Source organism: Muscardinus avellanarius (assembly GCF_963383645.1).
Source record: "Muscardinus avellanarius genome assembly, chromosome: 1".
NCBI lineage: Eukaryota > Metazoa > Chordata > Mammalia > Rodentia > Gliridae > Muscardinus > Muscardinus avellanarius.
Window position 1 is genome coordinate 227435750 of NC_137786.1, and position 141931 is coordinate 227577680.

At 50.7% G+C, this 141931-nt stretch overlaps 5 protein-coding genes across 6 annotated transcripts; 2 read left to right on the plus strand and 3 right to left on the minus strand.

Annotated features, from left to right (window-relative positions):
• Positions 1–6376: 6376 nt before the first annotated feature.
• VWCE (von Willebrand factor C and EGF domains) lies at positions 6377–40519 on the minus strand (the record flags this gene model as incomplete). Its single annotated transcript, XM_080695417.1, has 20 exons — positions 6377–6975; positions 14453–14543; positions 14818–14900; positions 14992–15082; positions 17513–17595; positions 18903–18999; positions 21711–21796; positions 22722–22839; positions 23872–23957; positions 27717–27804; positions 29734–29816; positions 31543–31636; positions 31718–32148; positions 33805–33933; positions 34700–34816; positions 35482–35598; positions 38093–38221; positions 39139–39228; positions 39359–39453; positions 40407–40519. The coding sequence occupies 20 exons, from the start codon at positions 40517–40519 to the stop codon at positions 6377–6379; spliced, it is 2820 nt and encodes a 939-aa protein (XP_080551543.1).
• Positions 40520–45342: 4823 nt separating this feature from the next.
• DDB1 (damage specific DNA binding protein 1) lies at positions 45343–81131 on the minus strand (the record flags this gene model as incomplete). Of its 2 annotated transcripts, XM_080697669.1 has the most annotated exons (28): positions 45343–45426; positions 45899–46049; positions 47086–47188; positions 47363–47532; positions 47767–47876; positions 48466–48636; positions 53441–53535; positions 54174–54338; positions 54598–54721; positions 57981–58092; positions 58183–58278; positions 60302–60509; positions 60654–60761; positions 60839–61002; positions 61095–61273; positions 63957–64065; positions 64163–64238; positions 69964–70066; positions 70763–70879; positions 71944–72027; positions 72622–72780; positions 74214–74311; positions 75541–75655; positions 76183–76218; positions 77518–77739; positions 78072–78188; positions 79757–79905; positions 81071–81131. In XM_080697669.1, the coding sequence occupies 28 exons, from the start codon at positions 81129–81131 to the stop codon at positions 45343–45345; spliced, it is 3486 nt and encodes a 1161-aa protein (XP_080553795.1). The 2 variants fall into 2 exon arrangements, with proteins under 2 accessions (XP_080553795.1, XP_080553796.1); XM_080697670.1 differs by lacking the exon at positions 76183–76218.
• A 6596-nt stretch (positions 81132–87727) lies between these two features.
• Positions 87728–96365, plus strand: TKFC (triokinase and FMN cyclase; the record flags this gene model as incomplete). The annotated part of the gene is made up of 16 exons (XM_080709757.1): positions 87728–87908; positions 88761–88871; positions 88966–89147; positions 90723–90801; positions 91077–91166; positions 92499–92533; positions 92611–92695; positions 92785–92874; positions 93325–93441; positions 93776–93895; positions 94055–94192; positions 94785–94891; positions 94992–95095; positions 95217–95250; positions 95360–95449; positions 96204–96365. Exons 2-16 carry the CDS (start codon positions 88778–88780, stop codon positions 96363–96365), a joined length of 1527 nt encoding a protein of 508 aa, XP_080565883.1. The 5' UTR covers positions 87728–87908; positions 88761–88777.
• A 3143-nt stretch (positions 96366–99508) lies between these two features.
• Positions 99509–105147, minus strand: CYB561A3 (cytochrome b561 family member A3; the record flags this gene model as incomplete). The annotated part of the gene is made up of 5 exons (XM_080709405.1): positions 99509–99586; positions 100686–100842; positions 101714–101868; positions 102480–102688; positions 104964–105147. The coding sequence occupies 5 exons, from the start codon at positions 105145–105147 to the stop codon at positions 99509–99511; spliced, it is 783 nt and encodes a 260-aa protein (XP_080565531.1).
• Positions 105148–114750: 9603 nt separating this feature from the next.
• On the plus strand, positions 114751–120671 carry TMEM138 (transmembrane protein 138; the record flags this gene model as incomplete). The annotated part of the gene is made up of 4 exons (XM_080708159.1): positions 114751–114878; positions 117446–117617; positions 120240–120315; positions 120559–120671. 4 exons carry the CDS (start codon positions 114751–114753, stop codon positions 120669–120671), a joined length of 489 nt encoding a protein of 162 aa, XP_080564285.1.
• Between the last annotated feature and the right edge of the window lie 21260 nt (positions 120672–141931).

A 141931-nucleotide genomic window follows, 5' to 3' on the forward strand; every position in this document is an offset into this window, starting at 1 on the left:
TGCTCAATAGTAAGGAAAAAACTGGCCAGAACTCAGATGCTGTGATAAGCATTCCAGCTGCAGCAATCACAAAGGGTCTCCGACCCTCACTCCTATCACTAGGTTAAGCTAACCGATAGCTCAGTTTAAGGAAACTTTGTTTACCCTTGAGATCCTGCCTAGAGACAGAGAAGATAAAATTTTGTGTGTGACTTCGAAGCAATTTAGTTGATGAACAACTTAGTTGCCAAAATACAATAGAGCCAAGGAGAAAGATTGTTGACCTTTACGCCCAGTGTGAGCGTTCCGAGACAGGGAGAATGCCGCACGGCTAGAAATGAAAATGACAAAATAAAGGACAGATATTCTAAATATATATGTATGAAGGAAAGGAAATACCGTAAGAGTAAGAAAGCACTTTTTCATGAAGAAGAGCTTATCATAAGAATGTCCCGACTGGGAAAGAAAGGAATTAGAAAGTTAGAAGCAGGTTGCAGAGGGTTTGTGATAAGGAAATGGATTATTAGAGACCAATAGGCCTTTAATAGGCTTTTTGTCTAAAAAAGAGTGTTCAGCAGTTAAGGAAATACATCTGACAACTAAATCCAAGAACTTCACGGTGTTATTTGTGGAGTCTTATTTGCCAAGCTGTGTTGTGAGTTTTTGTAAGCTTTCAGACTTCAGAAGGCAAAGCGGATGAGATCTGAGAGACTCCCATCGCATCTCCCTGGACCGCCACAGCTCCCCATGCTTGTCATATGGATATAGATGGAAACTTCAAAAAAGAAAGCAAAAGAAGATTCCATGAGAAGGCGTATTCTCCAAGCCCTGGGCCTTGGGCGTGCCTGTATTGCCTTTGGAATTTACCTTTGGACCTGCCCTGCTGCGATATCGGAGGAGTTAATCTCCTAAATGCTGGACTAGTCATTTACTTTGTTTATATGTAATTCACTATTGTTTTGCTGTGATTGCCCCCCTTCCCTTTCTTTTTTCTCCTATTATTAATCTCACTGGTGAAGGGTATAAATTTTTCGGGGTTTTTGTAATAAAGTGTCATTGGCTCAAGAAGCCTTTGTCCACCTCAGATTCTTTCCAAAGCGCCGTACCTAAAAACTTAAGGAATTCATAGAGGGGAAAGAATCGCTGCAGATAAGTTTCTGCAGAACTCCACCTGCCTTTTGCCCCATCTTTCTGAGGATTTGACCGGGAGCTGACAATAACGACCCAACTGAGATTAGTCGGCAACACCCCTGGGTTCAAGCCCTAGTACTTAAAAAAAAAAGAAAAAGAAAAGAAAAGAAGAGAAAAGAAAAGAAAAGAAAAGAAAAAGAAAAAAAAAAGAAAATAGGGCTTGGGCTGTAGCTCAGAGGTAGAATGCCCCTGGACTATCACCAGAACTATAAAGAATGGAGGGAGGGCCAGGCGTGGTGGCGCACACTTGTAATCCCAGCATTCGGGAGGCTGAGACAGGAAGATTGAGGTTTGCAGACAGACTCAGCTACTTAGTGAGGCCCTCTGCAACTCAGCGAGACTCTGTTTCAAAATAAAGAATAAAAAATGGGGCAGGGGTGTAGCTTGGAGGTCGAATGCCCCTGGGTTCCATCCCCAGGCCCACAAAAAAAAAAAAAAAGCAAAACTTTTAACCACCCAAAAGTTCATCCACAGGGGACGGGTAATGGCTCCATGCAACCAGCCCCTCACAGTTGTGGGGAGAAAAACCATGAGATGCTGCTCCGCGCTGAGACAGAATGATCTTAAAGAGATGGAGTATAAGAAACAAGCTTGTGCACTTTTGCGCTGGACTACGATGAGATTCGCTTGCATGTGCATAGAGGAGCTCAGGAGGTTCCCACGACCCAGAAACCAAGGAGAATAGGAAGGGAACCCAAAGCCCGGCGTGGTGGCGCACGCTCGTAATCCCCGCCCCTGGGAGGCTGAGACAGGAGGATCGCGCAGGTTCGAAGCCAGCCACGCGCGCTGGCTTAGGAGACCCTGCTTCCAAATAAAAATGTAAAAATAGGTCTGGGAGTGTAGCCCGGAGGTAGAAGGGCTTCCAGGAACCCCAGTACCACCAAAAAGAAAAAGAAAAAAGAATTGCTCACAGACAAGGGTATCGGTAGTTTACTCCTTCTTACAGCTGAGCAATATTCCCCTGTATGGATATACCACAGCTTGGCTAGCCATTTACCAGCTGCAGGACTTGTTCTACTTGGAGCCATTATAAATAAAATCACCATAAACATTTATGCACAGGTTTGTGTGTGAACACAGTTTTTATTTCTCTTGGGTGAATACTTAGGAGTGTGATTGCTGAGTCATACGGCAAGTGTGTATTTAACATTATTAGAAACCGTCAAGCCGGGCGTGGTGGCGCACACTTGTAATCCCAGCATTCCAGAGGCTGAGACCTGAGGATCGCGGTTCGCGGGCAGCCTCAGCTACTTAGTGAGGCCCTCTGCAACTCAGTGAGACCCGGTTTCAAAATAAAGAATAAAGCCGGGCGTGGTGGCGCACGCTTGTAATTCCCGCGCTTGGGAGGCAGAGACAGGAGGATCGCGCAGGTTCGAAGCCAGCCGCGCGCGCTGGCTTAGGAGACCCTGTTTCCAAATAAAAATGTAAAAATAGGTCTGGGAGTGGAGCCCGGAGGTAGAAGGGCTTCCAGGAACCCCAGTACCACCAAAAAAAAAAAAAAAAAAAGAAATCAGCTCCGTCTTTAGCCGCGATCAGTTTGACAGCTGGGCGTGTGTGAGAAGTCGTGACATGGAGGTTGCCAGTGTTGTCTGTTTCACCCCGCAGGGAGCTCGGGGGCCACAGGGCCACAAGCACAAGCCACTGAGGCGATCGGAGCCATTGCTGCACGTCACTGCCACAACTCTGCGTGGGGGGCTCTTACTATCCCTACTGGACTAGACGGAGGCCTGCGAGCCCTCGGCCGGCCGGGAGCTGAGCAGGCCGCAGAGGGATCAGGGACCAGACCTCGCTCTTAGCCGCCACCCCGTGTATCTTCCTGGACCAAACTGCCGTCACATCCTTCGCATCTCTAAGCTGTCTGGCTCCCACGCTCCTAACTCCCAGTCCATACTTCTTTTCTTCCTTTTTCCTTTCTTCCTTTTTTTTTTTTTTTTTTTGTACTAGGGATGGAACCCAGGACCCAGGGGCATTCTACCTCCAAGCTTCACCCCCAGCCTTCTTTTTAATTCTTTTTTTTTTTTTGGTGGTACTGGGGTTCCTGGAAGCCCTTCTACCTCTGGGCTACACTCCCAGACCTATTTTATATTTTTATTTGGAAACAGGGTCTCCTAAGCCAGCACGGCTGGCTTCGAACCTGCGCAATCCTCCTGTCTCCGCCTCCCAAGCACAGGGATTACAAGCATGTACCACCATGCCCGGCAATTCTTTATTTTATTTTTTTGGTGGTACTGGGAGTGGAAACCAAAGGCTTTCTACTTCCAGGCTATACTCCCAGACCCATTTTTATATTTTATTTGGAAACAGGGTCTCACTAAGTTGCTGAGAGCCTCACTAAGTAGCTGAGGCTGGCTTCGAACCTGCACGATCCTCCTGTCTCACCCTCCCAAGCGCGGGGATTACAAGCGTGCGCCACCACGCCCAGTCAATTCTTTATTTTTTTTATTTTTTTATTTTTTTATTTTTTTGGTGGTACTGGGGTTCCTGGAAGCCCTTCTACCTCCGGGCTACACTCCCAGACCTATTTTAACATTTTTATTTGGAAGCAGGGTCTCCTAAGCCAGCGCGCGTGGCTGGCTTCGAACCTGCGCGATCCTCCTGTCTCAGCCTCCCAGGGGCGGGGATTACGAGCGTGCGCCACCACACCCAGTCAATTCTTTATTTTAAAACAGGGCCTTATTGAGTTTCAGAGGGCCTCACTAAGTTGCTGAGGCTGGCCTCGAACCTGTGATCCTCCTGTCTCAGCCTCCCAAGCACTGAGATTACAAGCGTGCGCCACCACGCCCAGCTCCAGTCATATTTCTGCCATTGTACAGCCAGCCCTCGGGTTCCACATCCACAGATTCAAGCAACCACAGATCAAAAACACTCCCTCCTCAAAAAAAATTGTGTCTGTACTGAACTTTCCTTATTACTCCCTAAACAATCTAGTGTAACAGGTAACTACTTATATAGCATTTACATGCATTAGGTATTATACATCATCAAGAGATGCCAGGCACAGTGGCGCACGCTTGTCATCCCAGCATTCGGGAGGCGGAGACCGGAGGATCGCGGTTCGAGGACAGCCTCGGCTACTTAGTGAGGCCCTCCGCAACTCAGTGAGACTGTTTCAAAATAAAGAATAAAATAATGGAGCAGGGTGTGTAGCTCAGAGGTAGAATGCCCCTGGGTTCCATCCCCAGTACCGCAAAAAAGTACTAATTTTCTAATATAAAAGATTTAGAAAACAAAATGAAGAAATGCTGTCTCTTCATTAGCAGGAGGAAAGTTTATTAAACAGTGAAATCACTGAGATATTGCTACACAAAGTAACTATTCAATCCTTTGTCCATCAAAATATATAAATGTTAAAACATAATCAAGAGATGATTTAAAGTATATAAGCGAGCCGGGCGTGGTGCCACACGCTTGGAATCTCAGTACTTGGGAGGCTGAGGCAGGAGGATTTCAGGTTTGTGGTCAGCCTCGGCTACTTAGTGAGGCCCTCAGCAACTTAGTGAGACCCTGTTTCAAAATAAAGTATAAAATGGGTCTGGGAGTCTAGCCCGGAGGAAGAAAAGCTCCCGGGTTCCGCCCCCAGTACCACAAAAGAAAAAAGAAAAAAAAAAAGGGAAAGAAAGAAAAAAAATAGGACTGGGGATATATCTTGGAGGTAGAATGTCCCTGGGTTCAATTCCCAATACCACAAATAAATAATAATAATAATAATAATAATAATAATAATAATAATAATAATGTATACAAGAGGCCAATCCCAGTACACAGGAAGCTGATCCAGGAGGATCGCAGATTCTAGGCCAGCCTCAGCAACTTAGAGAGCTTCTCAACAACCTAGTGAGACCATTTCAAAATAAAACCTAAAAAGGGCTGGGGTGTAGCTCAGAGGTAAAATACCCCTGGGTTCCATCCCAAGTACCAAATAAATAAACAAAATTTTAAAAAAAAGGTCTGGAGGTATAACTCGGAGGTATAATGCTGCCGGATGTAATTCCTAACACCAAAATCAACAATAACAATAATAACACATTTTAAAAATAAAGTAGAGCAGGTATGCATAGGTTATATGCAAGGCTACGCAATTTTACGTAAGGGATTTGAGCGCCCCAGGAGTTCGGTGTCTGTGGGAGTCCTGGAACCAACCCCCGTGGAAGCTACGTGCTCACATTAGGAGCCAGCACTCCCCAGGTCCTGCGGGGACACCCCGGTGGCCTGTGCGGCAGGTGACTCCGCAGCCCCCGTGGTGACCCGGTGACCGCAGAGCTCTGCCGTCGCTCCCACCTTACTGTCCTAGTGAGAGTCCTCTTCCCTGTTCACGATGGCAGCGTCTTTCCCCTTCTGCCATGGACACAGTGCGGCACCGCCAGACCCCCTTCAGGGCTGAATGATCTGTGCCCCAGCTGCCGAGGGGCCCTTGCTTGGCACCTGGCAGCCATGGAGCCCCAGAGGGCATGGCCTCAGCTCACGCCCTTCCCTGGGCAGCCGAGAGCCACTGGCCCACATGGGGACACAGCCCTGTCCCCTCATCCCAGCCAGGACACCCCCGCAGGGCCACCTAGCCTCAGAGTTCCCACGGGGGCCGGCTGATGCTGCAGGGCCATCCCTGTGTCCCTCGCGCCTGCCCAGTTGGCAGTACTGGAGACAGGGCACGCCCTCAGAACGGGTCACCGCCCCTCTCAGAGGGCCTTCCGGCCGGCCTGCAAAACCCTCTCCATCTCTTCTTCTGGAGGAGTCTCCCAGCACCAGAGGCCCCAGTATGGTGCTGGCTTCTCTCCCCGGCAAGGGCTGGCTCCTTTGCCACCTATAGATTTGGGCAATGCTTCTTCCCACTTCCCCCTGGGGAGGGGGTAACACAAATGAGCAGGGCAGCCTGGGGGAACCGAGACAACCTTTAATCAGGAAACCTCAGGTAAGGGCACTGGAGGCCCGGGGCACAATCCCAGGGAATGCCAGGGCCCGTGTGACCCTCCTCCGTCCCGAAGCGCTAGGCGGCCCCACCTTTCCCAAATGACAAGCCAGCTGTGTGGTAAAGGAAGGATCCCGGCATGGAGAACACCTCTCCGTAGTCCTTCTGGCACATCCTGAAGGCTTCTTCCTTAGGGGAGCGAACCCTGGCACCTTCTGCCGGGTGTGTCCCCCGGCTTCCCGCACGCCGCCTGGGCCACCGGCAGAGTACTCTCCGTTTGCAATCTCCCAGGCACGGTGACGCTTACACGGTGGCCTCGTCCTCCCTGGAGGTCCCTGTTGTGGGTGGCCGGGGGCCAGGGTAGGTGGTGGCTGCGAGGGCTGCAGAGAGTCTCTGAGGCCTAAGAGGGGTGGTGGGGGTCCCTGGGGGACTGGGGGCCATCGTGGAAGGTGCTGGAGCTTCGGCCAGGAGGGCAGCAGGCAGCGGCCACCTGGACACTGTCTGGACCTCAGCGGCTGAGAAGGAGCCCTCTGGCGTAGCAGGAGGGGGCAGGAGAGTCCCTGGAGGGGCTGGAGGTAGAGTGGAGGGTCCCAGCGGGACGGAGAGCCCTAGGGAGAGCCGAGGGGGCTGTGGGGCCCCGGGGTCCCCCGGCCCCAACGAGGGTGAGGGCGAGGCCTGTGCTTCGGAGGGGCCTGTGGGTAAAGTCTGCGTGTTAGAGGAGTTTGTCCTGAGGAGGAGCTGCAGGAGCCCTGGCCTTGGGCGTGACGCTGGCGGGGGCCCTGGGCAGGAGCTGCAGTTGACAGGGGTCTGGCCATCTCCACCGGAGCTCCGAGCAGCTTTGCCGAACGCCGCATCTCTCTGAGGTGAGAGTCCCTGCCCTTCTCCCAGAGGAGACAGAGAATCTAGAGAGAAGTGGGGAAGCTGAGGCGCAGGGGTCCTCCCCAGTGGCTGAGGTGGTTCAGGGACCAGCCGCACTAGGGACAGACACCCACGCTGTCAGCCGGGGGACTCCTGGTGAGGACCGGCCAGCTCCTGGGAGGGGGCAGTTCACCAAAGGGGCTGTGCTGAGGATTTGTGACGTGACCCGACCCGTATGCACAGAACTCCCTTGGGCCTCCCTCTTCTCAAATGCAAAACAGGAAGAGAAGTAATGGCTTCCAAATGGAATGAATGAGAGGGCGCTGGGAGTCTCAGCCTCAACCCTAACGCCAGCTGAGGACCTGGGTGTGGATGGCATGTCTGTGTGGGGGGAGCGGGGAGCACTGTGGATGGAACCCAGGGGCATTCTACCTCCAAGCTACACCCACATCCCTTTTTTTTTTTTTTAAGTGGGCCTCACTAAGTTGCTGAGACACTCTCTCAGTTATTGAAGCTGTCCTCAAACCTGCATTCCTCCTGACCCTCCTGTACTGGGATTCTAGACATGTGCCACCATGCCCAACAAACTTAAAAATATTCTAAAACTTAAATCCATTTTTTAAAATTTTCTTTCTTTTTTTTTTTTTTTGGTATTGAGGATTGAGCCCAGGGGCATTCTACCTTTGAGCTACACCCCCAGCCCTGTTTTATCTTTTACTTTGAAACAGGATCTTGCTAAATTGCTGAAGATGTCACCAAGTTGCTGAGGCTGGCTCAAACCTCTCAGCCTCCTAAGTACTGGGATTACAGGCATGTACCACCATGCCCGGCTTGTACATCGCCTCTTTGAGCCTCGGTTTCCCCACAGGGAGGCAAGAGAGCAGAGTGCAGAGAGCACAGGGTAAGTAAGGAAAGACGGGGGTGGGGGGGGGAGGAGGGAGGGAGGAGGGAGGGAGGAGAGAAGGCTGGGCATGAGTCCAACACCACTGACTAGAAACTTGATTTCTCTGAGGTTCTATTTTCTTGTCTACAAAGTGGAGATGGTAACACTAGCTGAGCCTGAACGTTTGAGGACTTTGGTGAGGAAGACACACAAAAGGCTCAGTACCCTGCCTGGCACATTCCCTACAGGGACTCTCTGGAAAGCCCAGGGAACGATATCTGTCAGCTTGCAGAGGAAAGCACAGTGCGTAAAAGATAAGCAAGACCAAACCGGGCGTGGGGGCGCACACTCAGAGGCCCAGTACTTAGAAGGCTGAGACAGGAGGATCACAGGTTGGCGGCCAGCCTCAGGCACTTAGTGAGACCTTGTTTCAAAATAAAAAAATAAACAGGGAAGCCGGGTATGGTGGCGCGCGCTTGTAATCCCAGCATTCGGGAGGCTGAGACAGGAGGATCGTGGTTCATGGACAGCCTCAACTACTTAGTGAGGCTCTCCGCAACTCAATGAGACCCTGTTTCAAAATTAAAAGAATAAAAAATAGGGCCGGGGCTGGGCGTGGTGGCACATGTTTGTAATCCCCGCGCTTGGGAGGCAGAGACAGGAGGATCGCGCAGGTTCGAAACCAGCCGTGCTGGCTTAAGAGACCCTGTTTCCAAATAAAAAAAATATAAAATGGGTCTGGGAGTGTAGCCCGGAGGTAGAAGGGTCCCATCTCCAGTACCACACACACACACACACACACACACACACACACACAAAAGTAGGGCTGGGGGTGCGGCTTGGAGTAAAATGGCTCTAGGCTCCATCCCCAGTACTGAAATTTTTTTGGAGGGGTGGTACTGGAGGTGGAACCCTGGGGCTTTCTACCTCTAGGCTACACTCCCAGACCTATTTTTTATATTTTATTTGGAAACAGGGTCTCACTAAGATGCCAAGAGCCTCACTAAGTAGCTGAGGCTGGCTTCAAACCTGTGCGATCCTCCTGTCCAGCAGTACTGAAAATTTTTAAAAAATAAAACAGGGATAGGGTCATAGCTGAGAAGTAGAATCAATGAGCTGGACATACTGGGGCATACCTGTAACCCAGTATTTGGGAAAATTAGAAAGGTATTTGGGAAAATTCGTGGCCAACCTCAGCTACATAGGCTCTCCACAACTTAGTGAGATCCTGTATCAAAATAAAGAATTAAAGAATAGGGCCAGGGGTGTAGCTCAGAGGTAGAATGCCCCTGGGTTCAATCCCTAGTATCACAAAAGAAGAGGAGGAAGAGGAGAAGGAGGAGGAGGAGGAAGAGGAGGAGGATAGTAGTAGTAGAAGTAGTAGTAGTAGTAGTAGTAGTAGTAGTAGTAGTAGTAGAGTCCCAGGGTTCAATTCCCAGTAACACACACACACACACACACACACACACACACACACACACACTAAAAAAAAAAAAAAGGCTGGGTGTGATGGCGCACACTTGTAACCCCAGCATTCGGGAGGCAGCTCAGCTACTTAGTGAGGCCGTTTGCAACTCAGTGAGATACTGTTTCAAAAAATAAAGATTAAAGCCGGGCATGGAGGTGCATGCTTATAATCCCCGTGCTTGGGAGGCGGTGAAGCCAGCCGCAAGCGCTGGCTTAAGAGACCCTGTTTCCAAATAGAGTATAAAAAATAGAGTGTAGCCCAATGGTAGAAGGGTTTCCAGAAACCCCAGTACCACCAAAAAATAAAAAAATAAAGACTAAGAAATAGGGCTGGGGGCATAGCTCAGAGGTAGGATGCCCCTGGGGTCTATGCCCAGTATTGCAAATAGATAAATAAATAAATAAACAGGAAGCATGATCTATAAAGTACCAACAGTTCCCAATATCATGAGTCCACGGACCTGAGGAGCTACCTGAATACTGGAGCACCCTTCAGAGGGCCACAGGACTTCCACAGACACTCTGCACAAGAAGAAATGCAGGCTGCAAGTTGATGAAAACTTCACTGTTTTGAAAAAAGCGCACAGCAGCCACGTTTAAGGTACTTCATGTGGACACAGTAAGTTGGAAAAGTTAAAACTGTAAACAGGGCGACGGGTGTAGGTCAGTGGTGAAGTGCTCGCCTGGCACGCACAAGACCCTGGGCTCTATCCCCGGCACTGCCTCAACCTCCCCCAAAAAGAGTCTAAACAGTTTGGGGGAATTTGGAGATTCATTTAATCATTGTATTGCCTCCTTCTTTGGGACTCCCATCTGGTAATGAGTCGTAGGAAACAGGCATCTGCTCCCAACGTCCTATGACCCAGTTATTCAGCTCATGAGATTTGAAAAAATGTTTCCCAACCAAAGATTTTTCACAGTAGGTCGGTCCATTATGGATAGAAAAAAGGAAGAAGTCACCTAAATGTGACGTGAAAAAGCAGAGGGTAGGCGACATAGCTCCGGAGAATACGGTAACCGCCCCCTTCTCCCCAGCCAATGTTGTTTTCTGCAGTTTCAGTTACCCATGGGCAACCACTGCCCAAAAACATTAAATGGGGAATTCCAGAAAGATAGTCATACATTTCAAATTACATGCCATTCTGAATGGCACGGTGAAATCTCCCACCAACCCATGATATCCCATCTGAGATGCGAATCATCCCTTTGTCCAGTGTGTCCATGCAGTATATGCTACCAGCCTGTTAGTCACTTAGTAACCTCAGTTATTAGGTGTATTGTTGTGGTATTATAGTACTTGTATATAGGGTTCAGTACTATCCACATTTCCAGGTACCCACTGGGGGGTTTAGAAAGTATCGCCTATGCCGGGCGTGGTGGCGCACGCTTGTAATCCCCGCGCTTGGGAGGCTGAGACAGGAGGATCGCACAGGTTCGAAGCCAGCCTCAGCTACTTAGTGAGGCTCTCAGCAACTTAGTGAGACCCTGTCTCCAAATAAAAAATATAAAATAGGTCTGAGAGCAGGGCGTGGTGGCGCATGCTTGTAATCCCCGCGCTTGGGAGGCTGAGACAGGAGGATCACGCGGGTTCGAAGCCAGCCTCAGCTACTTAGTGAGGCTCTCAGCAACTTAGTGAGACCCTGTTTCCAAATAAAATATTATTAAAAAAGGTCTGGGAGTATAGCCCGGAGGTAGAAAGCCTCTGGGTTCCACCCCCAGTACCACCAAAAAAAAAAAAAAATAGGTCTGAGAGTATAGCCCAGAGGTAGAAGGCCTCTGGGTTCTACCCCTAGTACCACCAAAAAAAAAAAAAAAAAGAAAAAAAAGAAAGAAAAGAAAGTATCGCCTACAAATAAAGAGGGACTGTTATAATTAGGAGATTTTTAAATATGGTCAGCTGTGGATCACATCAATACTTTTTGTGTGTGTGTGGTACGGTGCGGTGCTGGGGATTGAACCCAGGGACATTCTACCTCTGAGCTACACCCATACTCCTATTTTTTATTCTTTATTTTGAAACAGGGTCTCACTAAGTTGCGGAGGGCCATACTAAGTAGCTGAGGCTGGCCGTGAACCGCGGTCCTCCTGTCTCAGCCTCCCGAGTGCTGGGATTACAAACACGCGCCACCACTTCTGCCTCAAATCATACTTTAAAACTGCACGTAGCTCGGCATGGTGGTGCACACTTGTAATCTGTGTACTTGGGAGACTGAGACAGGAAGATCACGGATTTGTAACCAGCCTCAGCAACCTCCTGAGGTCTTCTACAATTCAGAGACCCTGTTTCAAAAAAAAAATAAGAATAAAAATTAAGACTGGGGGTATAGTTCAGGGAAGAATGTCCCTGGGTTCAATCCCCAGTATCACACACACACACACACACACACACACACACACACACACACACACACACACTATATGTAAGCTGGGCATAGTGGCATGCACCTGTAATCTGTGTACTTGGGAGGCTGAGACAGGAGGATCACAGGTTCGTGACTAGCCTTAGCAACCTCGTGAGGCCCTCTGCAACTTAGACCCTGTTTCAAAATAAAGAATAAAAATAGGGCTGGGGATGTAGCTCAAAGGTAGAATGCCCTCGAATTCAATCCTCAGTACCACACACACAAAAATAAGTAAATAAAACAAAACAAAAAAACACCTGTTTGTATAGCAGGTAACTCATTATTGGTTTTTTGTGGGGTTTTTGTTGTTGTTGTTGTTGTTTTTGTGGGTCTGGGGATGGAACCCAGGGGCATTTGACCTCTGAGCCAAACCCCCTGCCCTATTTTTATTCTTTATCTTAAAACAGGGTCTCACTAAGTTGCGGAGGGCCTCACTAAGTAGCTGAGGCTGTCCGCGAACCACGATCCTCCTGTCTCAGCCTCCCGAGTGCTGGGATTACAAGCGCGTGCCACCATGCCCGGCTGGTAACTCATTATTCTTTTTTTGTTTGTTTGTTTTGTATTTTTTTGTTTTTGGTGGTACTGGGGTTCCTGGAAGCCCTTCTTCTTTCGGGCTACACTCCCAGACCTATTTTATATTTTTTTATTTGGAAACAGGGTCTCCTAAGCCAGCGTGCGCGGCTGGCTTCGAACCTGCGCGATCCTCCCGAGTGCTGGGATTACAAGCGTGCGCCACCATGCCCGGCTGGTAACTCATTATTCTAACTGTGTAAAAGATGCACCTGGACAAGCCAGGTGTAATGCACACCTGCAGGCCCAGAACTTGAGACGGAAGGATGGCCTGAGACCAGAAGTTTCAGACCGGCCTGGGAAACAGTGAGAGTCTATTTCAAAAATAAAGCATCCACATGGACACACGTGCACTAGCAGGGGACGATGAATACACGAGGCACTCCTTGGCAGGAATCAGCGCAGGGCAGCAATAGAAGCATCGACTCTAGGCTCAAATCCTGGCTCTACCATCAATGGTGACCTCATCAAATCATGGAATTTGCGGGGCGTGGTGGCGCACGCTTGTAATCTGTGTACTTGGGAGACTGAGACAGGAAGATCACAGATTTGTAACCAGCCTCGGGAGGCTGAGACCAGAGGATCATGGTTCACGGACAGCCTCAGCTACTTAGTGAGGCCCTCTGCAACTCAGTGAGACCCTGTTTCCATTTGGAAAGAATAAAAAATAGGGCAGGGGGTGTAGCTCAGAGGGAGAATGCCCCTGGGTTCTATACCCAGATGAGAAAGAGAAAGAGAAAGGAAAGAAAGAAAGAAAGAGAAAGAAAGAGAGAAAATAAAGAAGCCGGATGTGGTGGCACACGCCTGTAATCCCAGTACTTGGGAGGCTGAGACAGGAGGATCGTAGATTCGAGGACAGCTTCAGCAAGTAGTGAGACTCTTATCAATCTAGCAAGACCCTATTTCAAAATAAAAATAAAATAGGGCTGGGGGTGTGGCTCAGAGGTAGAATGCCCATGGGTTCAATCCCTAGTGCCACAAAAAGAAAAAGAAAAAGAAAAAGAAGAAGAAAAAGAAAAAGAAAGGAGGGAAGAAGAAAGGGAGAAAGGGAGAGAAGGATAGAAGAAAGAAGAAAAATCCCAGCTATTCCTGAGGCTAAGGCAAGAGAACTGTGATTCCAAGGACATCTTGGGCAGCTTAGCAAGACCCTGTCTCAAAATAAAAAAATAAAAAGGGCTGAGGGTTTAGTTCTGTAGTAGAGCAGCTCAGGGTCCAGTCTTGAGTACCTCATTAAAAGAAAATAAAAGAGCTAAGCATGGTGGCTCATGCCTGTACTCCCAGTATTCAGGAGGCTGAGTCAGGAGGATCACATGTTTGAGGTCAGCCTTTTTCAAAATAAAATAGAGCTGGGGATATAGCTTAGCTGTAGAATGTCCCTGGATTCAATCCTCAATACCACACACACAAAAAAAATTCTTTTTAATTTTACTTATTTATTTATTAGTGAGGATTGAACCCAGGGGCATTCTACCTCTGGGCTACATCCCCAGCCTGATTGTTTATTCTTTATTTGGATGCAGAGTCTCACTGAGTTGCAGAGGGCCTCATTAAGTAGCTGAGGCTGGCCGTGAGCTCATGATCCTCCTGTCTCAGCCTCCCAAGTACTGGGATTACAAGTGTGCGCCATCACACCTGGCTAAAATATTTTTAAAAATTAAATAACTGGGCGTGGTGGCGCATACTTGTAATCCCAGCATTTGGGAGGCTGAGCCAGGAGGATCCGGGTTCACAGCCAGCCTCAGCTACTTAGTGAGGCCCTTTGCAACTCAGTGAGACCCTGTTTCAAAATAAAGAATAAAAAATAGGGCAGGGGTGTAGCTCGGAGATCGAATGCCCCTGGGTTCCATCCCCAGACCTGCAAAACAAAAATTAAATAAAAAAATGAGAGAGGACTGGGGGTGTAGCTCAGAAGTAGAATGTTCTAATCTCTAGTAAGAGGAAGGAAGGAAGGAAGGAAGGAAGGAAGGAAGGAAGGAAGGAAGGAAGGAAGGAGCAAATGAGCAAACACGTCAGACAATGCGTCTTGGTGAGGCACAGGGACACTGGAAAAGGTTTGGTAAGCCACACCCCAGCGTGTGACCCTGACCCTCTCTGAAACCAGGTTTCTCACCTAACAGCCCTGTCCAAGCCCCATGCTTTGGGGAAGAAGGAAGTAGAAGAGGGTAGAGAGAGCCCCGGACCCAGGCAGGGCCGGCTTACCTGGGCAGGAGGAGCAGCAGTCCCCAGGGGGCAGGGCGGGGTCAGCGCAGGCCTGCTGGCAGGGCACCTTCTCACAGCTCACCTCTCCCAGCTGGGGAAGAAGGACTCATATGAAGAGGCCGAGCATCCTGCTGGCTCAGTGCAGCGCCCTGGAGAGCCTCCCGCACCGGCAGCAGCAGCCACAGCGAGGCCCCAGGGACAGGCCCTGGGCTCTGGCCGGGACAGTGGGTTTGGGGCCACCCTAGAAACTTCCGCAAAGGGAGAGGAGATGGTCCGAGACAAAGGCGTTCTGGTGGTTAACCAAGGACCAAGAGGCTAGCGGTTCCCGGGCTCAGGGCTCCAGATGCAGCCCAGGCCTGGCTCACCTGGCACGCACACCGGGTGCAGGGCTGGTCGTCCAAGGTGAACACCTGGCCGTTCGCCACCTTCCTTCCCTCGTAGTTGCAGTCTGCAGAGGCACAGGCCTGTCAGCGCCGAGGCCCGGCCGGGAGCCTCCGCACGGGCAGGCGGGCGGGCGAGCGGGCGGGCGGCCCACTCACCAAGGCACACCGGGCAGCACTCGCCGTCGGGATGGAAAGGGTAGGTGCAGGCGATGGGGCAGTCCACGGGCGAGCAGGCCACCGAGCCCAGCTGCGGACACAGAAAAGGCACCAGGCTCTTCACCAGGGCCGCTCAGGAAGGTGGGGCTCAGTAGCCCCGAGCGCCCGTGGAGGGTCAGCGAGCATCGCGGGAGACGTCCATAGCCGGTGTGGCTGGGGCCTTGACTTGGTCAGGGTCTGTCCTTCTGCCATGACACACACCACATGAGAGCAAAGGCCTGGCCTTGCTCCAAGTTCATCTGTCAACACATGTCTACCGAACAAAGGCACCGGCTGCCCAGGAAAAGGCACCGGGAACCAAGACGGGGCTGGGGTACACGCACGGCCCAGGGTTCCATCCCCAGTACTGTAAAAGGAGGGGTGGGTGGGGAGAAGGAAGCAAAGCAAAGCTCCCCAAAGCATGTGGCTGTGAACAAACAGTGGCAGGTCACTCGGAGGCCACGGGATGTTTACCCTGAGTTTCTCAATCTTTCTGTGGACCTTGTCCCTGTCAAACACAGGCACACCCGGGGCTCAGGGATCTACTGAAGCCTCGCTGCCCGCCACCAGCAGGGGTGCTCCCTCCCTCCAGGACAGTTTCAGCAAGACAGGCAATGCAGGCTTTCCTTCTGCGTTTTCCAAATACTAAATTATACAATGTGCCAGGTATGGTGGTGCAAGCCTGTAATCCCAGTACTTGGGAGAATGAAACAGAAGGATTGTAGGTTCGAGGTCAGCCTCGTTAATTTACCAAGACCCTGAGCAAATTATTGAGACTCTTTCAAAATAAAAAATAAGCCAGGCATGGTGGCAAATGCTTGTAATCCCAGTATTTGGGAGGCTGAGACAAGAGGATCAAAGGTTTGAAGCCAGCCTCAGCAACTTAGCGAAGCTATCAGCAACTTAGTGAAACCTGTTTCCAAATACGAAATAACAGGCCTGAGGGTGTTGCCCACAGGTAGAATGCCCCTGGGATCCATCCCCAGTACTACTAAAAAAATAAGCCGGGCGTGGTGGTGCACGCTTGTAATCCCCACGCTTGGGAGGCTGAGACAGGAGGATCGCACGGGTTCGAAGCCAGCCTCAGCTACTTAGTGAGGCTCTCAGCAACTTAGTGAGACCCTGTTTCCAAATAAAATATAATAAAAAAAAGGTCTGGGAGTATAGCCCAGAGGTAGAAAGCCTCTGGGTTCTACCCCCAGTACCACCAAAAAATAAATAAATAAATAAATAAATAAATAAATAAATAAATAAAAAAAATAGGACTGAGGATGTGGTACAGTAGTAGAATGTCCTTGGGCTCCATCCCTAGTATCAAAAGTATATATATTTTTAAACACATATTTTATTATATGTATACAATATAAGATGCATATAATATAATAATTGTAAAATTATATGTATATAATATGTATTTTAACACATATTTTAAAACGTATACACATATTTACATATATATTATCTAGCAAGCCTTTTCAGGCTGAGGCAGGAAGCTCGGGTGTAATAAATGCAGCCTCCAGAGTGAGAGCATTACCGTTCGACCCAGCACAGTGCAGACCAGGCACGGAAGCACAGCACATGACTGGCTTTGCACCGCGGGCGTCCCGTGCAGAGACCGAGGCGCTGGTCCTATAGAATCCTCCAGTGTGTTCCCTGCGCGCCTGTGTCTCGAGGACTTACGACACCTACCGCAAGGCCTCAAATGTGACTATGTTAAGATGGCCCCGCAGAGCCCCGGCTTTGTGCTCCTGACCGCCACCCTCAGCAAGAACCCCTGGGCCACATGTGCACATGCGTGTGTGTGCATGCGTGTGTGTGTGTGTGTGTGTGTGTGTGTGTGTGTGAGTGTGGAACTGAGGACTGAACTCAGGGGCAGTCTACCTCTGTGCCATACCCCCAGCTCTTTTGATTTTTTTTTTTTTTTTACTTTTTTTTTTTTTGGTGGTACTGGGGGTGGAACCCAGGGGCTTTTCTACCTCCAGGCTCTACTCCCAGACCTATTTAATACTTTATTTGGAAACAGGGTCTCACTAAGTTGCTGAGAGCCTCACTAAGTAGCTGAGGCTGGCTTCGAACCTGTGCGATCCTCCTGTCTCAACCTCCCAGGCGCTGGGATTACAAGTGTGCGCCATCACGCTCGGCATCTTTTGATTTTTTATTTTTGAAATAGGGTCTCACTAGGTTCCTGAAGCTATCCTCAACAGCGATCCTCCTGTCTCAGCCTCCCCTGGAATGTGCTCCTGGGCCACATTTTGTACTGACGGAGCCAGGCCCCCAGTTGTCACAGAGCAGAAGACACTGACCAGCCAGGGTTTAACACAGTTCCCTGGCCCTGGCTAACAATTTCCCCTGGGCAGGCTGCCTTTCACCAGGACCCAGCAATGAGCCTTCTCTGGGAGAGCTCGGAATTCTGTCGCTGGGATGCAGGAGCTGATGGCTGGGGCACTTCCAGAATCAGGGGTCAGGGGAGGGTGGTTCGTACCAGACAGATACAGCTCAGACATGGGTCCAGCTCCGACGGGAAGGTCTCATTGTTGTAGAAGATTCTGCCCATGTAGGTACAGCCTGACAGAAAGAGCACATGGTGAGCAGCAGCCAGGGGCGTGGATGGTGACCAGGCTCCACCAGGGCAGAGGTCAGAGCTTATCTGGATAGCATTGATTAGGCCATCACCCTCCCCTGGCAGTCAGTCTCCTGGGGGTTAGGCAAGTAACAACCCCCTCACCACCACCACCACCACCCCCCGCCGGAATTAGGGGTTGACTTTTTCCTGCACTGCGTTCTGCAAGGGGATACCAACGACTGGCCTTCAGTGCCTTCACCCCAGACCCAGGAGATGCCAGGCAGGATCAGGCAGGGGGATAGGGAGGCAGGCACAGGTAGGTCTGGAGGCACCCGAGGTCTCAGGTCCTCCCCTCTCAGCCAAACCTCCAGCCCACCTGTCCAGAACATTTTCTACACCGGCCCCCTCGGGTTCCTGATACCCCAAGGCTCAAACTACTAGTATGTGATAAAAGTTATTACATAATTGGTAAGCATAAAAGTGGGGGAGGAGCCAGGTGTGGTGGCGCACGCTGGTAATCTCAGCATTTGGGAGGCTGAGACAGGAGGATTATGGTTTGCAGACAGCCTCAGCTACTTAATGAGGCCCTTTGCAACTCAGTGAGACCCTGTTGCAAAATAAAGAATAAAAAATAGGGCTGGGGATGTAGCTCAGAGGAGGAATGCCCCTGGGTTCCATCCCCAGTACTGCAAATAAATAAATAAATAAATAAATAGAATAAAAAATAGGACTGGGGTTGTAGCGTGGATGTAGAATGCCCCTGGGTTCCATCCCCAGTACTACAAAAAAAAAAAAAAAAAAAAAAGTGGGGGAGGAACAGCAAGGAAAGACTTTGTAAGCACATCTATCAAGGTAATAGAACTTAAAATATATATATTTTTTGCTTTCTTTTTTTTCTCAATTTTCTACAACAAACTATTAATTAAAAAATAGTAGAAAAGTTAAAATTTACTGTTAAAAGCCTCAAGCCGGGCGGGGTGGCACATGCCTGTAATCCCAGTACTTGGGAGGCTGAGACAGGAGATTCAGCAACTTAGGCCCTCAGCAACCTATGACACAGCCCGAGACTGTAACCTGTGTGTCCTTCCATGTCTGCATCCAGCACCCAGACAGGCCCCGCTTTGGGCAAGCCGCCTCACTTCTCTGGGCCTCACTTTCCTCATCTGTCAAATGGGGCGGCCCCACGGGGCTGCTGAGAGATGGCAAGAGAGGAGGCTCGCCGGGTGCTTGGTGCAGAGGGGCCGAGCCCGGATGCTGGGGCCCCTGAGAAGCTGAGAAGCCCCAGACGGGAGGGCCGGGCTGGAATTACCTGCCGAACAGTCTGGACAGCACTGTCCGGGGATCCGGATGGGGTGAGGACAGGAGTCCACGCAGTCTGTTCTCTTGCAGCTCACCGAACCATCTGCCTGAAGGAAGGAGGAACTTCACCAGGACCTCACAGGGGTGTCCGTCCTTGCCTCCCGCCCGAAAGAAAGGGCAGCCCTGCACACTGGCCGCAGAGGGCCGTCCGGGCTGAGAGGACGGCTGCTGGGAAAGGGCTTTGCATGACTCAGGGGAGGGAGGGTCCGGCTGGGATTTTTGGTATCCTCGGCTTCCTGTCCCTCTGCAGCAGCAGCCAAAGGCCCCACTGTCGCCCCCCCCCATCCAAATTCTTCCTCCCGTGTTTCCCTGGAACCCTGGCTCACCCCAAACCTATGGAGTACAATAAAATCCTATTTTTATAGGAAACTATTCTGCCGGAAATGTCTATTTCATAAGACCAAAATGCCATAAGAGGCTTCCTTCTTCCCTTCCTTCCTTCTAGAATGTGAATGTGTGTGAAATTTTGCTCTCTTAAAAAAAATGAGTGCCTGAAGCCGGGCGTGGTGGCGCACGCTTGTAATCCCAGCATTCAGGAGGCTGAGACTGGAGGATCACGGTTCGCGGACAGCCTCAGCTACTTAGGCCCTCTGCAAATCAGTGAGACCCGGTTTCAAAATAAAGAATAAAAAATAGGGCAGGGGGTGTAGCTCGGAGTTTGAATGCCCTTGGGTTCCACCCCCAGGCCCACAAAAAAAAAAAAAAAAAAAAAAGAGTGCCTTAGCCAGGCGTGGTGACACATTCAGCCTCCAGTACTTGGGAGGCTGAGACAGGAAGATCACAAGTTCGAGGCCAGCCTCAGCTACTCAGTGAGGCCCTTTGCAACTTAGTGAGAACCTGTTTCAAAATAAAGAATAAGGCCGGGCGTGGCGGCGCACGCTTGTAATCCCCACGCTTGGGAGGCGGAGACAGGAGGACCGCGCAGGTTCGAAGCCAGCCGCGCTGGCTTAAAGAGACCCTGTTTCCAAATTTAAAAAGTATAAAAATAGGTCTGGGAGCATAGCCCGGTGGTAGAAGGGCTTCCAGGAACCCCAGTACCATAAAAAGAAAAGAAAAGAAAAGAAAAGAAAAGAAAAGAAAAGAAAGAAAGAATAAAAAAAAAAGCTGGATGTAGCTCAGAGGTAAAAGCCCCTGGGTTTCATCCCTAGTACTTAAAAAAAAAAGAGTGCCAAAATCAGTCATAAAAAAAGAGCTACAACTGGGCGTGGTGGCACACACCTGTAATCCCAGCACCAGGGAGGCTGAGACGGGGGATTACAGGTTTGAACCCAGCTTTAGCCACTTAGCAAGATCTCAGCAACTTAATGAGACTGTTTCAAAATAAAAAATAATTTTAAAAGGGCTGGGGGGTGTAGCTCAGAGGTAGAATACTTCTGGGTTTAATCCCCAATACCTCCAAAAATAAGAGAGATACTCCATGGAATGGCCTTCCCTCCCACTCTAATTCTAACGAAATGTGCTCTAGCTTTCTAGAGCCTAAGGTACATCGGAGGTGTCCCAATAAAATGCAGGTACTTTTTTTGTGTATGTGTGGCACTAGGGATTGAACCCAGGGGCATTCTACCTCCAAACCACACCTCCAGCCCCATTTTTATATTTTTATTTTGAAGCAGGATCTCACTCAGTTGATGAGAGCCTCACTACTTACTGAGACTGTCCTTGAACCTGGATCCTCCTGTCTCAGCCTCCCAAGTACTGGGATTATAGGCGCACGCTGCCACGCCCAGCTTAAAATGTAGCTCAGTGGTAGAATGCTTGCCTAGGAGGCAGATTCTGAGTCCAGATGTGGGCAAGGCCTAGAGATTCTGCACCTGTAACAGGGACTCCCAGGTAACGCCCACCCTGAAGTGGTGCAAAGGACCTCATTTTGAGAACTAACGCTCTCAGGGATATACAGTTATTTAAAGTAGAAAGGCATCCCACTAATCCCAGCATTTGGGAGGCTGAGACCGGAGGAGAATCACGGTTGGCAGACAGCCTCAGCTACTTAGTGAGGCCCCCTGCAACTCAGTGAGACCCTGTTTCAAAATAAATAAAAGCCAGGCTTGGCGGCGCACGCTTGTAATCTCAGCGTTGGGAGGCTGAGACAGGAGGATCATACAGGTTCCAAGCCAGCCTCGGCTACTTAGTGAGGCTCTCAGCAACTTAGTGAGATCCTGTTTCCAAATAAAATATTAAATAAATCTGAGAGTATAGCCCAGAGGTAGAAAAGCCCCTGGGTTCCACCCCAGTACCACCAAATAAATAAATAAATAATAAAAACTAGGGCTGGGGGTGTAGCTCAGAGGCAGAATGCCCTTGGATTCAACCCCCAGTATCACAAAAAGAAAAGAAAAGAAAGAAAAGCATCTGGCATGCCCCATTGTTGATGAGTAACTTTGTTTGCGTTTCTCTCAATCTGATTCCCAAACGCACCCACCTTCCTTCTCGAACCTCAAACACTCCTGATAAGGGGAGGCCACAGGTCCCCAGTGAGGAGGGAGACACTGCAATTTCATAGCAGCAGCCTGGGCTGCCCAGCCCCCAGCTAGCCCCGCCACGTGACTCTCTAAGAGGCCTCCTAGGTCAGACACGAGGGCAGCAGCCGCGAGAAGCGCCACACACCGCTCTGACGGCGGGCCACCAGCAACGCGGTCCTGAACCCAGGACCAGACACACGGGGCCCCAGCCGGAGGCCAGGCGGGAGGTGGCTCAGCCTTTCGAGGGACAGGCGGGACAGCCGGGTAAAGCAGCTGAAGGCGAGCAGGTTGTCATTCACCTGGCAAATGCATAACTCACAGGGATCACCAGGCGACCAGATCTGTCCAACCGGAAACTCAACCCCGTTGTCGTCGAGAGAGCAGCCTGGCCGGGGACAGTGAGGGAGAAAAGACAGTGGGTGTGGGAGGCGCCCACTGGTCCTACGCATCACGCTCCGGGGACAAGCCTCATGCCTACACACACACACACACACACACACACACACACACACACACACAGAAACCCCGTGACATGCACACACACACACACACACACACACACACACAGAAACCCCGTGACACGCACACACTCGTACGAACGAGCGCTTTCACACACACAAACATAGACACACAGACACACGCACACACTCCCCCAAAACAGGACATACACACTCACAGACGCATACTTACGCACCGCTCACAAGACACAACTCACACTCACGCACCTTTATGTACACACAAATGTATACACTGCATCACACTCCTAATAACACAGGCATATACTTAGACACAGGCACACATGGATGCCACTCACACCAAAACACACATAGGCAAAATAAAACACTCACAGTCAACTCAAAGCCATGCACACGCACTATACAGAGACACATCCATAAACACAGATACACACCAACACTCACACATACAGCCTGCACAGACACACTCAAACCAATATAGACTTTCTTTTCTGGTAGGAATTGAACTCAGATGCATTCTACCTTCAAGCTGCACCCTCAGCCTAATTTTGTTTATTATTTGGAAACAGTCTCACTAGGTTGCAGAGGGCCTCACTGCTTCTCTTTGAACCTGTGATCCTCCTGTCTCAGCCTCCCAAGTACTGGGATTACAAGTGTGAGCCACCACACCTGGCTGCCCCCCCACACACACATACTCACATGGAGACACCACACACACACACACACACACACACACACACACACACACACACACAGTCTCCATGGTCTGGTCGAAGCCCAGCCTCCCCGGGGGAGGCAGCCTAGCCCCGCACAGGGTGCAGGCTCCGGACTCACCTGTGGCGGGCGGGGGCTCCCTGCAGGTGAAGCAGCATTGTCCCGGGCCCAGCCACCACTCCTCTCGGGGGCAGTCCAGCTCTGGGCACGGTGTGAAGGAGCATTCCACCTCCCCATTCTGGAAGAGAACCAGGGGCGTGGGGCAGTGAAGGCTGCCAGCCCCCTCCAGCCCCACTCAAGTCCCGATAAAGGAATCTCCAAGCTCCAAGGGCAGGAACCGGGGGAGGAGCGCGAGTGAGTCCTTCCCTGGGGGCCGGGATGTTCCAGGCTGGGCCTGCACCACCTCTCATCCTCCCCCCTGGAGCCCTTTCATCAGGCTCCCCACCAGGCCTCTCCCCTCCCCTCCCACCAGGGAGCGCCCCAGGCGACATCCCATCATGCCACTCCACCCCAAAACCTTCCTGAACTTCAGAGACCACAATCCTCTGCCCACCAGGGAGCCCTTTCCAGGCCAGAGACAGGATGCTGGCGACCCAAGGCCCCTCCTCTAAGGACCACCCTGGGCCCAGGGCAGCCATGCTCCAGCCATCATCCCTGGCATATCTAGAAATAGCCAAAGCGCGGTGTGAGGTCCCTGCTTCTAGACCAGCCGAGGTCCAGCATCATTCACTCTGAAGAGGCACCCAGGGGATGAGCCCAAGGCCACGCCCCCTCTCTTCCACCCTGCCCTGTCCAGTTTCCCTGGCCTGCTTCTCCTGAGGGCACTGATTGATGGTCCATCGATTGCACAGGATCCAGCGTGCGTCCTGCTCCCAGGGAAGCCACCCCAGGGAGGTCCCCGGCCGAGGCTCCTCCTGCATGACTCCCCCTGCCACCCTGTGCCCTTCCGTCCTCCTGCCCTCTGCCATCCAGGGCCCTCAGCACCTCCCATTTATCCCAGTCACCCTTCACATCCACACTTAAGGTTCCAGGAGCTGCGGACCTGGCCGCACACACCCAGGCTATGGGCTTCCAGACACAGGAGCTGAACTGCGTGTCCGGCTGGTGCTGAAACCTAAACTTCCAGGAGCTGGGCAGCCTTGGGAAGCCCCCCGTCGTGGCTCTGCGGCCTCAGCCTCCCTTCGGCTGAGTGGCAGCTCGTCATCTCTGGTCCCGGCATCCTGGCTGAGCTGTGCTGCCCCACGCCCTCCCCGTCACCTCAGTCCCCTACCTGGCAGACACAGGTGGTACAGTCATCGGTGCCCCCACTGAACACGGCCCCGTCTGTGTACCACCGGCCACGGAAATAGCACCGCACTGCAGGGGAGAGAGGAGAAGGGCTCAAGGCCTTAGGCTGGGGCAGCTGTGGGAAATGGGGACACGTGGCCAGGGGCCCAGGCACCCCACACACACCCACAGCGCTCCCCATCAGCTCCAAACCCAGACACAAAAGAAATCACCACTTAAAAACAAATAAGACAATGAATTACGTAAAATGAGGTCCTCAGCCCAAAAAGCAGAGGAAGCCCAAAGAGCTAAAGAGGAAGAGAAAAAAGAAATCAAAAGGATCTGCCCCACCATTTGCGAGGCTGAGACCTGAGGATCCCGGTTCGCGGACAGCCTCAGCTACTTAGTGAGGCCCTCTGCAACTCAGTGAGACCCTGTTTCAAAATAAAGAATAAAAAATAGGGCTGGGGGTGTAGCTCAGAGGTAGAATGCCCCTGGGTTCCAACCCCAGTACCATCAAAAAAAAAAAAAAAAAGCAACTGCCTCAGCTGGGTGTGGTGGCAGATGCTTTTAATCCTAGTACCTAAGAGGCTGAGACCAAAGGATTATAGGTTCGAGGACAGCCTCAGCAATATAGTGAGACTCTCATCAACCTAGTGAGATTCTGTTTTAAAACAAAATATAGCTGGGCGTGGTGGCGCACACTTGTAATCCCCACGCTTGGGAGGCAGAGACAAGAGGATCGCGCAGGTTCGAAGCCAGCCGCGTGCGCTGGCTTAGGAGACCCTGTTTCCAAATACAAATGTAAAAATAGGTCTGGGAGTGGAGCCCGGAGGTAGAAGGGCTCCCAAGAACCCCAGTACCACCAAAATAAATAAATAAATAAATAAACAAACAAACAAACAAACAAATAAAACAAAATATAAAAAGGGCTAGAGGTGTAGCTCAGGGGTAGAATACCTCTGGGTTCAATCTCCAGTACCACAAAAAGAGGGGGTGCTGCTCCAGGTGTCTAAGACAAGCCTGGTAAGGAGTTAGTGACTTGGACCTCAAGATCCCCTCCAGGGTAAACACAGCCTAAAAAACACCCATAATCCCAGCTACTCAAGAGGCTGAGGCGGGAGGATTGCAAGGTTTTTTGTTTGTTTGTTTTTTGTTTTTGTGGTAGTAGGGATGAAACCCAGGGGCATTCTACTGCTGAGCTACGACCCCAGCCCTATTTTTTTATTCTTTATTTTTGAAACAGGGTCTCACTTAATTAAAAAAGGCCTCACTAAGTAGCTGAGGCTGTCTGCTAACCAACAGTCCTCCTGTCTCAGCTTCCCAAATACTGGGATTACAAGCGTGTGCCACTGTATCCAGCAGGATTGCAAGTTTGAGGCTAGCCTGGACGACTTGTCAAGATCCTGTCTCAAAATGAAACAAGCAGGTATGATGGTACACACCTGCACTTCTAAGACTTGAGAAGCTGAGACGGGAGGGTCTCAGGCACGAGGCAGCCTCGGTGACTGAGCGAGACCCTCTTTCAAAATACAAAATGAGGCTGTGGGGATAGCTCAGAGGTAGAATACCTCCGGGTTGAAACTCCAGTTCCACAAAAAATAAATAAAACAAAATAAAAGGACTGGGTGTGTAGGTCAGTGGTAGAGTATTTGCCTGGTATATGTGAGGCCCTGGATTCAATACCCAGGCCCACAAAGAAGAAGAAGAAGAAGAAGAAGAAGAAGAAGAAGAAGAAGAAGGAGGAGGAGGAGGAGGAGGAGGAGGAGGAGGAGGAGGAGGAGGAGGAGGAGGAGGAAGGAGGGAGGAGAAGAAAGCCCAGGTCTATTACCTATAGCCTGCAGTCAGATGCCCTGGGTTCAAGTCCCAGCTACACAACTCACAAGGGTGTCATGCTGGGCAAGATACTTCAAGCCCTCTAAGCCTCAATCTTCTCATTAGTACTGGAGTTGATAGCAGTTTCTACCTCACAAGGACTTACTTACTATTTAAAAAAAAAAACTTCAGCCAGGCATGGTGGCATACTCTTGTAATCCCAGTACTTGGGAGGCTGAGAAAGGAGGATCACAGGTTTGTGGACAGCCTCAGCTACTTAGTGAAGCCCTCCACAACTTAGTGAGACCCTGTTTCAAAATAAAAAATAAAATGGGGCTGGGAGTATAGCTTGGAAGTAGAATGCCCCTGGGTTCAATACCCAGCACTGTAAAAAATAGTAAATAAATATTTTTTTAAAAAAAACTTCATTAAAATAATACATTTTGCTGGGTGTGGTGGTGTACACCTGTAATCCCAGTACTTGGGAGGATGAGACAGGAAGTTCGCAGGTTCAAGGACAACCTCAGCAAGTAGTGAGACTCTCATCAACCTAGTGAGACCCTGTTTCCAAATAAGAAAAATTGGGCTTGGGGTGTAGCTCAAAAGTAGAATGCCTCTGAGTTCAATCCCCAGGACCACACACAAAGAAAAGAATAATAATACATCATTTAAAAGTTAATAAAAAGCCGGGCGTGGTGGCGCACGCTTGTAACCCCAGCATTCGGGAGGCTGAGACTGGAGGATCGCGGTTCGCGGACAGCCTCAGCTACTTAGTGAGGCCCTCTGCAACTCAGTGAGACCCGGTTTCAAAATAAGGATAAAAAATAGGGCAGGGGGTGTAGCTCAGAGGTCAAATGCCCCTGGGTTCCATCCCCAGACCCGCAAAAAAAAAAAAAAGTTAATAAAAAGCTGGGCATGGTGGAACACGCTTGTAATCCCAGCATTTAGGAGGCTGAGACAGGAGGATTTTGGTTCATGGCCAGCCTCAGCTACTTGGTGAGGCCTTTTGCAGTTCAGTAAGACTTTATTTCAAAATTTATTTCAAAATAAAGAATAAAAGCCGGGCATGGTGGCACATACTTGTAATCCAGTGCTTGGGAGGCTGAGACAGGATCGCACGGGTTCGAAGCCAGCCTCAGCTACTTAGTGAGACTCTCAACAACTTAGTGAAACCCTGTTTCCAAATAAAATATAAAATAGGTCTGGGAGTATAGCCTGGAGGTAGAAAAGCCCCTGGCTTCCACCCCAGTACCACCAAAAAATAAAGAAAGAAAGAATAAAAATAGGGTTTGGGGTATAGCTCAGAAGTAGAATGTCCCTGTGTTCAATTCTCCACACCACAAAAAAATATAAAAGATAAAAATATTTTTAAAAAATACTAACTCTGAAATCAGGTAAACCTGAGTTCAAGTTCTTCTCCATTACTAGCGGGCTGTCTTTGAGCAGTGAACTCTCTGAGTCTCAGTTTCTCATCTATAAAATGGAGCGGTGGATCTGGGCGCGGTGGCGCACGCTTGTAATCCCAGTACTCGGGAGGCTGAGACAGGAGGACCGCAGGTTCACAGCCAGCCTCAGCTACTTAGTGAGGTCCTTTGCAACTCAGTGAGACCCTGTTTCCAAATAAAGAATAAAAAATAGGGCTGGGGGGGGGGTAGCTCAGAGGTAGGATGCCCCTGGGTTCAAACCCCAGTACTGCAAAAAAAGTAATTAAAAAAATGGAGCAGTGACGAGTGCTCCCTGAGGGTGCTCACATAAGGATTCCGTGAGATCCAGAGCTGGCAGGTGCCTCACACAGCCAGGGGCACAGGGCTGGCAGGGAATATTCTAGACAGTGATGGGGTCGTCTCAGGAAAGAGAACTGTGTTTTTAACAAAGGACAAACACGTTAGTGAGCAAAAAAAGATCCCTCCCCATCTAGCAACCCAGCGATGCCAAGGGTACATTCAAGCCCCTGCCTGCCTGTGCCGAAGGGGCCTCTGTGGGCAGGGTCACGGCCTCACATTCATACCACCTGATGCTCAAAGGGTTACTGACCTGGGACACAAGTACAGCAATCCGACTGCGGGAGGGTTTCACAGGGGCCATGAGGGCACTCAGGGGACAGGCAGGACACGTTTCCAGCCTGAGGAAGGAGACGGATGGTGAGGATGGAGATGGAATGGAGATGGGAGGGTTCTGCCGCCCTTGGGGTCATCACAACCAGCTCATTCCCTGCTTGACGCCATGCCCTTCCAACACCAAGGCCACAGAAAGGCATCCAAGAACTTAAAATGTCACTGCGGCCACAGGGACCACATCCCTGGTGTTTATGACGGTGAAGTTTAAAAGGCCCCCTTTCCAAAAGCCATGGTTTCATGGGACAGGCCAGGGAAGACCACCTCATGTACGCCTGAATGCAGGCCCTCATTGGCTATTCAAGGAATTCAATTTAAAAATAGCTTTAAAATTTTTGAAGTTCAGGTAAAAAAGCCAGGCAGTCATGGTGGTGCATGCCTGTAATCCCAGTACATGAGATGCTGAGACAGGAGGATCACAAGATCCAAGCTAGCCTGGGTAATTTAGCAAGACTCCCAACAACTTAATGAGGTACTGTTTACAAATACAATGTAAAATCATGCTGAGAAGCCGGGCATGGTGGCACACGCTTGTAATCCCAGGATTCGGAAGGCTGACACAGGAGGATTGTGGATCCCAACCAGCCTCAGTTACTACTTACTGAGGCCCTTGCAACTCAGTGAGACCCTGCTTCAAAATAAAGAATAGCCGGGCGTGGTGGCGCAGGCCTATAATCCCAGCGCTTGGGAGGTAGAGACAGGAGGTTTGCGCAGGTTCAAAGCCAGCTGCACTGGCTTAAGAGACCCTGTTTCCAAACAAAAATATAAAAATAGGTCTGGGAGTATAGCGCGGAGGTAGAAGGGCTTCCAGGAACCCCAGTACCACCAAAAAAAAAAAAGTATAAATAAAATAGGTCTGGGAGTGTAGCCCGGAGGTAGAAGGGCTTCCAGGAACCCCAGTATCACCAAAAATAAAAAAATAGAAAAATAGGGGAGGGGGGTTTAGCTCAGAGGTAGAATGCACCTGGGTTCCATTCCCATTACCTCAAATAATAATAATAATTATTATTTTTTAAATCAGGCTGAGGGTATAGCTCAGAGGTACAATGCCCCTAGATTCAATCCCTACCACAAAAAAAAAAAAAAAAAAGGCTTAGACCTGATTCCATGTCTGTTCCTCTGCTAATGAGACTCTGGACAAAGTTCACCCTATCTCTGAGCCCCAGTCTCCCTCTGTGTGAGGTGGGCAGACACGGCCATAGCCACGGGGGCTTCATGAAGGGTGCTGGCAGCTGAATTCATGCCCCTCATCTTATGCCCCACTTCCACCATCCATGCCAGACCCAGAGCCAGGGGGTGGTGGGGAGGGTTGATAAACAGTTTGGCTCAGGATTCAGACAGATCTTGGCTCTGCCCTCTCCCAGAATCAGTCTTTGCATCTGTGGAATGACCCTTAAGAGTTGCTGGGAGCCTCAGGTGAGGAGACAGACAAAAGACATCAACCTTGGGCCCCGCACACGGTGGCTGCACACAATTAAATACACACGACAGGACCTGGCCCTGTCTGGCACACAGTAGGAGCTCAATAAGTTATCCTCAGAGGAGCGAATTTGCCTAAGGCAAAATACTATCAGCAAGCCAAGCCTTCTCCCTCCCAAATGTGGGTCCTTTTTGGTGCCAGCAAATATTTTGCCTGGAGAGGACAGAATCCCTGGGGAAAAGCTTCCGAGGGAGCTGCGTCCCTTCCCTCCCCAAACAGATGGACCCTGTTTGCCTGGTGGCTCTGAGCAGCCTAGCAGAAGCCTCTCTGAGCCTGCCAGCCTATGGGTTTCACACCACCCTTTCAAGTTCTACGGGTTCCAACCAAAATCCACAACCTGAGAACGGCCCCCCACCCACCCAGTGGACCAGCTCACCTTTAACGTCCGGTCTCTTCCCCTTCCTCCAAAACCCCCAAAGGTTAAGAAAACACCCAGGAGGTTCTGGGTGCCGCCTACCAGGCAGACACAGACGGTGCAGTTCTCACTGGGAGGTGAGAACACTTCTCCTTCCGCTCGGATGGCGCCACTGTGGAAACAGCCTTTGAGAGACAGACAGAGGGGAGCCGTCAGACCTCTTCAAAGAAGAGAGAACTTGAGGTCTGTCGGCATCCCCTGGCGTAATGCACCTGGAAACTCGGCTCGCTCCCCTGGATGCCCCAATAGTGACAGAGGGAGGGCCCCTGAACAGTGTGGCCCAGGGCCCCTGGGGGACAACGCAGGAGACATCCTCCCTGCTCATCCCAGGAGGGTCCGTTCGTGTTTGGTAAAGCCACAGCTGTCTCTAGGGTGCAGGGAAGGCGGCTGGACAGCCCTGTGTTCAGACCTAGCCTGCCAGCTCACTTTACCTGAGTGCCCAGGACAGGACCCTTCGCCTGAGAAGACAGGCACTTCCTGTGGGGGAAGCCATGCCAACCCCACCCCACCCCGAGTTAGCAGTTTTCACCATAAAATGGAAATTCCACCACACACCCAGGGGAAGGCTGGGGAAGATCCACACCCCTCATACAAGGTGCCCCCGGGGACTTTACGTCCAGGGCTCGGTACACAGGAGGAACATAGTAGAAGATGACACTTGTTATAAAGGAAATCAGTAAGCACTGTAGGTGGTGGTATACGCCTGTAATCCCAGCACTGAGGAGGCTGAAACAGGAGGATCACGGGTTCGAGGCCAGCCCTTAGCAACTTAGTGAGACCTTGTCCTAAGATAAAACAGGGCTAGAGGTGTAACTGAGAAGTAGAATGCCCTATGTTCAATAACCAGTACATACAAGTAAATAAAGAAATGGAAATCAGTTAAGTATATTTTCATGTTGAATCTTGGGAGGACTTTTTCTTTTTCTTTTTGTTACTGCTAGGGATTGAACCCAGGGGTTTCCTGCACACTCAGCAAGGGCTTTATCCAGTACTGGGGATAGAACCCAGGGGCGTTCTACCTCCGAGATATACCTCCAGCCCTATTTTTTATTCTTTATTTTGAAACAGCGTCTCACTGAGTTGCGAAGGACCTCACTGAATAGCTGAGGCTGTCCGCGAACTGCGATCCTCCCGTCTCAGCCTCCGGAATGCTGGGATTACAAGCGTGCGCCTCCACGCCCGGCTTGGGGACACTTTTTAACTACTGCTCAAAGTCCAGCAACCTCAGCATCATAAGACCAGGAGCTTCAGAGACAGACTCCCGAGCCCGTCCCAGAGCTACTAAATGGGTGCCCACTTCTTAACCAGAGTGCCAGCCATTCGTGTGCCATGTTAAGTTTTGAGAAGCTCAGCGCCAAGACCCGTGAAAGCTTGGGCCTCTAGCCAACAACGGGAAGCAGATAAGACGTGGTAGACAGATGGTAGGAGGGAGTCTGCGGTACTGGGGATGGAACCCAGGGCCTCGTACACACTAGCAAGGCGTCCACCGCTGAGCCACGCCCCAGCCTGCAGGAAGAACTTGAAATGTCTCCTCCAGCCGCGGGAGTGGGGCTGGGGCAGAAGGGACAGCAGAGCGCGTGCGGGAACTCATCGAATGAAGGAATGAAACTCAAGAAGGCTGCCTAGAAGGTGAACGCGGGTACCGCAGCGTAGACAAGCAGTGCTCAGAGCGCGGTGGCCAGCGGCATGGGGGAGCCTGTTAGACACACACATTCTCAGCCCCCAGGCAGGCTGAATCAGGATGAGGGAGGCAGGGCACAGGGCTCTGCAGTTGATTCAGGCCTCCCACTGCAGAGGGGCCCGGGGGAGGGAAGAGGCGCCGCCGTGTCCCTCACAGAACCCCGCTCTTACCTGTGCAGAAGGGGCAGCACCCTCCATCTCGGGGGGGAACTGGGTGGGAACAAGCAGTTTCACACCTCACCTTTCCACAGGTCACCTCCCCATCCTAGAAGGACAAGCGGGAGCTGCAGACACCGCCGGACCCCAGAGGCGACACCAGGGCAGCCCGGGGACCCCGCCTACCCACCTCGCACCGGCACTGCAAACACCCGGGCTCTGTCCAGCGGCTCCCCGACGCATACCTGGCTCCCAGGTGCCAGCAGGGCGAGGGCCTCATTGCCAGCCTCGGGCCCTCGGGGCCCCTGGGTGAGGAGGGGGTCCCCACTGCCTCCCCCTGGAGGAGCGAGGGAGGTCTGAGGGTCCCTAGCAGAGAGGCGCTGGCTGCTGAAGTGGCTGTTGGGGTGGAGAGCAGCCACGTAGAGGCAGAAGGGAAGAAAGTGGGCGGTGCTGGAGTGGGAGATGGCAGGTGGGTCGTCCTGACTCTGGCAAGGGCTCCGGGGGCCCCGGGAGGAGGGCTGTGTCCCGGGGACAGGGCAAACCGGCCAGCCTCCGGCAGCAGCAGAGGCATCTTGGGGGGCTGCAGGATGGCAGACGGGGCCAGCACGGCTTTCGGGAAAGCTGAAATGGGAGCACAGGGGTCTCCTGAGGGAGGCAGCAGGCGGGGCTCAGGGGTCAGGCCTCAGCTCCACGGGTCACTGACAGTCTCTGGACCATTTCTTCATCACATGTAGATCCAGCCGTGAGCCGTCCCAGAGGGGGGACGGTGGCAACCGTGCGGGAGGACCAACAGAAGTACCAAGGAGCAGACAGGAGTTGGTGATGTGCAGGTCTGGCCTGAGCAAATCTACCCGCCTTCCTGTCCTCGCAGGCCAGAGGGACACGAGCTTCCCTGAGCCCAGCTCGGCCTGAACCCCTCAGGGATCTGTCTTGGAACAACTATACCCGACTCTAGGTCCTCATGGTCAGAGTGTGTCTGCCACTTTCCCACCCAGCTGTGGCCGCGCTGGAGGGGAGGCTGGGGCTGGGATGAAGGGTCTGCCGGAGTCCTCTCCAGCCCCCGAAGAGGAGAACCATCACCCCAACACCATTTAGAGGTAAAGAGAAAGGCTGAGGAAACAGAAAAGAGAAAAAGAACAGATAAAGATGTGGAAGGAGTGGACACCCGTGGCCTCCGCCTGTAATACTGGTTCTTGGGAGGCTAAGACAAGAGGATCACAAGTTTGAGGTCAGCCTCAGCAACTTTGTGAGACCCTGTTTCAAAATAAAAAAAAAGGCTGAGCCAGGCGTGGTGGTGCACACTTGTAATTCCAATACTTGGGAGGCTGAGACAGGAGGATCCCAGGTTCGCGGCCAGCCTCGGGCCCTCGGGGCCCCTGGGTGAGGAGTGGGTCCCCACTGCCTCCCCCTGGAGGAGCGAGGGAGGTCTGAGGGTCCCTTAGCAGAGAGGCGCTTGGCGCGAAAGTGGTCTCTGCTACTTAGTCTCAACTACTTAGTGAGACCCTGTTTCAAAATTAAGAATTAAAAGAAGCCAGGCATGGCGGCACACATTTGTAATCCCAGCATTTGGGAGGCTGAGGCAGGAGGATCGTAGTTTACGGACAGCCTCAGCTACTTAGTGAGGCCCTTTGGAACTCAGTGAGACCCCGTTTCAAAAAATAAAGAATAAAAAATAGGGCTGGGGTGTAGCTTGGAGGTAGAATACCTCTAGGTTCCATCCCCAGTATCACAAAATAAAATAAAATAAAATAAAGAATAAAAAAATAGGGCTGGGAGTGTTGCTCAGAGGTAGAGTGCCCCTGAGTTCCATCCCCAATACCACCAAAAAAAAAAAAAAAAAAAAAAAAAAAGAACTAGGCTGGGAATGGTGGCGCACGCTTGTAATCCCAGTACTTGGGAGGCTGAGACAGGATCGCTGGTTGGAAGCCAGCCTCCACAGCTTAGCGAGGCTCTCAGCAACTTAGACCCTGTTTCCAAATAAAATATAATATAGGACCGGAGGTATAGCATGGAGGTAGAAAGCCCCTGGGTTCCATCCCCAGTACCACACACACAAAAAAAGAATTAAAAACAAAAGGATTGGGGTGTAGCTTGGAGGTAGAATGTCCCCGGGTCCAACCCCAAGTTTCACACACACACACACACACACACACACACAAAATGGTATGTTGGAAATAAACAAGGTGAAGTGAACAAGAGCAGGAAGGAAGGAAGGAGAGGGCCCAGTGAGCCGCCAGCAGGGCCTGGCCCGGGGCAGCGAGGCCTGGCAGCACTCACCTTCACAGGAGACGCGGTCGGCGCGAAGCCGGAAGCCTGGCCGGCAGGTGCACAGGAAGCTGCCCACGGTGTTGTGGCAGGAGTGGTGGCAGGCTCGCCTCTCCTGGGGCCTCCGGCACTCGTTCACATCTGTGGAAGAGCCTGGCTGCCTTGTCCTGGCCACGGGGCCCTTCTTCCTCCCATCCCGCCAAGTCCTTAAAGGGTCCATCCCCGCACCGCAGCGCGGGATGAGACGTGACTCAGGGATGGGGAAAAAGGCCGAAGTCAGTGACTGTCGCCTTGGCGGGTCACCTAATGGGTGTGTTCACTCCTGCACTGAACAGCAACCAGGGAAGAGTCCTGCGGGGACCCTCAGCTCCGCACCTACTGTCTGCTTTTCCTCACTGACAAAGAGTCTCAAACGTCACCACGCTGCCCACCTCGGGCTGCGGAGGAATACCGAACTACACCGGAAAAGGGATATTTTTGCAGCCCAAGGGACCCCCACCTTCAACCCACGGGGCCAAGCTCAAGCCAAGCATGCCAATCCCTTTCTGAAAATGTCTGAATGGGCTGAAAAACACAGGGGTCTCCTTCTAAAGCAGGGGAACCAAGATATAACATGCTTTATTTACCCAGGGGAGCAAAGGCAGCCAAGAAAGAGGGCGAGCAGAGAGGAATCCTTAGGAAGTATCCAAGACAGAAGCGGAAGAGAAAGGTGACGAGACCAAAGTGGCCCGAGGCCAGGGAAAGCCCAGCCCGGGGTCTCCCTGGCAGAGCCACACCAACCCCCAAAGCCTCAGCCCCTCCAGCTGCCAGGAGACCAGGCGCTCCGGCTGTGAGCCCTCCCCGGTCCCGGCGCCCCCTTCTTCCTGCTGGCCGGCCCAGGCGTGTAGAGCACGGTCCCCGGCCTTACCTACACAGGAGTGCCGGTTGCCGTGGAGGAGGAAGCCAGTGCGGCAGGAACACCTGTAGCTGCCGATGCTGTTTCTACACCTCTGCTGACAGGGGGTCCCCAGGCATTCGTCAGTGTCTGTCAGGGGGGAGGACAGGACTGGAGATCTGTGGTCCCCATCGTCCGGGCTCCGCATCCCACTCAGGGCCGCAGGGGACCATCTTCACCCCCTCATCTGATCGGTCCACCCCCAGGTCCCTGGCCAGTTGTTACTCCCCAGCCTCACTGCCCTCGCCCCAGCCCGGGCCACCTGCACCTCAGCGTGGCCAGATACAGGCGTTCTCTGTCTGCCACCACTGCCTGGGCTCCTCCATGGCTCCTAGGATGTTCTCAACCAAGAGCACCTCTGATTGGACCACTCGGGCTCAACATCCCTCCGCGGCGGCTCCCACCCACAATGCAGTCTCGCTCACGAGGGCTGCAAACACAGCCGGGCTGGGCTGCCTCCCCACCTCCTTCCCAGGCCCTGGCCTTCACTCTGGCTTCACTAAGTTCTTGCCATCATCCACACAACCCCACTCCTTAGGGCTCCCCCGCTGGCCCATGCTCTCCTGTATGTCCCGAATCATTTTTCCTCTGGTCTGGCCGAAAACAACTACACCTGTTTCAAAAGTCAACTGCTATAGCAGCCCGATATGCTGGGATTCAGAGACCCCACCTTTAACTAAAGCAGTGATCTCAGGCAAGCCTCAGTTTCCCCGTCTGTAAAATGGAGAAGATAGAGTCTCTCCCCTGGCCCTCACCTTGGCAGCTGTGGCGGTCGGCAGCCAGCTGCATGCCCGGCCCGCACTCACACACGAATCCGCCTTCCGTGTTCACGCAGTGGCCCTCGCAGGAGGAGCTCAGACATTCATCGATATCTGCAGGAAGAAAAATCCCTGCACAGCCGGCTCTGCGCATGGCCAGGCCCCCGAGGAAAACTCAGCCCCATATGGAGCCTGTGCCCACACCAGGCTTGCCCTTGGCAGTGTGGGACCCCACCTGCACCCCAGAAACAAACAGCAGGCACCAGCAAAGCCATTCAGCTCCAGAAAAAAGAGCGAGGAAGGGCTGGGCCCACCACCAGCCCAGCGGTAGAGGGTAAAACTCCCCAATCCTGCCACATGGCTCCCCTTCCTAGCACTGGGGATCCCCAGGAGCTGGGGATCAGCCGAGCCCACCTTAGGCTGCATGCGAGCCTCCCCACCTGACTCTCATGCCCAGCAGACACCTCCCCTCTCCTGACCCCCATCAGCCTGCCCTCAGGCCTCTGCTTGCTGTTCCTGGGACGAGCCCTTCAAGATCACGCCCACTGCCTCTCAGAAGCCCACCCTGGCTAATCTCACCCAAGGGGACCCCACTAGCCCCGGCCAGCAGCATGCCACACCGCCGTCCTGACCTCGCTGTGACACGGTTCTCTGGTTCTTCACTGGCCCAGTTCGCCTCGGTAGTGAGGGGCGTGCTTGCCCTCTCGGAAGGACGTGGCGTGACCAGTGATGAGCTCCAAGCACCCCCCTTCTTATGGTACTGGGGATTGACCCCAGGGGTGCTCTACCCCTGAGCTATACCCCAGACCTTTGTGTGTGGGGGGGTACTGGGCATTGCACCCAGGGGCCTTCTACCTCTGAGCCATATTCCCAGCCCTATTTTGAAATAGGGTCACACTAAGTTGCTGAGAGACCTCCCTAAATTGCTGAAGCTAGCCACAAACCTGCAATTCTCCTGCCTTGGCCTCCCATGTACTGGGATTATAGGAACTTACCCATACATACACACAGCCAGTTCCTTTTAATTTTTATTTGTTGTTATCTTTATCTTTTTTATTTAAAACCAGAGACTCCGTGGAGACGCACACTTGTAATCCCCGCGCTTGGGAGGCTGAGACAGGAGGATCGCACAGGTTTGAAGCCAGCTACTTAGTGAGACCCTGTTTCCAAATAAAATATAAAAATAGGTCTGGGCTGGGTGTGGTGGCACATACTTGTAATCCCCGTGCTTGGGAGGCGGAGACAGGAGGATCACACAGGTTCGAAGCCAGCCTCGCTAGGCTTAAGAGACCCTGTTTCCAAAAAAAAAGAGAGACAAAAACATAAAAACATAAAAATAGGTCTGGGAGTGTAGCCCGGAGGTAGAAGGGTTTCCAGGAACCCCAGTACCCCCCCCCACACACACACACACAAACGTCTGGGAGTATAGCTTAGAGGTATAATAATAGCTTAGAGAAATAATAATAATAAAAATAAATAAAAGCAGGGACTCACTGAGACGCTGAGGCTGGCCTTGAGCCTACAATCTTCCTGTCTCAGCATCCCATGTACTGGGATTACAGGCTCAGCTCAAGATCACTTTAATGACACCCTTTCACCTAAGAATTCTCTTTCTGGGAAATAATCAGAAAAGCTGACAAGAAGCCTTTTGGTTTTTTTATTTTGTTTTGTTTTTTGTACTGGGTATTATACCACTAAGCTACACCCCCAGCCCTTTAAAATTCTTATTTTCTTTTGAAACAGGGTTTCTCTAAGTTGCTGAGGCTGGTCTTGAACCTGCGATCCTCCTGTCTCAGCTCCTTAGTATCAGGATTACAGGCATGAGCCACAGCTCCAAATATTTTTTTTTAAATTATCACTTACTTTTTTTTTTTTTTTTTTTTGGCTTGGGGATGGAACTCAGAGGCATTATAACCCCGAACTACATCTCAGTCCCATTTTTTTTTTATGGTACTGGGGTTCCCGGTTACCCTTCTACCTCCGGGCTACACTCCCAGACCTATTTTTTATATTATTTTTATTTGGAAACAGGGTCTCTTAAGCCAGCGCGGCTGGCTTCGAACCTGCACGATCCTCCTGTCTCTGTCTCCCAAGCGCGGGCATTACAAGCTCGCGCCACCACGCCTGGCTTCAGTCTGTTTTTTATTTTTTATCTTGAAACAGGGTCTCACTGAGTTGCAAAGAGCCTCACTAAGTAGCTGAGACTGTTCTTGAACCACAATTCTCCAGTCTCCGCCTCCCAAATGCTGGGATTACAAGCATGCGCCACCACGCCTGGCTAATCCTTTTATTTTGAAACAGGGTCTCCCTATATTGCAGACAGCCTCACTAAGTTGCTGAGGCTGGCCGTGAACGTTCAATCCTCCTGTCCCAGCCTCCCAAGTACCGGGATTACAAGCGTGTACCACCACACCTGGCTTGATAACTATTTGTGAAACAGAGGTGACGTATTTCTTTGGTTCACATGACCCCCACCCATTCCTGACATCACAGTTTACAGGGCCCAGCCTGGCTCCTCCAGCTCTCTGGAGCCATCCTGGCAGGACCTGGGCTGAGAAGGAGACAAAATTGCCACCTGCCCTGCCCCACTTGCTCCCAGGCCTCTCACCTGCACACCGGATGCCAACAGCTGTCTCTGTCATGGAGAAGCCCACCGGGCACACTCGGGCCACCTCCTGACAGCCACCATGGTTACAGGTGAGGTCGCAGCCATACTCTCCACAGGGCCCGTGGGCATCTGAAATTAGAGCCCGGCACAGTGAGCAGCACCCGCCTCCGCAAGCAGAGAGGGCAGCTCCAGACACAAAGGGCTGGGGTCTTTTGTTGTTGTTGTTCGTGTGTATGTGTGTGGTACTAAGGACTGAACCCAGGGACAATCTACCTCTACGCCGCCAGCCATATAGATATATTTACTTTTTTTTTTTTTTTTTTTTTTTTTGGTGGTACTGGGGTTCCTGGAAACCCTTCTACCTGGGGCTTCACTCCCAGACCTATTTTATATTTTTATTTGGAAACAGGGTCTCTTAAGCCAGCAGGGCTGTTATTTTATTTTTATTTGGAAACAGGGTCTCAAGCCCGGTGTGGTGGCTCACACTTGTAATCCCAGCACTTGGGAGGCTGAGACAGGAGGATCACACAGGTTCAAAGCCAAGAGGCTCTCAGCAACTTAGTGAGACCCTATTTCCAAAGACAGTATAAAATAGGTTTCGGAGTATAGCCCAGAGGTAGAAAGCTCCTGGGTTCCACCCCTAGTACCATAAAAGAAAAAAGAAACAAAGAAAAAAAGAAAGAAGGAAGGAAAGGAAGAAAGAAAGAAAGAGAGAGAGACAGGGTCTCATTAGGTTGCCGAGAGTCTCATTACTTGCTGAGGTTGTCCTTGAACCTGTGATCGTCCTGTCTCAGCCTCCCAGGTATGAAGATTACAGGCACATGCACCATTATGCTGGGCTGAGGCCCGAGTTTAAACATCTAGCTCTGCCATTTACTAGCCACAGGACTCAGAGTAAGACGGTAACTTCTGAGACTTGGCCACAAGACAGATGCGTACAAGGCCACTGAGTAGGGTGGTTTGCAGGTGACGCTCTAGAACACACCCGGGCGCCCAGCGTCTGGCTCTCAATCTCCGTGTGCATTCGCTGCTCCCACCCCAGTTACCTGGGCAGGTGGCCCCTTGCACTCCATCCCGGCAGGAGCAGACGTTGGGGGCGATGCAGATGCCGCTCCCGCAGCCATAGGAGCAGAGGGCTGAGAGGATAGACACGGGTGAGAGACTGGGGGCTGGGACCCCACCTGCCCCTCAGACCGGGGACTGAGCCCTGGCCGTGCACACTGGGGCATGCACTAGGAGGGCTCAGGGTGTGTGGGTGGCACTTACGCAGGGTACAGTGCCCACTGCCCATGGAGGGTGCCCAGCCTGGGCAGCAGCCACTCCCGAAGCCGGAGAGGCAGACGTGAGGTCCCAGCCGGCGTCTGCAAAAGAAGAGCGCTTACTTTCCACACTCTGTGGTGGGAAGAGAAAGGGTGTTGGTCAAGAGGAAAGTCTCCCGGCCGGTCTGTAAGTCAGTTGACAAACAGCTCTTCAGAACCCACTGGGGAGACAAGGAGAAGTCTCCAGCTCCTCAAACAGAGCTAAACTGCTGGGCTGCAGGTCTTGAAAGGGACAGCTGGCGCCACCAGCAGCAGGAGCCAGGGAGCAATGGAGCTGCGCCCTCAGGTAGGCTGGGTCCACCTCTGGCCAGAACATCACAGGGGGCTTCCAGGGGCTGGCGGTGACCCCGAGACAGGCGGCGGGAGACTGTGAGAGGCCAGAGGCTGTGCTATCTGAGCAGGAACTGGCCTGGGCTGCAGGACACACGTGTGAGTGTGCACCTGGAGGGGCCACCCACCACGCCCCGGAGGGTGTGGCCAGGCCACCGCGGCCAGGGTGCTTCCTTGCTCAGAGCCTTGTGCCACTGCCCGTGACGGCGGGGAATGGTGGGGGACACGTGGGGAGCGCGGCATCGGTCCCCACCCCTCGCCCTGCGTGCACACGGGCGGAATCAGAAGCGAGGCGGCTGCACTGGACGGTCCCGTGTGCCCGCAGAGCCAGACACCGGGCTCAGCGGGGGAGGCCGGGCTGCCAAAGCAGAGACACGTCTGCCAGTCACTCCAGACACCAGGTGGCACGGCCCAGGGTCTGCACTCCCGCCAGGGGTCTGCACCCCGCGGTGCAGGCTCACTTCGCGTCTGGATCTCCGTCTCTCCCGGGTTGCAGCCAGGAGCGCACAACAGGCACCCGCCAAGAGGCACAAATTGCTCTCTTTGTCCAGCCCCCCTGGGCTGGGCCCGCGCAGACGGCGCCCCCGAGGATGCCCCGGCCCGCTCCAGACGCCCCCGTGCGCCTCCCCGCCGCACGCCTCTGCGCTCCCCCGCGGGGCTCCTACCTCTCAGCCGCGAAGTGCCCCAGCGGCTTCCTCCCCGCGTAGCCTCGGGCCGGGGTCCCGGGCAGCAGCAGGAGCGCGCTGCAGGCAGCCCGGAGGAGCAGTCCAGCCCACATGACCGGCGGCGGCGGTCCGGCTCCCTGCGCTCGGCGCCGCGGGCGGTGGAGGGGGCTGCGCGCCCTCGCCCCTCCTCCTGGCGCGGCGGGGAGCGAACCAGCGATCCCGGAGCTGGCACGCGGACCTGAGCAGGGGGGCCCGGGCTGCGAGAGGAGGGGCCGCCCAGACGCAGCCGGGCCGGGGGTTCCCGCACCTCGGAGCCAGCCAAGCACAAAAGGCGGTGCCACCCGCCCGCCGGGAAACTCGGAGCCCGGCGGGGGCAAAGATCAGGGACCCCAGGGGCAGGATTTCGCCCTCGGCCCCACACCCCCTGCCGGGGTTTGGGAGTCGGTCGGCTTCCTGCGAAGGGCTGAAGGCGGCAGACCGAGGCCCTGGTTGGAAAGATTCTTCGGGAACAAGGCTACCGCTGGAGTCTGCGCCCCCCAGGGCATTAACCCCAGAGGTGAGAATCATGGAAATCCGAGCCGAGCAGTTCTAGGCTTATTCTCAGACTACCAGCAGGCTGCACCAGAACCCTGGGGTGTGGAGCAGTGGTCAGCCTGCTCCCTGGCCAGGGGCACCAGGGGGTCAGCCGGCCAGCCTCCTGGCTCACCTGGAGGTAGAGGTGAGCAGGCACAGGTGCTGGGGAAGCAGAAGAGAACCCCCCCCCCCCCCAGCTGGCCCAGGGGCTTAGGCAGGGAAGCCATGCTGCAGGGAAGTTGGGAGGAGCATATTTTACCTTCTGCCTGGAGCCGTATTCTTCCCAGTGAGTCAAGTTTTTGTACGAATGCTCCCAAGCATAAAGAACTGGGTAGCCATCAAAAAGCAACCCAGTCCCATTTTGAATAACTGTATTTGTCTGAAAATATCTATTCCCAAAGCCAGGCGTGGTGGCGCTCGCTTGTAATCCCCGCACTTGGGAGGCTGAGACAGGAGGATCGCACAGGCTTGAAGCCAGCCTCAGCTACTGAGTGAGGCTCTCAGCAACTTAGTGAGACCGTTTCCAAATAAAGTATAAAATAGGTCTGGGAGTATAGCCCGGAGATAGAAAAGCCCCTGGGTTCCACCCCCAGAAACACACACACACACACACACACACACACACACACACACACACACACACACACACACAATGACTTGGCCCCTCCGCCTTCCTGCAGATGCTGAACCTTTACAACATGCAGCCAAATGTTACCCAGCTGTCTAGGCAGCCCCGGGATGCTGTTAGTTCATGATATTCTGTGCTTGCAGTGAAACTTCAGGTGTTTCTCATGTTTTTAGTTTGGGTTTTTTTTTTTTTTCCCTACCTAAACCCACAGAGCTGTTTTGCCAATGTCCACATTTAGGCCTGTATCTCACCCTGTGTCAATGCATTTTCTAGTCAACAAGTCGTCTGCCAAAGTATTCTGCATGGTAGGACAAACGTGACTACCATGCAGAATGTCCCTCGAGGCTTAAGGACCCACAGACTTCTCGGCCATCTTTCCTTCTTGCCTCAGACATCCAAAGGTTCCACTTCCCCTCTCTGCTGCTAACTGGACCCGAACTCGATGTCAAATACGAGCTCCTTGGAGCTACCTACCAACTCCCACCTTCACAGGGGACAGACTTCCCTTACACGGCTGCCAAGCCTCCTGCCATCCCTCCCTCTCGCCCTGCTGCACAGCTCAGCCACCTCCATTCTTAACTCTATTATTTTAGATAGCAGTATATCCTCCCTTACTCCATATCCCTCAACAGGCAGGTGAAACAACCAGTATGCAGCTGTACGCTTAAAATTCTCATCTGCCCTAAGAAGGGATCCCAGATACTTAGCACACAGGGTTGTTTTTTGCGGCACAGGGGATGGAATCCAGGGGCATTCTACCTCCAAGCTACACCTCCAGCCTTATTTTTCCTTCTTTATTTTAAAACAGGGCCTAAGTAGCTGAGGCTGGCTGCAAACCTGCAATCCTCCTGTGTCAGCCTCCCCAGTACTGGGATTACAAGTGTGTGCCACCACACCCGGCCCAGGTAATTCCTACCAGGGAATCCCAAGCAACTTTCTGAGCCGGCCCTGCCATTTCTTCTCTCTCTTTACCCTTTGGGCATTCGCCTCTCCTTTCCTACCCAGTGAGCTCCTTCGGCTTCACTTTTGCTCGTCTCGTTTCCCGGAGGCTTCTCAGTTTGGACTGTTCAGAGTCTAACGTAACACAGCTCCTCTTCGAGGATGGTTTGGGGAGCATGGCTTCACTGAAGTTGCTTGGTGTTACACCCATGCTCCGTGGCTTGTGGCTCTCAGTGACAAGAGGGACCCTCCGCTGAGGGTGGAGGCTCCAATTGTTGTTGGCTGCAGATGCCGGCCTCTGGCTCCAGACTCTTGCAAATGGTCCTGTGATGAGTCAGTGCCTCTATCGTTCTCCCAAAGGTCCCTGTGCGCCGAGGCCTGGAGTGAGGCTGGCTCGCCAGCGCGCCTATGGGGAGCCGAGCGCTCCAGCTGGCGGCAGCGAGGCTCTGAAGCGACCTGACCTTTCACTCCTAGAAGCAATTTCATGGTTTTCAAGTGGGATGTGGGAGTGCGGCAGCACAGTCAGTTTCTAAAGGGTTGATGGAATTCAATCCCAAGTGAATATACCCAAGATTAAAGGAAACAAAAACAGCAACACACACAAGGCCTCCACAGATCCCAAATTCAAGACAGGCCGCTGGGAATAACTCCATGTCACGGGTGTCAGTGGCGGGGAGAGACTACGAAGCACGCAGAGCCACCTCTCACTGCATCCTTGGGCACCTTAGGGCTAATCCACCCATCTTGGATTAAATTTTTCAAAGAATCACAATTCGGAGGCTGCTGCTTGCCTGCCTCGTGAGTGAGAGGCGGTCTCTCTCTCTAGCAGGGGGGCAAGCCGTTTTTAAACTCAAACCATGACTTTTTATTTTGCGGGTCTGGGGATGGAACCCAGGGGCATTCAACCTCTGAGCTACACCCCCTGACCTATTTTTTTATTCTTTATTTTGAAACCAGGTCTCACTGAGTTGCAGAGGGCCTCACTAAGTAGCTGAGGCTGTCTGCGAACCGTGATCCTCCAGGTCTCAGCCTCCCGAATACTGGGATTATAAGTGTGCGCCACCATGCCCAGCTTCAAACCATGACTTTTAAGAATTCAAATCACAGTTCTGAGTTTCGAGTTCCAACTGTGGCTTTTAACAAGCTGATTATTTTCACCCGAAGACCCTCATCCCCCTACCCTCAGAAATCCCTGGAGAAGCTGGGCGTGGTGGCGCACGCTTGTAATCCCCGCGCCTGGGAGGCTGAAACAGGAGGATCACGTAGGTTCGAAGCCAGCCTCAGCTACTTAGTGAGGCTCTAAGCAACTTAGTGAGACCCTATTTCCAAATAAAATATAAAAATGGGTCTGGGAATATAGCCTGGAGGCAGAAAGCCTCTGGGTTCCACCCCAGTACCACAAAAAATAAAAAAATAAAAAATAAAAAGAAGAAAGAAATCCCTGGAGAACGAGGAAGGAAAGGAGGGCACTAAGACACAATAAGTGTCTTCAGTTGGGAGACTGCTCAGGGAGACCCCACAGCCAGGACGCTTCCTCGCCCTTTTCCTACAATCTCTTGAAGCCGGTTGAACTTGACACCACAGTTTTCCTGACAGCCCTACTCCACCACTAGGGACAGAGCAGCCTTTATTCCCACTAGGTCACTGGCAGGGATGTGGGCCCACTCGCCCTGCAAAGCTGACAGGCTTCACTGGCAAAGTGAAGGTGAACCTGGAAAGTGCCTGGTCCTCTCTTCAAACCAGTATTAGACTGGAGGAAATAAAATGACAATCCAAAGGGCACTGACAGCAGGAAGCTGGAATCACAAGAGGAGCCATCTGGTGGCCAAGGAGCAGCACCCTGGAGCTGGCAGGTTACTAGCAGAGACGACAGGGGATCCTTGGTGACTCTCGAGTCAAAGGCAACCAAAAGACCGCTAAATTTCCAAACCTGACACTCAACATCCTTTAATCCCACCCAAAACAACCACACGACCAAGGAGAGGTACAGCTGCCATTCACTACTTGAGAAGCCCTGCTCTCCTCGCAAGGACAGACGCTGCCTCGGTGTGTGGTAAATGGGCAGAATATACCTGCATGCTGGACAGCTGGGCAGGGGAAGAAAAGCAGAAACCAATTGTGTGTATTCTTAGATTCTACTTTATTTGGTAAAACTCAGAAACTAACAACCAATTCCCAGCCCCCACCTTCTCTCTGAAGAGGGGAGTTCCCAGAGACAAAAGGGCTGCGGCTTGGGGATCATCCACCATCTCCAGGTTTACACCCAGGGAGCCCTGCCCCAGCAGGCCTCTGGGCCGGATGCTCTCAGAGGCAAGAGAGTGAATGGAAGCTCCCCTCCAAAGACAGTGACGCCCTCTGACCCTCTTCCCTCTACCTGCAACCTCCCTGCACCCACGGCCTTAGTGAAGACAGCAGAGGACAAAGCATGAGCGACACACACGCACACACTCAACACTCACGCACAGAGCTTCCTTTCAGCCAAAGAGCTGCAACAGCCCTCCCGGGAGGAGGACAACAGGCAACACCAATCAAGGCTTGGTGGTCCAAGGTGATGGCTGGAATCATGTAAGACTGGTAAAAATCCAGGGAGAAAATATTCCACCTTCAGCCCATTCCCAGGTGTCTAGCGAACTGGTTTTAGTTCTAAGAAAGCCCCATTTCCACACAGGAGACTGCGGCTTTGGGGACAGCTGGCTTAGGGAAAGGCTTCCCATGGCCAAGAAGACAATGGTGGGAGAGGAAGGGGAGGGCAGGAGGGCAGAGCTCAGGGGAGGCCAGGCCAGGGACCCCCCTGGGCTAATGGATCCGGGTGAGCTCCTCCACAACCTTGATGAGGTCGTCTGCGGTGGCCTCTCGCTTCATACCACTGCCGTCATCGTACTGCAACGAGAGGGGAGAGGCCATGAGCCCAGGGCTTTCCCCCTGCTGTGGCCACAAACCTACCCCACCCATCAGGGACACGGGTCAACAGGGTCTACCGACGTGCCACTAGCTCACAGCCGCCACTGGCAAGCATGCCTCCCCAGAGGCAGCGTCTCAGGGAGGAAAGGCCCAAACCCCAGAAGTGTGGAAGCTTCTCCCCGCAAGGTCCTGATCCACCTCCCACCTTTGCAGGTCATGCTAGAATCCCTCAACTACCCAAATGTGCCCACACTGATGCCCAGCAGCCTGCCTGGTGGGCACCTGGGAGCCTCAACCACACCTCCACCTCAGACTCCACCTTCCCGAGCACAGAGGATCAGGAAGGGCCACACATGCACTGGCACCTTGGGTCCAAAGAGGGCCCTGGAGTGCAGTCTCCCAGCAGGGCTCACCCAGCACGCAGCCAGCCCCTGAACACTGCACAGCTCACCTGTAGGTTTGCCACAACCTCTTGCATTTTCGGGCGGCTGATATCCAGGAAACTCTCAATCAAGTCACCATCAATGAAGCCCGTGGCCGGTTCTGTCTTTCGCTCAGTGTGGAAGGATCTCCAGGTGAACAGGTGAGTTAAGGCATGTGTGCTACCCAGAAATACCTTCCTCTCAGTCATCCCCCTCTAAGTAATACCACAGACTACACAACTGTCAGGAGTCAACAGAAACAAGTTTCAAATAAAACTCATAAAAACTCATAGTACTTTTTGGAACTGAAAGAAACAAAATATTGGCCAATTAAATGGTTTGCAATTGGTTGATTTTTTTCTTTTGGTGGGTCTGGGGATGAACCCAGGGCATTCGATCTCCGAGCTACACCCCATGCCCTGTTTTTTATTCTTTATTTTGAAACAGGGTCTCACTACGTTACGGAGGGCCTCACTAAGTAGCTGAGGCTGTCCGCGAACCGATCCTCCGGTCTCAACCTCCCGAATGCTGGGCTTAGAAGCGTGCACCATCACGTCCTGCTTTGCAATTGGGTGATTTTTGAAATAATGTCTTTAAAAATAGAGATCACACATGGATGATCTCAAGGTCATGCATGTACTCAAGGTCAATATGACGTACATACCTGATAAGAACCCATCTAAGTCTAGCCCCGAAGCCTCCTGGATGACTGAACTGAGGCTGCTCAGTCACGCATGTTAGCAAACTACCAAGATGCCAGCTTCCTCCCTGGGCCAGACTCAGACAGGACCCCCTCCCACGCCCGCCCACCCTCACCAAACTCCCAACGGTACACAGACTCAGAATGACCCGGTGGCTGACCCTGAGCATCAGGAGTCCTGGCTGCTTCATCCTGTTCTGCCGGGCTTAGTGTCACGCGGCTGCCCTTCACGGGATCTCTGAGGATGTGCTCCTTTGCTGTGACCTGCACCGCTGACATGCACCCACGGCAGGGCCGACCAGGCTGGGGACGTAAATGTGCATCCCCACGAGGGACCAGAGGCACTGGGCACATGGGGACTCACTGCACTATTCTTTACTACTGTGTTTGCCTGAAACTTTCCACAAACACACACACAAGTTAAAAGGACAAACGCAAACAGCCCTGTCTCGTACAACAACCTCATCAAGACGCTTCGAGAAGCAGCTTAGGGTGAGGTGGCTCTGCAAAGGATATAAAGAGTGCTCAATCTTGCCCACACTTTTGATAACTTTATTGAGCCGATTCTGCATGTCCAGCAGGAGGTTGTACCAGCTCTCTGACAGTGAGGTCACCAGCCCTGAGGAAGGAAGGACAGTGAGCTGCAGAGCGCTCCAGAGCCCGCTGCAAGCACAAGGGGGACAAGCTCGCTGCAGCCTCTAGTGAACGCCCAGGTCTGCCCACTCGCTCCCTCGTCCCCCCAGCGGCGTCTCCAGAAGGCCTGCACGGGAGCATTTACCTCAGGGTGACCTACCGATCATGCCGTTGACTGTGCCGAAGAGCACCGAGCCCTGTGTGGGGGTGGAAGTCTCGCCCAGATTCTGCATGACCAGAGAGCCATGGCAGAAGACATTGACGAACTCGCCCAGGTGGAAGAGACCAACCTCCTGCAGGTGTTGCCGCTCTTCATCAGTGGTGGCAGCGCTGAAAGGCAACGTGAGAAGTCACCGCCCAGACCCATCCCCCAGGAGGTCTCCACACAGGGCACACGCAGAACCCTTGTGCTGACTCCCTGGGAGCCCATCAGGAGAAGCTGGTTCATGTGGCCTTTGATTCTCAAGAAGGAAATTTTACCCATCTAAAGGACTAGAGCCCAGCATAGCACACACCGTCCAGCCCACATGCCCAGGGCTCCGCCGACCCCGCCAAGGCACTCACCTATCCTTCTGACACACAAACAAGTTAAAGGCATTTTCGGCCCCCAGGAAATTGTCATCATCCAAGATTTCCACTGCACTCATCCAGTTGGGATTAAAGTCTCGGGCAATCTTAAAATTGACAAGGGGAAACAAGAAATACAATCAGCAAAGCCGGGCGTGGTGGCGCACGCTTGTAATCCCTGAGCTTGGGAGGCTGAGACAGGAGGATCGCACAGGTTCAAAGCCAGCCTCGGCTACTTAGTGAGGCTCTCAGCAACTTAGTGAGACCCTGTTTCCAAATAAAATAGAAAATAGGTCTGGGAGTATAGCCCGGAAGTAGAAAGCCTCTGGGTTCCATCCCCAGTACCACCACCAAAAAAAAAAAAAAAAAAGAAATACAATCAGCAGTTTGTGCAGAATCCAGTTTGGGGGTAGGGTCGTCTCTTTCACTGGAATTCAAGGCCCTACCTAGCTGCAGGAGTTGGAGCCCTGTGTGAACAATGATCACCCTAGAGATCCTCCCTCAAAATCTCTGGCCAACACAGGCTACTTGGTCACCATTTCCCAGAGATTGTGAACTCAGGTTCAGGCTGGGGTAGGGGGAGGTCTCTTAATACTGCATGGACACAGAATGTATGCTCAGGGAAAACTCTCTGGGCCCACTGGGCTTGACTACCCTTCACCATGTGCAACAAGTGCCCCTGGGCACCCCTACTACCTCTTCAAAATTTCCCTCCATGGGCTTGTAGGCAAGCAGCAGCACTGAGCGCATGAGGTCGCCCACCAGGATGAAGTCGCCCTTGGTCTTCAGGTAGAGAGCCATGATGTTGTTGTAGTGATTGCACTCGGTGCGGAGCTCCTTTTCTGTGGTCCATTCGTAGAGGCGCACCTGGGACGGACACAGTGTGCATCTCAGCCTGAGGGGCCAAGCGCTCCTGGACACCTGTGCCCCTCAGCCCTCTTCTGCAGCTCCGCTTCCTCGAGGGCGGTGCACCATGGAAAAGTTTTGTGTGGTACCGAATGAACATTTTTATTTCAGTATTACATGTTGCTGACATGAAAATAGGGGACACAAACTAGGAATACATTTTCCTTTATATATAAAACTAAGTGAACCAGGCCCGTGGTAGCACATGCCTATAATCCCAGTACTTGGCAGGATGAGACAGGAGGATTGCATGTTCCGTAACAGCCATAGCAACGTAGTGAGACTCTCAGAAACCTAGAGACCCTGTTTCAAAACAAAATATTAAAAAAAAAAAAAACCTCAGCTGGGGTTGTAGCTCAGAGGAAGAATGTCTTTAAGTTCAATCCCCAATATCACACACACACACATTAAAAAAAAAAAAAAGGAAATGGTAATACGGCTATTATACCATGGATGTGACAAGTCTTCTTGTGACTGAAGTTTGTAATGGCTACAAAGATATCTCTAGAGAGAAAAGCCACTTCCAGTTTTCTGATCAGAACAGAAAAAGATTACGTCCCAACCACTTTTTCTCTCTACCCCCCCTTTTTTGGGGGGTACTAGGGGTACTTTGGGGATTCTGTACCTCCAAGCTATACTCCTAGCCTTTTTAAATTCTGAAACAAGGTCTCACTAAGTTGCTGAAAGCTCACGTTACTAACGTGGCCTTGAACCTGCAATCTTCATGCCTCAGCCCCCAAATGACTACAGGCATGTGGCGCCATGCCTGGCCCAACTGCCTTTCCTGAAACCTTCTCAAAAAACATGTACATTCCTAGCACTTTTTCATATGAAACCAATGAGTAGAGAAAACAGAATGGAAAAACCTAACAGAAATGCTGCCAATAATTAATCTTAAGAACTAGACTCCATGGCCACCCCTTTCCACCCTCCAAAGGTAAAACCCGATTTTTCCTCTCTGTTGTAATCCTTCATTTACAACCATGCCACCAAAAGAATGCAAATGCTTTATAGTCGCAGACAGATGGAGGTATTCAGTACAGCCCCGTGCTGAGAAACTCCACTATCTGACAGGCCTTCCCTGGCAGATTCCTCAGGGTCCAGGTACACACTGGGCCTCTGCACATTTGGAAACTCCAGGACAGAATTTATTAAGCCACAATTCCTCAAGGTGTGTCCAAAGAACTCTAGCTCCAGAGATGTACACTCTGGGAGTCAGTCAAAATCATTAGGATGGCTGCCATACCTCCATCAGCAGCAGCGTCAAAGGTCCCTCCAGAGCACCCCATCGTGTGTGTGTGTACATGTGGGACTGGTGACTGAACCCAGGGGCCCAGGGATATTCTACTTCTGAGCTATACCTCAACCCTATTTTATTTTTTACTTGGAAACAAAGTCTTCTAAGTTGCTGGCAGCCTCACTAAATTACCGAGGCTGGCCTTGAACTTGCAATTCTCCTGTCTCAGCCTTTCAAATACTGAGATTACAGTGTACACCATCATGTCTGGCTAGAACACCCCATCTTTGAGCTGAGCCTTACTGGGCCTCACACCTCCAGCAGTGGAAGACAGGAGCCATCTCAGAGCTTCACATGCCCACATCCCATCCACCACCCTCTCCACATTCTCAGCTTCTCCCTCACCGTCTACCATGGACAGTCAGGCCCAAGGCCAGACCCACTGAAAGCCTGGCCCTCCTCAAAGAATCAAGAGCTCTCTGTCCAACAGGGTAGTCAGTAGCCACACGTGGTTAACAAAACACTTGAAATGTGGCTATTCCAAGTTGACATGTGCTATGAGTATAATTTTTGAAGTCTTAGTATCAAAGAAGTATAAAATATCTCACTAAAACTAAATACGTATTCACGTGGCATTTCTACTTAGAGCTGAATGTGCATCCTGCTCTCCCAGCACTGGCCCCACTCACTGCGCCTTCTCAAACAGTCACCAGTCACAGGCAGCCTCCTCTTCTGCTCCCCGCATGGAGCCCGCGGCCCTTCAGGCAGGTGCCTTCCACGCTCCTCCCTGCCTGTTCTCTCTTCCCCAAAGATCCAGTGTGAAAGTTCGTGGCACCAGTCGACATACCACCCAAGCTTTCACCTGACCCACGGTCCTGCCACTGCGTGCCACTCTTCATGGTCCTTCCAGTCTTACCTTTTACTCTCCTTTCCCACTCATCTCGTCCATTCCTACAGTCATCATTTGAGCCTGTTAGAAAAAACTGCTGCACCCTCCCCTGAACCTCGTGCCCTTGGTCCCACTGCCTCTCAGCAGCCCCGAGTCCCTGCTACCATCCCTGCTTACACACCCTCACGCTCCTCTCCTTTAACACGCTCAGAAGAGACCTGGGCATGATTAAAAGGCAAACTGCAGGTGGAGGTCAGGATACTGGCCTATTTTAAATTCAAGAGGACTAGGTGGAAGGAAGGGAGCGCTTCCACCTCATGACAGGCATTCCGCTAGTGCACTCACTTGCCTGGTCCTAATGAGCATCCACACCTCTCCGCTCCCTCACCCTCTGAATCCCCCTCTCAGCGTCAGAGAAGATGGCACATCCAAGTGGTCCCGAGCTTTCCCACCTGCCCCTCCTCTGCCATCTCAGCCCCGCGCTGAGCACCGCATCCCTCCTCCCGCCTGTGGAGAGCACGCCGAGCAGCTCTCTCCTTCCAGCTCAGCTCATAGGCATGGAATGTGCGGCAGGGTCTCCCAGCTTGAAAAGTCAGACACAGACCTTCCCACCCAATATTTCCCTCCAGGCGCCGTGACTCTTGCTCCTTTCCTGCCAACTCTAGAGGGCGTTTTCTCTACCGGCTCTCCTCTCCTCCTGCTCCTGCTCCACCACTGCAGTCAGGCTTTCACCCCACCACGCAACCAAAAGCATCTGGTCACTGTCACCCCGACTTCCGTGTGGTCAAAGCTAATGGTCAACTCAGCCCACATGACCTGACCCACGGGCAGCATTTGCAGCTTCCAGACTCCCTCCTGCTCGAAACATTCTCGTCCTAGGGCTTCCAGAACACTCTCGGTCCTCCTCCTACTTCACCTACTTTCTGTTTGGCTGGACCTTCCTCATCACACAAACTTAATTACTGGCAGGTTCCGGGCCCAGTCTCCAGAGCCCGTCTCACCCTCCCCTTGCATGACTAATCCCAGGCGATCTCACCCAGACTTTCTACTTACACAGCAGCCGACGGCCGCCATGCTTCTAACCTACCTCTTCTCTGGATGCCAAACCTCTCCGTTCTGGTTACCTAGTTGGTATCTTTGGTAGCCAAAGATTTGGTGTGTCCACAAACAAACTCGGGTCCAACACTTGGGTCGCACTCTACTCACCATCCTCACACCAGTCGATGGCAGCTCCGCCCTTCCTGCTGCTCAGGCCAAAACCCTGGCTCCCGCGCCTCATCCCTCATCATCAATATCCATCTTCCTTCCCTGTCTCCCTCTTCTTCTTCTTCTTTTTTTTTTTTTGGTGGTATTGGGGATAGAACCCAGAAGCATTCTACCTCTGAGCCGCAACCCCAGCCCTATTTTTTCATTCTTTATTTTGAAACAGGGTCTCAGTAAGTTGCAGTCTCATTAAGTAGCTAAGGCTGGCCGCAAACTTGCGACGCTCTTGTCTCAGCTTCCCAAGTACTGGGATTACAAGCATGTGCCACCATGCCCAGCTTGTTGTCCAGGCTGGTCTCAAACTCACGGGCCCAGGAGCTCATTCTACCTCAGGCTCCCAAGTAGCTGGGACTATTGGCTCATACCCAGCTCCCACCCTTCATCTTAATCTACCACCAAAGCCCCCAATCCTACCTTTATAGCATATGCAAAACCTAACTACTATTCTTCATTTCTGTGTATGTATGGCACTGAGGATTGAATCTGTGGGTATTCTATCTCCAAGAAATGCCCACAGTCCTATTTTATTTTATTCATTTATTTATTTATTGCAGTGCTAGGGATGGAACCCAAGGGCATTCTACTTTTGAGCTACACCCTCAGCCTTTTTTTATTCTTTATTTTGAAACAGGGTCTCACTGAGTTGCAGAGGGCCTCATTATGTAGGTGAGGCTGTCCTTGATCCACGGGCCTCTTGTCTCCGCATCCCCAATGCTGGGATGACAAGCATGGACCAAGCCCAACTTACCTATTTTTATTTTTTGAAACAAGGTCTCACTAGGTAGATGAGAATCTTACTACTTGCTGTCCTCGAACCTGCAACCCTCCAGTCTCAGTCTCCCAAATACTGGAATTACAAGCATACACCACGACACCTGGCTTTGACCAGGAAATTTAAAAAGAAATTTGTTTAGCAAATCATCAAGTTGTACATCTTAAATATATACAATTTTTCCCAATTATAACTCAATGAAGCTGAAAATTTTTTCTTTTACAAAAGAGAAAGTGCAATCATGGCAAAAGAGAAATGGAGCGCTTTACAGGGCTGGCAGTGCAGAGGCCGTCAGGGCAGCATGGGGGCTCATTTTGTTCATACAGATGAAACATCTCTTTGCCATGGATTGCCCTGAGTGCAGGGGCCACAGCTCTCTCCACAGCACTCAGGATCTGATGTGCTTGGGGTTCAGGTAACCAAGTCCAATGGCTGGTTCAACCTCGGCGCCCCAGATTCGCAGCTTAGAGCCCCATCCCTCATTCCCACTTCCTTGTTATCCTTAAAATCCAACACACATGCGGCCCCAGGAAACAAGGGGAGATCCGTCCCACAGACAGTGCTGTGCAACCTCAAGCACATTAATAAAGAGGCGGAGTCTCACCGTGCTATTGATGCTGGCTAACAGCTTCCCATTAAACTCCACCATAGAGTACACAGCCCCTTTCACTTCCTTTTCGGCCACAGTCTGCAGTTTTCCTGGGGGGGAAAAGATATTCTTGAATCTTTTAGGAGTCACTTTACCTATCCAAAAGAATCCCCGGACTGCCCCCGTGGCTGTAAAGCACCTCATCTGAAAAGCAAGCAAGAGTCAGTATCTGTGAGGCACCACCACCTACAGCACGAGCGCCAGCTATGGCCCAGGTCTACCCCATCCTGCAGCTCAGATCTCTCTCAAGGCCGGGATCAAATTCCATCTCAGTCATGTGAGGGCTGACTGCAGAGCTGACTTTCAAACTTCAGCTAGTCTTTAAAACCATGTGGGGTAGGAGTGGTGAGAAAATGCAGAGAAATAAAGGCAAAGTGCTGAAGTGGAAAGAGCACCTAGATACCTGAGCAGCCAAGTGGAAACGGACGGAGGAGTCCGACTCCTGCTCTGGCCCTAGACTCCTCCCCCACCCCTTACCTCTCCCACTAACGCCTCCTGCCTGCCAAGAGAAGATAAGCTAGACTGAACTGCCCTAGACAATCAGCAGCTTGAGAGAAAGAAGAGAAAGTCTTTTTACAGAAATTAGCCCAAGTTCTTCCACCACCTGACTGAGACTCTGAGACCTCAAAAGTCCCCTTCCTTTTCCAGCACTGCATATCCTCAGATAAGGAAGACAGTGCACACTCACCGTCCGAGTACTGAAAGACCACAATCCGGCCCTGCTTGGGCTCTGCCTCTTCAGGATACACCATCGCTGTCCCCACAATGAAGTATGTGTTGGGGTCTTTGCCCAGCTTGCAGGAGACCAGGCTGAGGGCATACTCGTTCTGTAGAAACTGATGGGCATGGAGCACTAGGAGGGGAGAAGAGAAGTGACTGGCTGATGGCTCCTGCCCCATCCACACACACAGAACCCCACACTTCTTGGGGCCTGTGACTTACATAAGCCTCCTGCCCTGGCCTCCTCAGACTGTTCATCCTCTATCAGCCAACACCCCACACTCTACAACCACAGACGCCCCTGCCTCTCCTTTTGGGAGTGTCTGCCACACATCTAACAGCCCAGTTTAGGGGGAACGGAGGTAAAAAGGGTAGAAAGCGCTCATCTGCACCTTCGAAGGTATGCTGGTCGATGATAAGGAGGTTGTGCACCTCCACCTCTTCTCCAAAGGAGGTCTCGTGGGGGGCAGTGCTGCTGGAGAACAACTTGCTGGAACTGACGCTGCTGGAGAGAGCCTGTGAACAGACAGAAGCAGAGCATCTCTCTCAACAGCAGAACAGGTGCTGGAAACCTCAACAAGACATCAGTGAGATTAAGGCTCCAGGCAGAGTCCATGGTGCAGCCCAGTGGCAGAGCACTTGCCTACCACGCACAAAGCCCAGGGTTCCATCCCTAGCACCACAAAAGAAGGCCTGATGGCTGCAGAGTGAGTGAAGACTGACGAGCAATCAGAGGATCGTGGGCCTGAGGATGAGGAGTCAGCTTATGCATGTAACTGTGGCCCAAAATCTAAGGGCCAGACATAATTTAAAAAGTGACAATGCAGGCGGGCGTGATGACGCACGCTTGTATTCTTTTTATTTTTGGCAGGTCTGGGGATGCAACCCAGGGGCATTCAACCTCTGAGCTATACCCCCTGCCCATGTTTATTCTTTATTTTGAAACAGGGTCTAAGTTGCGGAGGGCCTCACTAAGTAGCTGAGGCTGACTGCATACCATGATCCTAGCCTCTCGAATGCTGGGATTACAAGCGTGCGTAACCATGCCTGGCTATTGTAATATTAGCATATGGGAGGCTGGAACAGAAGGATCATGGTTCACAGATAGCCTCAGCTATTTAGTGAGGCCCTCCACAACTTAGTGAGACCCTGTTTCAAAATTAAGAATAAAAAATAGAGCAGGGGATGTAGCTCAGAGGTAGAATGCCCCTGGGTTCCATTCCCAGACAAATAAATAAATAAATAAATAAATAAATAAATAAATAAAAGAATAGCTAAAAGCCAGGCGTGGTGGTGCACATTTGTAATCCCAGTACTTTGGAGGCTGAGACAGTAAGATCTCAGGTTCAAAACCAGCCTCAGCAGCTTTGTAATGCATTCAACAACTTAGTGAGACCTTGTTTCCAAATAAAATATAAAATAGGTCTGGGGGTATAGCCCGGAAGTAGAATACCCCTGGGTCCATCACTAGTATCACACACACACACACACACACACACACACACACACACACACACACAAACAATAGCTAAAAAAGCCGGGCTTGGTGGTGCATGCTTATAATCCCAGTACTTGGAAGGCTGAGACAGGAGGATGGCAAGTTTGCCGCCAGCCTCAGCTACTTATCGAGGCCCTCTGCAACTTAGAGAGACCCTGTTTCAAAATAAGACATAAAAATAGGGCTGATGGTATATCTCAGATGTAGAATCCACAGTGCCACCAAAAAAAAAAAAAAAAGAAGAGCCGGGCATGGTGGCACATGCTTGTAATCCCAGCATTTGGGAGGTTGAGACAGGAGGATCGCGGTTCACAGACAGCCTCAACTACTACTTAGTGAGGCCCTTTTCAACTCAGTGAGACCATTTTAAAATAAAGAATAAACAATAGGGCTGGGGGTATAGCTTAGCGGTAGAATGCCCATGGGTTTCCATCCCTAGTACGGAGAGAAAAAAAAAGAATAGCTAAAAAGAGCTGGGTGTGGTGGTGCGTGCTTGTACTCCTAGAACCTGGGAGACTAAAACAGGAGGATCTGGGCTCCTGGCCAGTCTCAGCTACTTAGTGAGACCCTGTTTCAAAATAAAGAATAAGCCGGGCACAGTGGTACACACTTGTAATCCCAGCATTTGGGAGGCTAAGACAGAAGGTTCGCAGTTCAAGGACAGCCTTAGCTTCTTACTGAGGGTCTTTGCACCTCAACGAAACCCTGTTTCAAAATAAAGAATAAAAATATAGGGCTGGGGGTGTAGCTCAAAGGTCGAATACCCCTGGGTTTTATCCCCAGTACCACAATAAAGAAAGGAAGGAAGGAAGGAAGGAAGAAAGAAAAAAGTAGGGGTGGAGGTGTAGCTCAGAGGTAGAATGCCCCTGGGTTCTATACCCAGTGTGCGCACACACAAATAGCTACAAAGCTGGGCATAATGGTGCACGCCTATAAACCAAGTATTTGAGAGGCTGAGACAGGAGAGTCACAAGTTCAAGGCCAGCCTCTGCAACTTAGCAAGAACCTATTTCAAAATAAAACTGGGCCGGGGGCATAATAGCTGAGGGGTAAATATCCCCGGATTCAATCCCCATACCACCACTAAAAAAGAAAAGAATAACTAAAGTGGAACACACATGACATAACAAAACAGCAAACTCTATGGAAGAGTAGGAGGGCACTTCAGATGAAAAAAATAACGTGCCAGGCACAGTGGCTACACTCGTAACCCAGTGACTCGGGAAGCTGAGGCAGAAGGATCACAGGTTCCAGCCCAGCCTGGGCAACTTAGCGAGACCTGTAAATATAGGTCAATGGTAGAGCAGTCCTGGGTTCAATGCCCAGCAGCTGCAGCATACACATATAAAACACACATACTCTCTCTGTCTGTCCCCTCCCTCAACAGAAACATTAAGTCTTTTTTTTGTGTGTGTGTGGTACTGAAGGTGGAACCCAGGGGCTTTTCTACCTCCGGGCTATACTCCCAGACCTATTTTATACTTTATTTGGAGACAGGGTCTCACTAGTTGCTGAGAGCCTCACTCAGTAGCTGAGGCTGGCTTCGAACCTGTGCAATCCTCTGTCTTAGCCTCCCAAGCGCGGGGATTACAAGCGTGTGCCATCACGCCCAGCAAGTCTATTCTAGATTAAAGGAGGTCTTATCAAATATATGGAAGCAAGAAGCAAACATACCTAGAAGAAAATGGCGATATGTGTACCTCAGCACTGTCTGATTATAATCATTTACGACAACTGAGAGTTAGGCTTGCCGAACTGAGGTCACACAACTGTCACAAACCTCCAATTCCACAATCTTGCTCGTTACACCACACTGCCTTCATTACACATAAACACAGAGCACTCAAACTGAGGAGAGAAAAGGAACTGTTCCTGCCACAAGGCCAACAAGTAGCAACCCTTTTTTTGGCGGGTCTGGGGATGGAACCCAGGGGCATTTGACCTCTGAGCTACACCCCCTGCCCTAGTTTTTATTCTTTATTTTGAAACAGGGCCTCACTAAGTGGCTGAGGCTGTCAGTGAACTATGATGCTCCGGTCTCAGCCTCCCGAATGCTGGGATTACAAGGTGTGCCACCACGCCCAGCTAGCAACCATTTTAAACTAGGTAAGATTTCGCTGGAACCCAGCTATGCCCACCTGTTATCTTTCAGGCTAAGAGCAGAGATGAGCCAGCAGTCGTAAGACTCTATGACCTGCAAAGCTGGAAATCTTTCCGCTGACCCTCTGCAGGAAGCTTGCCATACCCTCTGCCGTTTCCTTCCCCCAACGCCCTCACCTGGGTGCTGGCACTGGGCCTCAGGGCAGTGGTGCCTCCACTGGTGTCTTGGACCTCGATGCGGCTGGAGAGGACCCCAAAGCACTGGGACACTTCCTGGTAGCAGATCTTCCTGCAGAGCAAGTGCAGAACAAGAGTGGCACTCAGAGGAAGCGACGGGCCCTCTCCAGCAGCTCCTGGCACCGCCCCTGCCCGCACTCACCTGGGAGACTCACAGAGGGGGACGGTGCGAATGTGCAGCTTCTGGATCTCATCGATGGTGCCGATGGTGAGGGTGCTGTTGTTGGCCAGGGCCAGGCTAGAAAGGAGGGTGTGGGTTAGACTGAGTAGACACAGGAAGAAAAGGGTTCCCCGAGCAGCAACTCCACAGTGGAAGAAAAACAAGGCCAAACTACAGCAGCCACTCCAAGGCAGGGCCTCTCTCTACCTGACATTATGCTCAGAAGTACTTAAGGAGACTTAATTCTGATGCCTGGCTCCATGCACAAGATGTTCTTATTTAATTGGTAGATAGGTTAGGTGTAGACTTTTAACAGCTTTCCACTTAATGCTAATGTGAGCCAAGGCTGAGAACCAAAGGATTACTGCTCCGAGCAGGGCAGCAGCCTCACACTGCCGCATGCATCCGAATCAGCTGCAGAGCTCCCACTGCTACCACACACACACAAATTTGCTTTGGGAGAGGGGTGCTGGAACTGAAACTAAGGGCCTCCCCACTACTCCTGAACTATATCCCAAACCTGAGATTCTACACTGTTTTTCCTTTTTGCTTTTGGTGTGTGTATGTGGTACAGGGATTGAACCTAGGGACATTCTACCTCTAAGCTATACTCTCAGCACTTTTATTTTCTACTTTGAAACAGGGTCTTGCTAACTTACCATGTGCTGACCTAGAACCCACAATCCTCCTGTCTCAGACTCCGTAGTGGACTTACAGGTGCGCCCAACTGAAAATTTGTAATCTTTTTTTTTTTTTTTTTTGCGCAGTACCGCGGATGAAACCTAGGGTCATTCTACCTCTGAGCGGCACCTCCAGCCCTATTTTTTACTCTTTAGTTTGAAACCAGGTCTCACTGAGTTGCAAAGGGTCTCACTAAGTAGCTGAGGCTGTCCATGAAGCGCGATGCTCCTGTCTCAGCCTCCCAATGCTGTGATTACAAGCATGCCCACCGCGCCCGGCTCAAGAGAGTTTGTATTTCTAGTAAGTTCCCAGACCATGCCGTGGCTACTGCTTGGGGACATCTTTGGGAACATAATGACACCTGAATCTGGGGTTCTGAAACTTAATTAAGAACCTAAATCACCTGAGAAAATTTCTAAAAATAGATTCAGAGCTCTACCTCAGACGTATTGAAGCAGAAGAATCTTAGGAGGACTAAACAAATCTGGTTTTTAGTTTGTTTGTTTGCTTGTGGTATCAGGAAAAGAACCCAGGGCCTCATGCATGCCAAACAAGCTATACCATACCCATTCCTCTAAAACTCTGTGTGTGCGTGCATGCGCGCACATATCACTGGGGATTAAACCCAGGGGTATTCTACCTCTGCCAAGCAACACTCCAACCCTTTTTATTTTTTTTCTGTTTTGAAACAGGGTCTTACTACATTGCTGAGGCTATCCTCAGCTTTTGTCTCAGCCTCCCATGTACTGGGATTACAGGTGTGGGCTATCAAGCCTGGCTTTTTTTTTTTAGCCTTCTGTTTCTAATGGGTAGCCACACTTGAGAATCTCTAACCGGCCCTTCCCTCCTATCACAGCCACTTACTGACTTTGACATTGGGGAAAAGCTGGGCGAAGGGCTGCAGGACAGCCTGATGCCCTCAATTAGTAGCTCCTGCTGAAGAAAGAAAAAGAAGCTCACAGCCGGGCATGGCAGCGCACACTTGTCATTCCAGCATTCGGGAGGCTGAGACTGGAGCATCGCGGTTCATGGACAGCCTCAGCTACTTAGTGAGGCCCTCTGCAACTCAGTGAGACCCGGTTTCAAAATAAAGAATAAAAAATAGGGCAGAGGCCGGGCATGGTGGCCCATGCTTGTAATCCCAGTGCTTGGGAGGCTGAGACAGGAGGATTGCAGAGGTTCAAAACCAGCCTCAGCTACTTAGTGAGGCTCTCAGCAACTTTGTGAGACCCTGTTTCAAATAAATTATAAAATAGGGCTGAAGGTATAGCCCGGATGTAGAAAGCCCCTGGGTTCCACTCCCTAGTACCAATAGTGCAGAGGGTATAACTCGGAGGTCAAATGCCCCCTCGGTTCCATCCCCAGACCCGCAAAAAAAAAAAAAAAAAAAAAAAAAAAGATAAAAGAAAAAGCAGCTCACCTATCAGGATAGCCATCTGAGTTGAGGGGACACATGTAGTTCACTTCCTTGAGGTTGACGTTGGAGAAGACCAATTTGTGGTTGCTGCTGTAGATGACAGTGGGACGGTCAGAGCAAGCAAAGACGTTGGTGGTAGAAAGAGAGCGGAAAGTCCTCAAAACTGTGGGCTGGGTGCCCAAGGTCACCTTCTTCCGGTCACTCAACAAACCTACAAGAAGAATGAATGCATCAGGAGATAAAAGGACAAGCCACTGGGGCATGATGGTTCAAAGCAGCACCCTGAGGCTAAAAACCCTGCTCAGCTCAATACATCCTGTTCCTTAAAGAGCCCTTCAGTCAATGCTATTCTTACCTGTCTCAATGTTGAGTCCAAAGTAGAAAAGGGCCCCATCTCCCAAGGCACAAAGGAGGTAGTGGCTACTCTCAAAGGTGGTCATTAGGATGGAGCGAGGAATGATCTCTGTGGAAAAAAGGGACATTTGAGTTTCCGTCCCACATTCCAACTCTGATCCCACCCAGTTCCCTAAGGAGACACACCTCCACCGAGCATCTCCTTGTGCAGTAGCTCAAAAGACGGCAGCTTCAAGATACGGGCAGAGATGTCTGTCCAGAGGCCAATGGCACACAGTGGAGACAGCCCGTTGCTGTCCCCCAGTGGAGTGATGTCCAAGCAGGCCACCTCATGTTCCATCTCTGTGTGGCTGAACAGAAAGGAACGTGGTAAAGAAAAAATTCAAGAACCAGAAAGTCCCAGAGAACAGGGAGGAAATAAGCAACAAATAAGCACACACACCTGACCTGCCGGAGCTCCTGTGGATGGATCTGCAGGTAGTAAAGGGCCCTCCCCACAGCGACAACCACCTGGCTGCTGTTGCAGGAGGCCACGCTGATGTTCTTGCCCTGAGGCTCCTTCCACTCACTGACCAGAGCTTTGGGCTCCTGAGAGACCAACCTCACAGATGCTGAAGTGATCTAGAAAAAGAAGAGCAGCTGTCTCCAAAAACGAAAAGGAGTCACTGCTGTCCCCTCTGAGCCCTGAGAGGCTGGTAAGTCCTCTTTTGTCATACGCAGTCATCCCTCGGTGGCCACAGAGGACTGGTTCCAGGACCCTGTGGATACCAAAATCTGCAGGTGCTAAGTCTTCGTATTTGTGTAGTATTTGTATATAACCTACGCATCTACTACAAACTACACATTATCTCTGGGTTACGTAAATACCTCAGCTATTGTAGGTGCAATGTAAATAGTTGCTATATTGCTTTGGGTAGGAAAAAAGGACAAGAGTGTGTACATACTCCATACAGAGGGAGGGGTGTGTGTGTGCACCTGAGAATTGAACTTAGGGGTGTTCTGAGTATACCTCTAGACCGGTTTTATTTTTTATTTTAAAACAGGGTCTCACTAAGTTACCACGTGCTGGCTTTGAATCTGCAATCCTCCCAAGTACTATAATTACAGGTATATACCACCGTGCCTGGCAGATGCAATGCTTTTCACATTTTCAATCCACAGTTGCGTGAACCCACAGATGCAGAATAGACAGCTATGGAGAGCCAACTGCATATTTTTTCCTAAAGTCTTACAGTAATTAATTATAACAATTTTAATTTAACTTAATTTCTTGTGGTGATAGGGACAGAACCCAGGGCCTGGAGCATGGCAGGTAAGTGTTTTACCACTAACCTGCATCTCTAGCCACCCCAACATCATTTTTTTGGGGGGAAGGGCGGTACTAGGAGTGGAACCCAGGGGAATTCTACCTCCAAGGTACACTCCCAACTCTATTTTTTTTTTTTTTTAGTCTTTATTTTGAAACAGGGTCTCGCTGAGTTGCAAAGGGCCTCGCTAAGAGCTGAGGCTGTCCTCAAACCATGATCCTCCTGTCTTAGTCTCCCAAATGCTGGGATTACAAGCATGCGCCACTGAGCCTGACCCAATCTTTTTTTTTTTTTTTTTTTTTGCTGGTACTGGGGATGGAACCCAGAGGCCTTCTACCTCTGGGCTACACTAACAGACCTATATTTTTATATTTTTTATTTGGAAACAGGGTCTCGTAAGCCAGCAGAGGCTGTCTTCAAATCTGTGCGATCCTCCTGTCTCAGCCTCCCAAGCGCCAAGCGTGGAGATTACAAGCGTGCGCCACGACGCCCAGCCCAGACATCATTTTTGTTGAAGCACTGAAGGAGACTGGCTGAGGCTGCTTAAATACCTACAGGGCGTTATGTATGGGTGGGAGGGTAGAAGACTCTATTTCACTTCAATTGAGGCTTGCTAGGATAATGCAAACTGCATCCTATGGAGAGGTATCAATGGAGTCAGATCCTGTTACCACCAACCTAGCAGTTTTTCTCAACTCCAAAATCAGACTTCTAACATATGCAAGTTATTTACTATGCATGAGCCACTAAAACTATTTGAGCTGGATGTGGTGGTGCACGCTTGTAATTTTAGTACTTGGGAGGCTAAAACAGGAAAATCTCAGATTCACAGCTAGCCTATACTTAGGGAGGCCTTTCACAACTTAGTGAGACCGTGTTTCAAAACAAAAAATAAAGCTAGGATCACAGTTCACGGACAGCCTCAGCTATTAAAGGCCCTTTGCAACTTAGTGAGACCCTGTTTCAAAAATAAAGAATAGAGCCGGGCATGGTGGCACTCACTAGTAATCCCAGCATTTGGTAGGCTGAGACAGAAGGATCGCAGTTCAAGCTACTGAGACCCTGTTTCAAAATAAAGGATAAAAAATAGGGCTGGGGTGTAGTTCGGAGGTAGAATGCCTCTGGGTTCCATCCCCAGACCCGCAAGAAAAAACAAAAAAAAGATAGGTGAGCTGGTACCAGACTTCAGACCAATACCCAGGTAACAATGACAAAGGAAGTATTGGGCTCACCACACACCGGTCCACAATAGGCCAGAGCCTGCGCTTCCGTTTTTGCCAAGCTATTGCCCCAAGCGGGCTGAGGAAGACTAGTAGGTAAAATGATAGGACAGTTCATTAAGCCAGCTATTTGGGTGCTCTGCCAGCCACCAGCAAGACACTGATCCTGCCACAGGATGGAGAACAGGCAAAAAGGCAAGATGGCAAGGAAGTATGCAAAAAACTGACGAGCATATGGCCACCAAACCTAAAAACATGCTGGGGACGGGAGGGTGTTCAGAAGTCAGGCTCTCATAGACAACACATACCTAACGGCTATCTGCCCCATGTCGCGATTTCAAATAAAGATGTGTAGAGTAAGAGCTCTGGTTGTAATAAATACCCAGAAAAGGCTGGCAAAAATCATGTAGATGGCAGCATTATGACTAGTTTTTGTCCTTCTTTGTGCTTTATGGTATTTTCCAAATTTTTATAAATATGCATTTATCAGTGTAATAATGAGAGAAAATTATTGGTGCTCTCAGAAGACATGAAAAAGTGCTAAAACAGGACCCAGAATTATATATAACTCCAATCCATAAAAGAAAATATGAACACAGTATTTGTACATTTGTGGAGGAAAAATAAAGCTCTACTGAGTAGGTTTTTTTCACTCTACAACTTCCACTTTATTGTTTTCAGAGCCATAAAAAGTGAACGCCTCCCCCCGGCACGCTCTGTGCACCGTTCTCAGTGAAATGCTGGTGAAGGGCACCGTGTGCCTTTCCCAGTTGTTACCTGGATAAGCTGCTGATGAGCCACGTTGCCACAGAAGAAAGTCTGCTGATCGTCCACAAACCCCATCAGTTCAGTTTCTTCCACCTCCTCTCCATTAAGCATGAGAACTCTGCAGCAGGACCAAAGGCCTGGGTCAGCCTGGGACCAGCCCACCGACCTTGCAGCCTTCGCCCCAGCACCTGAGCTGGCACCTGACCCAGCCTTACCTTGTCTGGCCCACGAAAGAGAGCACCAAAGTGTCATCAGTCTCACGGCTGGGGTCAGACCGCAATGGCCATAAGCCTGGAACAAGAAACAGGGTAAGAGGCGCATCACGGCCCATGCAGCTGCACACCTACGGGACGGGCAACCTGTGCCATGATAGCCAAGAACCCGGGCACCTAAGTACTCAGCTGACATTTCCTCTGCTCCTTCCTGGCTCTAAAACGCTGAAAAAAAATAGAACATTAAACTGGTTCTGAGCCAAGTGAGGTAGTGCACACCTCTAATCCTGGCTACGCAGGAGGATAAAGCAGGGGGATTGCAAGTTCACGTCAGCCTGGGCAACTTCTCTTAGCAAGAATCTATCTCCAAATAAATTTTTTTTGTGTGGGTCTGGGCATGGAACCCAGGGGCATTCAACCTCTGAGCTACAATCCCTGCCCTATTTTTTATTCTTTATTTTGAAACAGGGTCTCACTGAGTTGCAGAGGGCCTAAGTAGCTGAGGCTGTCTGTGAACCACGATCCTCCAGTCTCAGCCTCCTGAATGCTGGGATTACAAGCGTGCGCCACCACGCCCGGCTCCAAATAAAATTTTAAAGTGGGCTGGGGCTGAACATGATGGCGCACACCTGTATCACAGTACTTGGGAGGCTGAGAGGAGGATCGCAGGTTCAAGGTCAATCTTAGTCACTAAGCAAGACCCTCGGCAACTCTGCAAGAATACATTTCAAAATTTAAAAAAAAAAAAAAAAAAATAGGAGCCGGGTGTGGTGGCAAACACTTGTGATCCCAGCATTTGGGAGGCTGAGACCAGACCAGAGGACCATGGTTCGCGGACAGCCTCAGCTACTTAGTGAGACCGTTTCAAAATAAAGAATAAAAACTAAGGAAGGGGGTGTAGCTCGGAGGTCGAATGCCCCTGGGTTCCATTCCCAGACACGAAGAAAAAAAAAAAGAAAAAAAAAAAAAAAAAAAAACAGGGCCAGGGTTGTGGCTTGGAGACAGAATGCCCCTGGGTTCAATTCCCAGTATCAAAAAAAGAAAAAAAAAAAAAGAAAAGGTAACGTGGACATGAAGCACAGTAGTAGGCATCCCTGGGTTCAATCTCCCAAAAATAAATAAGTAAATAAACCACCCCATTTTAAGCCTGATATTTCACTTGTTGACTTTAAATTGGATAATGTGTTTCCAGAACTCAAAAACACAATTTATTTTTAGGGCTGGGGACATAGCTCAGTGGGAGAGTGCTTGTACAGCATGGACAAAGCCCCGGGTTTGATTTCTAATACCATAAAAGGAAAAACTTTATTTAAAAAAAAATTCACACAAAGCTGGGTGCAGTGACGTACGCATGTAACCCCTGTATTTGGGAGGCTGAGACAGGAGGATTGCAGGTTCTCTGCCAGGCTTAGCAATTTAGTGAGGCACTCTGGAACTCAGTGAGACAGTTCCAAAATAAAACAGGGCAGGGAGTATAGCCTGGAGATAGAATGCCCCTGGGTTCCATCTCTAGTAAATCACACACACACACACACACACACACACACACACACACACACACACACATACACACACACACACACACACACACGCAGTCTCCCTTCCATACCTTTCCCTCCAATTCATCCCCCAACTAAATAAGTTTATCCTTCTATTTTTAAGAAAAATATGATATACACTGTATTAGAAGAATACAAATATACAATAGCTTATCGTGCACAGTTCTTTTTACTTAACATATGCTAAAGCCCTTATCAAAGCAGCATTTCCTTATTTTCTGTACCTGGCACAGGTTGCAGTTTACTAACAACTTTCCACTAACAGATACTTTTCAGCATTCCACTGTAACATCCCATGCTGCATGGGATAAGCTTGTATTTACGTCACTCTTGAAATAAAAATGAAAGTCAGTAGAGTAGATGTTCAGAATTAGGACTGTAAGCTAGAGCAAAAATTCAGTTTTTTGGGGATTTTTTTTTTTTTTTTTTTTTTTTTTTTGCGGTGCTGGGATTGATCCTCAGGCCTCGCACATCTAGGTAAGTGCTCTTTCACTGAGCTGCATCCCCAGCCCTTCTTAAATTTTGAGACAAGATCTCACTAAGGTCACCCAGGCTGGTCTGCAACTGTAATCCTCTTGCCTCGACCTCTGTGCCACTGGGCCTGGCACAAAATGCAATTTTTGCTTGTTTGTTTGTTTGTTGCGGTACTGAGGAATGGAACCCAAGGGAATTCTACCTCGAGCTACACTCCCAGGCCTATTTTTTATTCTTTATTTTGAAACAGGGCCTCAGTTGCAAAGGGCCTCACTAAGTAGCTGAGCTGTCTGCAAACCCCCGTCCTCCTGTCTCAGCCTCCCAAATGCTGGTATTACAAGCATGCACCGCCACACGGGCTCAAAATACAACTATTAAATGTTGCCAAATCCCCTTCTCTAGAGGGTGCATGCATGTTTATTTCTTAACAGCCTCACTAACATAATGCTTTTAAACTTTGGGATTTTGGTCAACTGGAAAAGAATGATGTCACTGCGTATATTTTGTTTGCATTTCTCTTAAGATATGATGCCGGTAACCTACCTACCCATGTTCTTTACCAATTTGAGGGCAGGAAATAAAGTGATCTGCCTAGAATTTATTTTATTTTTGGTACTGGGGATAGAAACTAAGAGCATTCTATCTTTGTTACACCCCCAGCCTTAGTTTATATTTTCATTTTGAAACAGGGTCTCACGAGGTTGATGAGAGTCTCAATTTGCTGAGGTGGTCCTCAAACCTGTAATCCTCCTGTCTCAGCTGGCTCTAGAAATTTTTTACAAATTACAAACGATGGGCTTCTGTATAAGAAAAACTACAGCTATTTTAGTTGGCCTGTCATTTCTACTGACTTAGCGTGTGTGTGTGTGTGTGTGTGTGTGTGTGTGTGTGTGTTGCAGAAATGCTTTAATCTTATATAGCTGAAATTGCCAATCTTTTAACTTCTACATTTTAAGGTATAGCTTAAGACATTTCCCACTCCAAACCTATAAAGGATTCAGCAACCTTTTCTTCTAGCTTTCATATACTTCATTTGTTTACTTTGTGGTGCTAAGGGCTGGGCACTCTACCTCCAAATGATATCCTCTGCCCTATTTTATTTTTATTTTGAAATAGGTCTCACTAGGTTAACCGGAGTCTCACTGCTTGCTGAGGCTGTCCTCAAACCTGGGATTCTCCTACCTTAGCCTCCCATATACTGGGATAATAGGCGTACATCATCACGCCCAGCTACGCTGGGTTTTTTTGGTTTTTGGGGTACTGGGGATGGAACCCAGGGGCTTTCTACCTCTGAGCTACATCCCCTGCCATATTTTTTTTTTAAACAGGGCCTCACTAAGTAGCCGAGGCTGTCCACGAACCACGATCCTCCGGTCCCAGCCTCCCGAAAGCTGGGATTCCAAGCATGCTCCACCATGCTCCACTGCATTTTTTATGTCTTTGATCCATTTGGATTCTAGTAAAGTATACATAGGCAGTACGAATCCACATTTATCTTTTCCCAAATGACTGCCAGTCATCTCAATTGCACTTATTAAAAAGTTCCGAGCTGGGCATGGTGGTGCACGCTTGTAATCCCAGTATTTGGGAGGCTTGACACCAGAGGATCGAAGTTTGCAGACAGCCTAAGCTACTTAGTGAGGCCCTCTGCAACTTAGTGAGACCCTGTTTCAAAATTTAAAAAAAAAATAAAAATAAAAATAAAAAATAGGGCAGGGGATGTAGCTTGGAGGTCAAATGCCCCTGGGTTCCATCCCCAGACCCACAAAAAAAAAAAAAAAAAAAAAAAAAAAAAGTTCCAACTCTCTCAGTAAATTGCTAGGCCACCACTATCATACATTAAATTTCCACATGCAGCTAGGCATGGTGGTGCATGCTTGTAATCCCAGTACTTGGAAGGCTGAGACAGAAGGATCACACAGTCTCAGTTACCTGAGTCCTCCATAACTTAGGCCATGCAAAAGGTAGACTGCCCCTGGGCTCAATCCCCACTACCACCAAAAAAAAGAAAAAAGAAAAAAAAATAGAAAAAAGAAAAATCCACATGTAATGTGCCTATTTCTGGACTCCAGAATCTTCTCAAGTACCAGTACTATTTATTTATTTATTTATCTTTATTTTTTATTTTTGGTACTGGAGATTGAATCCAGAGGCATTCTACCTACAAGCTATGCCCCTAGCTTGATTTTCTTTATTTGGAAACAGAGTCTCGCTAGCTTTCTGAGAACCTCCCTACATTGCCAAGGCTGGCTTTGAACCAAGGCTGGCTTTGAACCTGCAACCCTTTGAATTGTGTTACAAGCATGAGTCACCATGCCTGGCTTTTTTTTTATTCTTTTTTGAGACAGGGGAGACCTCACTATCTTGTCCAGGCTGGACTTGAACTCCTGGGCTCAAGTGAACCTCCTGCCTAGCTACGGGATAGTTGAGACCATGGTACATACCATCTTTCACAGTGCAAGGGATCAAACCCAGAGTCTTGCTCGTGCTGGGCAAGCAATCTCCCACTGAGCTATATCCCCAGGTCCTGGCTATTCTTTTACTGACTTAGGCTTCATTTTGCGTTTTAATAGCTGGTAAAGGTAGTCTCAACTCACAGTTCTTTTTAACTCTTTTTTGTGTGTTTGTGGTACTTGGGGGTAGAACCCAGGGGCTTTCTACCTCCTGGCTATACTCCCAGACCTATTTTATATTTTATTTGGAAACATGGTCTCACTAAGTTGCTGAGAGCCTCACTAAGTAGCCGAAGCTGGCTTCAAACTGTGCGATCCTCCTGTCTCAGCCTCCCGGGCTACACTCCCGGACCTCTTTTTATATTTTATTTTGAAACAGGGTCTAAGTTGCTGAGAGCCTCACTAAATAGCTGAGGCTGGCTTCGAACCTGCACGATCCTCCTGTCTCAGCCTCCCAAGTGCTGGGATTACAAGTGTGTTCCCAGCTCTCTCTCATCTATTTCTAGCTATAATTCTAGAATTCAAAGTTTATATTGTTCTAAAAGTCACATTTATACTTAAACCTCTATATGATATCCACAGCTTCATTATGTGTGTGTTATGTGTGTGCATGCATGTGTGTGCATGCATACGTGTGAGAGATCTTTGTTGTTACTGGGGACTGAACTCAAGGACATTCTACCTCCAAGCTACATTCCCAGCCTTTTATCTTTTGTTTGGAAACAGGGCCTTGTTAGGTTACTTAGAGTCTCGCTAGGCTGCTGAGGCTGTCCCATGACCCAAGATCCTCCTGTCTTAGCTTCCCAAGTACTGGGATCAGGGATGTTCACCACGCCTGGCTCTGGTTCTCTTATCTAAACAACATTATATTTAAGACATGTTTTTCTCCCCATTCCTCCACTAGATTTTGGTCAATACTATTTTCTAAGTTTCCCCCCCCCTTTTTTTTTTTTTGCAGAATGTTCCTGGATGGAACCCAGGGCATTCTACCTCCGAGCTATACCCTCAGCCCTATTTTTTTTTTTTCTTTATTTTGAAACAGGGTCTCACTGAGTTGCAGAGGGCCTAAGTAGCTGAGGCTGTCTTCGAACCGCGATCCTCCTGTCTCAGCCTCCCAAATGCTGGGATGACAAGCGCGCGCCACCACGCCTGGCTTCTTTTCTTCAGAATGTTTAAGTATCTACCACATGCTGTCGTAACTTTCCTTCGTCTTTATTTACTTTCCTCTGGACCCCACAGAAATGCTCTCCAGACATGTAAAGACAAAGGCCAAAGTCAGTTAAGTAAGACCTGCACCCTCTGTCCACCAGGAGGCTACCTTTGATGCCGGGCAAGTCAATGCTGGCATGCTCGTGGATTCCAATTCCATTCCGGATGATCCGCAAGGAACCTTCCTTGAAAGCCCCAGAGCAGGTGACCAGCTACAAGTAGAGAAAATGTTTCAAGAATCCCCTTAAGAGACTGGAGCAATCATACTCGCTATTCCTAAATCCCAAGACCCTCATAGTAGAGGTAAGGTTTAAAAATGTAAACTAGTAGAGATTTATCTCCAACATCCCACAAATTGGCAGAGCAGGCAGGGTGTCCTATTCCAAGAAACAAAAAACTCCCACCACTGCTCCTGACATGCTTGCTCGTATCCTGGAATCTAGTTTACTAGAAAGAGTTACTCAATCCTTCTCAGCCCTAAGTTTTCTTACTCCAAAAAAGTACCCCTAATAAGATTATAGGTATTGTAATATAATGTGCCTAGGAGGCCTATACAGGCACATGATACATGGGAGTTTCCTTGTATCACTGAAACTAGCAAGCAAGCCTCCTAAAAAGTACTGCCAGGGCACCAGGTATGGTGGCACACGCCTGTAATCTCAGTACTTCGGAGGCTGAGACAGGAGGATCCCAGGTTCAAGGCAGTTTAGCAGGCCCTCACCAGATCAGAGACCCTGTTTTAAAATAGGAATAAAAAAGGGCTGGGGATGTAGCTCAGAGGTAGAATGCCCCTGGATTCAATCCCCAATACCAGAAAAAAAAAAAAAAAAGTATCTTCAGTGCATGCTCCCTTTCTAGAGAAGCAAAGTGGAGAGGGCAGTTTACCCATTTCCAGGTGACCCCCTTACCTGCCCCTGCCCCTGCCTCTCCAGGTCCACCACACACATATCCACAATGGGTCCTAAATTGGTAAAGGTTTCCATGGCGACCACATAAGAACCTTGTTCATTGCTGTCAACATTGAGCTAAGAGAAAAGAACAATGTTAGTCCCAGAACACTTTTTTTTTTTTTTTGAGGGTCTGGGGATGGAACCCAGGGGCATTCAACCTCTGAGCTATACCCCCTGCCCTATTTTTACTCTTCATTTTCAAACAGGGTCAAAGTTACAGAGGGCCTCACTAAATAGCTGAGGCTGTCTGCGAACCGTGATCCTACTGTCTCAGCCTCCTGAATGCTGGGATTACAAGCCTGCACCACCACGCCTGGCTCCAGAATACCAGAACACTCATATGTGTGTGTGTGTGTGTGTGTGTGTGTGTGTGTGTGTGTGTGTGTGTGTGTGTTAGTTACTAGGATGGAACCCAGGGGCTTTCTACCCCCAGGCTATACTCTCAGACCTAGTTTATATTTTATTTGGAAACAGGGTCTTAGTTGCTGAGAGCCTCACTAAGTAGGTGAAGCTGGCTTTGAACCTGTGCGATCCTCCTGTCTCAGCCTCCCAAGTGCTGAGATTACAAGCGTACACCACCACGCCTGGCTCCAGAACACTCTGAACAGACTCACTGGAGATGACTATTATCCAAAAGAAACTCTCAGTCCTCCTAGGTGTGTTCTTACTGTGTTCCAACAGATGCTTAGAGAAGGAGGCTGTTGACAAAGAACATGGCTGTCCTACGTGTGACCCATTAACCAGACAGTGAGTTCCAGACTGGAGTCCCATGCATGGATTTCTGGGAAGCAGTACACTTCTGGATATTAACATAAAATCTTTGCATGCAATTTTCTGTAGAGAAGGCCTCATATTCTAGGGGAGCTTGTTACGTTAGACTATGACCTATTTGAGGGGAGACACTGGGTCTTGTGCATCTTTGCATCCACAGTAGCCAGCACCTTGCTTGGCACATCTGCCAAAGAAGCATGAAGACAACAAGCTAGTTAGGGACAGGATATCACACAAACCAACGAGAAAGCTGGGCAGGGTAGGGATATGGATAACCTGGAGAAATTTTGAGAGGCACCAAACACAGGAGAAACCTGATGAAGAAATAGCAAGGACAGAAAGCAGATCCAAAAAAGATGGCTTCTCACCTTGACGAGCTGGGAGTCACCTAGGCGAGACCCGACGAACACAACGCCGTTATCAAGGTACGTCAGGCACTCGGCAATGGAAGTCTGGGAGGAAGTCAGCACACGAGAGAGTCAGACAGGTCCCACAGGGGCCCCGACGCCCCCACCGCTGACACCCGCTGAGAAACCCCCACCGCAGGCACCACAGGGGTACAAGTCTCCATTCAAAGCCCAAGCCACACTAGGCAAAGGGTCCTATATTCCTGAAGTCTGTGATTCATTTACCACATGTCTCCTCTCAGAAAAGTCTTACTTTTCCTCATAGGCACCTGCTCCAAAACAGTAACTTGAATCCCAACAGCTCCAATCCACACAAAATAACCAGAAACCTCTAAAAGTCAGTGTATACATATTAAGCTTTTCTGAAACCCCCCGCCAAGAACTGAAGATCAATACTAGAGTAAGTTTTAATTTCAGGTTATATCCTTTTGTTATCCTTTCTTTCTATGCCTGAGAAAGCACTCAGAAGCCTGTGATAGTCTCCAATAACAAATACATTTGCAAATCAGCTTCCACAACAGAACCCACAGCTTATTGGTATATTAGGCAATGTAATTCCCAGAATCAAGGAGAGGACTACCCATCTGGGGTCACTAGGCACCTAGGAGAATGGAGCAGAGGAGTAGGGACAAGCCCTACCTCTCCGAGGAGTTCCACGCGGAGATCTTTGAGGGTGACGGTGCCATCCATCTGCTCCTCCTTCTCCAAAAGCAGCATGAAAAGCCGTCCTTCCATGTCTCCAAGCAGATACCGAGAACCGTTAGGGTCCACACGATTGTGGCACACAATGGTGCTTTGCTGCCAGCCGAGAGGGAACAGTCTTGAGTGTCAGCATCTTCCAAACTAAAAAGCAAACCCTAGGGTACCACTCCCTTTACCAAGCCAGCTTTTTACCAGCTAGAAATCCAGGCAACTACAACTGTATATAAGGTAGAAAATGGCAGTTTTATTGTGAAGACAATCTTTGGAGACACTCAATATACTTTAAATGTTTACTCACATATCATTCTATAGAAAACAAACACATAGACTAGCATGTTAAGAGGCCTTGGGTTTAGTTCCCAGCACCACAAAAAAAATTACAATAATAATATACATATGTATAGGCCAGGCACGTTTGTAATCCCCGCGCTTGGGAGGCGGAGACAGGAGGATCGCGCTGGTTCGGAGCCAGCCCCGCTGGCTTAAGAGACCCTGTTTCCACATAAAAAAGTTAAAAAATAGGTCTGGGAGTGTAGCCCGTGGGAGTGTATCCCGGAGGTAGAAGGGCTTCCAGGAACCCCAGTACCACTCCCACCCCCCCAAAAAAAAAACATATGCATAGAGAATGGAAAGCAGCTACAATTTTTATTTCATTAGACTATGAACACTATCATAGATATTATTCTTTATCCACAAAAAGAAAGTAAAATTAAGCTTTTACAGTTTAAATTTTTATGACTTGTAATGTTGAGGCTTAAAGTTTTTATGACTAGTTTTATAAAGTCTATATAGTTAACCACTGTATTACTTAACATTACTTTCGAAAGAATTTGACAAAATTGTCCCTTTTGTGTGTGTGGGTACTGGGGACTGAATCCAGAGGCATTCTACCTTTGAGCTATACCCTCAGCACCATTTTATTTCTTATTTGAAAACAGGGTCTCACTAGGTTGATGAGAGTCTCACTACTTGCTGAGGCTGTCCACAAACCTGCAATCCTCCGGTCTTAGCCTCTCAAGTACTGGAATTACAGGCCTGAGCCACCACACCCAGCTCAAAACTGTCCCTTCCTAAAGCTGCCTCAGTCAGTGAAAAGGTATGTATATTGATCGGCATTTCTCTTAGTTAGCAAGCAAGCTCTTTGTAAGCAAAACCACCGAGCCAATCTCGCTCTATATTCCAAACGAGAAACTTCAACTTATGCACTCAGCAACAAACATCTATGAATCTCTCTTTTTTTGAGTCCTGGGAATTGAACTTGGTGCATTCTAGCTCCGAGCTACACCCCCAGCCCTATTTTTTATCTTTATTTTAAACAGGAGTCTTGCTAAGTTGTGAAGGGCCTCAATAAGTAGTTGGAGCTGGCCATAAAGCTGCGATCCTCCTGTCTCAGCCCCCCAAGTACTGGGATGATAAGCATGTGCTACCACGCCTGACTGTGAATTTCCTTTTGACAAAGGGGAAGAATGGAGGAGCAGGATAAACAAGGGAAGACGGAGGAAAGAAAAAGGTAAAAGACTGCCACTCACCTTGATGATAGGAGGGGCGATTGCCAAGTATTTGTCGCCATTGTGATAGGTGATAGACTCCTGCCCAATGATGATGGCCCCTCCAAAGGGCTCTGGGACTGCACAAGAAACACGGTAGCATGAGAACACACGGCACCTCCACCTGCCAACCAGTGGCAGCCAGGTGCTGCCCCACTTAGCCCTGAGGCAAGCTTTAAGACGTGTGTGTGTGTGTGTGTGTGTGTGTGTGTGTGTGTGTGTGTGTTACTGTGGGGGGCGGTACTGGGGATGGAACCCAGGGGTTTTCTACCTCCACTATGTAACTGAGGCTGGCTTCGAACCTGTGTGATCCTCCTGTCTCAGCCTCCAAAGCACTGGGATTACAAGCGTGCGCCACCACGCCTGGCCTGACAATCATTATTATAAAAAAGGACATTAAAGCCTAATAAATATAATAGCCTCTTGACATATCCAGGGCCTCCTGCAGACTAAGCAGGTGTTCTACCACTAAGCTATACCCCCAGCAGAATGATTCATGGTTTCTTGTTTTTTGAGACTGGGTCAGGTCTGGAAATCTTGACCTCAAGTGATCCTCCTGCCTCAGCCTCCTGAGTGCTGGGACTGCGGGCACCTGGTATTTTTTTGTTTACTATTTTCCCCCTCTCTTATTGCTCTGGCATTCATGAGTGGGAGCCTTCCTGATGTTCCTCCATGTACATTCTCCCCATTTTATCTCCTGAACTCATGACCTTTTCTAACAAGCCCAACTTGTTCCTGAGCTTCCTTTCTCCCCGTTATCAGGGCCACATTTAGAAGAGACAGCTTTCTCTTAGTTTTGAAACTTCTCTACTGGGCTAGACAGACGGCACTGTGTGGGGGAAGGCAGAGGATAAGGAGTCATGAAGCTGAGTCTGGCCCTGGTGTTGGCACCATTGTGCGGGCTCTGGCAAGTGCCTCTGGCCCTGCTTCCTCATCAAGAAAAGAAGTCAGATTAGATAAGCTCCACTGGGCCCCTTCAGTTTTAAATATTATGCCCAGCAATAAAGTAATGAGACTCATCTCCATACGTCATTCTGCAAATCCATCTGAATGTTTTATAAGCAATACTAAACCCTGTGTAAAAGGCAAGTTTTACTTTGGGGAGGGGGAGGTTTAATCCCAAAGACAGAAATGGAAAAAGTCAAAGAATGCACACGTGGAGAGAGGAGACTCAGGGAAGGGGTAACAACGCGTATGCATGCCTCCAGTGCTGAGCCCTGAAATAAAGGGCAGGGAAGGCGAGGAGGCGAGACCAGGAAGCAGACGGGAAGCTGGACCTCAGAAGGCAAATCTCCAGGGCCATACCCACCTGCAATCACCATGGAAGCTTCAGCCTCCACGTTTTCCTGTTTCCAGGGCCCCTTATTGAACTCCTTCTCTCGGAGAGACACCTCATAGGTTTTTACATGCCGGCCCTGAGGGTCCTGGGGAGAAAAGGTAGAGCGGTTAGCCCTCAGAAAGGGGACTCTTGGGCTGAGGGGTCCTGAAAGGGACAAGCCACCACCACCAAGGACCTGACAATTCTGACGTGTCAACCTTCCCGGCCTTCCCTGTCAGTATACTGAGTCACCTGCTGGGCCGGAGATTGGTTTCTGAGAAGACTGCTGGCATTTGAGGTCTACTATTTCTAACAGCTCAACCAACCAAGAAAAGTTTAAATAGAAAAGTGAACCTGTCACACTGCACTGAGCACTGTAAGAGATGCACGTGTGTTCCCTGCTTGCCCTCAAAGAACTTACAAAACAGCTAAAAAGAAAAACACATTAAGAAGCTGAGTCCAAGAGATTTAAAAAAAAAATGTGTGATACAGTTCTTAAAGGCATTCCGAGGGGGTGACGGGAGCTCCTCTACAGGTGGTCAAAACCCTTCAGGCCTGCCACTGTCAACGCCATCTTCCCCTCCTTTTTCGGAATCGTGACTCTTCCCCTCCTTTTTCGGAATCATGACTCACGTCAGTCCTGGGGCTGCCAAAGTCACTTTTCAGAGGCTAAAGAACAGGGACGGGGAGAAAGCTACATTCAGCCAAAGGAAGATGGCTTCAACAAAGGCCAGACCAGAGTTTAAGAAGTTATGGAAATATTTCAATAATGTTTCAGGGCAGGGACCACACGTCAGTCACTGTGACAGTTCCTAAAGCACTTAGCATGAGTACCTCTCAATGGGAGGCACCTCAATACTTGTCAAACTGAACTGTTGGCATAACACAGGTGACAGTAATGTTTACTGCCTCCCATTTTCCCATCAAGGATTAAGACCCAGCTTCATAAACAGTTCAAACAAGGGTGGATTTGGGCCTCTGAGACAAGCACACAAAGTGAAGATCATTCAGCCCTAGGGCTGGGATTATTCCGCTTTGAATAAAATAACCAACATCTATGTTTTAATGACCCAATATTTACAATACTGATGGGAGAGAAAGATCGTTCCTATTTACTTGAGCTCTGAAAGCTGGTAAGATCAAACAAAACCTCCTAAACTGGTTTCGACTTTATTCAATTGGACATTACTACAATCAGCCTCAGGACTACAGCACTTACAGTGACACCGAGAAATATACAAAAATACCTGAGTATTTCTGATCCTTTACACATCTATCAAAATGTTCACAGCCCACACTCTCTACCACTCTACGTGGAAGTGGGCTGTCACTTCCTTCTGCCATCCATTCAACCACATACAAGCTGCCCTACCCTTTGTTAGAAGTCTGAGATTTTACCAAGATACTGACATGTTAGCCTGGAGCTCCGCAACCCTACCCCCACTTAGCAGATATGGACAGAGAACAGCTGCCCAGGATCAGCTCTACTGAAGCTTTAAGCACAGACTAAAATAGAAGCCAAGGGCCAGCAAGTCACCAGAAAGTGAGTGCTAGACAAATCGTAACCTCTTCTTAGAAGACTCACATAGACATTTGCTCTTTGCTTATAAAGCAAGTTCTAGATCATTTCTCTACAGCTAAGTTCTCATAATCCCCCAGCATTCTAGTAAGAGACTCAAAGAAAGCATAAACTGGGTCACCCTATGAAATCTCCAAGGCCTGCAACCACTATAATCTCTGGATTAAGATCTGCTACAAGCCCTGTAGCGCCTGATGCCTCCACAAGAAGTATCTTTACACGCAAGAAGCAACCAAAATCTTATCTGTGTGAGCTGTACTGTTCAAACCCCCTCAGAACAAACACATCCAACACTTCTCCCTACCCTACCACCAAACCCAGAGCATTTCATTATCAAAACAACCCCCATCGTTCCAAACCAGTTTTCCCCTCTCTTCCCAATCCAGTACCTGGTAGACAAAGCAAATGGTAGGAGCTTGACACCCATAGAGGAACTTGACGTCGATGACATGCAGTTCCTCCAGGCGGATGTTAAAGGCCTTGAGCTCTTTATTGTCCCGATCCAGGGGAATAACCTTGAAAAGGCCATCATAGAGTCTCAGGCCAATCATCCGACACTCCGGGTCGATGATGCCGATAATGCCGGTCTCTGAGGGGCGGCCAATGCGGTCCTGAAAGACAAAGTGGGATTAGAGAAGAACCTCAAGACCCCCAAAGTAAACGTGGACACCAGGAAAATTACTGTCCTATCCCAGGATGATTTTAGGGAAGACTAGTGACATCTACCTGAAATGCCAGGGAGCCCAAATACCAGCACATGCTTTACTGTGTAACCTCAATGAATTATTCCCCATCCTTAGGACTTTGAAGAGTTCAAACCCTTCAACATTTGGCCTTTGTTTCTGTGATCATACAGAAGGCTGCCTCGGCGCATCAACGTTCTTCACCGAGTCATGACAACCCAACCTGGTAAACTCTCACCAACTTGAAGCAGCCACCTCACCTGGACATTGCCATGGGCTCGCGTAATGATATCAATGCTCTCGCCACTCTGCTTATACTCCAGGATGCAGGCATTGTACTTAGCTGTCAAGATAAACAGCAGGTCCTTGCTCTCCCCCTGGAAACCAACATTACGCCATCAAAAGAGGTTCTTTCAAAAACAGGAACCACCCGCCCAACCTTTAAGCCTCATTCCTTAAGCACACTAAGCTCTTTAAGAATTTTCCAAATCCTTTTCTCCCTAAGGAGAGAGTACATGGTGAGTTTATAACATACACTAGATACATACATGTCCTAAGGGTATGCATAGCCAGCCAGAACTGAAGCTGGTAAACATCTAGTTCTTGTTTTTGTGATTCTCCATCTCCGCTCTATATACACTGTTTCCATCTATTTCACTCTCAAGCTAATCTTAATCATTCCATTCCAATTCTGAAGAATGAATGCAATGCCTCCACCATTCCTCTCCAAGTATTTGCAGAAGAAAAAAAAAAAAGGTGGTAATAACAGTGAAAACTAAAATGGATCCACAAAGTCTTACTTAACACAGACTTGGTAAACCCAGCCAGGTGTGGTGGCACACGTGCTTGTAATCCCAGTACTTGGGAGGCTGAGATGAGAGGATCACAGGTTCATGGCCAGCCTCAGATACTTGTGAGGAGCTTCACAACTTAACCAGAGCCTGTTTCAAATAAAAGACTAAAAAAGGGAGCTGGGGATGTAGTTTGGAGGTAGAATGCCCCTGGATTCAATCCCTAGTAACACATACATACACACACACACACACACACACACACACACACACACGCACACACACCTGGATTCAATCCCTAGTAACAGACACACACACGAAAGGAAAACCCATTGCTTCTCTGTCAACATCATTTAAGATATAGTGAAGCAATGTGGTGGTTATTTGGATATAAAAACATCTGAATTATGACGTGGGTGTGGTGGTGGTGCACGCTTGTAATCCTAGTACTTGGGAGGCCAAGACAGGCAAATCACAGGTTCACGGTGAGCCTCAGCTAGTGAGGCCTTCTGCAACTTAGTGAGACCCTGTTTCAAAATAATAGAGCTAACTTAGTGAGACCCTGTTTCAAAATAATAGAGCTATGGGTGTGATGCTGGGGATTTAACCCAGAGGCCAGCATTAAATCCCCAGCATCACATACACAAAGACAAAATCTGAATGGCAGTAATAATGATGAAAACCGCTAATTTGACAGTGAACACTTACTATATGCTAGGCATTGTGTCACTGAATCATCAGTCTTCACAATTAACCCAAGGAATTGGATACTGTTCCACTTTCTAGATAGGAAAATCAAGGCTCTGAAATGTGCCTTAAGGGATAATTAAAGTGACACTTAACATGAGAGCTGATAAGGAATAAACCCAGGATGTCCCCCTCCATACCTACCCTTACCCTGCCCTCTGAATCACTAAGCAATGTGGTGACCCACATTTTAAACCGCTTTAATTTCTCCTTCCTAAAAAAGCCAACTTAATCACTGTTTCCCTAATGAATATCTCTCACTTCAAAAAGCATATTTAGGAAAAATATACACTGAAATCTGCTGTTCAAAGAGGGAAAAAAGTTACTCTAAGTCTTACTCCACCCTTCCCAAGCCATCAGATATGGCCAACAGTTCTCCAGCACTTGGCCCAGCACAAAACACTTACCTTGGGCCTGAACAGCTCCATGACAGCAATCTTCCCATACATGCCCACCTCTTTGACTGGCCGAAGCCCCTCCGCAGTGACCACATAGATCTCTAATCTTGTGTTTTTGGCAATCAACAGGTTCAAGTCTTCAGCTGAAGTAAAATGTCCTGAAAGAACAGAGCATCTAACTTTTGTTCCAAGCAAATAATCCTGTCACTGTCTGCACCCAAACAGCTCCACAATTCTCATCCGCTGCACATATTCCTCTGACTCCCTGCTTTTACTCCCATTCTTGCTAAATTGGGCACCTCCGAGAGTGGTCTCACTCCTCACATTCAACAAAGCTGCGTACCTAATTAGAGCAAGAAAATTGGACTGGAGGCCTGGGAGCAGTGCGCCCTTCAATAGACAATGACTGTGAAAACCCTTCAGGTGACTCAGTTGCATTGTACTTTCTGATCACAGCGGCAGCCTGTTAACTGAGGATACTGAGAAAGTGTCTCTTCCAGTCCTTGTCTAAAGCTCCACAAAACTTTTACCAAACCGATGGGGTTAAATGAAGAAAATCCCCAGAGCTTTCCATGTTTTTTCCACAGCCCTGGCTCTCCTATCCACCTACCAACACTACCTCTTAGCTGTTTCCAGTTCGTCAAAGAACAGACTTTTGTTCTGGAATCAGGATTCAGATTTACATAAACATACAAGTTTCGGGTGTGCATATTCGGCTACAAACAAGAGTTCAAGACGGATATTCTCCAGTTCTGGAAACGAGCGTCTTTAAGGATCCTTGCAACAGTCAACAAGAGCGATCCAGCACTGGGCTGGGCCAACCAAACCCTCTCCCCAGCAGCGCCGTCGAGTAAACAACAGCCCCAGGCAGGAGGGTGGGTCTGGAGAGCGCTCTTCTACTTCTCTGGGTGATCGAGGGCATTGCTCGCATTCCTTCATCTCCTGGGCCCCCCAGCTTTCTCCACGTGAAAATTCTGACCCCAGAGCCGCCATTACCACCACCCCTTCTCCCGGCCGCATGAGGCCGATCTCGGGGCTCCAGCGACCCTGTACGATCCACGCACGCTCCGCTCCTGCCCGGTCCTGGAGACCCAGTGACCTCCTGAGAGGAAAGGGGGCCCCGAAAGAGCAGATCCTGATGACCGAGAGGCGCGTGCCTGGAAGCGCTCCTTGGAGCTCGGGGCCGGGGGAGGGTCCTCCGCCGCGGGCGCCTTCCATTCCCGGGCCGGTCCTGCCCGGCAGCCCTGGGGCCGCGGGCCTCCCTAGGCCTCGGCCCCCGCCAGCTCCCTCCCTCGCCAGGCTCTCCGGCCCTGGCAGCCTCACCCGTCACGCAGCCATTCACGGCGGTGGGCTTCTGCGCCGTTACCACATAGTTGTACGACATTTCGAGGCCTGGGCCGGCCCGTCGGAAGCCGAGGGCGATGCTAGAGAGACGGACACGAGCGAAGAGACCCGGAGCCCCCACCCGCGCGCAGCCAACTCTACTGCCGCTGCCTCCGCCCGCGAGACACGTTGCAGGCCAGAGCGGCCGGGGCGCGGGGCATCACGGGACGGTTCCGCTGGCCCCTTGGAGGACTCCGGGCGCCCGAGGCAGCCAATCCGGGGAGGCCCTACCCCGAGGCCCCGCCCCGTCCCTTACCGCCGGAGCCCGGAGTACCCGGATGAGGGCCAGCGGTTGGGGGTCCCGGCTGAGCGGCGGCTGCTCCGGGAGCGCCTGAGGCTGGCCTGAGCTGGTCGGGGAGCGCTTCCTCGCGCCCGGCGCCCTCGGAGCTCGCCTGCCGACCGCCCAGCCGGGTCCGTGCTCCTCGCCCTTCCTCGGGGCCCGTCCTCTTCCCGCTTCCATAGCTCCAGGGGCCCTTTGGGGCCGTTTCGCCTTCTGGAACCGAGGAGGAGCGCAGAGGCCTCGAGAGCGGAGGGAGGTGACAGCGATCTGGGCACAGCCCAGAGTAGAACCGTGCTTCCCCCTCAGAACTCTCACAGTCCCCCAGACGCCAGCCCTAGAACACCCACCCTGCCTCCACCTGGGCGCGCCAGGACGAGAGCGCCGGTCTGCTTTACCCTTCGCACTGGGAAGGGCCCAGTCACTTGCCCAGCATTTTCAGGACTTGCCCGTGGTAGGATAAATTCTGACCCCAGACACCCAAGTGAAATTTCACCTGTGAGAACCTGAATACCCCAGGAGGGCCTTGCAATCAGGCCTGTAACCTCCTGGCCAGGCCACCTCAAACAGGCTCCCCAGGAAGCAGGGGGGGAAGCCTGCAGAATGCCAGAGAGGAGTCAACACCTATTTTACAGATGAGAGTTGAGGCTCACAGGGCAATTGGTTGACGGTCCAGCCAGTAAGTTGAGGCCGAGCCAGGTGCAGAACCAGGTCTGGCTTGTTCACAGGGGTGTGTGCAGGACACATGCACGGTGAGCCCAAGACACCACCGCTGAACCGGGCTGACCCGAGGGATGTGATTTACCCCTGACACGTGGTGTTCCCACAAGCAGAGGCTGCCTAACTTGGAAGGCTGGATTATCAGTGAAAGGACCACAGGCTGCTTTATCGAAAAATTAGACATGGATTTGAGTCCTGACTCTTAAAACCAGTATATTTGGACAAGTCACCCGAGCTCTGGATCTGTTTCTCAGAAATAAAACAGGGTCACGCCGGGCGTGGTGGCGCACACTTGTAATCCTCGCTCTTGGGAGTCGGAGACAGGAGGATCGCGTAGGTTCGAAGCCAGCCGCGCTGGCTTAAGAGACCCTGTTTCCAAAAATAAAAAATAGGTCTGGGAGTGTGGCCCGGAGGTAGAAGGGCTTCCAGGAACCCCAGTACCACCAAAAAAAAAAAAAAAAAAAGAAAAGAAAAAAGAAATCAGGGTCACAAACAGCCAGCTCCTTCCTGGTATGGTGCCAAGGCTCACAAGAGTAACTGGGTAAAGATCTTTGTAACTTTTTTGCTATGAATGATACCCATGTAAGAAATGAAGTTACTCCGTGGGTAACTTTACTCCCTGATTATGACCAGCAGCGTGCTGTTCCTGGGCATAAAGACAGCCCTGTGCCAACACGAATTGATCTGTCTTTTGGCAGCCAAGTACAGGTGCGAACCTTGCTCAGTCCCACGCCGGTCTCCATTCCTAGGCCACGAACTAGAGTTTGGACTTGGATCGAAGTCTAGGGCAGCTCCCTAACTTCTAAGGCACCGGAGGCGTGATCGTGCCATTCGGCGGGGAGTGCCTTCAGAGGCTCATATCGGTACCACTCCACAGGTGCTGCGTGCCTCCCTTGGGCTCAGACCCGATTAGCACCCACAGGACTGTCCATCCCGAGGCATCGGTATACAAGTGTGAACTCAGCTTGCTTCAGTGTCTCCCCACCATGGTGAGTCCTGAGGGGGCCAGGGCAGGGGAGGGCACAGCGGTCTTGAAGCAGTGGGGGGATCTCACCCCTGGGAATGCTGGAGTTCCCTACAACCTGACCAAGAGATGTTGCTGCCTCCTGAGTTTTAGAGGTTACGAAAGATGCTCATCCTCTCCCTCAGGTCTGATCATACTTCCTTCTGAAGCCTCTCTGGCTGGGTCTGGATAATGCATTTAAAATATTTGCAGTCACATCCGGGCATGGTGGCTCACGCTTGTAATCCCAGCATTTGGGAGGCTGAAACTGGAGGATTGTGGTTAGGGGACAGCCTCAGCTACTTAGTGAGGCCCTTTGCAACTCAGTGAGACCCTTTTTCAAAAGAAAGAACAACAACAGCAAAAATGGGCTGGGAGTGTAGCTCTGAGGTAGAATGCCTTGAGTTCCATCCTCAGCACCGCAAAAAAAAAAAAAAATTGTAGTCACTCGCTCTGCTAGTCACAGAAAGAACCAGGAAGTATGACCTTGGGCCTGATCTTCCCAAGGCAAGTGTAGGCTGGTCCCAGCACTGAGATATGTGGTGTGGGAGGCTCACCATGCCCCTGGGCTTTGCTCCAGGCCCACTGGAAAACTGATCTGAACTGAGGCAAGCCTTGAACAGACGTGGGCTCAGATTTCAGCCTGCAGAAGGCTTGACCTCTCTGAACCTCTTTTTCTTCACCACAATATGTCAGATTAAGGCCAGCTACCAAGTCACTGAAGTGTTGATCAGACCAAGTTCTAAGGGTCTCACAGTGCCTGACCTACTTTTCTTTTCCATCCCCTCCCAGGTCATTGGGAGCGAGAGTGCTACTGGTACCCAAGGCCCCTCTAGTTCTGGTGCAGGGATGATTGAGAATCGAGGGTGGGGGTGCTAGAGCTGACAGCAATTCACAACTTTATTGTATGTTCCAGTCCCTGGTAGGCTCTAAAAGCCACACATCCATGCCCTTCCTAGGGCATGCCCGTGCCACCCTGCACCTCCCTTTAGCCACTTAGGAAAGCAGCCTGACTTGGACCAGCTCTGGAGCCAGGCAGGCCTGGACACCTGCTGGCTGTGTGACTTTGGGCAGTCTTTTAACTGGGTCTTGATTTCCTCGTGGGGCTCATTTTTCCCCCATAAGGTTATTGGGAAAATTAAATGAGACATGTCCAAAAGCACTTAGAAACAAGCCTGTGAGAACTTGTTTCAAAACAAAAATTAGAGCTGAGAGTGTAGCCTAGAGGTAGAATGCCTCTGGCTTTAATCCTCAGTAGCTCCTCCCCAAAAAAGAAAAAAACAAGCCTAGCTTTTAATCACTGTTCAGAAAATGAAGCCAATCTTTGTTCCCTTTGACCCAGGCTACCCACCTCATCCTTTCCTCCTCCTCCTCCTCCTCCTCTTCCTCCTCCTCCTCCTCTTCTTCCTCCTCCCCCTCCTCCTCTTCTTCCTCCTCCTCCTATTCTTCTTCTTTTTGTGGTATGGGAGGTTAAACCCAGAGGCATTCTATCTCTGAGCTTTACCTCACAGCTTTATTTTTATTTTTTGTTTTGAAACAAGGTCTCACTAAGTAGCTGAGGCTAGCCTCGAGACTGCCTTGTCTCCGCCTCCCAAGTACCAGGATTACACACATGGGCCACCATGCCTGGCTTCTCCCCATCCCTAAACAGGTGGTGGCCCTGGCCCTTGTTAGACTCTGAAAAGCCTGGCAGACAGGGAAGGCACCTGGGTGCTGGCGGGCTCAAGGCCAGAACCACATCTTGTAGGACCGGGCTCAGCTGCAGGCCACCCCCAGGCCACAAGGTGGCGCCAGGAGTCCCCCACACCCACCTGGGTCCACACTGGGCCAAGGTCTCTTAAGGACAAAAGCAAGGGCTACATCCCAGTCCACAACTCTTGCTCAGCCTGCTCCAGCTTTTCAGAACCTATTTGAGAAAGGGAGTAGCCACTTTTCATTAAGCTTTTACTATACCACATGTAAAAGCTCTGTTGCAGTAAATTCCCATTTTATTTTTATTTTTTTGTGGGTCTAGGGATGGAACCCAGGGGCATTTGGCCTCCGAGCTACACCCCCTGCCCTATTTTTTATTCTTTATTTTTTGAAACAGTGTCTCACTGAATTGCAGAGGGCCTCACTAAGTAGCTGAGGCTGTCCGCGAAACGTGATCCTCCAGTCTCAACCTCCGGAATGCTGGGATTACAAGCGTGTGCCACCACGCCCGGCTGAATTCCCATTTTATAAAGAACTGAGCTCATAACAGTGATGACTCTTCACTGAGTTTTGACAGCTAGTAAGAGGCAGGCGTGGAATTTGAACTCAAGTCCCCATACTGCAGGGCCCAGACTCTCAACCACTCCAGCCCCTACCTTCTCGCCTCTGCCTGCACCTCTTCATCAGCTCAGCTGACCCCAGCTGTGGTCACTGTAGCTCTCAGCCCAGCCTGCCCACGGCCTCCATCCTGAGGCTGCCCACAGCCAGCCAGTGCCTCCTGCAGCCAGTGCGCCCCTGCACACCTCTCCCTGCTGCTCTGGCTGCTCTGACTTGTTTTCTAGAGCTATCATACTATTTCACACCGCTGAGCCTTGGCCTGGAATATCCTCCTCTTCCCTTCCCCGGTGAGCCTCTGCCTTTGGCATACTTATCTCCTACTTACCCGTCACAGAGACTCCCAGGATTTCCCAAGGAGGCTGAGGGCCCGTTCTGGGTTCCATTCCACATGCGCATCCTCTCTTGTGCGGCATGTAGAAATGATCTGTGTGTTTCCATCGAGAGCAGAAACAACATTCTCTTCTCTCGTATGCAGTGCCCAGCACTGGGCCGGGCCCACCAGGAGGCTGGCTCTGTGTCAGAAGCCAAGCCTGAGCATCAGAGAGGTGCAGGCCTGCCTGGTCCCTTCCCCTTGCTCAAGAGTCTCAGCTGGAGTTCTCTTTTTTCTCTTTCTTTCTTTCTTTTTTTTTTCCCTTTGGGGTGTGTGTGTGTGTGTGTGTGTGTGTGTGTGTGGTACTGGAGATTGAACCCGGGGCTTTTTTTTTTTTTTTTTTAAGTTTCTTATTTGGAAACAGGGTCTCTCTAAGTTGCAGAGGGCCTCCTAAGTTGCTGAGGTTGGCTGCGAACCTGCGATTCTCCTGTCTCGGCCTCCCAAGTACTAAGATTACAAATGTGTACCACCACGCCCAGCCTGAGTTCCCCTTTGACCAAAGTAGATGTTGGGCCCCAATTCATTGATTTGTTGTTGTTTTTTTATTTCTATTTTTTATTTTTTATTTTTTGGTGGTACTGGGGTTCCTGGAAACCCTTCTACCTATGGGTTACACTCCCAGACCTATTTTATATTTTTATTTGGAAACAAGGTCTCTTAAGCCAGAGAGGCTGGCTTTGAACCAGCGCGATCCTCCTGTCTCCTCCTGTCTCCACCTCCCAAGCCTGGGGATTACAAGCATGCGCCACCACACCCAGCGTTGTTGTTTTTTTAATTGAAGACTCTTAACTCCCCTGTTTTCTTTGTCTTAAAGCAAAATTTAAAATAATTAAGCCAAGCCAGGTGTTGTGGCACACCCTTGTAACCCTGCGCTTGGGAGGCTGAGACAGGAGGATTGCACAGGTTCATTGCCAGCCTCAGCTACTTGGTGAGGCTCTCAGCAACTTAGTGAGACCCTGTTTCCAAATAAAATATAAAATAGGTCTGGGTGTATAGCCCGGAGGTTGAAAGCCTCCAGGTTCCACCCCCAGTACCACCAAAAAAAATAAATAAACAAAAATAATTAAGCTAGTTGTGGTGGCGCATGCATGTAATTCTAGTACTTAGGAGGCTGAGACAGGAAGATTGCAGGTTTGAGGACAGCCTCCGCAAATACTGAGACTCTCAGCAACCTAGCAAGACCCTGTTTCAAAATAAAAGTAAAAAATAGGGCTGAAGGTGTAGCTTGGAGGTAGAATACCCCTCAGTTCAATCCCCAGTACCACAAAAAAATTTAAAATATTAAAAAAGGCTGAGGTATAGTCCAGTGGTAAAGCTCCCCTGGGTTCAATTCCCAGACACACACACATACACACACACAAATGCACACGGTGCACACAGTCACAGGCAAGGCATGGTGGCACACACCTATTATCCCAGTATGTGAGAAAGTGAGACAAGAGGATCGCAGGTTCAAGGCCAGCCTCGGCAACATAGCAAGGCCCTCAGTAACTTAGTAAGACCCTGTTTCAAAATATAAAATAGAGCTGGATTACACTTGTAATCCCGGTACTTGGGAGGCTGTGACAGGAGGATTGCAAGTTCACGGACAGCCTCTGCAAGTAGTGATACTTTCATCAACGTAGAGAGGCCCTGTTTCAAAGTAAAAATAAAATAGGGCTGTGAGTGTAGCTCAGAGGTAGAACACACCTGTGTTCAGTCCCTCGTGATCACACACACACACACAAAAAAGTCACAAATGAAAGACTAAAGTAACAGAAACATCTCCCAGTGTAATATGGCTCCACGCAGAGCCCTGCTGTGCCCCTGGATTTCCCGGCTGAGTGTGGAGAGGGGTCTTCGCACAGCAGTGCAGCTGGCAGGATACGGTGTCTCTGCTGACCACACCTGAGCCTCCTCATTTCCCCACAGTCCAAGAAGCTGGTGAACTCAGTGGCAGGCTGTGCTGATGATGCCCTCGCCGGCCTGGTGGCCTGCAACCCCGACCTGCAGATCCTGCAGGGCCACCGCGTGGCCCTCCGTTCTGACCTGGACAGCCTCAAGGGCCGGGTGGCGCTGCTGTCAGGCGGGGGCTCTGGCCATGAGCCCGCCCATGCTGGTGAGTGGCCTGGGTGGGTGGGGTGGGAGGCGCTGGTGGAGTCGGCAAGCTCCTGGGAGAGCTTCAGTGCTGCCCTGAGGTGCAGGACAGACAGACCCACACAAAATCAAGAGCGGGCCTGGTTCCCACTTGCCCACTCCCTCAGGCTGCAATCCGGGGCCAGGCGCTGCCTCTCTGGGTCTTGGCTGCCACAACACTAGAAGCGTGAGATGGGACCAGACAATCTCCCAGCTCTTCCAGCCCTGAGAGTCGATGATTCCAGGAAGCCGCCTGGCCTTCCCGCCTCAGCCAGCCAGCCCCTCCAGGAAGCCTTCCTGACTCTCCCAGCCTAAAGCACAATCCCTCTTCTGCATCCCACCCTGCCATTTCCACACACGGAGAGTCATGGGTTTGTCCCCTGTTTGGTACCAGGGATGTGAGCCCTCCTTGAGAACTCTTGGAGGGCAGGGACGTTTGCTCTTGAGTGAGCCCGCAGTGTGCCTGGCGCTCTTCTGGGCACTAGGAGCCCAGCAGCGAACCAGACAAGCTCCTCCTTCCGTGGAGCTCATACCCTACTCCTGGCAACAGCCGCGTAGACACAGAAATGAACAAGATCGCTTCAGAGAGTGCTAAGGGACAAGCAGACTGTGGGACAGGGTGACGACCAGTGAGTCCCTGGGGAATGGTGACAGCTTCAGGATGCGACCCCAGGGGCACCTCTGAGAAGGGCTCAGCCACGTGAAGACCTGGGGGGACCTTTTAGCAAAAGCACGCGGGAGAGCTCACCCACTGTGGAGCCCGAGTGTGTGCGAAGCCCCAGTGACTGCAGGCACGGTCCTTAACAGCACCTTCCCTCCACCCTCCACTCTGCAGGCTTCATCGGGAAGGGGATGCTGACGGGGGTCATCGCAGGAGCCGTGTTCACCTCCCCGGCCGTGGGCAGCATCCTGGCAGCCATCAGGGCTGTGGCCCAGGCAGGCACAGGTCAGGCTGGACACAGGAGGGAGCACAGGGATGGGAGCCCTCCTTGAGGCGGGCGAGGGTAAGCACTGACGGTTCCTGCTGGCCGCTCCTGCAGCGGGGACCCTCCTCATCGTGAAGAATTATACTGGGGATCGGCTCAACTTCGGCTTGGCCCGGGAGCAGGCCCGGGCAGAGGGCATCCCTGTGGAAATGGTGGTCATTGGGGATGACAGCGCCTTCACTGTCCTGAAGAAGGCCGGCCGGCGGGGCCTCTGTGGCACAGTGCTCATCCACAAGGTGAGCCTCCCACCCTGACGCAAGCTGGCCACTCTTCCACTGGGCAGCACCTGGTGCCTGGACCTTCCCAGCCGCTCCTTCTCCCTGACCCAGGAAGCAGGTCCATCCCCTCAACCACCCAGCCCAGGAGATGGGCATTCTCCAGGCCCGGCCCTGGGTGGCCCCACCCCGCAGCCAGTCCGTGGCCCGTCCTGCGCCTCTCCCAGCTGCCTCTGCAGTGCACTCCTTCCTCCCACCTGGCCCTTGCTGCCCTCACTCCTGCTCACGTCTGTGGCCACCTCACCAGGCACCACCTGCTTCCTGCCCTCAGTCTATTCCCCAACTACCACTGACACGTCTTTTAAGAACATGTATCTGGCCAGTTCTCTGCCCACTGGAGACATCTTGGGTTCCAGAGCCAACCCGAGCCCTGGTCAGGTGCCCCCTACTGTCTCGTCTCAGCTCCCTGGCCCAGCTTCACCTCCCAGCAGCCCCATCATAGCAGGGCCTTGTGCTTGCCGCCCTGGCTCATCTCCACAGCTTTGTGCGCTGCGGCCTGGAAAGTTCTTTCCCTGGCCAGCCTCCTGTGGCTTTGCTAACTTCCGAGGAAGGCCGGCTCCCATGGTTCCTTGAGGAAGCTCTTCCTGATCTCTCCAGTACCCCAAGCCTGCCGGGCGCTCCTCCTCAGGGCACCTGCAGCCCCCTGTTGCATCCCCCCCATCTGCAGTTGCCACCTGCAGTAATGTTCACTGTATGTCTGCTTCCCCAGCCCCTCCCCAGACCGGCTCAGTCATCTTTTTCCTTTTCCGCACATACTAGATGCTTGGTAAAAATTGGGTGGGTAGGTAGGTGAGTGATGGGTGGGTGGGTAAAGTGAGCCAGAGTATATATTCTGTAAAGAAAGAACTCTCGGCCAAAACTCAGGAAACTGTTGGAGGTGGCGGCGCACGCTTGTAATGCCAGTACTTGGGAGGCTCAGACAGCGGGATTGCGGGTCTGTGGCCAACCTTAGCTCTTTAGGCCCTCCACAACTTAGTGAGACCCTGTTTCAAAATAAAGAATAAGAAATAGGGCTGGGGGTGTAGCTCAGAGGTAGATTGCCACTGGGTTCAATCCCCAGTTCTGTACCATCTAGAAAACAATGAGGAAACTGGCCACCAACTGGCCAGAACAAGTCGCCTCTGTTCTCTGGGCTTATCCCCCCCTTTTTTTGCAAATCCAGGGGCGTTGTACCTCTGAGCCACACCCACAGCCCTATTTTTTTACTCTTTATTTTTGAAACAGGGTCTCACTAAGTTGCAGAGAGCCTCACTAAGTAGCTGAGGCTGGCTGCAAACCCGCAATCCTCCTATCTCAGCCTCCCAAGTACTGGGATTACAAGCGTGCGCCACCACCACACCCAGCTTATTTTCCCATCTTTAAAGTCCCTTCTGCCTCAAACAGACCAGAATACTTGGAAGTTCTAGGCAGGTGGATTGTGGACGAGGGGAAAACACTCCTCAACCCCGAGCGTGAGGTCAGGTTGAGGGGAAAGTCCTGAGACGCCCTGCACTGTCCCCAACACCCTTCCCCGGGGCTCCCCCTGTGTGGCTGCAGGTGGCTGGTGCCCTGGCTGAGGCCGGCGTGGGGCTGGAGGAGATCACGAAGCGGGTGAGCGAGGTCGCCAAGAGCATGGGTGAGTGCCAGCCTGGGGTGGGGTAGGGCAGGTCTGGGACTGTCAGCCGCATGACAGAGGTGGTCATGTTATTCCCTGGTTGCTGAGGGAAACTGGGAGCCCCCAGGCTTGGTGCAGTGGGTACTAGCTGGGTTTTCTTTTATTACTGAGATGAAGGGTATGCGGCCTTGCTCAGAGAAGAGGATGCCCGTGCTTAGGCTTCCTCCAGAGGCACTGCCACTGCCTGCCCAGGGCCGAGAGCAGAGCCGCATCCTTCTCTGTCTCATTTCTCCTAGGCACCCTGGGGGTGAGCTTGTCCTCCTGCAGCGTCCCTGGTTCCAAACCCACCTTTCAGCTTGCAGCCGATGAGGTGGAGCTGGGCCTAGGTAAGCGTCTGGCCGCTTTGTCCAGCCATGCTGCTCCTTGCTCAGGGTCTGCCCATCCTAGGCCTGGGCCATCTGCCTGGTCTCTGCTCGCTGAGCTGCCCCCTTGGTGAGCTCAGTACACATAAGTGGGCCCTTGAGGGCCAGCCTGGCCTGACCCGCCTCACTGCTGCCTGCACAGCCGTCTACCCTGGGGCTCCAGCCACGCAGGGCTCTGTGCACACCCTTCCTCGCCTTTACTCACACTTCTAGTCCTGCCTGTGCCCAGGGGCAGCCCTTCTGTCAGGGTGTCCAGACGTCACCAGCCCACAGCTGTGGACTTTCCCCTTCCTCCCCTCTGCTTCCAAAGTGATGGCTGGTGTCGGCCTTCTGGGGCCTCACCGTGGCTGCCTCTGTTTAAAGCTACTTTGATTCTCAGCTGTCTCCACCACCATAGGTGAGCTTCCTGAGAGCAAAGACTGATTTTTTTATTTTTATTTTTTTTTAGTGTTGTTTTAGTACTGAGGATTGAACCCAGGGATATTCTCTGAGCAATACCCCCAGACCTATTTTATTTTTTATTTGGAAACAGGGTTTTACTAAGTTGTAGAAGGCCTCACTAAGTTGCCAATGCTGGCTTTGAACCTGTGATCCACCTGTCTCAGCCTCCCAAGTACTGGGATTACAGGTGTTGCCCCCAAGCCTGGCTTTTATTTTTCATTATTATGTCCATTGCTCATATGCCTAGTACCCAGTACCAAGCACTTAGTAATTTTTTTTTATGGTACTGGGAATGGAACCCAGGGACATTCTACCTCTGAGCTACACCCCCAGCCCTATTTCTATTCTTTATTTTGAAACAGAGTTTCACTGAGTTGCAAAGAGCCTTACTAAGTAGCTGAGGCTGTCTGCAAACCGAGATCCTCCAGTGTTAGCCTCCTGAATGCACAGTACCACCATGCCCAAATACTTAGTAAATTTTTTATTTTAAAAAAATGAGGAGTGAGCAGGATATTGTAGCACATGCCTGTAATCCCAGTACTTGGGAAGATTGCAGGTTTGGGGACAGCCTCAGCAATTTAGCCAGGCTCTTAGCAACATAGTGTCTCTCAAAAACTTAGCAAGACCCTGTTTCCAAATAAAATAGGGCTGGGGTGTAGCTTGGAGATAGAATGTTCTGGCTTGAGGGTAGAATGTCTCTGGGTTTAATTCACAGTACCAATAAATAGAACCCCTTTGGATTCAATCCCATTTTACTTACACACACACACACACACACACACACACTCACACTCACACACAAGGCGTGAATCCCCAGGCCCTGAACAAGCCAGCAGTGACCACATCTCTCTGCAGGGATCCACGGGGAAGCTGGTGTGCGCCGTGTAAAGGTAGGCAGACTTCTTGGCCCAGGGCCCCCAAGGCCAAGGCCCCCGAAGTGCAGCTGACTCTAGGCTCCCTCTGACAGATGGCAACCGCGGATGAGATTGTCAAGCTCATGCTCGACCACATGACGAGCGCCGTCAACGTGTCCCGCGTGCCTGTGCAGCAAGGTGAGTGGCCCGCTGTCCCGCTCCACTCTCCCTGCCCCGCTGGGCGGGGAGCAGCCGAGAGCCTCACGGGATGCCATGTCTACCCACAGGCTCCTCGGTGGTGCTGATGGTCAACAACCTGGGTGGCCTGTCATTCCTGGAACTGGGCATCATGGCTGATGCTGCTGTCCGCTCTCTGGGTGAGCCCACACTGGGAAGGGGACCCCATCCCTGTGAATCTGGGCATAGGAAAGCAGCAGAAGCAGGGTCCTGCAACGGCTCAGAACGTGGGCCGTGCTGTCACACAGCCCAGTTAAATCATCACTCTGCCTCTGAACAGCTGAGGACCTTGAGCCTGTTTTCTTGTCTATAAATTGAGAGAAATAGTAACACTACCGGCCTTCTAAGATGGTTGTGAAGATAAACTGAAACTAAGCCTATGTAACACACAGCACACTGTCTGGAATTCAGTAAATGAGACCTGTATTTATCCATCTGCCCTGTGAGAGCAGACATCTCCAGGGAGTGTGGTCATCTCCCTACTGACACCAGGCCCAGCCCCACCCATGGTCTCCTCTTCTGTGTGCTCTGGGGTGGGCTGGGCGTGGTGTGCCCGCCCCTCCCCATGGACTTCCATGCTCGCCTTGCAGAGGGCCGCGGAGTGAAGATTGCCCGAGCCCTGGTGGGCACCTTCATGTCAGCACTGGAGATGCCTGGCATTTCGCTCACCCTCCTGCTGGTGGATGAGCCCCTCCTGAAACTGATCGGTGAGACCCGGAGCCCAGGCTCAGCCAAGCCAGGCTCCTTGTCGCTGGGCAAGTCCCGCCAGGGCTGACCAGGACAGTTGGAGTTCAGACCCCCTGAGGCGCCCCTCAAAGCATCTCCATCCTTCTCCAGCCCTACCCTGACTCTGCGGGAGTTGGTACTGGGACTCTCCTCGGATCTGCTGACCTTCTCCCCGGGGACCCTCCATGCAGCCCCCATAAGGCTGGCGCTCACGACACGTTTCTCGAGGGGGACTCCCTCCCCCAGGGCCGGGGAAGCCAGGCCCCACTGATCCCCGGTGGGCCAGCTGTGTCTGAGCTTCCTCACTGTCCCTAGATGCGGAAACCACTGCAGCAGCCTGGCCTAACGTGGCCAAGGTCGCCGTAACTGGACGGAAGAGGAGCCGGGCTGCCCCCACTGAGCCCCAGGAGGCCCCTGATTCCACTCCTGCAGGAGGTACCAGCTCTGTCTTGGGGAAGGAGCAGGCATCCTCGGTGGCCCCGAGCTCTGACATGAGCCCTGGAGGGGACGGGTGTGCAGGAGCCCTAGCACCCATACCTCCTACACTGTGGGTCCCTCTGTCAGCGGCCTCTGCCCCACTGTCCTCCTTTGTAGGCGTGGCCTCGAAGCGGATGGTGCTTGTGCTGGAGCGGGTGTGCACCACCCTCCTGGGCCTGGAGGAGCACCTGAATGCCCTGGACCGGGCTGCGGGCGACGGGGACTGTGGCACCACCCATAGCCGTGCTGCCAAAGGTGGGTGCCTGGGACTCTCCAGGGTCCTGAAGTGGGCCGGTGTGGCATGCCGGACAATGAAACAGAACAATTTCCAAAATGCTTAGAGGACTGTCATGAGGTTGCCACCTTTTCCTTTGCCAAGTGAGATCATTCCCCAAACCCCAGCATCTAGTTAACCTCTTTTCCTAGAAAAAAGCAGCTTTGGGCTGGGTGGCTCAGTGGCAGAACACTTATCTAGTGTGCTTGAGGTGCTGGGTTCCATGCCCGGCACCCCCCAAAAAACAAAAAAAAGGACAAGGAGTTTCTTACACTACAAATGTGGGAGGTTGTTATCTCCAAAGAAAATGAAATCTTTTACAGTGAACAGTTAACTTAAGATTCATGCAAACTCACTCTGTAGTTGCTCTTAATTGTCCAGCACCATGCATTCAAAAAAGAAAAATGTATATTTTATCCCATGGCCAGGCCCTGCTTTTATCTCTGTGACTACAAGAGTGACCAGACAGAAATCACTGCTCTCAATAAACAATCAGTAAAACACGTAGGGTGTTAGTGCAGTGGGCTGGGGATGGAAAACAGACACCTCTGAAAACCTCACCACTGTCTGCAGCCATCCAGGGGTGGCTGAAGGAGGGCCCGCCCCCAGCCAGCCCTGCCCAGCTCCTCTCCAAGCTGTCTGTCCTGCTGCTGGAGAAGATGGGAGGCTCCTCTGGGGCGGTGAGTGCCGGAAGCCTCTGGGGCAGAAGGGCTGCAGGGAGGAATGGCGGCTCTGCTGGGCCCAGGCCAGCTTGTGTGCTTACATCCTGGTCCTCCCCAGCTCTACGGCCTGTTTCTCACTGCCGCTGCCCAGCCCCTCAAGGCCAAGACTGACCTCGCAGCCTGGTCTGTTGCCATGGATGCCGGGCTGGAGGCCATGCAGAAGTGAGCAGGAGCCAGGGTGTGCTGGGGGGGTGGTTGGCGGGTGTCACCTGCTCCCATCCAGGCCCCACCCCTACGGCCAGAGTGATTCCCTACAGAGAGTCTTGTCACTGTTTCCTGCCAGGTATGGAAAGGCCACACCCGGGGACAGGACTATGGTATGTACTTGGGCTGTGCTCCCCCACTCTTCTCCCTTTGAGCCTTCAAGCCCTGAAGGCCACCCTCTGGCGGGGCCTCTGCTCAGCGCCTCTCCCTCTCCTTGTCCAGCTGGATTCTCTGTGGGCAGCAGGACAGGAACTCCATGCCTGGAAGAGCCCAGGGGCCGATCTCTTCAAGGTCCTGACCAAAGCAGTCAAGGTGAGTGAGCTGGCCAGATCCCCAGGGCCTGACCCCCAGGGTGTAGACAGGCTTGGAGCCCCGGGCTCCCATCTCCACAGGACCTTGAAAAGCAATGAAACTTCTGTGCCTCCGTTTCTTCCTCTGTAAAGGGGAGATGAGTATCTGTATCACTGAGTTGCCGAGGGCCTCACTGAGTAGCTGAGGCTGTCCGCGAACCGCCATCCTCCATCTCAGCCTCCCAAATGCTGGTATTACAAGTGTGCGCCACCACACCCGGCTGAGAGACTGTTTTAAAATTTAAAAAGGGCCAGGGGAGCTCAAAGGCAGGATGCTTCTGGGTTCAATCCCTAGTACCTCTCTCTCTCTCACAGGAGGCAGTGAGGGGGCTGGAGACGGTGAGCCCCACAGGCCTGGGACATAGCAGGGCTTCAGCAAATGGTGGCCCTTCTCCACTAGTGGATGAGAAGCGGCCTCTCCACTGGGTGGCACAGAGAGGGTGCTGGCACCACTGGACAAGAGGCTCCTTGAGGGGCACACCTGTAACCTCAGTACTTGGGCGGCTGAGACGGGAAGGAGTGCAGGCTCAAGGCCACTCTCAGCAACTTAGCAAGTCCCTCAGCAGCTTAGTGACACCCTGTTTCAAAGAAAATTAATAAATTAGGGCTGGGGGTGGAGCTCAGAGCCCCTGGGTTCAATCCCTACCACCACCAAAAAATAAAAAAGTAGAGGCGCTCTGGTGGCCTGCCTCAAACCTCTGCCCATGCCTCCTCAGAGTGCTGAAGCTGCAGCTGAGGCCACCAAGAACATGGAAGCCGGAGCCGGAAGAGCCAGTTACATCAGCTCTGCGCGGCTGGACCAGCCAGACCCCGGGGCGGTGGCAGCCGCAGCCATCCTGCGAGCCATTCTGGAGGTCTTGCAGAGCCAGGGTGTGTGACTGCCCCTCGGCCGCAGCTCCCTCGCTGCTCTGCTGAGGTAGCCGTAGTCGCTTCTCTGCCTGCCAGCGCTCACCTCCCCTCACCCAGCCCAGGGCCTGTCCTGAGTTCTGCAGGAAATCCTCCACCAGGTCTCCAAAAACTACACCAAAGAGGCAGTCCTGAGCTGAACTGCACCTGCCGCCTGGGAGGGTGGAGTCCCTGCCCCTGCCTGTCCCTCCAGCTCTGGGCTTCAGGGATAAGGCATTTCTCTGAGCCAGAGTGGAGCCTGTCTGTGCTAATTGGTTTTAAGACTTCAAGCCTCCCCTGCTAAAGGGCTTCTGAACATGAAACCAAACCAGTGTGGAAAAGAAAGTTAATAAACCACAGTGAAGCCATAACACTACTGCCTCCTCCAGGGACCTTTGCCCTGACCACAGAGATCACGGGCCATCTGCCAGACAGCGCCTCACCACCTGCGTCCGCTCTGCTGGGCCGGGCTGGCTCACCATTCCTCTTCTTCCCACTGTATACACCACACTGGATGTGTGTAAGAGTGACAGAAAGGCTCTTCTTTCTTTTACCAAATTAACAATTTAGTGATTGAGAATCAGATGGACATTTAGGTCTTCAGAAGGAAAAGAAAGCACTGTGTTTTTTTTTGTTTTGTTTTGTTTTTTTTTTGCAGGTCTGGGGATGGAACCCAAGGGTGATTGACCTTCAAGCTACACCCCCTGCCCTATTTTTTATTCTTTATTTTGAAACAGGGTCTCACTGAGTTGCAGAGGGCCTAAGTAGCTGAGGCTGTCCGCGAACCGTGATCCTCCAGTCTCAGCCTCCCGAATGCTGGGATTACAAGCGTGCGCCACCATGCCCGTCTGGAAGCACTATATTCTAAGGCTGAGCTGTAGGTTAGAAACTGCAGCCACACCAGCCCCTAAGCCCTTCTAGAAAAATCACCGACGGCCCCTGGGCAAGCAGGAATGAATGGCTGCTGCGTGCCTGGTGCAGACACCGTGTACACACCTGGCACGTGCTCAGTGGAGAGTGCCTCACGGCACTGGCTGTGCACTCACATAGCCACGATTTGAAATCTGGCTGCTTTAAGCCAGCCACAGGAATCCTCGGCCTTTACTTGACCTTGGGATGTGTAAATCAGAAAGGCGCCATCTCTGGATGATCCAAATGAGCTGAGTGAGGCCAGGGGTCTGAGTGCTCGCCGCCCACCGGCGCCCCAGGCAGTGCACGCCAAGGCATGGCCCCATCCGTGCTGCAGGCTGGCATCAGCACACACGGTGCCTGTGCCCACGCCTGGCAAGGGGGTGGGCAGTAAGCAGTGGCCTGTGGATCCCAACTCTGCGTTTCCTGGCCAGACGAGCCCAGGTCAAGTACTTGTCCTTTTGTGTCTTATTTTCTGGATTATAAAACAGGAAACATTTCCTTCCTCATGAGACGAGCAAGTGACCAAAAGCCATTAACTATTAAGGACATCCACACATGCATGAATCACACACCATTCCAGACAGTAGTATGGACTTTTGGGCAGTCCTGTCCTGAGTCCTTGACAAGCTGCCCAGCGCTCACTTAACCTCAGGGTCATTTCAGCAGAGGCTTTGTGCTGTGTCCCTCTCCCCCAGCCACCAAACTCCTGTGTGGACATTCTCACCCCAGTGCGATGGGGCCACTAGACCGCGCAGTCTCATAGAGGGCCTGGTGGCAGGTGCCTGAAAGCCCGGTGCTTGGGAATTGAGACAGGTCTGCAGGTTTGAGGACAGTTTCAGCAATATAGTAAAGCTGTCAGCAACCTAGTGAGACCCTGTTTCAAAACAAAAAGAAAGGGGTGTGGCCTGAAGGTAGAATGCCCCTGGGTTCAATTCCCAATATGTAAAAATAAACAAAAAACATGACTAGTTTTATCATTGAAGAGAGGCCCTGATAGCTAGGCTTGGTGGCTCATTCCTGTAATCCCAATACCTGGGAGGCTGAGGCAGGAGAATTGCTGGTTCAAGACCAGCCTCAGCAACCTGGTGAGATTCTCAGTAACATAGCAAGATCCTATTTCAAATCAAAAATAAGAGCTGAGGTGTCTCTCCAACCTCCAGTAACCCCCCCCCCAAAAAAAGGCCCTGAAGCTGGGCATGGTGGTATGTCTATCTCAGTACTTAGGAAGCTGAGACAGGAGGATCACAGGTTTGAGTTCAAATTTTAGCAACTTAATGAGGCCCTCAGCAATTTAGCAAGAGCCTGTTTCAAAAAAATAAAATAGGCTTGAGGGTATGGCGCAGAAGTACAATGTCCCTGGGCTTAATCCCCAGTACCAAAAAAGAAGGGTAAGAGAAAGGTCCCAGAGAGCACTTTGTACTCTTCCCATATGTGCGGTCACGGGGAGATGAGCCGAGGAGGTGGGTCTCTCCACACCCCACACCTGCTGGTGCCTCGACCTTGGACCTCCAGCCTAATGTGCCGCTGGAGCCCCACAGCCCATGGCAGCTGTCACAGCAGCCTGACCGGACTAAGACAACTTTAGTTCTTAAAAACATATTTAATGGAAACCAAGCTTCAGACACAAGTGACATGTCCACTCCTGTGAACAGGGTGCTGGTGGAGACAGGTGTGTGGCAGTCATCCCGGTGTCAGTCCATTCACAGCCCTTCCCCAACATCTGGCTGTGGGCCCAGGTGGACAACCTGCCTGGCACCTGCCAGGGAGTGAACAGCTCTGCTCTCTAGGCCTTGTCCCTCCTGTCTAAGCACAGAGCGTGGAGCCTGCAGCCTGACCGCTTATTTGGATAAGGCACGGGATGTCAGCATTTGGGATGGGCCAGACTCCTCCCTCCCCACCAGCTTCCCCTCGGGAGAAGAGCAGAGCTCAGGCTCTACTCGCCACAGGAGCCTCAGACCAGATAAGCAGTGGCCGCGGGGCAGGGGCAGTGCCCTAGCGTGCAGCAGGGACGCTCCTAAAGGCAGCGTAACCACCACGGCTGTTGGCATGGGGCTCTGAACGATGGCTTGTTTCACAGTGGGCCCAAGAGGCTAGATCAAGACTCGGGGCCCTGGCAGGAGGGACGGCTGGGACTGCACAGGTGGGCAGGGAAGGAAGGCCACAAAACCTTTGCTACTCTCCACTCTTGGGACGTCTGGGAACAGGCTGCTTTTGGGAGAACAGGTTACCAGGGCTGCCTAACAGAGACAGGCATGTAAGTCACGGGGAAAGGTCTGGATCCAGGCTCCAGCTGTAGCAGCAGCTAGAAGAGGTGGAACCACGTGGTCACAATACACACAACACAGGCACAGCGATACAGAGCACCACAGCTCAGGCAGCCGGCCCCTGGCTCCTCCGCAGAGGCTGCTCTCACCGCCACCCTCCCCTTCAGCCAGCTCCGTGCCTCTGCCCAGCAGCACACTCAGGCAGGCAGGGCTGGCCACCTAACTGAAATGCAAGGCTCCCTGCCGGGCCACATCGTGGATTGCACTTGCGCCCCGGCTTTTCTGAGCTATTGGGATTTTCCACCACATCCTTAAAGAGTTTTTAGGGGAAAATCAGCAGGACTTGTTCAGAGCGAGCACGGTCTGGTGCAAAAGCAGAACCTGAGAAGCCCATGCCAGGAGCAAAGCCACCAAGAAAAGCAGATGAGCAGCAAGTGGCCGGAGGGAACGGGACACCGATGGGAGAAGCTTGGGCCCAGGTCCAAAGAAAGTCTGTTGGTGAAGCCAGCTGGGAGCCCGAGGTGGAACAGCGCTTCTGGGGGACGGACCACACCGCCGACTGCGCCAGGAGCCCCATCCCGTTTCACTCCCTGTCACACAACAGGGGCTGGAAAGAAGGCAGACGCTCGGTTAAGATGGCCCTGACTTGGAGAAGTCCCACCAAGCTGAGCTGTTCACACAGACCTCCGACCTGCAGGGCGAGCCCCGGACAAGCCACCACACCTGCGCCCCCAAATCCCTGAGCCTGGTATGTGCTCCATCTCCCGACAACTGTCAAAAGCCTGAGCGGCAAACAACAGACAGGACCCGCTCAAGCATCCACTAGCCTCACCCCGGAGCTGCCACCGAAGGCTTACACACCCACGCCACACCGAGCTCAGGCACCTCCTGGGGAAGGGAGAGCTGCCCCTCACCCCATGATGCCCAGGAATCAGGGGAGGGGAATTCTGGGAGGCCCTGAGCATACAGGCGAATGCTTGTTGGAACGTGCTGCTCTGGAGCCACCCTCACTCCACCTTCAGAGACTGGGCTTCCCAGCAGCCACCGGGCAGTCTTCCTGCCTGAGGCTTCCTGGGTGGTCCTTCTCTAGCCCTGCCCTACCCTGCCCCACCTGGGGATGGGGAAAGGCAGCCATACCTGTCTGTCGGTCAGGATCCCTGGCTCTGGGCGTTTCCAAGACGAAGCGAGGAGGACATAGAGAACCAGCAGCCCAAAGGCCACCACCAGCAGCCCGGTGCTGTTGGCAAAGACGGCCTCGCTGGGCAGGCTGGAGTAAGGCTTGGTGCCATTTTTCCTGAAGACGATAAAACAACGTAGGCCCTTGAGACTTCTCCACCTGTTTTTAACCAGGGGGAGACTGGATGCCACTAAGAGAGGGAGAGAAAGTCTTGGGGCTACTTGTGGCCTGGAATTTTAACACACTTCCTAAGTCCCTGCCACAACGCACATCTGTAAAATGCTTTTAACCTATGAGGAAAAGCAGCTCAGAGTGGTGAAATCATCTCACCTGAAGTTACATAACTATGATCTAAACCTAGGGCTAGCCTCCACCTCTCTGCTTTCCACCCCCCCCCCCACCACCACCTCCAAAAGCTCAGAGGAACTACAGCCTGGCCGCTCACCTCACCCGGGCCCTGCTGCTTCCTGGCTGTGTGTTCTTAGCAAGTTCCTTCCCCTCTCTGTTGTTTCGCTCACTTGTAAGTGGTAGTGACATCAGCACCAATGTTGATGAAGGGGCTAGATGTAAGGTAGTTACAGTAGGTGGTAAGTCAATGATGCTTGATAAATATGTGCTGACCAATTCACTAATCTCAACTTAAAGAAAGACCGATTTCCCCACCTGCCAGACCTGGATGGTAGGTGGGTCCTATGATCATAAAAGTTTTTTTTTTTTTTTTTTTTTTTTTTTTTTGCGGTATTGGGGCTGGAACCCAGGTGCATTCTACCTCCCAGCCCTATTTTTTATTATTTCAAAATAGGGTCTCACTGAGTTGCAAAGGGCCTTGCTAAGTAGCTAAGGCTGTCCTCGAAGTGCAATCCTCCTGTCTCAGCCTTCCGAATGCTGGGATTACAGGCGTGCGCCACCACACCCAACTTAAAGGTTATCTTCTGACGATTCCATTGGCTCCCCTCTGTCTTAAAGCTGGGGACCCCATAACACTCACAAACTGAAGAAAAGCTTCTCATTGATGCCGGAAATGACAGATGAAATGGACAGAGAGAGGACGGAGGCTCCAAAGAACACGTGGATGGGCTTCAGGAGGCTGCGCAGCCACAGGGATGCCCAAGGCAGGAGGAAGATGGCGAAGCCCAGGAGCCACTGTGGACACAAGTGAGAGGCCCTGACGGCACTGCGCATGACCAGAGGCGCCCCCCCCACCGCCCCCGCACCGCCTGTCCCTCGGCTCCTTTCCCAACTCAAATGCTCCCGCAGGCGTGGCCCCACACGCCTCACCCCTCACGGTGGTCTGTCCATTTCTATTACACAACCGACAAGAACTACACAAAACACTTAGCTACGATCCTCTCCCAGCAGGACTGTAACAAACCCGCTAGCTCAGCTGCTTCCGCCAGCGCCCCCTTAGAAATTCCGGTCTGCTACCGGACTGACATCAGAATACAGAAGCCACTTCCGGAATTGCTCCTGGCTCAGAGGCGGGAGAGGGAAAGCAGAAAGGAGCTGGCCGATTCCTCGGCACGGTCCATGCTGTGACAAAGCTGGCCCGGGGGTGGGGGGGACAGGATCAACGTGGCAGCCACCAACCTCCCGCAGCCTCGGATCTGCCAAGTCTAGGGGAACGCCCTGCAGGACCCTCTCCAGGCAATGAGCAGAGGGAATATGTGGAGCCGATACAAAGTGAAGCCCCAACTGGGGCCCAAGGCTACCTTGACCTGGCCGTGCGAACCCAGAGGAAGGCGGAGAGAACCCACCTGGCCGGCGAAGAGGATGACGGTGGTGATGCCCAGCCAGCTGTGCAGGGAGTAGAGGTTGGCAATGCGTGAATGGTTGTGATATTCAAAGACGGCAACCAGCCCCAAGACAGTGAGGATGAAGGCCACCAGGTGCAGGGCTGCGTGCAGGACTTTCCAGGGCAGCTTGGGCCCCACCCAGGACAGGGGCAGGCGGTACACCAGCGACGCTGCAGGACAGAGCAGGGCCGGTCAGCCTCCCTCCTTTGTGCTCAATCACACCTCGGGGGAATCGCCGGCACAGCCAACACATGAGGAAGGAGGAGATGCTAGGAAGTTGGTATCAACGCCTCGGCATCGTCTACCCCGCCAGATGTGGGACAGCAGTTGGCCATGGAGGGAGGACAGTGGGGCCAGTTAAAGAGGGAGGAACAGCCAGGAGTGGTGGCGCATGCCCGGTTCCCCAGGAGGCTGAAGCAGCCTGGCCAATGTAGAGAGACCACGTCTCAAAAAGAAGTAAAAGGAGTCGGGCGTGGTGGCGCACGCTTGCAATCCCAGCATTCGGGAGGCTGAGACCTGGAGGATCACTGTTCGCGGACAGCCTCAGCTACTTAGTGAGGCCCTCTGCAACTCAGTGAGACCCGGTTTCAAAATAAAGAATAAAAAATAGGGCAGGGGGTGTAGCTCGGAGGTCAAATGCCTCTGGGTTCCATCCCCAGACCCGAGGAAAAATAAATAAATAAATAAAAGGGCCAGGAATGTAGCTCAGTGGTAGAGCGCTTGCCTAGCATGCGTGAGGCCCTTGGTGTGATTCCCAGCATGGTGAGAAAAAGAAAAAAATATATAGGCATTCAGATATCAGGTCAGAGACAATACAGGTCAACAGCCAGGCTTTGTCTCTTAGTTGCTTTTTGTTTTCTTTCGTGTGTGTGTGTGTGTGTGTGTTACTGGGAATTGAACCCAGGGCATTCTACCTCTAAGCCTCATCCACTCCAGGCCTGCCTATTTACTTACTTACTTACTTACTTTTTTATTTATCTGAACCAGTCTTGCTAAGTTATAGCTTGCTGGCCTTAAACTTGCGATCCTTCAGTCTCAGCCTCCCAAGTAGTGGGATTATAGGCATGCACAACCATGCCCAGCTAGCCTGCCTCCTTCTTGTAAGTAAAGTTTTTGTTTGTGTGTTTGTGGTACGGAGGTTGAACCCAGAGGCTGTGTACCTCTAAGCTACACTCAGCCCTATTTTATCTTTTTTTTTTTTTTTTTTTTTTTTTGCGGGTCTGGGGATGGAACCCAGGGGCATTTGACCTCCAAGCTACACCCCCTACCCTAGTTTTTATTCTTTTATTTTTTGAAACTGGGTCTCACTGAGTTGCAGAGGGCCTCACTGAGTAGCTGAGGCTGTCCGCGAACCGCGATCCTCCAGGTCTCAGCCTCCCGAATGCTGGGATTACAAGCGTACGCCACCACGCCCAGCTTCTATTTTATCTTATTTATTTATTTTTGCCGGTCTGGAGATGGGACCCAGGGGTATTAGACCTCTGAGCTATACCTCCTGCCCTATTTTTAATTCTTTACTTTGAAACAGGGTCTCATTAAGTTGCAGAAGGCCTCACTAAGTTGCTGAGGCTGTCCGCAAACCACGATCCTCCGGTCTCAGCCTCCTGAATGCTGGGATTACAAGCGTGCGCCACCATGCCCAGCTATCTTATGTATTTCTTGTCTTCATAATACTGGGGATTGAACCCAGGGGCATTCTACCTCCAAGCTACATCCCCAATCCTATTTTTTTTTTCTTTATTTTGAAACAAGGTCTCACTAAGTTACAAAGGACCTCACTAAGTAGATGAGATTGACTCTGAACTTGTGATCCTCCTGTCTCAGCCTCCCAAGTACTAGGATTACAAGCATCCACCACCATGACCAGCTCCAATTTTATTTTGACTTGAAACAGGGACTCATTAAGTTGCAGAGAGTTTCATTAAATTTGTGAGGCTGGCCATGAACCTGCGATCTGGGGGCTGAACCCAGGGCCTCACACAAGCTATGCAAGAAGCTCTACCACTGAGCTATATCCCCAGACCTTTTTATTCTTATTTTATGCTGGCCTTGAGCCTGCACTCCTCCTGCCCGGGCCTACCGATTAGTTGGGATTACAGGCGTGCGCCACCATATCAGGCCTGTGTGCATATTCTCTGTGGCTGCTCTTATCATGGCAGAATTGAGTAGCTGCAACATAGATTACGTGGCTTACAAAGCCTGAAATATTTACTACCTGGCCCTTGAAAGAAAGTTTGCTGGCCCCTGTCCCAGTGCACCTGTGACCCTGCCCCTCTGAGATGCCCCACTCCTACCACTTCTCCAAAATAACATCTGGACCTAGTGACAGCCCAACCTGCTCTACCCCACCCGCCCCGGGCCCGACACTGACGAGGCCAGCCTTGGCAAGGGGACGCGCTGCTCTGTCCAGGCCCACCATGCCACCCGCGCCCACGTCCCACTCACCAGCTCCATAGAGCACCACCATGCCAGAAACCATGAGCACCGGGTGCCAGTTGAACATGTGCAGGCTGCCATCCCAGGCAAAGCCGCCGTGCCAGGACTGCATCCAGTAGGCAGTGAAGAGGACGCACATGGAGCCCAGGGACCCCAGCGCAAGGCAGGACATGGTAAACCACCCTGAGGCCATTGTGATGAAGAGGTCCTAGAAGAAGCAGACGTCACATGTCCCCACTGGCTCAGGAGCACCCCACGCTGGCTCAGGAAATCGCACTGACCTTCCTCTTGGCATATGGGACGGAATCTTTTTTTTTTTTTTCCAGTTCTGGAGATGGAACCCAGGGTCATTCAACCACCGAGCTACACCCCCTGCCCTGTTTTTTATTCTTTGTCTATCTCACTAAGTTGCAGAGGGCCTCACTAAGTAGCTGCGATTGTCCACAAACTGCGATTCTCCGGTCTCAACTTCGCAAATGCTGGGATTACAAGCGTGCACCACCATGCCCTGCTGGACGGAATCTTTTTGCTTCAGTTCTCCTGCCATCTGCCTGGGTACCACCCCCATGAGGCTTTTACGGCCAGGTGGCTCCATCTCTGGTTATGAGCAACAAGTGCGGCCTCACCCGGCACCTGGCCACGCACAGAGCAACGAGCTTGGGGCGAACCTGAATGCCAGGGCCCAGGCCTAGAACGCTGAGGAAGACCACATGGTAAAGAGTCACTCCCTAGCTGAGCGTAGTGGTGCACACTTATAATCCCAGCGCTTGGGAGGCTGAGACAGGAGGATCACAGGTTCAAAGCCAGCCTCAGCACCTTAGTGAGGCTCTCAGCAACTAAGTGAGACCCTGTTTCCAAATAAATATAAAATAGGCCTGGAGGTATAGCTCGGAGGTAGAAGGCCCCTGGGTTCCATCACAGTACAAAAACAAACAAACAAACAAACAAACAAACCCAGGCCAGATCACAAAGAACCTGACTTCCAACATAAGGAAGCCAAAAATCAGTCCGAAAGGGACAAAACACTACAGGCTAGGAGCAGAAGTGTTTCAGATTTCAGAGCTCTTTGGACTGTGGAGTATGTGCATACTGCTTATTTTGGACATCCTGCTGATCAACATTTTTTAGATTTCAAGCCGGCATGATGGCACATACTCGATTTCCCAGCTATTCCAAGTCTGATGCAGGATGATCACAAGTTTGAGGCCAGTCTGGGCAACTTGGTGAGACCTTGTTCCAAAAATAATATTGCCAGGCGTGGTGGCACACGCTTGTAATCCCCGCGCTTGGGAAGCTGAGACGGGAGGATCGCACAGGTTCGAAGCCAGCCTCAGCTACTTAATGAGGCCCTCAGCAACTTAGTGAGGCCCTGTTTCCAAATAAAATAGAAAATAGGTCTGGGAGTATAGCCTGGAGGTAGAAAGCCTCTGGGTTCCACCCCCAGTACCACAATAATAATAATAATAATAATAATAATAATAATAATAATATGAAAAAGGGCTGTAGCTCAGTGGTAGAGTGTACCTGGGTTCAGTCCTCAGTACTGTGCAAAAAAAGAAAAAGAAAAAAGGAAAGTTCTTCCCCCCGAGATGGTGAACTCTGTGGGGATAATGCTCACTGGGGCCCTGAGCTCAGGCCTCCACCTGAGCTTTCATAATCCACTCTATGACTTTTTTATTGGTACCAGGGATTGAACCCAGGCGCCTTCTATCTCCAAGTTACACCCTAGCCCTTTTTAATCTTGAAACAGGGTCTCCAGGAGTTGCTGAGGGTCTCATTAAATTTCCAAGGCTGACCTTGAACTTGCAATCCTTCTGTTTCAGCCTTCCAAGTACTTGGATTACAGGTGTGTGCCACCACACCCAGTTCTACTCCACTGAATGTCACCCTTCAGCTGTCTCTAAGACTGAGACTTCTGCTTTCTCATCCTCTGGGGAAAGCCCAGAAGAGAAAAGAGGAAACAAGAACTCATGGTCTAGAAATCAAGGAGGTTATTTTAAGATTTCCATATGTACTTGGTAAACTCAGAAACCAACTTTGGTTTCAGGCCCGTTGAATGCTTACGCCCCCGAGTAGCTGGCTCTCAAATGCCAGGCAAGAGGCTGGGGGTGTAGCTTGGTGGGAAAGCACTTGACTAGCATGTGTGAGCCGCTGGCTTCCACGCCCAGTACGGGAGAGGGGGAGGCAAGGCCAGGCAAAGGACAAGACTAGCTCCGCTTCCAGCAAACCTGTGGGCAGCCTGGGTCCAGACTTCCAGGCAGTCACACCCTGTCCAGTGGACTCACACTAAAAAGGTAATCATGTGGCTTCCTGCAGTTGTGGTCCCTCACTCCGAACCAGCTAACAAAGAGAAGAAATAACCAACAGCTCCCGAGGAGAGACAACATCGGATTCATCACCTTTAGACTCAGCAGTCGTCTGGCAGAGGGGCAGCCTGGACTCCAATTCTTACAAACTGGGCACTTTGAGCCAAACGCTTAGCATCCGCAGGACTTGCTCTCATCTGAAAGGAAGGCACACAGTAAGAAAACGATTTACTGGACACTAGCCACGAGCAGTAGAACCGTCCACACGATCCCATTCACTCCTTTTGACAACCTTGTAAGGAATACCATCCTGATCTTATACAGAAGGAAACTAGGGCTCCAAATGACTGAGAAACTAGAAATAGGACGCAATAGGAGGGCAGGGAGTTTTGAGCCCCTGTCTGTTTTTCTTCGAGGCCAGTAGCCTATACTTCTCCTCAACCTCAGATTGTCAGAGCAAGTGAGAAAATGTAGGTAAAGGCATTGTGAGATCAAGTATTACAACTTTTCTATGATAGCAGTAACTATCATAGAAGTTTATCCTAACTTAAAAAAAAAAAAAAAACCTGGAAGCTGAGTGTAGGAGCATATGCCTGTAGTCCCAGCTACTCAAGAGCTAAGGCAGGAGGTTCACTTGAGCTCAGGAGCTCATCCACAATCACACACCTGGGGCTCATGGTCCTGGTACCTGCCCAAGCCTCTCAATAGCTTTGATTACATACCAGGCCAGGTAGCCACCTAACTGGGAACAAACACTGGCCTCTCGCGAGGTGTTTCAGGTTAGCGGTGATCTCTGAGAAAGGTCCAAGGGCCCAGAAAGAAAAACCAGCTTCTTTGAGAAAGGCTGGCAGGTGATAATCACCAGCTTCATGACTCAACTACTGAGCTCAGACTCCCTATCCAACCTCAGAACTGCCTCCTCAACTCCTACTTGGGCAGAGAAAAGTTTCAGATCATCAGGAGTTTGGCTAACGCACCCTCTACTATGGTGAAATGTTCAGTCAGCATTAAGGAGCTCTTGGTCAGCAGTCTCCAACCCTTTGATAATCTCTGACATTTTTTCCCCTTGTAAAAGGGAAAAGGAAATATAACACAAAGCAGACTGTATCTACAGCCTTAGAAGTCCCGGATTTCTGCTCCAAGACAGACTTAGAACAGACGTCGGGACACTTTCCTGACAGAGGACAGGAAAGCCATACTGCTCTACCCACAGAACACAAGCAAGCCCTCCTTCCCGAGAGAAAGAGTGCATGCACAGTGCACACAAAAGGGGAAAAGGAAGAACAAAATCAAAATTATATGCCAATGTCGAGAATGTGCTGTTATTGTTCTAAGAGCGCAGGCTGGGCTCGGACTCAGGATTTGTTCTCATTCTGCTCCCACTCTGCAAAGCCTGATTTTTGAGCCGGGCGTGGTGGCGCACGCTTGTAATCCCCGCGCTTGGGAGGCTGAGACAGGAGGATCGCACGGGGTAGAAGCCAGCCTCAGCTACTTAGTAAGGCTCTCAGCAACTGAGTAAGACCCTGTTTCCAAATAAAATATTTTAAAAAAAAGGTCTGGGAGTATAGCCCAGAGGTAGAAAGCCTCTGGGTTCCACCAAAAAAAAAAAAAAAAAAGAAAAAGAAAAAAGAGATCTGCAAAGCCTTATTTTAAGGCAGGGGTGGCAGACTCTTTTACAAGCACCAGATAATAAATATTTCTGGGTATAGTCTTGGCCACAACCATGTCATCCATTATGCTGATGTTAGAAAATACTTAGCAAATGAGCCTATGTTCCAGTAATACGGAAATCTGAGTTTCATATGATTTTCACATGTCACAAAATATTGCCCTTTTAATTTTTTTCAATCATTTACACATGTAAAATCTACTCAGGCAGGCCAGATTTGGTCTGTGAGTTCCGATTCATTGACCTAGTCTTCAGTCTACTAACCTAATATTTTCCTCCCTTCCTTGGCAAAAAAGATTCTCCTAGGCTGGGCTAAACCAGGATCAGGCCCAGAGCTAAGAAAACAGGGTCTCATCTCATTCATCAGCTCTTTATCTTAGAAAACAAAAACAAACAACAACTCTATTTCAAACTCTTACAATGTAACTCTTATAATTTACAGTCACCAACAGACTTAAGGAACAGAAAGTCAGCCTGTTGCTTCCCCATCACAGATGGAGAGACTTTAAGAATCCTGAAACCCAGGCTTTGAGTTCAAGACAGACTCAATACCTCATCTTACAGAAAGTCAAAAACACTACAAAGTGACTTGCAGTCACTCTTCAGCTCCCAGGACTCACTTCCAAAGGCAGTTTCTGTAATGTCAGGGCTCTCAGGAGCGCGCAGCCCGACATTCCAGCCTAGAGGTAAATAAACAAAGTCCTCCGGAGCACCAAAGATCACAGACCCATCCTTCGCTGTGTCAGATCTAACCATTCCGGGCACCCGGAGCCGACTCTCAACACCTCTGATGGGTGCCTGCTCCCAGAAAAGTCGCGGTGAAAAAAGGGTGTGAGGACCTCCGCTTGCTTTTTGCGTTTGTGCCTCTTAAAACCTGTGTAAACAAGGGCGCGGAGAACCGTGTCCATTTCCTAAGAGAGAAAGCTGAAGCTGCCTGGGGGGTCGAGAGCCAGAAGCTAGGTAGGAGCGGAGCCAGCACTCTCCCTGCCCGAGCTCTGTCTCCAACCCCGATCCTTCGACTCCCAGCCCGGGCTCCTTCTCACCCCGGACCACAGTGGGACGCCCCGGGGCCGGGGTGTCGGGACCCGCCTCTCGCCGCCCGAGCTGCCACTCCTTAGGATCTTGGAAATCCGAGCTGGGACTCGGAGGAGCCCGCCTTCGGCTTGGCACGGCTGCCCAGGGAGCCCGCGCGCGCGCTTATAGGCTGGCGGCACTTCCGGTCGCGCGCGCGGCCGCCTGGGAAATGAAGTCCGGGGCTGAGGCGCTTCCGTCCCCGAGCGCCCAGAAGCCGGGCGCCGACCCGGGTTCCCGGTGGCGGTTCTCCCCCACGCCCCGAGGCCAGACCCCAGGAGCGTCGGGAGCAGAAACGTTTGGGTCGATGCCAGGCCTCCCACCAGGGCCTGGCCCGCGGCGAGGTGCCGACGCCATGCGTGGGCGCCTCGGCCGGCACAGGCGAGGCGGGCGAGCGCAACATGGCAGCCGGCTGGCCCAGGCCCCCGGCCGCGGAGCGCGCGCCCGCCGCCGACTTCCGGAACTTAACGCCGGCTTCCGGAAACGGGTGGCGTCCCCATGACAACCGACGTCGGCTCCGGGAGGTGAGAGCGGATGAGGAGCGGTAAGGGACCAGAAAGCACAATTTTTGTCGCTGTCGTTTTGGGTTGTCTGGACACTTTGCTGAGACGACCCTAGTTTTAAGTGGATTGGGAGGGGCGAGGAGAAATTCCCGAGGAACAAAGGGAAGGCGGAGGGCGGGAGGATCTTTCCCTGCGCATCACCAGCGCTCCACACCCGAGGGCTGAGCATCCACGGAGGCAGACGACGTGTGTTCCTAGGGACGGAGCGTCATAACAGCCCTCGCGGAGGCCGGAGAACGGGGCGTTCGGCCTCACCCCTAGTCAGGAATCCCCGCTCTGCTCAGCCGACGTGGTGTCCTTACTGAAGCTTGGAGATTCTTTCCTACCGTGCAGAGTTGTTGCGAGGATTAAAGGACATTATCTTAAGAGTGGGCCCTGGTGCGGGTACCTAGGCAATAGCTCTCAATATTACTTAATGAATGAGAAAGCCCAGAGCAGCCACGTCCACACATCCAGTAAGGCGGGACTCTCCGCCAGGTGAGGAGGTGAGGAGGGGGTCGGAGCCTTGCACAACCCCTATTCAGAACGGGGATGCTAAGCTCTAAAATGTCAAGACAGTCCTAGGATTAAGGAAAGCTATAGCCGGGCGTGGTGGCGCACGCTTGTAATCCCCGCGCTTGGGAGGCGGAGACAGGAGGATGGCGCTGGTTTGAAGCCAGCCTCGCTGGCCTAAGAAACCCTGTTTCCAAATAAAAAATAGGTCTGGGAGTGTAGCCCGGAGGTAGAAGGGTTTCCAGGAACCCCAGTACCACACACAAAAAAGGAAGGCTATAAATATGAACAGTTCAAAAATTATGAAACATTGTACATATAACACTTTAAAGTATTTGGAAATTGTGTGGTGTGTGTGTGTGTGTGTGTGTGTGTGTGTGTGTGTGTGTTGCTGGAGGTTAAACTTAAACTCAGGGGCATTCTAACTCCTTGCTATATCCCAGCCCCATTTTATTTTTTTATTTTTTTAAACAGGGTCTCTCTAGATTGCTGAGAGTCTAGCTAAGTAGCTGAGGCTGGCCAGGAACCTATGATCCTCAAACATGCACCACCACGCCCAGCCTGGAACAAATATACCTGCGTGTGTGTGTGTGTGTGTGTGTGTGTGTATTATATTTACACACACACACACACACACGTATATGTTTTTTTTTTTCTTTGCGGTACTGGGGATGGAACCCAGGGACATTCTACCTACAAGCTACACTCCCAGTCCTATTTTTTCTTCTTTATTTTGAAACAGGGTCTCACTGAGTTGCAAAGGGCCTCACTAAGTGCTAGCTGAGGCTGTCCACGAACCTCGATCCTACTGTCTCAGACTTCCAAATGCTGGGATTACAAGCGTGCGCCACCACGCCCAGTTTTATTCTTTATTTTGAAAGGGAGTCTCACTGAGTTACAAAGAGCCTCACTAAGTAGCTGAGGCTGTCCTCGAACCGCGGTCCTCCCGTCTCAGCTTCCCAAATGCTGGGATTACAAGCTTTAGATATATGTATATTTTAAGGGTATTCATTAAAGTCAAAGAGGGACATGATATGCAGTGTGCACACCGTTTCCTCTTAGCTCTTTCTTCCTGCAGCACTTCACACTGCTACTGGGTAGACATCTATTCTATCTAGTTATATAGCAATGTACCAAATATGTAGGAGGCAGCTTAGTGCAGTCCTTAAAAGTAGACCCTAAAGGCGGGCGTGGTGCTGCACTTTGTAATCCCAGCATTTGGGAGGCTGAGACAGTAGGATTGTGCAGGTTTGAAGCCAGCCTCAGCTACTTACTGAGGCCCTTTGCAACTCAGTGAGTGCCGGGGTCCAGCCCTAGCAGAGTCGGGGTTCATGTGAAGGTGAGGGGAAACCGAGGCCGATGAGAGAAGACGCCACACGAGTCAGATTCAATCTTCTCCCTTTTATTCAGGAGTTCTTACAACTTTTATACTTTTTTGTCGGCAGAAAAGCAAGTGCATAGTCATGCAAGCAGGATCTTCAGGGACAGGAAATATTATTTACACACATCAGGGCGGGTGTCAGACATTTAATTAGTCACCGTGTGCTTTGTCTCACTTTATAAAGCTGACTCAAACCTGATCTGATACAGTGGCTCTAACTAAGGTCTGCTTGAACTTAATTTTTGGCCCAATAACTTTATCCTGGGGCTTTGCTGCCTGAGTCTCTCACAAGCCGCTGCCCACCAGTTTTAGTCATAATGTTTATACATAAAATTCCAATTATACATGTTGATCCAAATAATCCTAAAATAAATTTTTGAAGAAAGGAATGCTAGACGTACTTCATGGGGGATCTACGCCTTTGCGGGTCCCCTGATCGAGCTTTCTCAAGATCCGCATGATATGCGGTAGCAAGTGAGACCTAGTTTCAAAGTAAAGAATAAAAAACAGGGGTGGGGGTGTAACTCAGAGGTAGAATGCCCCTGGGTTCCATCCCCAGACCTGCAAAAAAAAAAAAAAAAAAAAAAAGTAGACTGTAGAGCCAGGCATGGTGGCGCACACTTGTAATCCCAGCATTCGGGAGGCTGAGACTGAAGGATTGCGGTTCACAGACAGCCTCAGCTACTTAGTGAGGCTCTCCACAACTTAGTGAGACCCTGTTTTAAAATAAAAAATAGGACCAGGCGTGGTGGCGCACGCTTGTAATCCCCGCACTTGGGAGGCAGAGACAGGAGGATCGCGTAGGTTCGAAGCCAGCCACGCTGGCTTAAGAGACCCTGTTTCCAAATAAAATATAAAATAGGTCTGGGAGTGTAGCCCGGAGGTAGAAGGGTTCCATCCCCAATACCACCAAAAAAAATAAAAAATAGCCGGGCGTAGTGGCGCACGCTTGTAATCCCCGCGCTTGGGAGGCGGAGACAGGAGAATCACGCAGGTTCGAAGCCAGCCGCACTGGCTTAAGAGACCCTGTTTCCAAATAAAGAAGTATAAAAAATAGGTCTGGGAGTGTAGCCCGGAGGTAGAAGGGTTTCCAGGAACCCCAGTACCACCAAAAAATAAAAATAAAATAATAAATAAATAAATAGGGCAAGGGGTGTAGCTCAGAGGTAGAATGCCCCTGGGTTCCATCCCCAGACCCACAAAAAATAAAAGTAGACCATAGACTGCTTAGATCAGAAACCCAGTTCTGCCACTTACTAGATATGTGTCCTTAGACAAATCACTTTCTTTCTTTGGGCCTCAGTTTTCCTATCTGTAAAATGGGAAAACTAACAAATGTATCTTCTACCTCGTGAGGTCTGGATAGCATTAGTGTTTCGAGCAGTCCGTGGAACGTTGCAAGTGATGTAGAAGGCTTTGCCGCTATTATTACTGCTACATGTGCAGCAGGCGCGCTTCTCTGTAGTACCCTTAGGTATTTTGGCTAGAAAGAACACTGCATTCAGAAGGGTCCAGGAATGAAGGAGGACTGAGTGTGAGCCTCTAGACGGAATGACAAGTTGGGGTTTTTAGGTATTGGTTTTGTTAACTAATGTATCCCAATCGTGTGTGTGTGTGTGTGTGTGTGTGTGTGTGTGTGTGTGTGTGTGTGTGTTCTAGGGATTGAACCCAGGGGCATTCTACCTCTGAGCTATACATCCAGACCTGTTTTATATCATTTATATACTTATTTATTTTTGTGATGCTGGGGATTGAACCCAGGGGCATTTTATCCATGAGCTACACCCGCAGCCCATTTTTTAGTCTTTATTTTGAAACAGGGTCTCACTAAGTTGCAGAGGGCCTTACAAAGTAGCTGAGGCTGTCCATGAGCCCCGATCCTCCTGTCTCAGCCTCGGGAATGCTGGGATGACAAGTGTGCGCCACCACACCCAGCATATTCTTTGTTTTGAAACAGGGCCTCACTCTATTGCAGAGAGCCTCACTAAGAAGCTGAGGGTGTCTGCAAACCTGAGACCCTCTTATCTCAGCCTCCCAAGTACTGGGATGACAAGTATGCTCCACCACGCCTCGCTCCCGGTCATCTTGAATTGTGCCTGGCATACAGTAAGCGCTCAGTGAATATTTATTGTGTTAATGAATTTTGCACTTTTTCTCTTTTTTTGCCCCAACAGATCCTTGGCTTTTAGGACAAGGGAACTAGTTTGATTTGGAAGAACTAGACACTTCTTCCTCGGTGCTGGGGCTGGAAGCAGGAGCTGTCTTCTGAGCGAGTGTGGAATGTGTCGGCGGCTGCCCAGGAAGCGGAAGCAAGATGCTCCAGACCAGCAACTACAGCCTGGTGCTCTCCCTGCAGTTCCTGCTGCTGTCCTATGACCTCTTTGTCAATTCCTTCTCAGAGCTGCTCCGAATGGCTCCGGTCATCCAGCTGGTGCTCTTCATGTGAGTTGAGGGTGTGGGAAGCCGAGCCTGGGGAGTTTGAAGGCCCTAGCAGTCACTCTTTAACGCTTACAGCACTTTGTTAGCAGAGGGGCCGGGGGCTGGGAGTATAGCTCGGTGGTAGAGCTTGTACTTCGCTTGTGTGAGACCCTCAGTTCCTAATCCTCAGTGCCACATGAAATAAATAAGATTATTACCAGAGAAATAAAATTTGACATTGTCTGAGTTCATCAGGGTACACAGACACAGCCACAGGTCCTGTTGTTTTTGTGTTTTTGCAGTACTGGGGATAGGACCCAGGGGCATTTCACCTTTGAGCTACATCCCAGCCCTACTTTTTATTCTTTATTTTGAAACTGGGTCTCACTGAGTTGCAAAGGGCCTCACTAAGCAGCTGAGGCTGCCCACGAACCATGATCTTCCTGTCTCAGCCTCCCAAATGCTGGGATTACAAGTGTACGCCACCACGCCCGGCTCCTGTTTTACTCTTTATTTAGAAACAGGGCCTCACCAAGTTGCTGAAGATGGCTCAAACCTTCAATTCTCCTGTTCCAGACTCCTAAGTACTGGGATTACAGACGTGCTCCGCCATGCCAGGCCTGCTTTTACATACTTCTAACAAAGGCTGGAGAGCAGTTCACATAGGAAATGAGAATCTACTCGGTCTAACATGCTGTTCATGTATAAGGAGAAATATTGTCCTTGTCAGGAAAGAGAACTATAACACAGCAGGTTAAAGGAACAATCGTGATTATATATCTGAATCCAAGCCGGGCGTGGTGATGCACGCTTGTAATCCCAGTACTTGGGAGCTGAGATAGGAGGATCTCAGGTTCACGGCCAGCCTCAGCAACTTAGGCCTTCCACAACTTAGTGAGACTCTGTTGCCAAATAAAGAATAAAAATCAGGGCTGGGGATGTAGCTCAGAGGTAGAATGCCTTTTTTTGTTCAATCCCCAGCACCACAATAAAATAAAATAAAACAAAAAAAGAATGAATCCAGCCAGACATGATGGTGTGTGCCTGTAATCCCAGTACTTGGGATGCTGAGACAGGAGGTTCAAGGTCAGCACATGGTAACTTAGCGAAACCATTTCAAAATATAAAATAAAATCAGGCTGGGCGTGGTGGCGCACACCTGTAATCCCCGCGCTTGGGAAGCTGAGACAGGAGGATCGCACGCGTTTGAAGCCAGCCTCGGCTGCTTAGTGAGGTTTTCAGCAACTTAGTGAGACCCTGTTTCCAAATAAAATATAAAAAAGGTCTGGGAGTATAGCCCAGAGGTAGAAAGCCTCTGGGTTCCACCCTCAGTACCCCCAAAAAAAAAAAAAAAAAAAAAAATTCAGGCTGGAATTGTAGTTCAGCGGTAGAACACCTCTGGACATAATCCTCAGTTCCATGACAGAGTAAAAATAAATAATAATAATATATATGAGTTTTATAGGATGGAGACGTGGCATTTATCCACCACAGTGACTTACAGACTTGAGTGAGTTCATAAGGTGGAAAACACAATTGTGGAGTGAATTTCCTTCATTTGATGAGTCTCCATTGGCCTGGCAGCCAGTGCTTTAGTAGCTGTAAACCTAACAAGTTTCTGCTCTCCGGGGGTTACTATTTTCCTGGAGCCAGAAAATGGTTGTATAAAGCAAAATAAGGTCATTTCATAAGGTGACATCATAGTGGACGTACAGCAGCTGTGGCCTGGAGGAAGGCTGCGTCAGTGCCGGGGGTTTCAGGAAAGCCTTTCCCCTCAGTGTCCAGGAGGGGACGCGCACTGAGATGTGGGCGGCACGGAGGCACCAGCCATGGCCATGCAGAGTCAAGGGAAGCACGTTATTATCCTGCTACATGAAACCGTTGTGCACCCAGGCTACAAGACACACAGTCTGGCATTTTCTGGACATGGGAAAGAAACGAGCTCCTCAAAAGTGTCTGCTAAACCAGGCGTGGTGGCGCACGCTTGTAATCCCAGAGTTCAGGAGGCTGAGACAGGAGGATCACGGTTCGAGGACAACCTCAGCTACTTAGTGAGGCACTTGGCAACTCAGTGAGACCCTGTTTCCAAATAAAGAATAAAAAATAGTGTTGGAGGTGTAGCTTGGAGGTTGAATGCCCCCGGGTTTCATCCCAATTGCCACCAAAAAAATGTCTAGTAGCCAGGTTCGGTGGCACATGCCTCTAATCCCAGTACTTGGGAGGCTGAGACAGGAAGATCTTAGGTCGAGGACAGCTTCAGCAGGTAGTGAGACTTTCATCAACCTAGTGATACCCTGTTTACAAACAAATAAAAACAGGGCTGAGATGTAGCCAGATGGTTGAATGCCTCTGGGTTTCATCCCCAGTAATGCACACGTGCACGCACACACACGTGTCTGGCAGCCGGGCATGGTGGCCGCGTGCAGCTTTAGTTACAGTCTTTTGGGTTCCAAAGCCCACGCTGTCGAGGGGGTTCCGGGTGACTGTCGCGGGAAAGGAGAGGCCTGGTGGTATCCCTCAGCACTCGGGGCCGGCTCTTGCGTCGTCACACAGGCCTCCATTTGGCCGCGCTCTGTTTTCTGTGTCTGCAGCATCCAGGACATCGCAGTCCTCTTCAACATCATCATCATCTTCCTCATGTTCTTCAACACCTTCGTCTTCCAGGCGGGCCTGGTCAACCTCCTGTTCCACAAGTTCAAAGGCACCATCGTCCTGACCGCGGCCTACTTCACCCTCAGCATCTCCCTGCACGTCTGGGTCATGGTAAGAGCAGAGCCCTGAAGTCCCGACTCTTCAGAGCTGAGGACCTCTGGGAACCCAGCAGCGTTCATTAACACCACTCAGAACTGTCCCTGCTGGAGTGAGGCATGGGAGGGTTTCATGAGGCATGCTCCCCAACCTTCTGCCTGAAGAGCAGCCTTATCTAAGACTCAAGGGACTCTCCCAGAACATTCAGTTTACTTCTGCCCCAAACAGGCCTGCCAGGGCTAACACATTAGCTATTTGGGCAAATGGGTGTTGATACAAGTCTTCTTAAGGCATTCGGGGCCCATCACCACTGTTATAGGCAATGGATGTTTCTAGAAAATAGCCAAGCCACAGTGATGCTGGCCCTTTAGCTTCTCCTGCCGAGTCCCCATCGCTCACACGAGGGGAAGCAGCCCCTGGACACCGCCCTTTGGTTCTGCAGGGGCCGCGCTGGTCTGTAGATCAGATCCAGGTTGAGATTTCCTCACGGTTCTTGCATCTCTTAGGAATGTCTGCAAAGTGTCATGTAGTACTGGGGATGGAACCCAGGGACATTCTACCTCCAAGCTACACCCCTGAGCCCTATTTTATTTTTTTTATTTATTTATTTGTTTTTTTGTTTTGTTTTGTTTTTTGTTTTTTTGTGGTACTGGGGTTCCTGGAAGCCCTTCTACCGGGCTACACTCCCAGACCTATTTTTTACATTTTCATTTTGGAAACAGGGTCTCCTAAACCAGCGCGCGTGGCTGGCTTCGAACCTGCGCAATCCTCCTGTCTCTGCCTCCCAAGCGCGGGGATTACAAGCGTGCGCCACCACGCCCGGCTTATTTGTTTATTTTATTTATTTATTTTGCAGTACTGGGGATGGAACCCAGGGATGTTCTACCTCTGAGCTGCACCCTCAGCCCTATTTTTTATTCCTTATTGTGAAACAGGGTCTCACTGAGTTGCAGAGGGCCTCACTAAGTAGCTGAGTCTGTCTTCAAACCGCCATCCTCCTGTCTCAGCCTCCCAAAGGCTGGGATTACAAGCATGTGCCATCATGCCCGGCTTCCTGTACTCAATTTTATTTTTTTGTGTTTTTTTTGTTTTTGTTTTTGTTTTTGCGCAGGTCTGGGGATAGAACCCAGGGTCATTCGACCTCTGAGCTACATCCCCCTGCCCTAATTTTTATTCTTTATTCTGAAACAGGGTCTCACTAAGTTGCAGAGGGCCTAAGTAGCTGAGGCTGTCCGCGAACCACGATCCTCTGGTCTCAGCCTCCTGAATGCTGGGATGACAAGCGTGCGCCACCGCGCCCGGCTTCACGTACTCATTTTGATGGAATACATTCAAACCTCAGGGTCAGCTGGCTGCAACGGTATATGCCTCTAATCCCAGTACCTGGGAGGCTGAGGCAGGAAGGTCACAGGTTCAAAGACAACCTCAGCAAGTAGTGAGATTCTCATCAACCTAGCGAGATCTGGTTTTAAAATAAAAATAAAATAGAGCTGGGGTGTAGCTTGGAGGTAGAACACCTCCGAGTTCAATCTCTAGTGCTACAAAAACCAGCCAACCAAACAGAAACCCTCGGGGTCTCTCGTACTTCTCGCTGGAGCTGCCTCCTCCTGGGCCTCTGTCCAGCTGCCCTGTGATCCTGTGGGAGAAGCGGAGCAGGGCTGAGGTCGCGAGGACTTCCTGCAGCGGTTCTGCTCTGGGTCCCAGGGCCAAAGTAAGTCCTGGCTTTGTGCCGTAAAGCTGTTGATCTCATTACACCTGGTGCCACCAAAGCCTTTATCTGACAGGAGCTGAGCCTGAGATCTTCAGGGCAGGACAGTGACCGGCTAAAGTCCTCAGATGATACTTTTTTTAATTTTTTAATTTAATTTTTTAATTTTTTTATTTTTGGTGGTATTAGACATGGAAATCAGGGGCTTTTCTACCTCTGAGCTACATTCCCAGACCTATTTTATACTTTATTTGGAAACAGGGTCTCACTAAGTTGCTGAGAGCCTCACTAAGCAGCTGAGGCTGGCTTCAAACCTGTGCGATCCTCCTGTCTCAGCCTCCCAAGCGCGGGGATTACAAGCGTGCGCCACCACGCCCGGCCTCTCAGATGATATTTTATCGTTTCTCTTTGGCAAAGGCAATGGAAAGAAAAGGGATAAAATACTTCAGTTCAAGCTTCCTCCCTCCGTTTTAAAGGGTATTTATTCCCTTTACACCAAAAATGGGAGCTTTAGGCTTCTTTGAGAAACACTTCTTGGGCTTGTAAAAGATAGAAGGAGGGGAGATTATTTCAGCTTGCTTGCTTGCTGTATTTCTTTTCTTTCCTTTCCTTTTCTTACTTTCCTTATTACGGTACTGGGGATTGAACGCAGGGGCATTCTACCCCCGAGCTACACCCCCAGCCCTATTTTATTCTCTATTTTGAAACAGGGTCTCACTAAGTTGCGAAGGGCCTAAGTAGCTGAGGCTGGCTGCAAACCTGTGATTCTCCTGTCTCGGCCTCCCAAGTACTGGGATGATAAGCGTGCGCCATCACGCCTGGCATTAGCTCAGTTTTGAACAACTGGCCTCCCTGCAGCTAAGTAAGTCGTAGATGTTACGGCCTCGTGCAGCCATTAACCTTTTCTTTTCTACTTGTACCTCCTTCAGAACCTACGCTGGAAAAACTCCAACAGCTTTGTATGGACAGATGGACTTCAAACGCTGTTTGTATTCCAGAGGCTAGGTAAGGACCACACAGCCTCGGGCTCCCTTGGGTCCCGCTGTGTCTCCGGTGGTGAGGGCCTCCATCCTGGCTTCCCAGCCCCTCGCAGCCGTGCTGAGATGCTTGGGACAGCCAAACCAGAACAGAGGTCCTGCGCTCGCCCTTCCGGGAGGCGGTGGGAACCCAGGAGGCGGGCCGTGGCGGTGAGCTGCCCGCCAGCAGAGCTCGATCGTGCCTGAGCTGCTGCTCTGCTCACATCCGCAGCTGCTGTGCTCTACTGCTACTTCTACAAACGGACAGCCATGAGACTGGGCGACCCACGCTTCTACCAGGACTCACTTTGGCTGCGCAAGGAGTTCCTGCAGATCCGAAGGTGACCGCTTCCTGTCACACTGACAGACAGACAGACGCCTTTCCTTCCTGATGAAGCGCCTTTGCTGCCGCAGGGGGTCGGCCTTCTGTACCAGTGAACGGCTAGACCTCCCTAGGATGGGCGCAGTCCAGTTGTGTTCAGCGTCAAGGAGGAAGCCCCATCCCCCTCGGGAGTGAGAGTGCTCCCCAGCACATTCCAGCCCGCAGGCCCACCTCCCTCCCGCCCTCTCCTCCCTATTGTGCTCTGCACCGCTCCTCCCTCCCGCTTGTCCCATGGCCTCTGTGGTGGGCCTCCCAGCCACCACGCTCCTGGCAGGGTGACTGAAGGGTGCAGAATGATAGTTCTGTGCTCTTGACTGATTCCCCCCCTTAGACATTAAGATTTTATACTCAAGGTACATCATATATATATATATATTTTTTTTTTCTTTTCTCTTTGGTAGTACTAGGGGTGGAACCCAGGGGCTTTCTACCTCTGGGTTATACTCCCAGATCTATTTTATATTTTATTTGGAAACAGAGTCTCACTAAGTAGCTGAGGCTGGCTTCAAACCTGTGTAATCCTCCTGTCTCAGCCTCCCAAGTGCTGGGATTACAACCATGCGCCACCACGCCCGGCATATTTTTATATTTTGTAAATAGGAAATAAATTGAATTTTTTCTTAAGTGGTGGAGTTTGTCTCGTTATCTCTCCACGGTTAAGAGAGTAACAAGTCCTAGCCCTCAATATCTCCCTGACCAACAGACCAAATCCAGGTAGTTATTAGTCCATTATGAAACAAGGTATTTCTGCAGAAATTCAAGCAAGGTGTGATCTGCTGCCTCACCCACCCTGGAGTTCTAGACATCTGTGCTTCACTCAGTGCCCTCCTTATCAGGGACAGAGTGCCTCTTAGTCTGTTCTGAAAAAACACATTTTTAAAATTCATGTGCTAGCTGGGCGTTGTAGTGCATGCTTGTAATTCAGAACTTGGGAAGCTAAGACAGGAGGATCACAGGTTAGAGGGCAGCCTCAGCAAGTAGTGAGACTCATCCACCTACTGAGACCCTGTTTCCAAAAAACTAGAGCCAGGGGTGGAGCTTGGAGGTAGAATGCCCTGGGTTCAACCCCCAGCACCACAAAAAGAAAAAAAAAATCATGTGCTGTTTTCTGTAGCCAGAATAATATGTAACAAACCACAAGCCGACTTCAGTGGTAAATGACAATAAACAGTCTCGGTTTTGGCTGATCTGGGCTGGGTCCAGGTGACTTCAGCAGGGCTCGCTCACATCCCCGGCTGTGGTCGGCTGTGGGTTGGCCGGGCAGCTGTAATGATCTCGGGTCCTCTGACTGTTGGCTAACCTAGGATGACCTCAGGTGGAATGACAGGTTACTCATCTCTGGGCCACATGATTCCTCCTGCTGACCAGCCTGGCAGGGGAGCTGGAGAGCACAGGCTGTAGTGTGCAGAACGAACCGCTTCAGCCTCTGCTTAGACTCCCACTGGGTAAAGTAAATCATGTGACTGGGGCCCTGCAGGAAGCAACACACAGTGCCAAGGCCGAGGCTGGTGGAGCAGACTGGCAGCACGTGTGCTTGCTTGCTAAGGCCCTGGGTTCAATCCCCAGTAGAAAAAGGAAAAGCATGGACACAGGGAGGGTGAGGCCAGAGATCACTGAGTCAGTGGTCACACCAGACAGCTGCTCTGCGAGACTTGTTATTCAGAACCTGTCAGCACAGGAGAGCGCAAACTGTGAAGGGCCACGCAGCAAATATTTCAGATTTTTAGAGTATAGATCCTCAGTTCTGACACTGGAACATGAAAGTAGCCGTAGAGAGCCAGGCGTGGTGGCGCGCGCTTGTAATCCCAGTACTCGGGAGGCTGAGACAGGACGATCATAGGTTCGTGGCCAGCTACTTAGGCCCTCCACAACTTAGACCCAAACAGAACGGCTTCAAAATAAAGAGTAAAAATCAGACTGGGGTGTAGCTTGGAAGTAGAATGCCCCTGGGCTCGATCTCTAGTTACACACACACACACACACACACACACACACACACACACAAGCCATAGATGATATGGTACATAAATGACTGGAATGGCTGTGTTTCAGTAGACCTATGGACACTAAAATTTTAACTTCATATAATTCTCATGTGTCTCAAATCCTTTTTTTTTTTCTTTTTTCAGTACTGGGGATGGAACCCAGGGGCACTGTATCTCCAAGCCACACCCTCAGCCCTATTTTTTTATTCTCTCTAATTTTGAGCAGGGTCTCACTCAGTTGCAAAGGGCCTCACTAAGTAGCTGAGGATGTCCGCCAACTGCAGTCCTCCAGTACCAACCTCCAGAATGCTGGATTACAGGCGTGCACCACCACGCCCAGCTCTCAAAAACTTCTTCAACCATATAAAAGTATCAAAACTAGCCAGCAAAAAAAATAAAAACTATTTCTTTTCTTTTTTTTTTTTTTTTGGAACCAGGGTCTCACTGAGTTGCAGAGAGCCTCACTAAGTAGCTGAGGCTGTCCGCGAACCGCGATCCTCCTGTCTCAGCCTCCTAAATGCTGGGATTACAAGCTTGTGTCGCCACGCCGGCGAGTCTTTTTATTTTTGAAACAGGGTCTCAATGAGTAGTGAAGGGCCTCGCTAAGTAGCTGAGGCTGTCTGCAAACCACGATCCTTCTGTCTCAGCCTTTTCAATGCTGGAATTACAAGTGTGCGCCACCACGCCCGGCTACTTTTTATTTTTTTGGTACTGGAGATTGTACCCAGGGGAATTCTACCTCTGAGCTGCACCCACAGCCCTATTTTTTATTCTTTATTTGGAAACAGGGTCTTATTAATGCAGAGGGCCTCACTAAGTAAGCTGAGGCTAGCCTCGGACCTGCAATCCTCCAGTCTCAGCCTCCCAAGTACTGGGATTACAAGCATGTGCCACTACACCCGGCTTATTTTTATTTTTATTTTTATTTTTTGGTGGTACTGGGTGGTGGAACCCGGGGGCTTTCTACTTCTGGAATACACCCCAGCCCTATTTTATAATTTATTTGGAAACAGGATTTCACTAAGTTGTTGAGAGCCTTACTCAGTAGCTAAAGCTAGCTTTGAACCTGTGCGATTCCTCCTGTCTCCGCCTCCCAAGCGATAGGATTACAAACATGCGCCACCACGCCCGGCCTTTTCAGAAATATTTTTATGAGAGCCGGACATGGTGGTACACGCTTGTAATCCAGCATTTGGGAGGCTGAGACTGGAGGATTGCGGTTCACAGACAGCCTCAGGTACTTAGGCCCTCCACAGCTTAGTGAGACCCTGTTTCAAAATAAAGAATAAAAAATTGGATAGCTCGAGTGTATAGCTCGGAGGTTGAATTCCCCTGGGTTCCATCCCCAGACCTGTAATAATAATAATAATAATACATATATATTTTTACAAGCTGGATCTAGTGGAGTACTGTATCCTCCCAGTACTCTGGAGGCTCAGACCTCAGCCTCCTGCTCAGGAGGACTGCAGGTTTGAGGACAGCCTTGGTAAGTAGTGAGACTCAGCAACCTAGTGAGAATTTGTTTCAAAAACAAAACAAAAAAAGGACTGAGGGTACAGCTCAGAGGTAGAATGTCTCTGGGTTTAATCTCCAGTACCACAAAACATAAATAAAAAGGAATTTTTCTTTCTTTGTGTGGATCTGGGGATGGAACTCAGGGGCATTCGACCTCTGAGCTACAACCCCTGCCCTATTTTTTATTTTTTATTTTGAAACCGGGTCTCACTGAGTTGCGCGGAGGGCCTCGCTAAGTAGCTGAGTCTGTCCTTGAACCACGATCCTCCAGTCTCAGCCTCCTGAATGCTGGGATTACAAGAGTGCGCCACCACGCCCGGCATAAAAAGGAGTATTTTTACAAAGAAAAATTTGTCAGAATCCTACCTCAGTATGTATTTCAAACCCTTAATGTGTGTATACATTTTACACATACTTGTGATTACGGGGAATAGGCCACAAAATATTTTGCCTCTTAATTTTTACACTGTGATATAACAAAAAACATATATTTGTTCTCTGCACTAATCCTAGCACATATCTCCTAAAACTCTTGGAATCCCCAGAGTGGTGGCTTTCGGTGTGCTGATGAAGGAGCTGATGTAGGTGGGGATTCCTGGATTGCATCACAAGCGGGCTGGCTACCAGGGTGCCGACCTTGCGATCAGAGGGTTGGTCCTTTCAGCTCCATCCCTAACCTCCGGAGATTGAGTTAATCAGCAATGACCAATGTAGTTACTTATGAAAACCCTAAATGACAGGGTTCAGAGAGACTTCATTCAGTGTTATACTCAAAGTCCGGGACTTCCAGGTGGGAGAGACCACCACACACACAATAATGCACAAACAGAAGGGGGTTTATTGGGGAACTAGCTCGAGCTGGGGTCCAAGTCCCTCCAATGCAGTGGAGTCTCGACAAGGACCCGAGTCTTTGTTCCAAGGCAGTTTTATACATTTCAGTCACTCGGGCTGTGCTTTACAAAGGAGTTATCTTTAAACCAAAAGGAATCTTTGCTGCTGTTATCACAAGCAAGGGACAGGTTACTTGGTGCCTCCCATTTGGTTCGTGCCTCCTGGGGTTGGTTGGGAGTTTTTCATCCTGACCCAGGCGCCAAAACTGGCACTTAACTGTTAGTTGTTTTCCTGGGAAACTAAAACTTAGGCCTAGCGTGTTTACTGTATGGATGAAGCCTGTCATGGCCCCGCTTTGGTCCTACATCAGGTCGGTGAACACATCCAGGTACTGGGAGTATAGCGCCCCCACCTGGACAGGGCATGGAAGTTCTCTTTCCCATACCTTGCCGGGGCTATCTCTTCTGTCTCTTCTTCAGTTGTACCCTTTATCCTAAATCAATAATCTAGAAAATAAACTCTCTGTAAGATGAAGCATTTATGGAAAAACTATATTTCAACAGTCAGGGGAGAGAGCTCAGTAGATAGAGTGCTTGACTAGTTTGCACAAGGCCCTGGGTTCCATCCCCAGCACTGCAAAAAAAAAAAAAAAAAGAAAATATTATAAAACTCTTCAAACAAGTACCAGCAGGACAAGGTCTCAAAAAGAAATAAAACAACAACCTCAGGGATAGTCATGAGATAAGGAATACTTTAGATCTTTAAAAACCAAGCCTGGCTTTTGCATCTGATTTAACATTCTCCTGATTATTAGGTAAACTTTCTGGGATGCATGTTTAACCTGGCGAAAGAGCCACAGCATGACCAAAACAGACTCTTGACTTATCTTGATAAGGATTCAGTGATACACAGGATGCTTTCTCAGCCAGGCGTGGTGGCACATGCTTTTAATCCCAGCATTCGGAAGCTGAGACTGGAGAATGGTGGTTCACGGACAGCCTCAGCTACTTAGCGAGGTCCTTGCAACTCAGTGAGACTCTGTTTCAAAATAAAGAATAAAATCCAGGCATAGTGGCGCATACTTGTAATCCCAGCGCTTGGGAGGCTGAGACAAGACGATGGCACAGGTTCGAAGCCAGCCTCAGCTACTGAGTGAGGCTCTCAGCAACTTAGTGAGACCCTGTTTCACAATAAAGTATAAAATAGGTCTAGGAGTGTAACCCGGAGGTAGGAAAGCCCCTGGGTTCCACCCCCTAGTGCCACAAAAAAATAAAAATAAAATAAAGAATAAAAACAGGCTGGGCGCGGTGGCGCACGCTTGTAATCCCAACATTTGGGAGGCTGAGACAAGAGGATCGCGGTTCGTGGACAGCCTCAGCTACTTAGCGAGGCCCTTTGCAACTCAGTGAGACCTTGATTCAAAGTAAAGAATAAAAAATAGGGCTGGGGGTGTAGCTCAGAGGTCGAATGCCCCTGGGTTCCATCCCCAGTGCCACACACACAAAAAAAGGTGCTATCTCGGTTCTCAAATTTTCCCTTGACCTTACTTAGTCCACCTACATATTGCCCCCACTAGTGTACTCACTGAATGTGTTGATTTACGATTACCTTTGTTCTCTGTCTTTGGAAGTTATTCAAACTCCTCTTTCTTTGTGTTTTTTTCAAACACTCCCTCAGGGCAACTTCAATCTGTGCTCCTGGGCCTCGGTCCCTCATATTTGGCTCAGACTAAACTATTTTCTTATTTCCTTTAAAGGTGTGGACAGTTCTGTGAGCTAGTCTAATAAATTATTGAATTTAGGAGAGAATTGTGGGAACCCCTGACTTAGAGCCAGTGGACCAGAAGGATCAGAAGTAGAAACTTGTGTTTGGCATCTAAACATAGGGGACAGCCCCCGGGCTCTGACGCTAACTCCTGTTCGATAGCATCAGAATTGGATTGTAGACACTTGGCTGTGTCAAAGAATTAATGGGTGTAATGAAAACCCACCCATTTGGTGTCAGAAGTGTTGTGAGTGTAGAGGAAACGGGTTCTATTTTCTCTTGTATTCTCTTACAAGCAGGAATATGCTTTTATGACATGATATAAATTGACTCCTAAGGACAGTTGATTTTCAAAGCTCAGAGGAAGGAAATGAGCACTTGAAAAGTGCTTAGAAGCAATCCCAGTACTCAGAAGCCCGACACAGAATGGCAGGCTTGAGGCGGCCAGCCTCAAAGTGAAGCATCAAGCCAGGCGTGGTGGCGCACGCTTGTAATCCCAGCACTCCAGAGGCTGAGACAGGGGGATTACAGTTCGTGGACAGCCTCAGCTACTTATTGAGGCCCTCTGCAGTTCAGTGAGCCCCTGTTTCAAAAATAAAGAATAAAAAATAGGGCTGGGGGTGTAGAATGTCCCTGAGCTCCATTCCCAGTACCAAAAAAAAAAAGTTAAGGGTCATATCTTTTCTCTAACATTCAGAAGCAAGGTAGTAGTAACTGGGGTACCAGAGGGACTCCAGATAATGAACGAGGAACCTCAGTGGAGCCAGGGAGGGGTCTAGGAGAAGGGGAAGCGGGAAGAGTGAGGGTCAGTGTGCCGGTATTGGAAAATGGCTTTGTTATTAATTTCCAAAATGTAAAAAGTAGTCAGGGCCTGGGTGCTGCGCAGGCGCTCAGGCAGGGAGGGTGGCAGCTGTTAGAATGCAGAGCTCCCCTCTGTCTTGGCCCTTCGTTCTGATGATTAACCTATGGTGAAAGCCTCAGAGACAACTGAAGCCTTTAGCCCTAAAACTATATAGACGCATCAGGGCCTCTGTTTACCTCCTCTCCGCTGTGACCTGGCCTGGGTGTAGGAAAGGTGAACTCCACCCGCTGCTTCAAAGCAGCCCTAGCTGACGAGCAGCCGACACTGCCCAGGACAATAGAGGCAAAGGCCAGGTAGATCCCTGACCCCGCACTTAGTAAGTGCACTGTCCGGAGACAAAGAGGGACCAGCTGGCTAAGGAAGAAGTTCCTATAGCCCATTGCCTTGGTAACCCTGACAAGAAGATACAAATACAAAATCTGTATAAAGGCCAGGGTCCCAAAAAGGGTCAGAGTTCCATTTTCGGGCTCTCCAACATGTGTGCCAGCACGCTGCTTTTTCCTTCTCTTATTTCCTGCTGATTTTGTAATAAAGATTTGTTAGAGCTGCACTGAGCTGCCTATTAGTTTTAATTTTTCTAGTCAACAAACTTTAGTTGAATAAGAAAAAGAGCCCTCACACCCTTTAAACCGTATCAGTCAATGAAAAAATTACTATCATTGGCTTTGTGTATATATACGTGAAAATACCAATGTCCATCTCAGTACCCTGTTATGAGGAAGGGGGGTGGGAGGGAGCCAGGGGTGGGCACCAATTACATCATGATGTGAAACTATAATGTACCAATAAAAGTATATTCAAATAAATACATTAAAATGAAAAAGAGCAGGGGGAATGTACCAATAAAAGTATATTCAAATAAATACATTAAAATGAAAAAGAGCAGGGGGTATAGCTTAGCGGTAGAATGCTCTGAGTTCATTCCCACTACAATAAAGAGCTAAGTAAAGAAATAAATACTTTTTTTTTTTTTTTTTTGCAGTACTAGGGATGGAACCCAGGGGCATTACCCTACACCCCCAGCCCTATTTTTTTAATTCTTTATTTTGAAACAGGGTCTCATTAAGTTGCAGAGGGCCTCACTAAGTAACTGAGGCTGTCCACAAACCCCAGTCCTCCAGTCTCAATTTCAGGAATGCTGGGATTACAAGTGTGCACCACCACGCCAGGCTGGAAATAAATACTCTTAATAGCTCAGAAAGAGCTGGGGGTATATCACAGGAGTAGAACACATGCTCAGCACCTAAAAGCTCTGGGTTCAATTCCCAGCACCAAGAAAAGAACATATATAACTGGATATGGTGGGCACACCTGTAATCCCAGTGCTTGGGAGGCTGAGACAGGAGGGCCGAAGGTTCACAGCCAGCCTCAGCAACTCAGCAATGCCCTCAGCAACTTAGTGAGACTCTGTTTCAAAATAAAATATGAGCCAGGCGTGGTGGCGCAGGCTTGCAATCCCAGCATTCCAGAGGCTGAGACAGAGGATCGCGGTTCGCAAACAGCTTCAGCTACTTAGTGAGGCCCTTTGCAACTCACTGAGAGCCTGTTTCAAAATAAAGAATTAAAATATAAGGCTGGGGGAGTAGCTCAGAGGTAGAATACCCATGGGTTCCATCCCCAGTACCGCAAAAAATAATAATAATAATAATTGTTCCAGGGTGAAATGTGTGTGGTGTGTGTATGGGGAGAAGTAATTCCCCCACCACCACCACACAAGCAGACAAACAGAAAAACCGTGGATTCTTGTCCTAAGCTAAGAATAAGTATTCATTGCTTGGACAGCTGCTGAAGATTTAAAGTTTATTAAAAAGATAGAAATATAGAGATAGGTACAGCCCTGTGCCGGAGCGGGGTACAGGGGGGCAATTCGAATGAAAATGCCAAAGAACTCCAGTTTACTGAGTGTTTTATCCCGACCAAGTCCGCGGCAGGTCCTTTGATCTGGAGATGATGCTACCCCTTTTCTCCAGCCCCGGCTTTGCTTCTGCTGTCTCTGCACCCGATTTGGGGCAGGAGGAGGGAGCAGTCCTGTCTTCAAACACAGGCCTCTACCTTTTGTCTTATCCCCCAAAATGTGTGAAATTGTTTTAGAAATGTAAAGAAACCCTCTTTCCTGGCTCCAGCCTTCTTTCCTTTAAAATGTAAATTACAAGTCCCCTTCTTCCTGTTAGCTAGCCCTGGCTTTCTTAGTAAAGAAGATATATTTTTAAAATTGGAAATCTTTCCCAATACTGACACATTAATAAATTTTAAAACCTCTTCCCAATACTAGTACAATAATAATAAAATAGGAAGCCGGGTGTGGTGGTGCATGCTTGTAATCCCAGCATTCGGGAGGCTGAGACAGGAAGGATCACAGTTCACGGACAGCCTCAGCTACTACTTAGTGAGGCTCTTTGCAACTCAGTGAGATCCTGTTTCAAATTAAAGAATAAAAAATAGCCAGGCGTGGTGGCGCACGCTTGTAATCCCAGCACTTGGGAGGCTGAGACAGGAGGATCACACAGGCTCGAAGTCAGCCTGGGCTACTTAGCAAGGCTCTCAGCAACTTAGTGAGATCCTGTTTCCAAATAAAGTATAAAAATAGCTCTGGAATTGTAGCCTGGAGATAGAAAAGTCCCTGGATTCCCCCCCAGTACCACAAAAGAGAGAGAGAGACAGAGACAGAGACAGAGGAAAGAAAGAAGGAAAGAAAGAAAAAAAGAAAGAAAGAAAGAAAGAAAGAAAGAAAGAAAGAAAGAAAGAAAGAGAAAAAAGGGCTGGGAGTGTCACTCGGAGGTAGAATGGTGGCGTGGTGGCGCACCCTTGTAATCCCGGTGCTTGGGAGGCTGAGACAGGAGGATCACACAGGTTCGAAACCAGCCTCAGCTACTTAGGCTCTCAGCAACTTAGTGAGACCCTGTTTCCAAAATAAAAAGAAAAAACATAAAATAGGTCTGGGAGTATAGCCCGGAGGTAGAAAGCCCCTGGGTTCCACCCCCAGTACCACCAAAAAAAAAACATAGGGCTGGGGGTGTCACTCGGAGTAGAATGCTCCTAGGTTCTATCCCCAGTACCACAAAAAAAAAAAAAAAAAAAAAAAAAAAAGTACATTACTGGGCATGGTGGCACACCTTTGTAATCCCAGCACTTGTGAGGCTGAGACAGGAAGATCACACAGATTTGAAGCCAGCCTCATCTACTTAGTGAGGCTCTCAGCAACTTAGTGAGACCCTGTTTCCAAATAAAAATATAAAATAGGTCAGGGTGTAGCCCAGAGGCAGAGGCCCCTGGGTTCCATCCCCAGAACCACAAAAATTAATTAATTAATTAAAATATGAGCACAGTGTTTGGAACACGCTTGCTGGTGGTCAGCAGATGAACAGGGTCCCTGAGGAAGAGGCAACAGGCAAGACGTCTTTAAGATGAGCAGAGGGCTATAGCTTGCTGGGGCATGGAGCAAAACTCCCATTCTCATCAGAGCTTTGATTCTTTTTTTTTTAATTTATTTTTATTGGTGCATTGTAATCATACATCACATTGGAATACAAGACTTGAGAGGATATACAAGCACACATCATCCAATTAGCCCTCAGCCAGCCCCCATCCCATTCCCTCCCCCTCCCTTGATCCCATGTTTGTTTGGTGATTAACTTTGATACATTTGTTTATGTACCTCCTACTTTTTAAAGAGGCTCCATCCTCCCCTATTCCATACCCTCTGATTGGTCACCTTAATTGCTTCACTATAGGGCCCTTTCTATAGCTCGACCACTTCCTGTTGCCCGTTTCCTCCTAGTTATTGCAGATTAGGGGAAGCATCTGGTTTTAATTTTCTGCGATATTTCTCTGTGCGTGCCGCGTTGCAAATACCGATCCCACTCTTGACGGCCCCAGTTGTGGCCTGGCTACCCGGTGGACTGATCCAGACCTCGCTGGCGCAAGCAGCGGCCTTGCCTCATGGGAGGCCCCGGTTCTGGCCTCGCTGGCCCCGACACTGGCCTAACCCCTCAGCTGGCTCCGATCCCGGCCTCGGAGGCCCCAGCACCGGCCTTGCCTCAAGGCAGGCTCCAATCCCGGCCTCGGAGGCCTCAGTAGCGGCCTTGCTTCATGGAAGGCTCCGATGCCGGCTGCTGGCCCGGCACTGGCCTAACCCCTTGGCAGGCTCTGATCCCGGCCTCCGAGACCCTGGCACCGGCCTTGCCTTGTGGCAGACTCCGATCCCGGCCTCGCTGGCCCCAGCACCAGCCTAACCCCTCGGCAGGCTCCAATCCCGGCCTTGGAGGCCCCAGCACCGGCCTTGCCTCACGGCAGGCTCTGATACCAGCCTCGCTAGCCCCAGCACCGGCCTAACCCCTCAGCAGGCTCCAATCCCGGCCTTGGAGGCCTCAATAATGGCCTTGCCTCACGGAAGGCTCCAATGCTGGCCTCGCTGGCCCCAGCACCAGCCTAACCCCTCAGCAGGCTCCCATCCTGGCCTCGGAGGCCCCAGCACTGGCCTTGCCTCACAGCAGGCTCCGATCCCAGCCTCGCTGGCCCCAACACTGGCCTAACCCCTCGGCAGGCTCCAATCCTGGCCTCAGAGGCCTCGATAGCGGCCTTGCCTCACGGAAGGCTCCGATGCCGGCCAGTGGCCCCGGCACTAGCCTAACCCCTCAGCAGGCTCTGATCCCGGCCTCGGAGGCCCCAGCACCGGCCTTGCCTCACGGCAGGCTCCGATACCAGCCTCGCTGGCCCCAGCACCGGCCTAACCCCTCGGCAGGCTCCAATCCCAGCCTCGGAGGCCTCAGTAACAGCCTTGCCCGAGAGCTTTGATTCTTACACAGAACAATTAACACAAGCAGTGAAACATAAGCCAAGAAATAATCAGCTCAAGCTGGAGATAGCTTTAGAGTTTTTGGTTACATTTCTAAGTAACTAAACAGAGCATGAGAACTTTGCCTTTCACGTGTTCCTCCAGCAGATATTGGCTCCTATCTGTCCTTGAGGAGGTTCTGCCTGTCCTCAGAGCTGTTTGCAGCTCTTCCTGTCCTGACTTGACCCACGTGCAGGCCATTCCAGACCCTAGGCAGAACATCCTCATCCTTCTGGGGTCTTGCCGGGAGGTGGCCGTCATCTATACACACTTGTAATCCCAGTACTTGGGAGGCTGAGACAGGAGGGTTCATGCCCAGCCTCAGCTACTTAGTGAGGCCCTCTGCAACTTAAACCTTTTTTCAAAATAAGGAATAAAAATAGGACTGAGGGCATAGCTCAGAGGTAGAATGGTTCTGGGTTTAATCTCTAGCACCAAAAAATAAAAAAGAAAGAAAAGAAAAGAAAGGGAAAGAAGCTGGGAGTGGTGGCGCATGCTTGTAATCCCAGCATTCAGGGGGCTGAGACCAGAGGATCCAGGTTCACGGCCAGCCTCAGCTACTTAGTGAGGCCCTTTGCAACTCAGTGAGACCCTGTTTCAAAATAAAGAATAAAAAATAAGCCAGGCATGGTGGCGCATGCTTGTAATCCCAGCATTCTGAAGGCTGAGACTGGAGGATCACAGTTCATGGACAGCCTCAGCTACTTAGTGAGGCCCTCTGCAACTCAGTGAGACCCGGTTTCAAAATAAAGAATAAAAAAATAGGGCAGAGTGTTACAGTGAAATATGTTGCAGTGTGTGTGAGGGGAGAAATAATTCCCCCAACAAAACCACACAAAGATAAAAAGCACAGGTTCTTGTCCTGAGCTAATGGTAAAAACACATCAACCTGACCTCTTGCTGAAGATTAAAGAAGTTTACTAAAAAGATAGAAATACAGAAGACGGTTAAAGCCCCATGCCATTTAGAAATGGCACAGGAGGGCATTCAAGTGAATTCACCAACAGTCCCTGCATGCTGCGGCAGGCCCTTTGATATGTAGATGGGGCTGCCCTGTCTCTAGCCCAGGTCTCCACTGTCTCCATCCCAGCCAGACCCGCCCCCTCTGAGACAGGGGGGGGGGGCAGCCCGTCTCAGGCACAGACCTCCACACCTTTTGTTACACTCCCAAGATGTGTTAAGTTGCTTCTCCAGAGTCTAGGATTTCCTCCCATCTCTCTTTAGAAATGTAAAAAGGCCCTTTTCCCTGCCACTCCTGGCTTCTTTACTACCAAAGATATATTTTTTAAATTGGAAATCTTTCCCAATACTGGTACATTAATACATTTTGAAACCTCTTCCCAATACTGGTACACAGAAGGTGTAGCTCGGAGGTTGAATGCTCCTGGGTTCCATCCCCAGGACTGCAAAAAAAAAAAAAAAAAAAAAAAAAAGAAAGAAAAAAAGAAAAAAAGAAATATATACAGAAAGAAAAGAGAAATAGATACAGAAATATGTGCATATCTATTCAGCAGCTAGACTGTACAGATAGAGTGTTAGCTGCTGAAGTAAGACTATGCATGCAGCCTCAGCTGCTGCAGTAAAGAGCAGAGGTGCTAGGACGCTGGGCAGGGATAATCAGCGAGCCACAAGCTGACAAGTGCAGAGACTTCTTCCTGGGGCTTTTGCTGAGTCTGGGTTTGAGCAAGAGGCTAAGAATCCACGCACCACCCAGAGGGTTGTGCCTGGTGACCTGAAAGCCAACTGAGTGAGTAGTCTCCTAACACTGGACAGATAAAACCCAGGAGTTAAGGAGCTCTAACAACACAACAAAGCCCCAGCAGAGAGGACCGTGACGGAATCCCAGTACACGGGAGGCTGAGACAAGAGGATCAGAGGTTCAAGGTCAGCCTTGGCAATTTACAGAGATACCTTAGCAGGACCCTGTTTCCAAAGAAGAAATAAAGTAGGGCTGGGACTGTAGCTCAGAGGGAGAATGCCCCCTGGGTTCGATCCCCAGCAGCCTCCCACTAAATAACAAAGTGTTGCCTAAGATATTTGCCAAGTTCTGAAGCTACGGGCCAGAGGCTCTAACAAGCTTGGCCTCCGACTCTGAGAAGCAGAGCTGTGGCTGATGGTGCTTCTGATTAGCACTCAGGAGCCGCCAGGCCAAGGCTGAAGTCATGAGGCTTTAATTGAGAGCTCAGGACGGCGTTTCACTGAGAACAGGGTTACACAGGTAGATGGAGTCAGCTAAATTACAGCGTTGGGCTGGGAGCCCGCTCAGTGGCAGAGCACTTACCTAGTATGTGTGGGGCTCTGAGTTCAATCTCCAGCACCATGAATAGGTAAACAAGTGCATGCAGTTTAGCTTCAAACCATATAGTTTCTGATTGGATTAGGGTGACCAGCCATATAAAGGAAAGGGTAAAGAAAAAATATCTGGGAGACAATGTACAGTGTGTATTTGTGTGTGTTACTGATGATTGAGGCCAGGGGCATTCTATCTACTAGCTACACCCCCAGAGTTATTTTATTTATATATTGTGGTCCTGGGTGATAGGTTGGGTCCCCACCTTCACCCACAGGACCCCGAAGTAGGGAAAGGAGGTGGAACCCCAGAGCCAGAAGTGGAAATATTGTGAGAATCCAGGTGCCTCGAGACTCCAAACATCACGAGGCAGACTCCAGAGGTCGTGAGACCTCAGATGTCTCAAGAGGACCGGAATTCTAGCCCCACCCCAAGACCCGGCTACATGATACCCTGACTTCCTCTTTGCCACATGACTCTGCCTACCGACCGTGACCCTGCTTGACCACGTGACTCTGATGCTCGATCATCGGTTCCTACCCCCATGGGCAGCAGACCTCGCCCGAAGGTGCTGGTTTTGATTAAAGCAGCAGCTTTTTGATAACCTTGGCTGGTGTTTACCTCCTTCGTGACTCCTCAGCTCAATTCCAATGTTACACTGGGGATAGAACCTAGGGGCATTCTCTGAGCTACACCCCCAGCCCTATTTTTTAATTCTTTCTTTTTTTTTTTTATGGTACTGGGGATGAAACCCAGGGGGGTTCTACCTCCTAGCAACACCCCCAGCCCTATTTTTTTATTCTTTCTAATTTCAAAATAGGGTCTCAATGAGTGGCAAAGGGCCTCATTAAGTAGCTGAGGCTGTCTGTGAACAGCAATCCTCCCGTCTCAGCCTCCCAAATGCTGGGATTACAAACCTGTACCACCACACCCAACTTATATTTTTTATTTTGAAACAGGGTGTACCGGTATTGGGAAATGGCTTCAACATGTATTAATTCCAAAAATATAGAAAATAGTCAGAGCTTGAATGCAGTGCAGGCACTCAGGCAGGGAAGGAACCCTGCAGAGTTCCTGGCACCACAAGTAATTAGCAAGAACACAGAAGAGTTGGGACCTAGGGCCTTCATATTTTAAAGACAGGTTTACATAATAAATAACTTCTAGCAGATAAGCTAGAATTCCCCAAGAATGTGGGAGGGCACAAGCCTCTGTGTGTGTGTGGGGGGCAGATACCACGCAACCCCCGGACTTTGTTAATCATTCTGGTCCTAACAAAGACCTAGGCCTACAGCTGCATCAAGGCAGGAAGAAGGCTTTTGACTGAGCAAGAAATCCTCATAATCATAAAAAAGGGGCCTGTGTGGAGTTAATGGGCAGGCTCACACTGGGTCAGATTATTAGTTAGGCAAGATGAAGGATAATGTATCTGATAAGTAAAATAAAAAATTAAATGCGAGTAAAATAAAAATAAGTGAGTACGGCGGAGTGTGAAAAACACGAGAGAGGTCCGGTACACGTGGCATGTAAAGTTTTAATGGCACGGCTCTCCCGGGGATCAGGGCGAGGCACCGTGGGGCCCACGCGCCTGTCCGAAGCTTGAGGACGCGGGCTCTCCTTTTCAAGGTATGCATCTCGCGAGAGGAGGGTTTACTCACGGGAACGCCCAATTCTCGCGGGGGTTTCAGCCCCTCCCTTGCCCTGCAGAGGTCATGTGACACAAAGTCACATGAGTGCAGGACCCAACTTAACATTCCGGCCTTTTGATGGTAGGGATAATGGATGACGATTGGACCCTCTAGCTTCTTCCTGCTGTCAAGGGGCGTCGTCAGGGGCCCCAGGCCGGGAGGAGTTGGGAGTCCAGTCCCCCAGAAGGGGGTGCAGGTGGGTGCATAGCTGCAGTGCGAATTGGAGGTTACCCTGGACAGCTTAGTGATGTGCGCTTGAGGAGGCTTGAACAGGCAAGGGCTATTAAAGAAAAATACAAATCATGAGATTGAGCAGGCGACCAAAAAGGAGACTGGCTTACTCAGTACCTGGAGAGCTACCCTGAGCTGGCAAAGAGGATGGAGGTTGAGGGATCCAGGAGCCGTCAGTCTTCAGCCAGGCTGAGTAGGGCCAGCGGCGGGGCCTGGTCTGGAAAGGTGCTCCCCCTGTGTTGAGGCACCTGGGGCTCAACCTTTTCCTAGGGCACTGTTCCAGTGGCCCTCCTGGCCACACGCCGAGCAGTCTGATTGGTAGGCGTGGCTTTGCCCCACTTGAGGCAGGCTCCTGGAGGTAGTTGTTGCAGTCCTCCACACCTAGGTGGCGCTCCAGGGGGCTGAGCCGCCACCGCCAGCCAAAGGGCAGCTACCAGGGATCTGTTTTTTGGCAAAGTCAAGAGTGTACGCTCCATCTCCGCCTGTTTCTCTCTGGAATTAAAACTTAGATGCTATGTTAAGGTTCTGTCAGCTGCGACGGACCTATACTCACAAAGAGCACGTCCCGAGACGGGTGTCTAGCAAGAATGGCAACGCGGACTCCGCACGGGCAGACAGAGAGTGTCGCCCCAGCCCCGGCCTGTCGTTTCCCGCAGCACCTAGGGCGTGCCCGAGCGGGCCACCCAGCAAAATTGCAGTCTGGCGCAGGCCAAGATGGTGACTGTGACATCACCAGGCAGTGACTATGCGCCATCACAAAATGGCAGCTGGCAGGAAAATAAATGGAAGCTGATGGGGGAGAGCATTTGGAGGGATACCAGACCGCTTATAAAAGTTCCTAACTATTCCTGGGCCACCGCAACCTATTTCCCAACTCGTATCAAGGCAGACAGGCTCTCAGGGCATCTGCTAGTATAAAGGTTCGACTCCCCATAATCGGTTTGCGGGCGGAAACGAAGAACAGGAAATGGGCGTCCCCGATTTCCCTGCTCAATCGTTCAGAAACGGAGGTTAAGAGATAGGGAAGAACGTCTTCATTCCTTCTCAAAACCGGAGGATGACCTGGTCATCCGCAGGGTGGTCCCAGTGGACCATGGGACAATGGGTCACCAAGCGCTTGGATTTTAAGGTCCCAGTGGACTGGAAGACCCAAGTCCGGAACCCGCTAACCAAGGGAAGGAGGCAGTTTACCGGAGTATAGTGATGTCGGCCAGCGCTGGCTGTGACAGAAGCGCTGAGAAGCTGCTGGGGGCGCGGTGGAGCCAGGGCGCGCGGATGCCGGTGGCTGGTGTGGACGGCACTGGCGGCTGGCGGGATCAGTGGGGGCGCGCAGGCGGCGTGGCTTGCCGGGCCCACGGCGTGGAGACAAAATGGCTTCCAGGCACGCGCCAGACGCTGAGGCTGGGCCCCAAGGAGCACCGCCAGTGAGCCTGGCTCGGGGCGGGTGGGGCAAACCGGCCAGAGGTCCCGGCGGTGACCGGAGAACCAAGCTGGAACGGTGCTTTAGGAGGTCCAAGCGGCAGGCAGAGGTCCTGGCCCGCACAGGCGGTTGGCAGGCAGAGCAAGTGCCAAGCTGCCTGGCTCGGGCCAGAAAGATGGCCGCCGACTCCTAGGATTGGTTAGGAGTGGAAAGTGGGAGGGATTAAAGATTGTGAGGCCTCCAGTGAGGCCATGAGGTGGGAGGGGTTAAAGATAGCGAGGCATCCAGTGAGGCCATGAGGTGGGAGGGGTTAAGGATGGCGAGGCCTCCAGTGAGGCCATGAGGTGGGAGGGGTTAAAGATGGTGAGACCTCCAGTGAGGCCATGAGGTGGGAGGGGTTAAGGATGGCGAGGCCTCCAGTGAGGCCATGAGGTGGGAGGGGTTAAAGATGGTGGGGCCAAGATGGCGGCCCCCCAGTGATTCCACGTGTCCAAGATGGCGGGCCAAAGCTGGCGACCCCCCCCCAGTAATTTCATGTGGCTGCTTACCGGAATGGCCAGGCCCAGGCAGCAGGGGTGGGCAGGCACAGGGTGAAGGGCGCCAGGGCGCGAGTCCGAGTGGAGGAACCAGCTGGAGCGCGGGCTGGACTTGGCGGGCTGGGGGCTGTTTAGCAGAGTGGTGGCCACCTAGATGGAGGAGGCAGGCGGCCCCGGCAGGCGGGTCTAAGCAACGCCAGGCGCAGAGAAGACATAGGCGCGCGGTGTGGCGCAGTCCGCGGGCGACGCGGTCCCATTCCAGCGGCGGGCAGCGTGGGCAGGCGGGAACGGCGGTTTTAGGAGGTCCAAGCGGCAGGCAGGAGCAGAGCAGGTGCCAGCATCACCCAAGGAGCCTGGCTCCGGGCGGGTGGAACTGGCAGCCTGGCGGCCGGCGGAGCCTGCACACCCTGGCGGTGGTGGCTGCGGCTGCGGTGGCAGTGGAAGATGGCCTCCGGTGCTCCAGAAGAGAGCACATGGGCGGGAAAAGATGGCCACCGGCTCTCAGCGGAGCGCGGGGCCGAAAAGATGGCTGCGGGCTCTCAGCAGAGCGCGGGGCTGAAAAGATGGCCGCGAGCTCTCAGCAGAGCTCGTGGCTGGAAAGATGGCCGTGAGCTCTCAGCAGAGCCCGGGGCGGGAAGAAGGCCGCCGGCTCTCCTGGAGAGCGCGGGGCTGGGGAAGAAGGCTTACGGTCCGGGCAGGCACGGGGCGGCAGCGGCGGCAGTGGCGGGAGCAACGCCTGCAAGCGGAGCGCTGGTGTGGGACCTCACAGTCGAGCTGCTGGCAGGTCGGAGAGTCCGGGGCTCAAAAAGAGAGTAAAAATAAAAAGAGAAAACAGAAAGAAAAAAAAAAGGAAAAAAATGGGGAGGGACCCAAGAGTTCTCCCGGTTCGGCACCAAATGATAAGTAAAATAAAAAATTAAATGCGAGTAAAATAAAAATAAGTGAGTACAGCGGAGTGTGAAAAACACGAGAGAGGTCCGGTACACATGGCATGTAAAGTTTTAATGGCACGGTTCTCCCGGGGATCAGGGCGAGGCACCGTGGGGCCCGCGCGCCTGTCCGAAGCTAGAGGACGCGGGCTCTCCTTTTAAAGGCATGCATCTCGCGAGATGGGGGTTTACTCGCGGGAATGCCCAATTCTCGCGGGGGTTTCAGCCCCTCCCTTGCCCTGCAGAGGTCATGTGACACAAAGTCACATGAGTGCAGGACCCAACTTAACAGTATCTTTATAAAACTGTTCTAGCCGCGGCGTGGTGGTGCACGCTTGTAATCCCAGCATTCGGGAGGCTGAGACTAGAGGATCGCGGTTCGCGGACAGCCTCAGCTACTTAGTGAGGCCCTCTGCAACTCAGTGAGACCCGGTTTCAAAATAAAAAATAGAGCAGGGGGTATAGCTTGGAGTTCGAATGACCCTGGGTTCCATCCCCAGACCTAAATAAAATAAAATAAAAACTGTTCTATATTCAAAACCTCAGTAACAGCCAAGCATGGTGGCACACGCTTGTAATCCCAGCATTTGGGAGGCTGAAACAGGAGGATCCGGGTTCACAGACAGCCTCAGCTACTTACTTAGTGGGGCCCTTTGCAACTCAGTGAGACCCTGTTTCAAAATAAAGAATAAAAAATAGGGCTGGGGGTGTAGGTCAGAGGTCGAATGCTGCAGGGTTCCATCCCAAGTACGGGGGGGAAAAAATATCAGTAACTTATTTTCCATTTACTCCACTACATCTCTCTGATGTAGTGCTTTATACTTCTGTCCCTTCTTTCTGCTGTTGTAATAATAAAATTGCTTAAGCTTACAGCAGGACAGTTCTGGTTATTCTTTTCTATAAATAGGTAAGGACAAGAACCCGCAGCTATAGCTCACATAGTTACAGTTTCGGAGCCCCACAGGAGCAGTTTTGGTGTGGCATGTTATAAATGTCTCATTAAGTTGATGAGAGTCTCACTACTTGCTGAGGCTGTCCTCAACCATGCAAACCTCTTGTCTCAGCCTCCCAGTACTGGGATTACAGTAGTGCACCACCACACCAGAATCCTAATTTCTTTTCTTTTTCTCTCTTTCTCTCTTTCCTTCCTTCCTTCCTTCCTTCCTTCTTTCTTTCTTTCTTTCTTTCTTTCTTTCTTTCTTTCTTTCTCTCTTTCTTTCTTTTGTGGTACTGAGGATTGAACCCAGGGGCAGTCTACGTCTGAGCTACACCCCAGCCCTCTTTTTATTCTTTCTTTACTTCCATACTTACTTAATTTGTGGTACTGGGGATTGAACCCGGAGCATTCTACCTCTGATCATTCTATACCCGCAGTCCTATTTTTTATTCTTTATTTTGAAACAGGTTCTCACTAAGCATGTGGATGGCACATGCTTGTGATCCAGGTACTTGGGAAGTGGAGACAGGAAGATCACAAATTTAGTGAGGCCTTGAACCTGCAATCCTCCTGTCTCAGCCTCCCAGGTCCTGGGGCTACAGGCATGGACCACTGTGCCTGGCTATCTCAGTACTTGTGAGGCTAAGAGGGGAGGATTACAAGTTCAAGGCCAGCCTCAGCAACTATGTGAGACCCTGTTCAAAATTAAAAAAAGGGCTGGAGGTGAAGTTTGGAGGTGGAATGGCCTTGGGTTCAATCCCCAGCAAAGCACGCACACACACACACACACACACACACACACACACAGTAAAAATACATTTTAATACATTAAAAAGACTAAGGAGTATGTTCTTTGATAATAATGGAACTGAATTAGCAATTAATAAGATAAGACTGAGACAGGAGGATCCCAGGTTTAAAGGCAGCCTCAGCAACCTAACAGGGCAAGACCTTGTTTCTTTTCTTTTCTTTTCTTTTCTTTTTTTTCTTTTTTTTTTTTTTTGTGATACTGGGAATTGAACCCAGGGGCATTGTACCTCCAAGACACACCTCCAGCTCTATTGTTTTTAGTTTTTAGTTTGTTTGTTTGTTTGTTTTGGGTAGTACTGGGGTTCCTGGAAACCTTTCTACCTCCGGGATACACTCCCAGACCTATTTTTTTAAATATATATATTTTTTATTTGGAAACAGTCCCTTATGCTACTAAGGCTGGCTTCAAACCTGCGCAATCCTCCTGTCTCTGCCTCCCAAGCGCGGGGATTACTAGCGTGCGTCACCACGCTGGGCTTTTTTAGTTTTTTGTTTTGTTTTGTTTTGTTTTGTTAAACAGGGGCTCACTGAATTGTGAAGGGCCTTGCTAGCTGAGACTGTCTGCGAACCGCGATTCTATGGTCTCAGCCT